At 48.9% G+C, this 134,413-nt stretch overlaps 5 protein-coding genes across 10 annotated transcripts in view; 3 read left to right on the plus strand and 2 right to left on the minus strand.

Moving 5' to 3' along the window:
• Positions 1–13,182, plus strand: part of AP2B1 (adaptor related protein complex 2 subunit beta 1) — a 94,821-nt gene extending 81,639 nt beyond the window's left edge. For 2 of the 3 annotated variants that reach the window (XM_032789658.2, XM_032789660.2), the window contains 2 exons: positions 8,426–8,580; positions 10,165–10,665. In XM_032789658.2, the coding sequence (XP_032645549.1) occupies positions 8,426–8,580; positions 10,165–10,239 (230 nt within the window). In that variant the 3' untranslated portion in view covers positions 10,240–10,665. Of the gene's footprint in view, positions 1–8,425; positions 8,581–10,164 lie in introns of all 3 variants that reach the window. The other variant, XM_032789659.2, reaches the window with a different exon arrangement.
• Positions 13,183–23,764: 10,582 nt separating this feature from the next.
• Positions 23,765–48,021, plus strand: RASL10B (RAS like family 10 member B). 3 transcript variants are annotated; one of them, XM_032789486.2, is made up of 5 exons: positions 23,818–23,905; positions 29,505–29,569; positions 32,378–32,749; positions 45,999–46,123; positions 46,933–48,021. In XM_032789486.2, the coding sequence occupies exons 3-5, from the start codon at positions 32,534–32,536 to the stop codon at positions 47,201–47,203; spliced, it is 612 nt and encodes a 203-aa protein (XP_032645377.1). In that variant the 5' UTR covers positions 23,818–23,905; positions 29,505–29,569; positions 32,378–32,533; the 3' UTR covers positions 47,204–48,021. The 3 variants fall into 3 exon arrangements, with proteins under 3 accessions (XP_032645375.1, XP_032645378.1, XP_032645377.1); XM_032789484.2 differs by lacking the exon at positions 29,505–29,569 and having other exon boundaries at positions 23,765–23,905; positions 32,384–32,749; XM_032789487.2 differs by lacking the exon at positions 29,505–29,569 and having other exon boundaries at positions 23,817–23,905.
• An 11,329-nt stretch (positions 48,022–59,350) lies between these two features.
• On the minus strand, positions 59,351–71,597 carry GAS2L2 (growth arrest specific 2 like 2). 2 transcript variants are annotated; one of them, XM_032789655.2, is made up of 7 exons: positions 71,083–71,597; positions 70,623–70,999; positions 67,656–67,894; positions 66,714–66,821; positions 64,355–64,451; positions 63,122–63,422; positions 59,351–62,177 (listed from the first exon to the last, which is right to left on the minus strand). In XM_032789655.2, the coding sequence occupies exons 2-7, from the start codon at positions 70,978–70,980 to the stop codon at positions 60,158–60,160; spliced, it is 3,123 nt and encodes a 1,040-aa protein (XP_032645546.1). In that variant the 5' UTR covers positions 70,981–70,999; positions 71,083–71,597; the 3' UTR covers positions 59,351–60,157. The 2 variants fall into 2 exon arrangements, with proteins under 2 accessions (XP_032645546.1, XP_032645544.1); XM_032789653.2 differs by lacking the exon at positions 71,083–71,597 and having other exon boundaries at positions 70,623–71,037.
• A 3,170-nt stretch (positions 71,598–74,767) lies between these two features.
• C20H17orf50 (chromosome 20 C17orf50 homolog) lies at positions 74,768–78,471 on the plus strand. The gene is made up of 4 exons (XM_032789657.2): positions 74,768–74,994; position 76,359; positions 77,467–77,632; positions 78,410–78,471. Exons 1-4 carry the CDS (start codon positions 74,768–74,770, stop codon positions 78,469–78,471), a joined length of 456 nt encoding a protein of 151 aa, XP_032645548.1.
• Positions 78,472–88,939: 10,468 nt separating this feature from the next.
• Positions 88,940–121,679, minus strand: MMP28 (matrix metallopeptidase 28). The gene is made up of 7 exons (XM_032789652.2): positions 121,600–121,679; positions 118,509–118,696; positions 101,881–102,102; positions 97,917–98,162; positions 96,233–96,382; positions 94,812–94,979; positions 88,940–91,294 (listed from the first exon to the last, which is right to left on the minus strand). Exons 1-7 carry the CDS (start codon positions 121,677–121,679, stop codon positions 90,900–90,902), a joined length of 1,449 nt encoding a protein of 482 aa, XP_032645543.1. The 3' UTR covers positions 88,940–90,899.
• Between the last annotated feature and the right edge of the window lie 12,734 nt (positions 121,680–134,413).

Raw genomic sequence — 134,413 nt, forward strand, 5'->3', positions numbered from 1 at the left:
AATCTGGAGCTATGCCACCAATCCCACAAGTGACTACAGTACCCTCGCAAATCTCATTGCAAGCAGTGGTTCTTGCTGCACTGGCATGCAGATTTGGGCCAGAATGTGAATACATAGAATCATCTACTATTTAAGGTATACATATGGGTGCATTTTATATTTTAAATACATTCAGGTTCTGCTCATGTATCTGAGGCCATAAGGAAACGGTTATGATATTTTAGCGGAGAAACCATGTTATCATGTAATTAGATTGTTGTCATGGACACACACAAGGGGCCAGAGTTAAGATTAAAGGTACAACCTCCATTTTCTCATGTCCTGGCTTTTATGGTAATTTAAGACTTCGGAACCTTGATTATTCTGCTCACGTGAAACGGCAGGGAAAATTCATTTAAAAGGCAAGAAGAGATAAAAAAGCTGAGACCTCCAGAGCAGTGAAGGGCAAAGTTTAGAAACTCCACAGATGTATAAAGATTTCAGTACAGGGTCCTGTTCTGCACTGAAATGATTACTCATGAAATGTTGGAGCTGCTATCTGGATATGGTGTTAAATAGGTTCAAAGCTCCCAGCATCAGTCAGCGTTACTGCCATGTATGCACGGTACCAAATTCATCAATGTACACCTCTGCTGCGATATAACATGGGTTCGCATATAACACGGTAAAGCTCTGACACTCTGCTCTAAGCAGCATGTTAAGGGTGCCGGACCAGGCTGAGGCCAAGGGGTTTGATACAAATCAGAGGGTCTTGAGGGAGGTCAGGGGCTCTCCCCCCCCCCCCCCAGGGTAGGGGGGCAGGAGCTGTAGGAGGGCACTTTTGGGGACCCCACAGTGTCAGAGTGGCCCGGGAGATTAGTGGGGGGCCGGGAGCAGCCCGCTCTGCTTCCCTTGCCCCAGCCATGTTGCTTGAGGGAGGGAGCTTGGGGGAAGGGATTTCCCCCCCCCCCCACACACTCACCAGGAGCTGACAAAAGAAGAGGAGCAACCTGGCCCACCGCTCCACTCCACCACGCTCCAGTAAGCAGTGCTCACTTCCAGCCCAGTGAGTGCAGGAATCTCCTCCACCTCCCTTGCACTCCCGGCAGCAGGAAGCAGAGCGGGTGGCTGGGAACTAGCAGTGGCGTGATTGGGCCAGGCGTCTCCGCTTCGCCACTGGCCAGTGAGCCGTGGCGAGGGGTTGATAGGATCAGGCAGTCAGGGACAGGGTGGGGTAGGGGGTAAGGTCCTGGGGGTGATTAAGGAGGGGGATCTCTGCAGGGGCAGTTGGGGAACAAGGACTGGGGAGTGGGTGGAGGGAGGCAAAGTGAGTTTGATATAACGCTGTCTCACCTATAACGCAGTGAGATTTTTTTGTCTCCTGAGGACTGTTATATCAGGGTAGAGGTGTATTTAGCTTAGGTAATTTTTTGTAAAATGCACATTCTCCTCCACTAGCTAATACATGTTAAAATACAAATTTCCTTTTTCACACTAGAATTTCTTAAAACATGTTAGTTAAAAGATGTTAATAGATTTTAAGGCCAAAAGGGACTATATATTATCATCTAGTCTGATTGCCGGCATATTTTAGTTAATACGTTTTAAAAACGCACCTTACACCCTAGTCCAGACAAGCCCTTCAAATAAAACAAGAGCCGTATTGTCTGTAGGTGTGTCATAGAATCATAAAAATGTAGGGGTGGAAGGGACCTCAAGAGGTTTAATCAATTCCCCAGGGCTGAGGCGGGACCAAGGAAACCTAGACCATCCCTGGCAGGTGTTTGTCTAACCAGTTCTTAAAACCCTTCCATAATGGGAATTCTCCCCGTGTGTGTGTGTGTGCACGTGCATGTGCACAAATACAATTAAAGAATAATGCCAGTCTGGCTGTACATAATCGCGCTGTCATTCTCTTGAGCAGTTTTGATAACCTTATTTGCCTTGCTGCTTTATCAGTGTCACCAGAACCCTGGGATGGAATGACAGCCCCATTATTCTCAGTCGAGTGTGTTTTTATTAATATCTCAGTATATTTCTATTATTTTCCCATACAATCCATGGCTTTTGTTTGCTGCTCTTCACCCGACCCTTGACATACAAATGAAACCGTTCGCTGGTTTGCACTTTAATACTTGGGCTTAATCTAAAGAATGCTTTTGATCTCTTAGTCACCACAGTTCTGTGCTTTGTATGTAATGTATTGGGAAGAAAATAAGATTGTTGCTTTGTCTAAAGTGGCTTTCCTAGTCCTCTCCAGCCCCACTGCTGCCAAGAGAGGTTTGAATACAGTGAAGCTACTTCTGGCACCAGAGTTGGTGTGATAAATCTGTTCAAAGAACAAGACAGATTTTCAAAAGATTTCAGCACCCCAGTGCTTCCATTGGCGCACCTAAATGAAACAACCAGATTTCCATTGCTGTCCAAGGGAAGGAGCTGGGCACTCAGCAATTTTGAAAATATGGCCCTAGTCCTCCGTATCCAAGGTGAAACACAGCCACCCTTCTAAAGGAGGGAACCTTCCTCGTGGGCAGGATCTTTACTGCACAGATAGGTCCATGTTCCGTAACTGGTCTTAGCTCCTTTTACTGGTTGTGGGCGATGCTTTTACACGTTGGCTGAGGAATTGCTCTTCCCCAGCCCGGATTCCTTGGTCCTATGCAGTCTAAATTTATGGAGTCACATGGTTCCTTGCCAACAGAGTGGGGTCCTCCCCGGGATTATCAATAGCAAAGAGGAGGTGCTGAGCTGTCCCAGAGCAAGTCTTTATCCAATAAGAACAGAGTACAGGTCAACTCAATGCCTCATACATTTTATTCTCCTTCCACAGACTCCTGACCTCCCACCATACAAATGAGGGACAAGTGGGGAATGGACAGTGTGTGGGACATGGGGCCAGATTTTCCAAGGTGGCTAAGCACCTAAAAATGTAGATGAGCACTAGTAGAATCTACAGAATCAGGTTAGGTGTCTAACTCACATAGGCATTTTGTACACCTTGCTAGGCTCCCATCTGATTGTTAGGTACCTAAATACCCTTGACAGTCTGACTCAGGGCACTTTTCGCCTCAAGCTTTGATTTCAGTGGCAGCCCAGACTGGTATGGAAGGTAGCTACCATCTGCCTGCTCAGTGGTCTCTCTAATGGATTGGTGGGTCTCAGTCCATTTCCCGGAAGACACATGTCCACATTATAAATGAACTCCCCACCACCACCACCAAATGTCCAACTGGTTCTTTTGCTGGCACTCAGAGCAGAGAGGCCAGTTATTGAATGGGTATGGACCCCTCCCTCCCCCAACCTTAAAGGTGAGCTCCTCCATGTCAGAATTAAACCCCGTGAGCAGTGGGAAGCTGACACTGCTGCCTTGTTCCATGGCCAAAAAGGATTTCAGGCGCCAAGGCTGCTCACCAGTCCGGCACCTCCAGCAGCACAGAATTCAGACACATCTATAAAGAGGGCTGAAGCCAGGCAGGTGCTACATTTGCAATCTCTTGGCCAATCCAGAATGTCTCAACTGAAATGATGCAGAATCTTCTGTCTCCATAAAGATGCACAAGTAGAGACCGTGATTAGCTAAGAGATTCCAGGATTATTGTTAATATCTTAACCCTTCCAGGCTTTCTAAATTAGAAAGAGACTTTCATGGTGGAGCAAACTCAGAAACGCATGCCCTTGGCTGGCATTTCCCTACATTCCCACTAGGAGGTTGCTTGTGTGTTTTAAGCATTGTCTCCTTCACGGCCCAGCTTCTGCTTGATCATGCAGCTGAAGTCAAAGCCCTGTGCTTCTGCCATCAGTTGGAAATGACTGTGATTCTTCACGATGGGATCAGGCAAGGTTTGCAGGTGGACCTTCTGCTTGAACCCATCTTTTCACTGGCTACACAGACTCTGTCACATGTCGCTAGAAGCACAGGGAGGCATTTGAGGGTCGCACGACTGCAGACGAAATAACTAGGTTTTGTTTGCTGATTTCCACTGTTCACTGCTGAATGGTACCAAGGGCTCTGAATAAGTAGATGGCAAAGCTTCATATATGTGATCCTGTATCCAGGACCTAGTTAGATGTGATTAGCAATCTGGTTTAGTGTGTGTGAATTCCCTGTGTTACAAAATGCATAGTTCACATATTTTTGAGCATGGTATATTAATCTTGTTTTCCCTTTATAAAATTAGGTCCTGTTCTGCAAAGACTTATGCATATACTTAACTTTACACAAGCAAGAGGTCGATAGAAGCTATTTCAACTGCTTACTATGTAAAGCAAGTCTTTTGCAGGATGGAGGCCTTAATTAGCAACTGGCATCTCATCCCTTCCTCCCCCGTTCCCCCCCCCCAAAATCGGACAATGGTAATTTTTCATTAAAAAGTATGGGCAGAAGTATGCAGGGCATGAGAGAGGTGGATCACTGTGTCTATTGTGTATTTGAGAGGTTCCCTCGGAAGGAAAACTCCTGTCATACCTTTTTAATCTAAAAAGTCAGTTAAAAATAACCCTGTCTGTATAGAAGGCAAAAGTGTTTTTTTTTTTTTTAAAAAAAAACCCTCACAAAATCCTATTTGAAGTTACATATTGAGAACAGATGCAGCTTATCCTGTGCTGCTAAAGGAACCATAAATTTTTCAGGTTGGTTTGCACTGTCATTGGGTCCTGTAGGTGCAGAGAAGGGACTCTGCCTGCAGTCAACATAGTCTTTTTACAAGCTTCTGCATGTACCATGTGGTCATTAACCGAGGCTTTGCCGTTCCTCTCGCTGATAAACACACAGCACAAGGATGATCTTCCAGCTCCCAGCAAATGTCTGTTTATAAAGACAGTGCTGTCGCATGGCATTAACTGTCCTGCTTGAGCAAGGCACTGCCTCGCACTGTTGCCTAGTGACGCTGCCCAATCTTGGAGAAACTGACATTGGTTTAGACTTGCTCACAGAGAAGTGGCTGGAGCTGCTACCTGGGGATGGAAGGGAATTGGAAATGACACTTGCTCTCCAGTGTGTATGTATCCTGAAGTCTATGTTAATAGAGACGGAGGCAGAAAGATTCAAGTGACAGTCCAAGCCCCAGCACGCTTGGCTTGTGTTGTCACTGCTTTGGATTTTTATAAGTGGTTGAGTCACCTGATGGCTTATGTGTCCAGTGGTCTTATGATGAGCTTCCAAGACAGCAAAAACAGGACACTGGGAGTTCTAACCCCAGCTCTGTCTTCCTGTGTGATCTTGGACAGGCATCACCTTGGACCACTCAGCTCCAGTTTCCCCGTCTAGAAACAACACGCTTGGCCGAATTAGCAATTCTCTCGCATCTTCAAGGCTTGCTGCTGGTAAGAGACCAATAAATGCTTCTCAGCAGGTCCACACTTTAGACTCAAGGGCTCCAATTGCGATTAGATTCAGTTCCCCTGCTGGGGGTCAGAGCCTTTAGTTTGCACTGACAGAATCTAGGCTGTCAGGGTGCCAATCTTGTGCAAGGATGCGCTCACCCTCTATGATGTATTGGTAGCAACCATCATTAATGTCACTGGAGCAAAGGTATGGGAAGCTATAGCGCCGGTACTCTGCCACTGTTTGCGCTTTGAACCTGCACACTACCAGATGTAAGGATTTAAACGTGACCCATTCCATTCCACATGGGAAGCGAATCTACCCCGAAGTTGCAACTAATATGTGGTTGATGTTCCTTTCAGACAAGACCAACTGCCCAATGTGGCACCCCCACTGTTAGTAGATCTTTGCCTTTTGGGTCGTCTACAGGTTTTTCTGTGTGGCAATCTGCTTAGGCTTCGCAAGAAACAAGTGTGTTGGTTGAATCCTGATCTCTGGGAGGGGCCTGTCTGTGCCCAGCGCAATCGTCAGCTGATATGGCTTGTAACAGAGCCCCTCTGCCTGTTCTGGCTCCATTTGAGCTTAGGAGCAGGCTGTTTTGCACTGCATCTTTTCCTAACCCCAGGGGCCCTTCGTATGGGAGAGGAGGAGAAATGGGAAGTGAGGGGTTTTAACTCAAGAATTCATTAGTTACTTGCCTCTCCTAGTTTCCATAGCAACCAAGGAGGAGAGGAAAACCCAAACCTGACTGGGTAGTTAGTTGCATGAACCCAGTCCATCCTCTGCAAATCACTGTTCCAGAGCCTTCAGGGGTTAGTCCAGGTGCTGGTCTTCACTGAGTAAAGCCTGAACTCAATGTTCCCATGCTGTGGGGAGAGCCGCTCCGCTCTTCAGGGGTAATCGATTCTGCAGCAACTCAGCTGCGGCCCCCACCTGCTGGCTAAGTGGAAGAAGAAAGGCAGCTGCTCCAGGGCGAGATCGCAGCATGAGAAGTCAGACCCCTTCCCTGCTCTCTGCTGTATGGATTGAGGCTCAGATGCTCCTTTTTTGACCCCCCTGCTTCAGCACTGACTTAATTGCTTCCATTCTTTAAACAAAACCTTTGTGTGGCGTTCTGGAGTTTAGTGTTCGTGAACGTGGGCGCCGGAAGGCGCTGGCTGGTCAGGTAACACTCCCTACGTAGATGGTGTACTGTCCTGCCACCTCGCCATCCCTTGTCCTGTCATGAGCTTTCTGGGCAAGTGTCCGCTGCCTGCCTGCCTTCAGGTTTAATTGCCACTGGTTCCAAAGGGCACGCTGGGTCTTTCCAGCTGCTTGCAGCCAAGTTTGTTTTCCTCTCTATCTTCCTGGTTGCTGTGGAAAGTACAAGCTACTGGCCAGGGTTCGACACAGCCCAGCCCATTCGTTCCCCACACATGCACCCATCCTCACCTGTAGGATGAACTGGCACAAGGGAGCTGTTGAATTATGAGCTTGGAAAAAGATGCTATTGAGTTTTCCTTCTGCTCTCTCTAGTGGGCGAGTTGAAAATGCCATGCTCTAATCAGCCAAGTGCCTTCAGCTCACCTGTGTGGTAAACACTTGCAACAGTTTTGGAGCAAAGAAGGGAGCTGGCTTTTCAAAACAGGCATCAGAAGGCTCCCCCAGTATGTATTGCTTGAGGAGCGTCTATCTCCCTTTTGCTCAGGAAGGCGATTCTGGGAACACAGGCCACATCCTTGTTCATCCCTTTCCTGAATTTCCTGAGCCTGTGAATAATTGCGCCCTCAGCTAATATGCAGCAGAGGGACCATGTGGTCTAGTGATTGGAGCAAAAGTACTGGCAGCCTGGCGCAGCTTGAGTTCCAGTCCCACTTTGTGCCAACATCTTCAAGCCAACTGGGAGTTGGTTAGAACACAAGAACCACCTGGTGAACTAGTAGATAGAACTTCAGCTGAACTTACCACCGTAAGCCAGGAAATTACCCCAGGAGCCCACAGCCAGGAGTGGCTGAGACCTCAAGGGATGTTTGTGGTTATCTCAAGAATCCCCTGACTATCAAAAGCTGGGAGCGGACGAGATGGGTGGATCACTCCAAAATTACCCTGTTCTGGACATTGCCCCCGAAGCTCCAGTGCTAGCCACTGTTGGAGAGAGGATACTGGGCAGGAATGGAGCATGGTCTTGACCCAGTATGGCCACTCTTCCATTATTGTGTACTGAACATGCTTTCATAGGTCAGCAGGTTGTGTGGCTTCAGGAATGAGACTTACAGGGGCACTGCTCTTATCTTGGCCTCTGTGGCCCAGAGTTTCTTCCCTCTGGCCTCAGAAAGACCACAGCCAGCCCCTCCCTTAAATTGGGTTTTGGCTTCCACAGGCCATCAGTGTGGGCCATTGATTTGGATGCTGTATATTATGGATCCCTGCTGCTGCTGTTTCTCTGTAAGGTGCCTGAGAAATAGATGTCATGGTTACAGCTGTATATTTATGTGCAGGTAAAATCATACATCTCTCCCGAGTGCTACAGACGCAAATTGTATAAAAACCTCATCCCGGCCACACTGCTGGGAGGCAGACAGGAAAGGCATTTTCTCTCATCCGCTAAGTCACTGAAAAGGGTTTGAATTCAGGGTGCAGAGAACTGTGTTAATGACTGAGAAGCCAAAGTTGAGATTTAGGCAGTCATCTCATTTGTTCTTACCTAGCGGCATCCTCTGGCTCAGAAGTGCAGGGCACAATGTCCAAAATCTGCCTGTCCAAGTTCTGGGCTTTTTTTTAGGAATCTGCAGCTCATGGAAAGGACCCGGGGCTTGCCTGGAGTAGTGTGATCGTGGAGGTGGGAGTGTGACCTCTGAGGGAGACCCAAATCCACAGGGAGGTCTCCAGGGAGATGGAGTACTTATGACCAAATCTGCTCTTGCCTCATTCTCCAATGTACGCCTTCCCCCGTAGACTCACTGTCTCGTGCAGCTGCCAGTTCGTCTGTGCACTCGTGCTCTTTGTACACTGCTTAACACGATGGGCCCATGGTCTGTGACTAGGGCTCCTAGGTTCTAGGATAACACAGATGACATTTGGGGGTGTAGTTCTGTGTGTCTGGTATGCATACTTGATTTAATAGAGGTGTTTTTCTATTTGAAGACACTGTTTCCAGTAAGCTGCAGAACAACAATGTTTACACCATTGCCAAGAGGAATGTGGAAGGCCAGGACATGCTCTACCAGTCTCTGAAGCTCACCAACGGCATCTGGATCTTGGCTGAGCTACGTATCCAGCCTGGGAACCCGAATTACACAGTAAGACCCTTCAGCTTTCGGTGGGGCTGGTGCAGGGAGCGGCGGGGAAGAGGAGAGGCCACACATCCTTTCCTAAGCTATCTCAAATCTAAACCGCCTACTTCCCAGCATGCTCATTTGGGGCAGGGCCTGTTAATTTCAGTGCCAAAGGAAATCCCTGCTGAGCTGGAGGGAGTTGGGAAACCACTGACATAGCTATGTTAGTGACCCGCTGAGCTAGCTTAATGCTGACAAAGCAGCAGGCATTTATTGGCCGAGATCGTTACCACTCGAATTAGCCAAGAGAAATCAACACACAAGCATTGCCAGAATTCTCCCCAACTCCCTCCTTTCCGCCTCCCCCTCTAGTAAACAAACTAGATTTATGCCATGCTAAGCTGTTGAAGCAGAGACCAGCTGTCCAGATTTCGGAGATTTCCTTGGCCTGTCGTCTGTGGCAGCCACTGAGAGGCAAGAATGCTGCTTGTCCCATGCCGCATGTAGCTACTTCCTTTAACCATCCTGCCTCCCTACTGCTTATTGTTTTAGATTCTCCTCGCTGCTGATGGAGTCTCTCTCCTGGTTTGAGAATCTCAAGGCACACCCTGGGGGGCCTTTGTGTGGAACGAAAATTAAAATCTTTGAAAATATACTACCAAGAAGGGAGCTTGGCTTTGCGTTAAGTTCCCTCCTTCTACAGTAGGCTCTGATTTGCGAGCTGGTCTGCTGTTGGGAATTGGCAGCTTGGTGGTTAGCATTGCCCTTAAGGAAAAGCACCTCTCAAGGTTATTGACCTACGCCTGCCGAATACCACTGGCATTATCTTGGTTTAGTGTGGTCTGAATTCCGATCCTGGGGGATGGGACTGTCAGGAGTGTACAGGTCCCGCATTGAACATTGGTACAAGTCTATTAATCAGACCGCTAAGGAGTAAGCATTCATAAGGATGGGGTCCCATTTATCTTCTGTTGCTTATTTCCACAATTCTGTCACAAAATCGGCTAGCTTTTCCTACATGAGTGGGAGTGCACCTTCGCAGAACTCAGCGCCTTGGTGGTAAATAGCTTTGGGGGACAGCAACTGGGACTAAATATTTGAAGTTGTCTGTAAATGTGAAAAAACCAAAACCTGGTATCCTGGAAAACGCAGTGGTAACCTGTGCTAACATGCTATGGCTCTTTGTCACCCCCTTGAGGTTTGAGTCTGTTGCTGCAGCAGAGTTAAGGCACATGGTCTTTTAGCTTTAACTAAATAGAGGCTCATGTGTTGAGATCCACAGGGCCCTGGGTTCGATCTTCAGTCAACCCAGCTCAAGGCGCACAATCGTTAGGGCAGAAGAACTTGAACGGTGGGGATGGAAAAGTGTTACCTGTCCTTGCCTACCTATGTTAGGCCAGACTGACTCTCTATTAGACATCTGTGTGCATGTGGCACCTTGCAGGGCGGGTGATGCATCATGGCAGCCTCACTGTGTATTAGACTGGGTAGAGCCTGGATCCAGTGCAGTGAAATGGATCCTGAGGGATTAACAAACAAGCTGGTAGAGATGGGCTGTGTGTTATCTGCTGCTTTCTTACACTAACCTCGGCTTCACGTCTCTCGTAGCTGTCCCTGAAGTGCCGGGCTCCTGAAGTGTCTCAGTACATCTACCAGGTCTACGACAGCATTTTGAAAAACTAACAGCATGGGTCCATGTCTCACTCCGCAGAGGGAGGAAGGGAGACTCCGGATAGTCCCGTTATCGGTGCAGGCAAAGAACTCTAACTGGAAGCAGCTGTATTCATGTGTAGGATTTCAGACAGATGCACCGAGAAACCAAGGTAGCGATTAGTATCCACATGCTAATAATAATATAGGGAACAACTGTTCGATATTTTTAGCGTCCATGGAAACTTTGTAACCACTGCTTCAACCACTCCCGTGTTCCCCCAGTGCCACTGTTCTGTCGTTCTTTCTTGTGGGCTTTTCCATCTCGTGCCAATGTTTAGCGTTTTCTAAACCACGTTAGGCGTAGTTGATATTTTGTAATATATGGCTCATTTAAAACCCGAAAAAAACAAGTCTCTTGTTCATTAAAACAAGGCAAAGGCATCATAGAAACACAAACTGCACTTTATTATTTTATATTTTTTATACGTTTGGGGTTTTTTTTTTTGTAGTGTAACCAGATGAAAAAAAGGAAAAAAAAACAGATCTGGAGTAGTTAAAACATCCAAGAGATCGCAGGTGAGCTAGGACTAGCATAGACTTGAGGAGCCAGTGATGTGTGGAGAGAACCAGTTCGGACCCGAGATGCATCTACTTGGGTTGGATGGGGCTTTGGGTCGTACTTGTGCTATGGGCCTCTGCTCATCCCAAAAATCTGTTCCCCAGCTATCTTGCCTGGTTGTGGTCCTGGGGTTTGGAAGTGGGTCTTCATTGCATGGGGAAGCAGGAGATGGCAGGGTCTGGTTTGATAATGGGGCAGCAGATGGCAAAATGAGGAAGGAAACAGCAGATCTGACTCTCGGAATGCAAGGCTCTTGGCAGAGCATGGGGTGCAGGCATTGCCTTTTTTATCCCTTTCCCGCTCATTCCATGTCTTCCTGCGGCAGCCTGTCTGCCTTCCTCCCACTGGGTCAGCTTCAGCTAGCTGAGTTGGGTTCTGCCTGGCTCCGACTTCTGTCCAGGCTGAAGGGCCTGTGCGGTAAATCTGAATCTGCCTACAGTTCTCTGGGAGCATCCTCGAGCGCTTGCCTGCTGAGGTGTGATGCAAAATCTGGAGGACACTGCAGCATCTGGCTATGCGCTTTGGGTTAAATTCGCTGGAGGAGTCCAAGCCCCTCCTCGCCCCGCTTACACCTGCAGTCACTGGCACTGCCAGGCAAGTTGCCCCTGGCTTTGGAAAGCCTTTTCATCCGGAGTCCTGGAAAGCTTGCCATCAAAAGTTGCTGAGGAGGAAGGACTTATTATACAGGAGTGCAAAGGAGAGTCGCAGAGAAGCTAATTGGGAGTCGCAGCTCACCTCCCCCCAATTGTGACACCCAAAATATTTAGTGATGGGAGAGAGGCTTGAGTGCAATCTCCTGCCCCGTAAACCCTCAGCTCTGGACGACCCTGTTGCTGCAGGGGCCAGTGGGTGCTGTACGTGAGGTGATCTCACAGGCTCGTTCCCTCCATCCCAAGTCACCAGAGCTGGGCTTTCTGTGCCAAAGGCAAGAGACTGAGGGTCATTTGGGTTCCTAGAGTCTGAAACTCACTGGCTGGGGGACACAGGCTCCCTTACTCCTCTCTGCTGCAGCTCCTGCTCATGCAGCAGGCTCCCAGGGTGGAAGGCGGCTGTTTGGGCTTCCTGCCAGCCAGAGAGTTTCTCTGTCGCAGGCAAGGTACTGGAACAGACACCATGAATGGTGAAAGAAAAGCAGGGATAGCAGCTGGCTTGGCTCTATCCATCAGTCCACCTACATAGCTGGATGTGTCAACCCAGCCCCAGAACAGCTTCTGCAGTCCCCACTGCTCTCAGCTGATGCTTGGCACAGCACTTCCCCCAGGAGTGAAGCAACCCCCTTAACAGGACCACATACAACCCTCAGCCTGTGCTCTTGAAGCCTAAGATGGGGCGGGGAATCACCTGTGTGGTGCATGTGAATCTGGGGATAGAGAACGGGACTGTAACAGTGGACCTGGAGAATAAGGGGGAAGGGAACGGGCTAGCAAGGGTAGGCCACGTCACGGGCAGGATGAAATGTGGTTCCGTGGCAGGGACACTCGGCTTGAAGCCAGTTCTCAGCCAGGGAAGCGAGTGAAGATTAGGAGCAACTGCATCCTTCGCTGTATGAGCTGGGCTGCGTCCTCGGTGCAGATATCGTTTGGCAGCATGAATCCTGGCTGAGCAGAAGGCGGGACAGGGTTATAGAAACCGGGCACTTGAGCATGCACCAGCTTGGCTGTTTGGTTAGTTGTCTAAAGCCCTGAGGATAGCTGGGCTGCAAGCAGTAATTGATAAAGTGCCAGGTGCGCGGAGGTGCCTCTCTTTAGCCGCCCCTCGAAGCCAAGCTAGAAAGCAGCACCTGGCCTCTTGTAAGTTTCCACCATGGAGTTCAGCTGTGTGCATGGGAGGAGGTGGGCAGAGCAAGCCTGAGTCCTGCCAAGGTGTGAGGGGGCAGCAAGGGAAATCCCTGTTCTCTCTGCCAAGGGACAGCAGATTCTGCACAGCACCCCATATTCCCCTGGCTGTGGTGCTGGCTAATAGAGACTGCTGCTCAGTGAGCCTGCACCAGATTAGGTCACTGACCTGGGAGAAGTGGTGGAGGATCCCTGGGAATAGTGGCACGAGTCTTGCTCAGTTAAACCCTCTGTAAAGCCTGAACATGGGAAAGCATTAAACAAAACCCTGAGCAAATCCCTTGCCTGCCCGGAACTCCTTCCCCCCGCGGTGTCTGTGCGTCTCTTCTGGGCCTGTGCTGTGTGTGTGTGTCTGCATGCCGTGAAGCGTGGACTGTGGAAAGGGGAGCCGGAGGGCAGGCAAGGAGCATTGCTCAGTGTTGATGCCATTCCACTGTATCACATATCCACTCTGATGTGTTCACTTTTTGGTAAAGCTTTACCTTCTGTCCTTGTCAATAAACTTGTCATTTACATGAACGCCCAGCTGTGATGTGCCTCTGTTTGGGAAGGGGGGCTGGCAGGGCACAGCTGGTTTGGGGCTGGAGGATGCAGCAGGAGCAGCTGCTAACTCTCCTGAGAAGCACTGGCATCCTTGCCAGGTGACCTATGGACCAGAGACCCACGTTTCTGTCCATCTCTGATCTTGAATGTGCTCAGACTGCCCCAAGCTGGTCAGAAGCAGAGCAGGTGCCGTGTGACTAGAGATTTATTTGTGGTGATTTCCCGTGTCGCCCAAAATAAAACCCTGCTCTGTTCCCTGGCTGCTAATGTTCCGTAACACCCGTACCGGCGAACATACATTTCCCTCTTCCTTCACTTCTGTGCTTGGCATTATTTATTTTGTGCATTACAATAGTACCCAGAGGCTGCCGCCACCATCAGGGCCCCCTTATGCCAAGTCTTCAAACACACAGTGAGAGTGTCTTTACCCTCAAGAGCTTTCAGTCTAAATATACTGGGCAGATGAAGGGCAGGAGGGAAACTGAGGCACAGAGTGAGGAGGTGATGTCTGAGATCAGTGGGAGAGCTGAGAACAGAACTGACTCCCACACCGGTGTCCTGGAGCTACTAGACCGTGATGTTCTACTTGACTTTATCATTTGTTAGTTAAATTACAATGCGCTATTGATTTTGCTGTGCAGCTTTGAGGCTCTCACCCACCTTCAGCTCCAGGTGCTCTGCACTTAAATCACTGACTCAGAACTTGGACAGGGTGGCGAGGTTAAAATAAAGAACATCAGGCACGTGGCTAGATCAAGCAGGAGGAGATGGGTGGGCTTTTCCCTCATCCTTTGGGAGTCTCAGCAGATCAAAGCCTCAGTTCAGAAGGAGGCACTGACCGTGAATGGATCCGATCCTGTAGTTGGGAAGTTACTGTGTTGAGCCCACAGCATCCCAGTGTTGCCAGCTCTGGTGCTGGTTAGTGTTTTTCTTAAAAGCCCCAGTTTCTGGAGTCATGTGAGAATCTCGGCTTTCATTGAAAGTAAGAGCAAGTTCCTCGCCCACATGGGAAAAAGCCTCTTGAACAGGATATCCCCTGAAGGAGCCCAAACTAGGAAACAAAAGAGAAACACTCCCTAACTATTGTTAAAAGTTGGGGGGTTTTAAGCCTTGGCTTTTTGCAGGCCTGGCTCCGAATCTTTGAAGTCTGGGGTTTGTCAGCGAGCCTGTATAATGCCCCGATGCTGAGTCAGCCCTGGCCTGGGAGAGGAGGACAAAGCTCAAAAGCAAAGCAGCCAGCGTGTTCCGGGTGGAAGGTGGCTGTAAAAGGAAGACATGGGCCCAATACCAGACCAGTGCCGTGGGAGGTGGGGAGACCTAGGTACCCGAGATTAGCCGTAGCAGCCTGAGCCCTGTAATATGAAACCCTGCTGAGTAAGGGTACGTCTACCCTGCAAGAGGAGACCTGTGGCAGCGAGCCTCAGAGCCAGGCAGATGATTCACGTTCGTGCTACGGGGCTAAATATAGCTATGTAGATGTTGGAGCCCGGGCTCCAGCCTGAGCTCTGAAATCTGGGATGGGGGAGGGTTTCTTAGCCCGCACCCCTGCATCGACATGGTTATTTTTAACCCTGTAGTGTGAGCCTGTGTCAACTGACCCAGAGCCATGCCTAATGAACCCCCTTCCATTCACTCTCTTCTGTAGCAGCTGCTCTGTTGAAATCTGCCTTCAGTCTTGCTTTCCACCAGATCAAAGCGTATTCAAGCGCTTTGTCACCTTCCGCCAGTGAGCTGGCGTTACCGATGCTTTCCAAGTGGGAGGGCCTCACTCCGTAGCCATAGTAAGGGAGAACCGAGCCCCAAAGAGATTAAGTGATTTGCCCAGGATTACACAAGGGAGTCTGTAGCAGAGCTGGGAAGTGAACCAACTCTCCTGAATCCTGCTGTCTCCTTACCATGTTCCTCATTACACACAGCTGACGCATGGGCTCATGAGTTCCCCTGTCACCAGCTCTTCCTCACTCCGTGGCACCAAGCAGTTTATCAAAATAAACCGTGCAGACATTTGGCTAAGTTTCTTACAGTAACTACATGGCCAAATGAAGCTTAATGGCCCAATTTCTCCATGTCGCATGGCTGATGAAATACATGAAGGCTGGGAATGACACTTCCCCCATCAGGAAATTGTGCCTCAAGAGAGTCTCTTCCTGATGTTCTGGGCTGCTCAATCAGTGTTTTATTACCAGGTGCACCTCATGGTGTGATTGGGCACTGATTGGTCAGGCCTGGGGTCAGCTTTATTTGTGTGTAACTTAGGCCAAATCATTCTTAGCTGAGCCAACCCTTCTGGGATGCCAGAGGAGGTAGACTTCCTCCACTCTAGCTAATCCTTGCTGGTTGCCTCCCTTTACCATGCACTGGGGAGAGGGGAAGAAGTGGCATAGCAGGCAGGAGCCATTAGTCCACATATGCACTATTGGGGATAGCTCAGTGGTTTGAGCGTTGGCTTGGTAAACCCAGGCTTTTGAGTTCAATCCTTGCTGAGGCCATATAGGGATCTGGAGCAAAAATCTGTCAGGGGGTTGGACTAGATACCTCCTGAGGTCTCCTCCAGCCCTGAGATTCTATTTATTCAGAGACCCAACGGCTAATTTAGGGTGGTTTCACCTTGATTCCTACCTTTGAACTACTCTTCCCATTGCTAAGCTGCTGCTCTGAGAGGCCAAAGGATAGCAGAGGCAGTTAAGAGTCATAAATGATGTGGGAGAAGCTGCTTTCAAGTGTCACTTTCCAGCTCTCTCTTTGATAAGCACAGGGGTCCAGATCCTCAAAGGTATTTAGGCCTCTAACTCCCATTGAGGATCTGGGCCCAGGCATGTTGTCTAGTGGTGAGTCGTTCCTGGCTAGGCCACTGACTTGCCATCTGGCCTAATCTCACTTAGCATCTGTTCCTCAGCGTGCTCCATCTCTAAATGCTAATGCTTTGCCTTTCTCTCGTAACAACATAAGACTGGCCCGATTGGGACAGACCAAGGGTCCATCTAGCCCAGTGTCCTGTCTTCCGACAGTGGCCAATACCAGGTGCCCCAGAGGAAATGAACAGAACAGGTGACCATCAAGCAATCCATCCCCTGTCGCCCATTCCCAGCATCATGCCCCCCTAACTAGCATCTCTGGGGAAGGACTGGGAAAAAAATCAGTTGTCTAAAAAAAAAAAATGGAATAACTTGGGGAAAATAACAAATTTTCCATGAAAATTTTCATTTTCAATAAAAAGGCATTTTTGTGTCAAAAGCATTTGAAATGAAAACATTTGATCCATTCTTGTTATTAGATGTTTGTTGCAATTATAAAATTAAATGGGATCCTGTCTGTGTATTTGTCCAGGATATAATTGACACACACCTTCAGTAGCCCCAGCCTCCGTGATCATGGTACTGGTCCCGTTTTACAGAGATGGAAATAGAGTTAGAGAGATTAAGTGACTTTGCTGAGGTCGTAGGTTCAGTGTCACAGGGCTTCTGGCTCCACCCCCTACTCTAACCATTCGGCCGGGCTCTCTAATGGATATAAGACAAGGTTTGGGGTAGCAAGAGTTAGTTGGGAGTATTGGGAGGTCTTTGGCTGAAAGAACTCAACACTATGGGACCAACCCTAGTCCCATTGCCCCACGCAGCAGGGAGATCATGGCAGCAGTACCTAGAGCTAACAGTCCCTGCAACCTTGCTGCTGCCCTGCTGTGTCAGCAGGTGCGAGCTCTCTGCCTTTCTGGGTCTCGCCTGCTCTTTTTTGGCCAGGGTGGTGAGCTGGGAGCCCCCTGTGTTCTCCTGACAGACTGTTCCTGGAGCCCTGCCCCTGGGAGAGAGTCATCAAGCAAGGAGGGCGGCTGCTTCTATTTCTCATGCATGACAATGGAAGAGAGCAGGGAGGTGAGCTGAACTGCATTACCTGGAAGCCAGTCAGGATGAGCCGCTTTGCCTCAGAGCTCACAAACCCAAGTCCTTCCCCATCCATGGCTCTACTGGACTCCTGCCACTTCCATGTCCATATTCAAGCACCCTAAGCTTGGCCGACAGGGGACAGGAGCCAGCCTACCAGTTAATCCATATAGCCCCCGCTCTCAAGCAGAGCTGCCCTTTTGCATTCCTTGCACTCTCAATCCAGCCATGTGGATGTTAACAGCAAGGCATATTTAGCACATCTCAGTGGGGCAGTCCAGCTGCAAAGGAGCTCTAAAGGGAGTCAGCACAACAAAGATTTCCCTCATCTACTGAGCCAGCAGCACCCCTCTGCTCCAAATCCCTCTGGGGGAAAGAGCAGCTGGCTCACCTGCCGCTTCCACATTTTCCCTCTCGACGACACGGGGAAGGGGCAGCAGGTTCTGATCCGGGTGCATGGGTCTGGGACAGCGCGGAGGCTGGCCAGCTGCTGCAAGACTCATTTCCTCACCATTGACTGATCAAACCACTATCCCCTTCAAGATCAAATCCTGTCAGACCAATCTAACAGCTTCCTTTGACAGAGTAATAAGCCTGGTGGAGAAGGAGGAAGCAGTGACATGCTATATCTTGACTTTAGTAAGACTTTTGATATGGTCTCACATGATCTTCTCATACACAAACTAGGGAATTACAACCTAGATGGAGCTACTATCAGGTGTGTGTATAACTGATAGGAAAACTGTTTCCAGAGAGTAATCATCAGTGGGTCACAATCATGCTGGAAGGGCATAACGAGTGGGGTCCCACAGGGATCAGTTCTGGGTCCGGTGCTGTCCAATATCTTCATCAGTGACTCAGATAACGGAATAGAAAGTGCACTTACAAAGTTTGTGGACGATACCAAGCTGGGAGGGTTTGCAAGTGCTTTGGAGGATAGGATTAAAATTCAAAATGATCTGGACGAACTGGAGAAATGGTCTAAAGTAAATAGGATGAAATTCAATAAGGACAAATGCAAAGTACTCCACTTAGGAAGGAACAATCAGTTGCACACATACAAAATGGGAACTGACCACCTAGAAAGGAGCACTGCGGAAAGGGAGTTGGGGGTCATAGTGGACCACAAGCTAAATATGAGTCAACAGTGTAACGCTTGCAAAAAAAAGCAAACATCATTCTGGGATATATTAGCAGGAGTGTTGTAAGCAAGACACGAGAAGTCATTCTTCTACTCAGCACTGATTAGGCCTCAACTGGAGTATTGTGTCTAGTTCTGGGCACCACATTTCAGGAAAGATGTGGACAAATTGGAGCCAGGCCAGAGGAGAGCAACAAAAACAATTAAACATGAGGAAAGATTGGAAAAACTGGGTTTGTTTAGCCTCAGGAAGAGAAGACTGAGAGGGGACATAAATCTTCAGGTACATAAAAGGTTGTTATAAAGAGGAGGGTGACAAATTGTTCTCCACTGAGGACAGGACAAGAAGCAATGAGTTTAAATTGCAGCAAAGGAGATTTAAGTTAGACATTAGGGTAGTTAAGCAAGTTAACCAAGGGAGGCTGTAGATTCTCCATCACTGGAGGTTTTTAAGAGCAGGTTAGACAAACACCTGTCAGGGGTGGTCTAGAAGATAGTGCTTCATCTTGACTCAGTGCAGAGGGCTGGTCTAGATGACCTCTCAAGGTCTCTTCCAGTCCTACATTTCTATGATTCTATAATTCCACCCTTCTGCACTGGCTGCCAGCTGCACCCAGATGTACAAACTGAAGGGAAAATGAAAGAGAAGCAGAAATCCAAGCCAGCCCATCTGTTGGCTCCTTCCCCACCGCCTGGCACCGAAGGCTGGCTTTTGCTGCGAGCAGGGGGGAAGCAGGTGTGTGTGGCTGCACCACACAGCTGGGAGCTGAGGGACAGTGCTTCTATTTTGAGCTCTGCTGTGAGATGCTGCCTCTGGGTTTTTCAGACACAGACGCAGGAAGTGGGAGGGGCCAGAGAGGCTGATTCCTAAGGCAAAGGGAGCATTTTAGCTGAACAAAAACAAGCAGCCCAGTTCTTAGAGGGGCCAAGTGGTGGTCGTGTCCACTGAAGTCAATTGGGACTGCGGCTGCTAGAGATAATGCCCCATAAAGTTTTAGCACTTATGCAAGTCTCTATGCCTCAGCTCCTTCTCTATCCCCTACCTCACAGGGACGCTGGGCGTGTGATGCGCACTAGGGGTCACATACCTGCCTAGATGGATAAAAGGAAAGACTTTTTATACACAGCATGTGTTTAGCCGGTGGAACTCACTGCTCCAAGATGTCCTGGAAGCAAGAGCGTAGCAGGATTGTAGAAAAAAGGCTTGGACATTTCTCTGGAGAACACGAAGGCCCACGGTGACGAGACAAACGAAAAGGTGTATAAGAGATGTAAATCCTCACACTTCAACCTCTAACTGCCTGGGGTTAGGGAGAGACTGGCCAGGTGACCCCATAACTGTCCAAAGGGTTTCTGGCACTGTTCCCTGAAGCCACTGGCACTGCCTAATGTCTGAGAGGGGAGGGTGGACTAGATGAGCTGGTCTGGTAGAACCTGTGTGCCATTCCCTCTCTGAGGCCATGCACCATGCAAGCTCCCTCTGCCTCAGATCCCAGCTTGATCCAAACAGTGAGTTAGCCTGTCCCAGCCTGGTGACTCTATTCTGTGACTTCCTTCCTCTAGCTGCCTGGCCTGACCTCCCCAGTGTGTCAGAGCAGATTGTAAGCTCCCAGGGGCAGGGACTGTATCTTTACTTGCAGTGCCAAGGGCCACACGCACGCTGTACACAGGCTAATTGTTTTTGGGATGCTCTCAAATGATGGAAAATACGCAGCACACTTGCAAAAAGACACCGGCAAGCCTGGAGGAAGCTCAGGACTCTGGGGGCTGTGTTTTCAGGCACCACTGGGACTGAACTGCCCTTAGAAGAGAGTTTAGAGCTTCCTCCAGTTTAGGTGTAGCACTGATTGTTGCAGACCTCTCTGCTTCCTTCTTACAGGCTGGGTTTCCAGACGGGCTCGGAGAAGGGAGCTGGCAATGGGATGGGGAGTCTCCGTGCTGCCCCTGCTTAGAATTCTGGCGGCCACAGTCAGCGTGTGGTAGGAAAGCAGAGCCTGAGTACGCCGGATGATCACGGGAGAAAGACAAACTGTTTCCTTGTGCAGAAGCCCTCAGGGAAGCACGATGGAAAATCAGAAGGCTGGTGGCTGGAGCTTGCGTCCCTGCTTCGCTCACACGCCACAACAAAGCCAACGTGGCTGTGCGGGCCAGGATTCACCATGGTGAAGCACTGCGGGGAGGAAATCGGCAACGGATGCTGATGAGACAAAGCTCCAGGTGCTAATCAAGGCGCTCGCAGGGGGAGTGTCTGAGCCCTAAGGCAAGTGTGATGTGCCACCCCTGGCTCTGGGAAAGGCTTTTCTATCTTGGCTAGCTGGGCCGCTCTCACTTGGTTTGCAGAGAGTGGACCCAAAGGCAGCTCTGACTCTCCATAGGCCTATTGCAAGCTTGCCACTGTGGGGAGGAAGAGACCTTCTCCATGGGACAGGCAGCTTCACAGTAATTCCCACCTAGCTGCTGCTTCCCTCATGGACCTGTTCCCGTTTGACTAACGTGCTGGCTCATCTGCCCAGGAGGCCAATTCTTCCCGTCTCCGTCTTCCTATGCCCCAAAGTTACGGGGCTCGGGAAAGGGCCAGCGCGATGACTGGCTAGCAAGTTCAGGGGTAAACTGGCCCCATGCTCGGCAAGACAAGGGTCGCCTTGCCATGGGGCTGGGGCAGATCATCCCATTGCTGAGGAAACAGCTGGTTTCCAGAGGTGCTGAGCACCCACAACTCTCACTCCTCTGTGGCTGGAAGGAAGAGGAGCCTTGGGGCGAGGAAGGGGCAAGGTGAGGCCACGTAGGTCCATTGACCAGGCCTCCCCCTTTCCAGCTGGCAGCCCTGACAGAGCATGCTCCGAGAGGTGGGCACATGCCAGCTCTGTGGAGCAAGGCCTAGCTGTTAGTTCTGTTTGTCCTGGCCCACAGCTGAGGCTCTGAGGTGCTATGATAATACCAAGACCCAGTGCCTCTGTCCCCAGGGGGCCATGAAGCTGTCACCCACATGGCAAGCGTGACACAGCTGGTGAAGGGCTCTGCTGGCCATGGTGGGCGGCGGGTGGTGGGTGACACACTCATGGCAGGTGCAGGCAACATGGGCCTGTGGGTGGGGCATGGGGCTGGAGGTCAGGAGACCTGGGGGTCTAAGCAGCTCTGCTGGTGACCTGGGACAAGACACCTCCCTTCCCTGTACCTCTGTTCCTCCTCCCACCCTTTGTTCAGAGGGTGCATTCTTCAGGACACGGCCCGTCTCTTGTTATGTGTGTGTACAGCACCAAGCACACTGAGCTCTCGTTCTACTGAGGAGCCTCCTGGAGCTACAGCAACACACTGAAATGAAAGCACCAGGCCCACAATAGGGCCCTTAATGCAACTGCTTTCCTGCTGTGCTTCTGCGAAGCTATTTCATGTAGGCAGGAAATGAGCTTAGAGGAGTCTGTCTGGCACCTGGCAGTGGGTGTGAGACGCCCTTGCAGCTGTTAAAGTCAGCACTCTCCCTTCCTTTCCATCCCTTGTGCTCAGGCAGCAACTTCTACCTCTTGCCTCATCTCTCCCTCTTGTTCCCTCCTTCTCGTGGAATCTAACTTTTCTAGCCAAGCTTTTATAACCTCCCTTGAAATTTTGCCCTGTGCCCACAATGGACACGGGAATCTGGGCAGAGTACCAGCCCCCTGCTGAAATGGTCAGGTCTGATGCAGAGAGAGATTAAATGACTTGCCCAAGGAGTCTGTGGCAAAGCCAAAAGCTGAGTCCAAGGCCAGGGCCATCCCTTTTCTTTCTGGAGAAGACCCGGCGCCAGGAGTTCCTGAGATCCTTGTTTGTAAGTGGGGTTAGGAAGAGGATTCCCAAGCAACTGGAAATAAGGGGAATCCAAGTCTTTTTTCCCCTGTGTTAAAATTTCTTTTATAAAGAAAACTGCTGCAAGTGGCCAACCTCTCTGTGGGCATTATTAAAGCCTCCAGAAATAGACTTGGATCCCCAGTGCAGGCAGGAATGGAGCCTGAATTTTACTGGAAAGCATCAGAAAGGTTTATACGAGCTAGCATGCAAAGATGGTCACTGACTGGCCGCGTCCCACTCATACTGCAGGGCACTGACACCGGGGACGGTGTTTGATTTACTGTGGAAGCTGTGCTTAGGCAATATATAAGAATAATAAAGTATACGAGATGCGGGAGAACGGCTACTCTACGCGGCTAGGGCCAGGTCAGCCCCTACACGTCAGCCAGCACTGGATCAGATCTCTCCAGAGCTGTCAGATGAGGAGCTCACCCTGATTAATTAAGCTTCATAACAGCTTTGGGAATTAGCCAGATGTTAACTCAGAGTGTCTGACAGTCTAGATATGATGTGGGAAAAAGGTGCCTTTTCTACCACCTTTCGCAGCTCCGATCCCAGGATGAGTGCTGCCTGGTCCCAGCCATAACGTTAAGCAACATGAATCTGCTTTATGTTCCACAAGGGCTGTGGGGCAGCTGGGCACAGGGAGGTCCCAACCCCACCCCCTTTCCCTGGCTACACCCCTATGCAGAAGACAGGCTGGGATAGCAGTTACCGGAGGTTTGGATGTACAAATGTAGTTGTGAAATTGTGTATTTCACCTGGTGTGTTGGCTCCGCACTCCTTTGAAAATGTGGCTTTCAAGGCCTGATTTCGAGCCCTCCCTCCTCAAGACTCCATATGTGCACCCACAACTTTGCACCTGCGCCCCTCATTGGATACGCACGCCTTCAGGGCATTAACCCCCTCGTCCACTCATCCTACCGCTTGTCAGTGCCAAATGTATTTGTGCACAGATGCAAACGCCTGCAGCATCGCGTGCCGTGCACAGCACGCTCCAGCAGAGCCCGGCGTGAGCCCCTCCCCGAAAATCAGGCCCAAACCATCTCATGCCACTAAGAAATAAATGAAGGGTCCCTGTTCTTTCCCCAGAACCATGCCCAATTCAGCATCAGGGAGAAACCGTGATCCATGGCACGGCCGGGATTGTAGAGGGGGAGAACCGAGGCACAACTTCTCCAAAGGTATTGAACTCCATGGACATGAGGACGCTAAGTCCCTTGGAGGATCTGGCCCTGAAAGATTAAGTGATTTGCCTGCGGTCACATGGGGGACAGTGGCAGAGGCTAGGACTGGCACTCAGTGCCCCCCAGGCCCGAGAGGGGCCAGACTCCAGCAGCTCCACCCCTTGGAGGCTGTTGCTGGTGCTCCGGGAGCCAAAGGCAGCAGGGTGGGCCATGCAGCTGGGCCTGGTGGGGCCCCGCTGGCTGCGTGTGGGGGCTCCTCGTGGCCATCCGTCCGCAGAGCCCAGCGAAGAGCTGAGCAGGCCCCTCTCCCCGGCTGCAGGCTCCCGGCGCTGCTGACGCGCGTGCCCGGCCTGGAGCAGCTGCAGCTGCTGCTAAAAATACCCCCGTGACTGCGGGAACATGGCAGGCGCTGTGACCCAGCGGAACAGCTGCAAGCCGAGGCGGGGGCCCTGCACGCAGGGAGCCGGAGGAAGGAGTAGCGAGCTTCCCAAAGAGACACGCCGAGCTCCTGCCGCCGGCAGCCCCAGCTGCCTGGCCGGAGCGGAGTCCCCGGGAGCTGGGGCTGCTGGATGGAACGAGCGACCCCCCGCAGCCCCGCTGCCAGGGGATCCGGGCAGAGCAGGTGCCTGGGCTGGGGGGCAGCGCGCCCTTGGGATTCGCACCGCGGCGAGGTAAGGACCCCGGGGACGGAGGGAGCTCCGGCCCCATAGACACCTCGGGGCAAGGCAGAAAGCCGGGGGCTCCGGGGCTGCTGCGCCCAGCCTGATCCAATAAAGTTCCAGGTGGCTGGGGCGGGGGGGTTGTGTTTTTCCAGGTAAGGAACAAATCAGGAACTAAAGTTGAAATTGGGCAGCGTAGGCACCTGGGGGGGGGAGAAGCAGCCGGGCCGGCTGAGTCCAGGATCCTACCAGGACAGGGGCAGGGGAAGAATTCAGCACGTCCCCCCCTAGCCACCCAGGCACAGCTTCACTCTGGGAGGGCTGCAGGGCAAACCGCTGGCAGTGTATCGCTCCCCCCAAGTGGTGGGGTTGGGCCGCTGCAGCCAGAAGTGGGGCAGACAGCCGGGGGGAGCGGGGTCGGCCTGGCAGCAAACGTCTGGGTCCAGGGAAAAGCTTTCTGGAGCCTGTCGAACCGTTTCAGGGGAGGCCAGGGTTGCTGGCAGGAAAGGGGGAGACAGGATGTATTGGGAAGGTCCTGGAAAGAGCAGGTGAGATTCCCACGCTGGGGAGAAGGGAAGGGATGCTGCCTCTGTGCAGAGGAAGAAGTTTAACCTCGGTCTGACTCCCTGGGCCCCATCCGGCTCCCTAGACATTGGACTGCTGAGCCCCCCAGCACCCACTCCCTCCTGCTGAGCCTCCTGTCCCCAGCAGTGCACCCTCTCCCTCCTGCTGCTGGTTGGTCTGTAATTCAAGAGAGAGCTTGTCAGCTTGGAACTGGGGAGACCCTGAAATCTGAACCAGGAGCTTCTCCCAGACCCTCTGTCCCTGACACCCTGGGGAATCCTCCCTCCGGGCTTCAGGGCTGGTCAGTTTCACAGGAGACCCCCCTCCCCCCCGCCTCCATCCCCCAGACCCTGGGTCTGTCCAAGCTCTCCCTGGCCTCCATATTACACTGAGCTAGTTGCTAAGGTTCCATCTGGGTGGCGCTGACTTTCCCTACAGCATATTGTGGTGTGTGCAGGTGGGCGTAGCAGCTTATTTTTCTTCCAACACCGCCATACAAATTCTCATGTATATTCCCACGCCGACACCCTGACACATGCTCCCCGGCTGTGCGCTGAAGGGGACACGCGGTCTGCCTGTGCTCACCTGCGCGTGCGTGCATGCGCTCGCTACATGGGCACTGGGCACATGCTGAAGTGCACGCGCTCTCTGCACAGGCCCAGGCGCTCACTTGCATGTGCCTGATGTGTACGTGCTCGCTGCAAAGGCTGACCCGCTGATGTCACCGTGCACATCCCTCTGCAGATGCGCCCATGGGCCGATGTGCACACGTTCGCTGCATACATGCACTATTTATGTGCAAGTTCTAACTGCCAAACTCCCCCATGCATGTGGTACTTTCACTCAGAGAGTGAACCTGTAGCCAAAACCTTTGGTTGCAAGGGGCAGTAAGAGGGTGTCCAACCGTGGTGGGAATTTGGCTGATATAAAAGTCTCGGCTGGATTGAGCTAGTCACTACTTTAACTCAGGGCACGGCAGTCTTTGCGGTCCCACCTTAGAATGCACTGTTAGGGACACCAGTCCTGTGAAGAGAAGGGAGCTTTGCCTAGTGGTTAAAGCACGGGGCAGTCAGGAGACCTACATTCTGTTCTCAGCTCTGCCATTGGCCTGCTGGGTGGCCTTGGACAAGTCACTTCCCCATCCATGCCTCAGTTTCCTCCTCTGTTGGGCAGGGCTAACAGTCAAAGGAGGCTGGTGAACCTTGATTGGTTACGAAGCACTGGAGGAATGGAAGGCCCCACGGAAATGTAGGGGGCTAGCAGAGTTCAGGTTATTTCATTACCGTTCCAGTTTCGCTCTGCCTGTAGAAATGCTCTTGTTTCACAGCAATAACCTGGCTGTTTCCTTTGCTGGGAGAGCAGGAGATTGGCCTAGTAATGAGAGTGAGAGTTGATTGCGCCTTGTTGCCGCTGTGAAGGGAGGAGGAGAGGTATGCTTTGGGCCTTTCAGATTCCCAGAGCCCAGGAACCGCTGGCCTTGTCCTTGTCAGCAACTCAGGGCCCAGGCTCCCTCTTGAGACAGGGACCAACTGGGGAAGGAATCACCCCACTGCCAAGCTCCCTTGCCATCTCTGAAAGCAGGACCTCACGGGAAGGCAATTCCTGGCATGGTCCTCCATCCCCCACTCCTTCTTCCAACAGCCGGGGGACCCATCTCAAACTCTGGCCAGGGGGGCTACATATCTGGGAAGGAGGAGCAAAAGAGGCTGGGCCTGGCATTGCCACACATCCTCTGCCACTCTCCCCACCCCCAAACACATCAAGGCCCCTCTCAGAAGCGAGTGGGACTTTGTCTGAGGAGAAACCACACAATGGAACACGGTTACCAATGCTGGCCAGAACCACGGGCCCTCCAGCCCAGCTCCCTAGAAGAGGATCTCCCTGCCTCTTGTATGGATTTGGCTTGGTGGCTCATGAGCTGCCTACTCATGAACTGGTGATTATGTTGCCCTCTTATGGGAGAGACCTACAAAGAGGATAAAAGCTTTAATGCTGCTGCTAGCTAAGGGACAATCTCCTGCAGCATTAACAGCCACAGGCCTGTGGTTTTGAGTGGGGGAGAAATCCAGCGGTGTAGGTGTGCTACCAATGCTGAGGCCTGGTCTACACATACAACTGAGGCTGACGTACCTTCATCGCTCAGGGGAGTGAAAAGTCTGACCTAGTGTAGACACACCCAGGGCAGCAGAAGAACCTTTCCATTGACCTAGGGAAGTGGTGTTCCTACAGTGAGGGAAAACCCCTTCTCTCTGCGTCTACACACCGTATACCAGCATAGCTCCAGTTTCTTGGACTCTGGAGTCCCAGCCAGCTTCCCATCCCAAGCCCCCCTGATTCTCTTGTTAACATAAAGCCCCCTATTTTCTCTGCGTCCCCTCCATTAGTCCTGCATCTCAACCACACCTTTGCAGCAAAGGAAGAGAGTGAGCCTGTTGATAGGGTTGCTGTTGGGCCAAGTGAGACTCAACCTTCCCAGGGGTTCAGCACCCTGTCTTCCATCCAGCCTGAGTCCGGGCTCGCCTCTGTTGTTCTGGCTGCCTCCCTGGTCACAGGCTTACAGCAGTGTTGTAAAAGATACAGTCTTGGCTTAGAGAGAGGAAAGAGAAGATGTAAGGTGGGGAAGGAAAAGGACACACACTTGGAAGGTGGTGTGACAGTTTCACATCCCAATCAGTGGTAGGGATTTATCTGATGGAGCTGCTGCAGATGGCAGTGTCATTGGGCTCCCTGTGTCTGGCCTGGTCTGGTCAGGACGTCTCTCAGGATCAGAGCGACAAAAACACAGCACTATCATAGTGTATCTCAGGATGCCAGGGGACGGTGTGGGTGGCAGCTGTGACGTTGGTGAAGTTCGCTCCTTCCCCCTCTCTTGTGTTTCGGGCAGCCAGCATTCACTTCTGTCCATCTGTTTTTCTCCTCTAAGGCTTTTTTATGAGCTGGACAGAACAACCCATCCCCCTCATTGATTTGTTCACCAGTTAGGCCGAATTTCTGACACTCCAATTTTGGTTCATTGATTTCCAGTCCCTCACTTTTCTTGCTTACCAGGTGTGATTTTAAACACTCTTTTTGAGGAGGCCTTTGGGTTTGGACTAATTCAATCTGTCTTCCTTTTGCATTTTTTTTTCCCATCAACATCTATTGTTGTATGCTATTGTGACACTTCATCAACTTTACTCCACTTTTCCCAGTGGAGCTCACAATCAGGGCAAAGTCATAGACCCATGTGGGTCCCCACATCTGTACCTCAGAGTGTGGGGTGGGGGGAGCTGACATGGTGGCAGCGGTGGGATTTTATGTTACTGCATACATAAAGGTTGCTAGCCTTCCCCTATATTCGTGACACAGTTATTACCACATAATTGAGGACAGTGCTGTTAGCCACAGCTGGTCAACACTGCACTGTCACGGGGACTGAGTCAGGGCTTGCCAACAGGCAGAACTGGGCTCACCCTGAGGTCCCTGTTTATTTCTATTCTGAATCCTCTGCTTCCCCTAGACTTAAAGAAACCCCTTTTCTTTCTTAGCTGCCTGTGCCTGATGGGAAACCTTGGGCTAAAACCAGGCCTCTGCAGACAATGGCCCCATTGAAGTCAATGGAAGGTTGATCATTGACTTCAGAGCATCCAGGATTTCAGCCATGGTGCAGCCACATGAACATGTCTCCATATGCATCTGTCTGGTTGTGTGCGCATTGTTGTTTGCCTATCCATGTGAATGTGGCTAGGTACGTTTGTCTGTAGGCAGTGTTGTTGATGCACATGTTTGGGCTGGCGTGTGTGGATAAATGTCTATGTGTGCCACGTTCTGTGTGCGTGCCTGTGTTGTGAATGTGTAGCCATGTCTCCATGAGTTCCAGAGTGTGCCTGTGTGTTCACGTGCACAGCCCTGAGAGCGTATCCACATTTGTCTCCAGACACGAGCATGCGTCTCTCCGTGTGTGTCCACGTCTGTAGTACTCAGCGGATCTGCCTGCTCAGAAACTAGCCTCCGTCAAGTTAATCACATAACTGATCAAACCCTGAAATGAAACATTAAGCCATTCATGCAACAGAGTGATGGCCCCAGCTAAATACGATTCCACTTGTCCAAGCGAACACAAGATGGATTTCCCAGCTCTGGGAGGTGTCAGTTTAGAAATGCCTTAAGCTGTGGCTGGTGAATTCCTCCTCTTCATCATCCCCAGCAGCCTGTACTAGTTTATCCTAGTCACTCATCTAGAGCTGAGATGATGATTGATTTTGTTTGGTTTGGGTGCCAAACTGAAAACTTTGGGGTGGGGCCAGAGGCAAGGGGAGAGAATCATTTCCGTTCAAACCAAAATAAAGTATTTTGGTGGGGTTTTTTTTTCCTCCTTGCTAAAACAAACCTAAAAAAACACTTTGTTAGGCGCAAACCAATTTTTTTTGTTTTCCGTCTGGGTTGTTGGGTGTTTTTCACCTTTATTTAGTTTGCAAAATTTCCAAATGAAATGTCAAAATGCTCTAAAATTCTCTCATTCCTGATCTACGCCTGATTCTCAGGGGGGACTGCTACCAGGTCACTTGGGCCCTGATGGAGAAACAGAGACAGATCCCTCCAGATATGCAGCTATCAAACACTCTCACCTTTGGGCTGCCCCATTTTGGTCTGCTTGCCCCCAGCACAGGGCCCAGGTTCAGTGCTAGTCTACATGGGAACACTCAGGAGGTTAATCAGAATGAATGTTTAAAGTGGATTAGTTAAAAATTGCAGAAAGTAAATGTGAATTAAGCTAAACTGCATTCAGAATAAGAGCATGCAAACGGGTTTAATATGGTTAACTAGTCTACTTTAACTTCACACCCTTAGCTAATTCAGATTAATATTGCTGAGTAATACCTAGCCTCATGTGGACGTCCCCGTACACAGGTTAGTAGGAAGGCCTTGAATTAACTTGCAAGAAATAGATCCAATGACTCAGACATTGGTTTAGGGCTCAGGACACCTGGGTTCTGTTCCTAGCTCTGCTGTTGGGTGGTGTTGGGCTAATCATGTCCCTTCTCTTTCCTTTATTTTGACTGTTTAGATTGTAAGCTATTTGGGGCAGCGACCATCTCTCCCTATTCTTGGACAGGGTTACTGGCTTAGCAAGTAGGTATAAGCAGTAGATTGGTCTGTTTTGATTTTAGTGAGGCTTTTGACGCACTCCCACGTGACGTTCTCATAAGCAAACTAGGGAAATGTGGCCTAGGTGAGCTTACTATAAGGTGGGTGCAAAACTGGTTGAAAGACTCTACTCGGAGATTCGTTATCAGTGGTTCTCTGTCAGACAGGGAGGGTGTGTCTAGTGGAGTCTTACGCCCATCAGGGTTGGCTCTAGTACTAATCAATGTCTTCGTTAATGACTTGGCTAATGGGGTTGGGAGGATGCTTATCAAATTTGTGTCTGGCACTAGGCTGGGTGGGGTTGCACTAAAGATAGGTGTGAAATACTCCACTGAGGACGGAAAAATCAAAGGCACAGCTACAAAGTGGGGAATAACTGTCTAGGAAGTTGTATTTCTGAAAAGGGATGCAGGGGTGAGAGTGGAGCACAAATGGAATGCGAGATAACGAACGCGATGCAGTTGCGAAAACGCCTGATATCATTCTGAGGTGTATTAACAGGAGTGCCATATACAAGAGGTAACTGTCCTGCTCTGCTCAGCATGGGAGAGCCCTCAGCTGGAGTACTACGTCCAGTTCTGGGTACCACACCAGGAAATAAGTGAACAAATTGGGGAGACTCCAGAGGAGAGCGACAAACACAATGAAAGGTTTAGAAAGCCTGACTTATGAGGGAAGGTTAAAAACTGGGCATGTTTAGTCTGGAGAAGAGAAGACTGAGGGAGGCCCTGATAAGTCTTCAAATATCTTCAAGGCTGCTATAAGGAGGATGGTGATCAGTTCTCCAAGTCCATTGAAGGCAGGACAAGAAGTAATGGGCTTATTCTGCAGCAAGGGAGATTTGGGTTCGATTGTCGGAAAAGCTTTCTAACTATTAGGGTGGTGAAGCTCTGCATCAGCTCTGGAATCCCCCTCAGTGGAGGGTTTTAAGAACAGGTTGGACAACCCCTGTCAGGCCTGGTCTAGGTTTCCTTGGTCCTGCCTCAGAAGAGTGGGTGGGACTTCATGACTTCTTGAGGTCCCTCCCAGGCCTCCATTTCACTGATCCTATGTATCTATGCACAGCACCTAGCGCAATGGGGCCCTGATCTAGGTTGGAGAGTCTAGATGCTACAGTAATACAAACTCTGTTTCTTCCCTTTGGCTGGAATTGATGTGTGGCTGTCTCATCTGACTCATCGCCTGTAGCTGGGGAAGGGATAGGTGGAGGAGGAAAGCTGAGCTGAGGTTCCCTCTGGACAGGGGAGGAAGGCCCAGTGAGAGGCGTGATCCTGAGACCTGCTGCTCCTCTTTGTTCTTGTTTTCTGCCGGGGTTTTTTGGGGTCGTCTGAGGCTAGATCTGCCTCCCTTCCTTTATCAGGAGCTGTGCATGAGCTGTTCTGTCGGGCAAGTCAGGATGCTGCTAACTTAGCATTGGAAAGGCACTGTCAGGACATATGTGCTTAGCGCCGTTTTGCCTGCCCCGGCCATGACTTCTAGTGCAGCCTTTATGAAGTCAGGCTAATCAAGTCTCATGCTTCATGGCAGAAGCTGGTTGCCTGCAGGGGTCAGGAAGGAATGAGGCCCCCACCATGTGTAGCACTGCGCAATTGGCCATGGAAATAGTGGAGGACCTAGTGGGATAATGTGCCTGCAGCCAGACGCCAAATATTGGACTGGGTAGACCTATGATATCATCCAGTATGGGAACAAGGAGGGCAGGAGTCTGGATGAGATGGGCCTCTGAACTGATCCAGCAGAGGAGGGGGCAGGATGGCAGGCCTCATGGACCTACAGAGTGATCTGGTATGGGAGAGAGGTAGGATACTAGTCTCTGGATCAGTCCCGTATTGTTTGGGTCTGTTACAATCAGCGTGTCTTCTATGTGCAGTACTAGGGTGGTTGCTACATATCTGCTGAGGAGTTGCAGCCTAGCACAAGAGTTGCACTGTTGCCCTTTGACGAAAGTGTTCCATTCTCAGCCCCACCACCCCCACCTGTTGTGCAATGCATTATGTGCCTGGCTGCTTCCTCCACCCCAGAGGTGGCTGCATTTCCATGCTTCTGAATGTAGTGAGTTTGTCCAGTTGGATGCGTTGCAAGGTGCTTTAACTGGTCATTACTGTCTCCCTTTTGTTTAAAAAAGGGGGGTTGTGACTTAATTTCCTGTCTCATTTCCCTTCAGTGGAGCTGGTTACCAAACTCTCTGGCTCATTCTGCTCCCTTTTGAGCTCCTAGGGCTGCAGAAATGTCACTAAGTCCTCTGCTGGGGGTACAGCCCAGCCCAGCCAAGCCTGGAGCCCTCTCCTCAACCTCCCTCCCTGCAGCCCCTTGCACTGGGGCAAGGAGAGTGATGGAAACGTGATCCCTAGGGGACCAGGGCCAGCTGGTGTCATTTAAAACAGCCCTTAATGGGACTGTTGAGAATCTGCTACAGAGGTGGCAGTGATGGGGGAGAGCCGGGCTTTGTCAGCACAGGTGATGGAAAGGGGCAGAGGTAGGAGGAAAGATGGCCCAGTGGTCAGAGCACTTATCTAGCATTTGGGAGACCTGGGTTCCATTCCCTGTTCTGGACCATTCAGTGAGTCTGTGGCTCAGTTTCCCGCCTGTAAAATGGGCATAACAGCCCACTGGGGCTCGGATGTTGAATACATTAAAAGGCTGTGAGTTACTCAGATACTGTAGGGCCAGGTAAGAGCTGTAGCTAGCTAGGCAGGGCTCTGTTTGTTTTGTTTTGTTTTGTTTGGTGTGAGGCTGCCTGGGATACTTTGGGAGGAGGTGTCTTGTTTGACTGGGTCGCTCTTGGTCTTGCAGTGACAGGCTGGGCAGAGGAGGAAATGCTTCCTGAATGGGGCTGAAACTGCAGCCGCTGGAATATGCAGCCCGGGGGCCTTCCTGGCAGTGCAAACGCAGTGGCCTGCGCCAAGGAGCCGATCGCCACATCGCGTGGGAGGGCCACGGCCGGGAGGCATGGTGACAACTTTCAAGGTCGCCGTGCTTGGGGCTCAAGGGGTCGGGAAGAGCGCCATCGTCCGCCAGTTCCTCTACAACGAGTTCAGCGAGGCGTGCGCGCCCACCAAGACACGGCGTGTCTACCTGCCAGCCGTGGTCATGAACGGCCATGTGCACGACCTACAGATCATGGACTTCCCACCCATCACATCTTTCCCAGTTAACACGCTGCAGGTACGTGTGCCAGGCGCTGACCCGGTAACACCAGCCAAAAGCAGATGGGGCTGTTGGTAACAAAGGGAGTCAGTTCTGAGTCTCCCCTGAGGTCACGTGCTCTGACTCATCAACAGAAGAGACCCGATGCCATTTGACTCTGCATATGATGGGTTTCCGTTAAGGACACTAATCCACAGCCCTGCAAAGATGCAGCCCAGGGATATTTTTGCAGTAGTTTTCCTCTTAGGATCAGGTTGTGTCTTACACGTCAGGGGCAAGATTTGCCTGATAAACAAATGTGTTAGAAGGGGGCTGCTCGAGGAAGGTTTATTCTAGTGTTCTGAGCCTAGGATTGGGAATCAGGACACCTGGGTTCTAATCCCTGAATCGCATCATGGCCTCGGTAAGTCGCCTCCACTCTTGGTGCCTCCATTTCATGAATTGCTTTGAGACTCTTGACTGGAAGGCGTTAAACCAGGGAAGTTGTTGTCCCTTTGAATGTTAACATATTGCAATCTGGCTGATTCTCATGGTAGTTACAATATACGGCAGGGCACAATCTGCAGTGTCATGGGAACTGACGCCTTTCAGCGCTGGAGAGATTAGGTCTTAGTGAGAATTGCAATGAACTTTAGAAATCACAAAAACATGCAGAAAATGCATTGTGACCCCCGCATTATCCAAACCCCAAATAACCAACCTCCCCATCTGCGGCTCCATGCTTAGCCCCTTCTCCTGTCAGAATATGTGCCCCTCTCCCACAGCCCTGAACCCCCATTTAGAGCTGAACGTTTTTGATGGCCCAGGAACATTTTGGATAATGTACATAGTTCCAGAGGAAGATAGAGCACTGGACTGGCATTCAAGAGGCCTGGCTTCTATTCCCGGTTTCACCACTGGCCTACTGGCTGACCTTGAGCAAGTCACTTCCTCTCTCTATGCCTCAGTTTCCCCATCTGTACATTGAGATAATGATACTGACCTTCTTTGGCAAAGCACTTCGAGATCTACATAAGAGCTAAGTATTATTATTATTTATCATTAAAAGGATGGTGCCTTCTTAGCTCAGCCTAGGCATTTGAGTGACCGTAGGAATTGTGGCCCTGTTCAGCAAATCACTGCAGCATGTGCTTTCTATTAGACACCTGCATAAATCTCACTGGATATGTCCACCCTGCAGCGTGGAGGTGTAATTTCCAGCATGGGCAGAGGAACACGCACTGGCTTGGATCGAGCTAGCACACTAAAAGTAGCAGCATAGCCGCAGTGGCATGGGCTAGTACAATCCTGTCTATGAGCCTAGGTACGTACTCCTGTGACTAGCTCCTCCTGCTGCCCCCCAGGCTGTGCTGTTGGTTTTACTATGCTAACTCAATCAGAGGTCTTGGATATCCACTAGAGCTGGAAATTCCACCTCTAGCTGCACCGTACATGAAGCCACTGACTTAAATGGGTGTTAAGCATGAGCTGAAATGCTTTGCTGACACAGGGCCTAGGAGAGTGACGCCCCTGCACTAAGCGACAAAGAGTCCTGTGACACCTTACAGACTAGCAGGCATATTGGAGCTTGAGCTTTCGTGGGTGAATACCCACTTCGTCAGATGCATGTAGTGGAAATTTCCAGGGGCAGGTATAAATATGCAGGCCAGAATCAGTCTGGAGATAATGAGGTTAGTTCAATCAGGGAGGATGAGGCCCTTTTCTAGCAGCTGAGGTGTGAACACCAAGGAAGGAGAAACTGCTTTTGTAGTTGGCTAGCCATTCACAGTCTTTGTTTAATCCTGAGCTGATGGTGTCAAATTTGCAGATGAACTGAAGCTCAGCACTTTCTCTTTGAAGTCTGGTCCTGAAGTTTTTTTTGCTGCAGGATGGCTCCTGCCCTAGTTCAGATTCCTCCTCGAGTGGAATAAAAACAGCTCAATAACATGTGACGTTTGGCCAGGCTTGGATCTCTGAGGTCAGGCTCCTGAACAAGTAGGTTTGATTTTCCCAGGTGCCTAACTCCCTGTGTGAATTTGGACCTGCGGCTCAGTCCCTTGCTGTCCCTTCCTACCTTCCCTAATGATCTGCTGGGTATGGTGTGTTTCTCTCGCCGTTCTTCACGTAAAATAAACCTGGCATCTTTTGAGGATGCTTGGCTGCTGTAACAGAAACAGGCAGTTCTGTTGAAAATTAATCCAAAGTGGGATATTCTGCCCTCCAACATCAGCCAGCAAAATCAAAGGCTGTAACGGACAACATCCCAACCCACAGTCTGAGGGAGCGATAGAATTCGTAGTGTACCAGGGCATCATGCTGAAACTGTGCAGTACAATTTCATTGTTCTCCCAGCAGATGCAGAATGTAAAGTCGCCACTAATGTCTGACTTGTTTGCTGAGACATTAACTTTTATGCCTTCTGTCTGGGGAGGTCAGTACATTTTCTTGGGCGATCAATCAGGATGCGAGGGTGATTTCAGAATCTGTAGGGGACCGGTGATGGTTATGGAGTTAGTCAGGGTAGTGGCTCCGTAGTTAAGGTGGCAGGACAGAATCCATGCTCTGATTCTCATCTCCAATGTAGATACTGTGGGGATGGGTGCTTTATAATCAGCTAAATGCATATGAATTACCCAAGCGTATAACTGGCCCAGAAATCCCCTTTGAGGCTGAAATTTCATGTGCTTAATTTCAACCCAAAGCTGAATCCTCACAATGTCCCTTCTTGCAGATTGGTAAAGCATAGTCCCAGAGAAGTGTAATAACATAAAAACAGAACAGCAATACTGGGTCAGACCAATGGTGTGTCTAGCCCAATATCCTCTCTCTGACAGAGGCCAGTGCCAGATGCTTCACAGGGAATGAACAGAACAGGGCAATTTTGAAAGATCCATCCCATTGTCCAGTCCTGTGTTGACTCTCCCAACCTATCATGTTTATCTGTGTCTGATAATTCTGTTCATTACTATCGTTTCTACCAATTTGCCTGGTACTGAAGTTAGGTTTACTGGTCTCTGATTGCCAGGATCACCTCAAGAACCTTTTTAAAAAATCGGCATTACGTTAGCTATCCTCCAGTCATCTGGTACAGAGGCTGATTTACACAATAGATTACATACCACAGTTACACAATTTCATCTCTGAGTTCCCTCACAACTATTGGGAGAATCCAGCCTGGTCCTGGTGACTTATTACTGTTTCATTTATCAATTTATTTCAACACTTCCTCTACTGACACCTCAGTTTGAGACAATTCCTCAGATTTGTCACCTAAAAAGAATGGCTCAGGTGTGGGGAATCTCCCCCACATCCTGTGAAGTGAAGACTGATGCAAAGAATTCATTTAGCCTCTCCACAATCGCCTTGTCTTTCTTGAGTGCTTGTTTAGCATCTTGATGATCCGGTGGTTCTGCTGACTGTTTGGCAGGTTTCCTATTTCTGATGTATTTTAAAAGTTTTGCTGTTAGTTTTTGTGATCTTACCTAGTTGCTCTTCAAATTCATTCTTGGCCTGCCTTATCATACTTTGACATTTGACTTGCCAGAGTTTGTGTGCTTTTCTATTTTCCTCAGTAGGATTTGACTTCTAGTTTTTAAACTATGCTTTTTTGTCTCTAACTACCTCTCCTAGGCTGTTTTTCAGCCATGGAGGCGCTTTTTTTTTTGTCCTCTTACTGTTTTGTTTTTTATTTGTGGTATACATTTAGTTTGAGACTCTATGGTATTTTTAAATAGTCTCCATGCAGTTTGCAGGCATTTCACCCTTATGACTGTTCCTGTTAATTTCTGTTGAACTAGCTTCCTCATTTTAGTGTAATTCCCTTTCTTGAAGTTAAATGCTACTGTGGTGGTTTTTTTGCCATTCCTTTCCCCCCTCTTCCCCCCCCCCCCCCCGGAGGATGTTAAATTGAATTACATTATGGTTGCTATTACTGAGCAGTACAAGCTATATTCACCTCTAGGACCAGATCCTATGCCCTGCTTAGGACTAAATCAAGAATTGCCTTACTCCTTCTAGGTTACAGGACAAGCTTCTCCAAGAAGCATCCATTTATAGTGTCTAGAAATTTTAACTCTGCGTCTCGTCCTGAGGGATACTTGCCCAAGGGAGTGGATAGCAAGGGCCCTGTGTAGGAGGAGGAGGAGCCGTTCTTGACTTAGTTTTGAGTAACACCACAGAGTTGATGGAGATCTCTGGCTGTGGGGAGGAAGCATCTCAGCATGAGTGACCAGAATCTCATTCAGGTTGTGAAAGCCACAAAATGGGACCAAAATAGAGATAATTAAAGGCTGCTAAATTTCAGATGAGCTGCTGTTTGAGGATGTGGGCCATGCTGTGCAGAATCTAATGGAGGGGTGGATATGAAAGGAACATAGGCCTAAGGATTACATACGAGGTTCTCTGCTGTTAAGGTACAAGATAGTAATTTTTCATGGGGAAACAGCTGGGGTAAAATCCAAACACTCCCCTCCCCAAACTTGAACTGAATCTGTTCTGAGTTGTGAAAAAACATCATGTGACCCTTTTCTTCATTTCCCACTGGCTCCAGCTCCAGTTAGTCCCAGGATAGGAAGCGCTGGCTCTTTATTTATTCCAAGCATTTATCTAGAGCTCATCCCCATAATATCTGCACATGACAGAGATTAGAGCAAAAACAATTTCCAAATTTAAGGCCTGATATAGTTTTGGACCAGAATAATTGTTTCAAGCAGAAACATGTCTACATTGCAATCACGGGGCATAAGACCATAAGAACGGCTGCACTGGGTCAGACCAAAGGTCCATCTAGCCCAGTATCTGTCTACTGACAGTGGCCAATGCCATGTGCTCCAAAGGGAGTGAATCTAATAGGTAATGATCAAGTGATCTCTCTCCTGCCATCCATCTCCACCCTCTGACAAACACAGGCTAGGGACACCATTCCTTATCCATCCTAGCTAATAGCTATTAATGCATTTAACGTCCATGAATTTATCCAGTTCTCTTTTAAACCCTGTTATAGTCCTAGCCTTTACAACCTCCTCAGCCAAGGAGTTCCACAGGTTGACTATGCGCTGTGTGAAGAAAAACTTCCTTTTATTTGTTTTAAACCTGCTGCCCATGATTCCAGGTCATATAGACATACCTGAGTTAGCTTTAATCTAGCTAGCTTGAGCACCAGAATGACACAGTAGCATGGACTTCAGCAGGGCTAGTCACCTGAGTGAGTATCCAGGGTCCTGGCTTGGGCTTTTACAGCCTATGCTTCTGCAGCTTCCTTGCTATTGTTAGCCCTGATCTACACTGGGCCGGGGGTGGAGGGAGGGGATTGACCTAAGATATGCAACTTCAGCCACAAGAATAGCGTAGCTGAAGTTGACCTATTTAAGTCTACTTACTGCGGCGTCTTCACTTACTTACTTACTGCTGCTGCTCCCCTGCCAACTCCGCTTGCACCTCTCGCGGCAGTGGAGTCGACAGGAGAGTGCTCAGGGATCGATTTATTGCATCTAGTCTAGATGCAATAAATTGACCCCGATAGATCAATCATTACCCGCCGATCTGGTGGGTGGTGCAGACCTGCCCGGGTAGAGCTAGCTCGGGTATGTCTACCCATGCTGCAGCTACACCTCTGATCTCAGTGTGGACAGGCCCAGATTTTTAAAGGTATTTATTGCAATGCCTAACTGATTTAGGAGCTCATCTCTTTTCCACCCAAGAGCCTAATTCCCTTTTGAAAATTAGACTTTCGCTCCTAAATCAGTTAGGTGTTGCAATGCTGAGCACAGCTGCTCCTAAACAGCTTTAAAAATCTGGGCTGGTATGTCTACCTGTATTGATGCTGGTACAATCCCTGGAGCGAAGGCATTATTGCTTTATACCAGGATAGCTTATATCCCTTCGTACATGAGAATAAGCTGTATCTACATGAACACCGTTATACCGACAGAATTATGTTCACGCTAGGGAGTTGTTCCACTTTGACTATACCAGCATATTTAAAGAGGTATAAATGTGTGTAGATGAGGCTAAGGAGCTACTACACCATGAACAGCCCTACCCCTAGCCAGGGGGAGAGGAAAACGGAGAGCGATCTAACTTGGTGTTTCTCCATGACTGGTCTGTGGAGCGATGCCAGTCCCTGACACAGTAGCAAGCTGGTCCCTGGTTCAAAAGGGTTGAGAAACATTGGCCTAAAGGATAGAAGAGGGAAGAGGTCCTAAAAGGTGCCTTTCACTGCACTGAGAGTGAAACAGCTGGTTGAAAAAAATGCCAGTTATTTTTTTAAGGGGCATTTAGGAAAAAAATGGGGAGGGGGTGTTTTGTTTTTTGTTTCTCTCCAAATTTCCCACAAAACAGTTTTGGTTTTCAAAATCTGATTTTGGTTTAAAAAAAATCAGTTCTCACAAAAGGTTTCTATCTGCAGAAACCTAATGGCCTTTGCCCCCCCAATTTTGTGGAGACTAACAAAAGTGTTAACCAAAAATTGTTTGGTTTTTAGTTTCAGTTGGAAAAAACTGGAAAACGTTGACCAACGTGGAAAAACTTCTGCTTTAATTAGGTTGTAAAACCATTTTGCTGAAAAATTTGGAGCAGCTCTGAGGAGAAATTGGGAGTGGATGTTTTACTAAAAGAGGGGTTCTAGTTCGAGCAGGAATTAATTGAAGGCAGTTCTCTGGCCTGTGTTATACTGGAGGTCAGAGTAGATGATTACTGTGGTCCCCGCTGACCTTAGACTCTGTGCACTTCAAGCGTGTGCCAAGAGCCAAGCACAATGCCAGTGCCCCAGCTCAATCGCCTTTGAGCCGTAAATCAACCCTCAGTGCCCTGCACCCAGCCAGATATAAAGGGGGTTCAGCTGGGTGGTTCTGGGGGAGTTGCATTCAGCCCCCCTCAGCTGGGCAGGTTCAGAGAGGAGCATTGCTGTGATGCGAGGAGGTCAATAGAGTAAAGGGATAAAAATGGAAGGATTTCCGCAGAGCTGCACAAGGGAACAAAAGGTCAGCGCAAGAGACAGACAGAAAAAGCAACGGGTAATTTATTGACATGACGGACGATGCCTAACATACTCCCTGTCTTGGCGTGCACCACGGAGGGCGGACGGTAGAAACAGATGGAGATTTCCGGGGAAGGAAGAATAGGCCCTGGAGTGATCTCAAAGGAGTGAAGGGAGGTGGGAAACACAGGGGCTTGGCTCACCCTAGCTGCACTACGGCCGACGCTGCGGAGGAGGGATCAATGTAGAGAGGGGTAGGAGTGCATCACCTGAATGGGAAAGAGAAGGCCTGGCTGTTGGAAGGGGAATGGATGGCTCAGGAGATTGGTCATTGGTTATAAAGGCTTTTGCTTCTAGATCACCCTATTGGTCCAGTTCGGTACTGACTTGCTTGGGGACTATCAGTAGAACGTGGTGTGGGTTAGAACCGTTCCAGAGGAACAGATGCCCCCATCAGAACTGGCACCTTTCCTGGCAGTCTCAGAAGAGAGGCAGAGGACTAAGTGAGGTGGAGTCCCTCCAGGGCAGGATTGAGGGGCATGAATAGCTTGGCGTGGGTTCTGGGGGTAAAGAATACATGCTTTTCAGCAGGCCGTGTCCATCGCCTCAGAGAGCTCTGATTATGTGTGCTTCTGAAATGGGTTGCTCCAGCCCTCCAGGAACTGTGGGAAAGTTTAGACCTGGAGACAAATGTCACGGCTTGGGCTCATTTCTGGTCAGAGGCTGAAATGCCAAAATGTGGAGCGAGGGGCTCTGCCCTGTAGTCCTCTGACTGAAAGGATCAAGTCATGGAGAGGCCATGAGAGAGGCTGTCCTTCAGGGATTCCTAGCCCAGCTAGGCAGACTCTTTATCTCCTATGGTGGCCACTTGTTCATATCACAACCCACCACCACATTCCTATCGTGCCACCAAGGCCTGTGTGGTTGCTGCTAGTGCAAAAGGTTACTTGTGTAGTGCGGAGCCAATGGATTGGCAAGTGAATCTGAACCTTCTCTGGAGGCCAGGCCTTTCTAAGAGAGGTACCCTTAGATGACAGCACCATAGGCAGCCACATAAGGGCCTGCTTTTCCATCAGTCCCATGTCATGCTCTCCTATCTGCTGGTGAGACCAGCATCCCTGCCTATGGTCCCATGTGGTCTTCCTGGCTCCTTGCTTGGAACACTGCACTTCAGCTTCGCCTCCTAGCTTCCCAGTCTGCGCTGGGGTTAGCTAGACATTACAGATGTTTATATACAGGTGAAAGAGGGGGTCACCCCAGCTGTAGGAAGGACATAGGCAGGAGATTGCCCAGGATTCATTTGGGGCATAAAGGGGGCAAACCTCAATCCCAAGAAAGGAGGACATTGGATGGGCTCTACACACAGTACCTCACATGGGGGCCAGCACTGCAAATAGAATTAGCTCCAAGCCCCTGTACACCAGGCATGGATCCTGACACCCTCTCCTGGTTGCTTTAAATAGCTTCACTTGCCTCTCTGAAGCAGAACTTGGGAGCACCAGGGCCAAGGCTGCTACATCACCAAGCGGAAAGCGATGCTCAGCAGTCTATAAATATGCCGTGTTTATAATCACCCAAAATATAGGGCTTCTGGCAATGCATAATTCAGCAGGGCTGAGGCTGCATGGAAAGCAAGCAAGCAGGAGATAAGCACCTCTCACTGGGCATCCTCCGACAAAAGGAACAGCCTCTTATCCACTAATGCCCTAGGCAGGGGATGGCAACGGCTTCTCCCAGAACGGCCTTATTGTTGCATGAACAAGGCACAATTGTGAGAAGAATGTACCTCTCTGTGTTGAAGGAACATGGATTCGGCAGCTGAGAGCACACAGCTCTATGCTGCCTTCTGGCTGATCAATCCCCGCCCATTTGGAATGCTTGCTGATGGATCTCTGCCCCTTTGGAATGCTGAGCAGCCTATCAGGATGGTTCCATCCATCCACTAGGCTTTATAGCCTTGGATGACACTTCACTTGGAGGTAGCGAGGAAGGGATGGTGTGCATGCTCCTCTTTCACCGGCGTTTCGTGAAGGGATTAACAGGCAGCCAGTCCTGATAGTCGCACACTTTTTGGGAGGTGCTTTTGAACAGAAAGAGCAGCATGGAGCTAATTCATAGCAAACTTTCTTACACTCATGCCACAAGGGAAAACAGGAAAGCAGCAGCCTGACCCATTGAGGTGTCCAGGCTCAGTTTCACACGTGCGTCATAAGGGGAGCGCAATCTGGACACTAATGCTCTGACAATTGGTGAGAACCTACTTTCTGGAATATCCTCTTGGGGAGAAAGAACTGGCCAGCCTGGCCCCTGCACTGACAGACCCTTGCTCCGAGTTCACTCAGCTCCCTTTCAGAAACAAGGACCCTTCCAACGGTCAAGATACTAAGAATATGTAATGGCCTAGTCCTCCTGTCACTTACACCAGAGTAAATCGATTGTCTTCAGTGGCGTTACTTATAGAAATTGTCCTGCTGGCTTAGACCCAAGTCCATCCACTCCAATGTCCTATCTCCAGTAATGGTCAGTACCAGATGTTTCAGAGGAACCCTGTAACAGGCAGGTTTACTCTACGGTAGTGGAGAATCAAGCTCAAAGATTCAAGTTTATCCTTAGTAGGACCTAACTGACAGGAGTAAGTTTACACCATGTATATATTTGACTCCCCTGTCAGAGAAACCAGTTTAACCTTTAGAAACTGGCATCAACTTTGCATAATCCACATCAGCCCAACTGCTCCTGTGTCCTTTCTCTAGTTCTTTGTCTCTGACAGTTGGAGCTTTTAACTTCCCTGCCAGCAATAGCTACTTGCCTCAGGTGTAAGGAAATCTAACATGTTCACTTTCCTTCCATCAGCATTGTCACATCTTCTTCCTCCCCAATAATGTAGGATTATTTGGAATTCTTGTAATTCTCTGGTGCCTTTCGCCTCCGACCGTCATGAATAAAGCGTCACAACTCATCTTTGAAGCAGCAGAATATTGTCAAACGCATTTTATAGAAAGGGAAACTGAGGCATGGAGACATGATGTAATTTGCCTGAATAGTCATTCAAGGATGCATTGCCACTGGAAAAGTAGAATTCAGTGACTGCTAGAATCTCTGCTGGAACCACTAGCCTATACTGCAGTCCTCTTCCCGCCCGCTCCACATCACTGCAGTATTTGCAGTGCAATTTACCATTGCTCATTTATCTATTAGAAATCAGCCCTTAATCCAAGTGCCTAATCAATAAGCTACTGCAAACAGCAACTGATCATTAATGAACTAATCATCAGTCCTTGATTTTTTTTATTGCTAATAATTTTATTATAACACTTAACTGCAGGTGTCATGAGGCAAAGCAACTTTAAGCAAAATCTAGATAAGATAATAACACCCTAGTGAAATCATGATGGACAATGCTGAAAATGACTCGAGTGATGGCATTCAAGCAAATTGCATTCCAGTCTCAATGTAATAAGCTGTAATATACTGATCTCCCAGACATATTGGAACTCTTCCATAAAGATATTAACCCACAGCTAATAAGCTGCCACTATAATAGTCTTTATCGCTTTGGTAACCGTCACTGAAAAGTCACCCTGTCATTTTCATGCACTGACCAGAGGGCATGGGGGTGGCACCATGAATGAATAGGTTTCTTTCATCGCTAATTCCAGTGATTCATTCAAACCTTTGTGGTCTGCAAGCAGTGATCCAAAGAAGTGTCCTTTGCCATTTCTTCTGTTCCTAGCTCCTTTTGTTTGCTTTATTCCCAAATATCATAACCGTGAGAGGGGATGATTCATTGTACGAAAATCTCACTACAGGAAGAATTACTGTAGTTTCTTCTAACTGTATTTTTATACTCCACAGTCAAGATTTTGCAATTTCTCCTGCACAGAGTGCTGTCCCAGTCTATCAATCATAACAGGGTCCATATTGTATGGCATCCTAAATCTCTACCCATTTCCATAGTGTCCGGGACTCCTCCCGCTTCCTCAGTCCATTAGAGCAGCTGCCATGTAAAGATGGGTGATCCCTGTTTTGTTAAAAATTATGGGTTGCAGCCGTGTGCAGTGAGAGAGGTGCCCAATGGTGCCAGTTTGTATGGCTCACAAGAGGAGCCCAGGCTGCCAGCGATCAGAGCGCTATAGCTTTGTGGTTCTGCCATGGATTGGATTCTTGTGTGCTACACAAGGTCAGCAGGCACAGATGGAATGTCTTCGATGTTTGTTTCCTGGGACTTGCGTCTTTCTGATCCTTTGACAGCAATTGTATTTCTAGAGTCACCTTTGAGCTGCACTTGTGTACAAGATAACAGCAGTCTGGAAGCCCCGATGCAACCTTTACACGGGGTTGGATTGGGCACTGGGAATTAGTATTTCTCTCTGTTTTTTTTTTTCTTGAACAAATGCAGTGTTAGCGGCTTCTGAATATTGGCATTTAAGGAGGTAAAAGCAGGGCATATTTTCACTTGTGCATCATGCACAAAACACTGACTGTTCTGTATGGGAAGCTCTTGAAAAGCCCCAGCTGTTCAACAAATGTCTTCTTTTATTAACATTTTCTAGTCCTAAACTGTATATGTAGCATGCCTCACCCTCCCTGAACTAGTCCCCTGCAGCCCTAGGCAATGCAGGGAGGAACACAAAGCCATGGAATGAGGGCCTGACTTTGTGGGGGCTGCAGTTGTGCTAGGTTTGCCAGCATGGCTGTGCCAGGGCATCTCAATCCTAACTTGCAGCATCCCCTTCTGTTATCATCCTGGGCCACCCCCAGCTCTGCCAATACATCCAATGCTGATCTATGGCATGCCCTGCTACTCTAGGCTTGGGAGCACCCCACAACAACCACCACCACCAGCTCCTTCTGCCATTCCAGTCCTGACCTCCGCACCCTGCACAAACTCAGCTCGGCCAATGACTCTCAGTTCTAACGTGAAATATCACTGGATCTTCCAGTTCTGGGCTCTTCTGGCCTTGGGCCTTCTGGTTAGCAAAACCTAGTATCCCAGTCTTTGCCTTTCCTGAGCAAAGAGCTGTCCTGGCCCAGCCATTCTGTGATGTGGATGAATGGCCACTCTAGACCAGAAAAGGAAATGTACTTGATCTCTCTCTAGTTCAGACAAAATGTGTACAGTCTAGATTGCCAGAGGTGAACGCTTAATATGTTCACTGACAAAAACATTCAGTGAGTTCATTAGGCTGAGGCAAGCACTATAAATCTAGCAACAAGCTAATTCAGAACCATGGACAGATCATCCGCTAATAGTGCCATCAAGTATCTAGCAATCAACATGAAATTAGTGCTGTTGGAAAGTATCTAATTAACAGACCTGGAGACTGGGGTCCTTCACGTGCAGGCTTTCCCTACATTGCCCTGCCAATGATGTGGGTATAAAGGGGAACAAACTTTTAGGAAGTAGGCTTCTCTCTTCCAACATCAATCGCCAATCATATAGCCCATCAAACAACCCATGAACATAAGTAGCGTTGATTGCTTTTCCCCTGAGTCAGCTTTGAACCCATCCTCTAAAGAGGACTTAACCCCGCACTGGTTCCTGATCCTGAACTTTACCCAGGGTGAGGTAGCTGGAGATGCTGATGAGAGGAGCTTTGTTGATGTGATTAGTCTGACCTTGTGCATAAGAACAGGCCATAGAACTTCCTGGAATTAATTCCTGTTTATTTGCCAGGGAGCAAGCCGGAGAGGAGAGGAGAGGAGAGGAGGGCTGTGGGCGGGGGGGTTGAGGAAGGTTAGTAACCAGGATGGGATGAGCTTGAGGGGGCAGGTGGAGGAGAAACACAGTCACAGAGCAGGGAGGTGACTACCCCTTGTCACATTGTGAGTCAGCAGCAGAACCAGGAATAAATCCCAGATCACTTGAGTCCCAGTCCTGGGCATTAACGCTAGAGCATGTGCCTGCTATAATTATCTGCTACTTATTCCACCAGGGTGCAGTGAGGCTGCTGCTGGGAAAACCTCCATTATGCCTGTAATATCACCCATCCCAAAGCAACGGTAACCGCAGCTTTGGACTCGCGTTAACTTGTACAGCTGGCCCTAGGGAGGCTCGAAATAGAAGAGTACGATGGTGCTTGGGTTTTGTGCCACCAGCTGCGTTTGCAGAAGCAGGCGTGGTATTGCGTTAGGAGCAGTGCCCGAGTCCAGCAAAGCATGGGCATAGACCCCAGTAGCAGAAGGCCTGGCATGGTCCCAGTAGTGCCCTTGCACATGAGATGGCATAAAGGCTGGAGAGATACCCCTAGGGCCGTGCCAAGGAGGACTTCTGCGCCTGAGCTTTGACCGATTCCTGTGTGCCTGTTGCAGGAGTGGGCGGATGCATGCTGCAGGGGGCTCCGGAGCGTCCACGCCTACATCCTAGTCTATGACATCTGTTGCTTTGACAGCTTTGAGTACGTCAAAACTATTCGACAACAGATCCTAGAAACGAGGTAAGTGCCTGCTTGCCTTACTCCTGGAAAGGGCCCAGCTCACAAAGCTAAAATCACCTCTCAACTGTGCATCCTCTCCAGGACAATACTGGGGGCAGGGAGGAGGATGGAGGGTAAGCAGGGGCTCCCTGGCTGAGCCCAGCACTCTCAAGGAGTCTCCTGCTTCCCTTCACTGCTGATAGCCCTAGGGACTGAAATCTTCTAACAGGTGCAGGCTAGATCCAGACACCTTCCACCTGCACTAAATTCACTCAAGCATCATAGAAAAGCAAAGAGCAACAAACAGCTCAGAAGGGAGCTCTCCAAGCTGCCAATGGGATATTAAGAGCCACAGCGGGGCCAAATCTAGTCATTGGCAAAGCAGCTTTGAGTTTCTTACCAGTATTTGTAAGCTGCGCTTGCTGTGACAAGGGAGGTGAGTGACTGACTGGGCAGTTTGCTGCAGCAGGATCTGCCATACCCCTCCATGCAGAACAAAGTTCCCTCCTGACAGCCCGGCAGCAGCCCCCAGTCTGTCCCTCCCTTCCCCCCACATTATACAAGGGAGGCTCCGGATTGCCATCCTCTGCCACTGGGACAGGCCCAGCCAGGACCTGGGGATGGGAAGGGATCCCCAGGGGACAGAAATGTTAGGAAGATAAAATAGCGAGCAGCAGAAGCACTATTGTAGGAAATTGGAAGGGGGTAACGGGTTGGAGGTTAAGGGACTGTGGCCTTCATGCCAATAAAAAAAAAATTGACATGTTTCTTCTCTTCTGTTACCAATTCCCCCCACTACTCCACTCTGTGTCTGCCCTGCCTCTCTGCAGGGTCATCGGCACCACCGAGGCCCCCATCATCATTGTGGGCAACAAGCGGGATCTGCAGAGGGGCCGGGTGATTCCCCGCTGGAACGTCTCCAACCTGGTGAAGAAGACCTGGAAGTGTGGCTACATTGAGTGCTCGGCCAAGTACAACTGGCACATCCTGCTGCTCTTCAGCGAGCTGCTCAAGAGCGTGGGCTGCGCCCGCTGCAAGCACGTCCACACCACCATCCGCTTCCAGGGGGCCCTGCGCAGGAACCGATGCACCATCATGTGAAGCCCTGCTTGCCACCCCCTGCTCCCATGACGGCTCCCAGAGACCCTTTTGTAAAATGGAGGGGTGGGCGCAGGAGGACGTGACAAAGGAAGCAGTGTCAGGGAGGGTGCCCAGCTCTCCTGGATGAAGCCTTGGAGTGAGCCACCCTCAGCCCTGCCCGTCCCCAGTGCATAGACGGCACGGCCTGTCGATTCAAGGAGGCGGTGTCATGCTCCAAAGTGCAAACGGCTGTCAGGCACCTTCCTCTCCTCCCGCCTCTGCACTGGATCGTGGACTGGATGATGCGGTGTCCAGCGAAGAAGGGAGAGGGGCACCTTGGAGAGAGCAAGGATGGTATCGCTTGTTACTGCGCAGTTAGGGGCAGGGCTGGTCTCCTGCTGTCCCAGAGCAAGGCAAGGCTGCTATCAAGCTGCTGCTTGGTTATTACCTGAGGATGACCTAGTCTTGACAAGTGGCAGACTTGTATGGCTACACATCTGTAATGCCAGCGGCCTACGACAAGGCATAGCGTGGCATCCCCTGGTAACCAGAGATGTTTTCACTGCAAACAGGGATACAAAGACCCAGTCAGCCTTAAGTCAACAGGTCCTTCACCCTTGTGCCAAGAGAGTAGCATGGCATCAGGGAAGCTGAATCCTCCCTTCTTTTGCCCATTGGATCTGGAGCTGCTTCTCTCCAGGGACAGAGTAGCCTGACAGCGAGAGGCATGGCTGAAATGGATTTTTTTATTTTTTTATTTCGAGACAGAATTTTCAGATGGTTCAACACCCCCCACCCACCCCCCTACGCACACACAAATCTCTCTCCAAAACTGGTCCTTCCTGCGTTGTTTCTACAAGTGCCAAACCTTTTTTTTAAATATCTCAACAGCGTGAGTGCATGTCTGAGGCTTGCCCTTTCTTGGCATGTGCGTGTCGGGGTGTTCATTCTAACGTGTGTGCACAAATAGTCCCTCCCCGCTGACAAGACACCCAGGTTTGGCAGTTAGCTGCATCATTTTTGTTCTTCCTTTTACATGAATTTTTTTCCCCCCAGCTGGCATTTTGGCACTAGGTTTAAAGCAAAATGATCCTGAAATTCTAGTGTTAGTTCCAATGTCCCTGCCAGACTCCTATCTGACTGTACCAGATGTGCTGGATGGGTACTGGAGTTCTCTCTCTTGTTGCTTGAGCTGACCACTGTCAGTTTTGTACAGATTTAAAAATCATCATCATAATGAAGCCAAACTAGACAATGATCTCCTTGAAGGATGATAAAAATACTCTGTAGACACATAGCTAGTGTTTGAGAAACATCCTACAGCTAATATAAACATGATGGTTTTAATGCTCATTTACACCAAGGATCTTTTGTGCTCCTCTGTATAAAGGGGCATAAGCATAAATAAGTATCAGGACTGATCGTTTATAAACTGAGCAGACCCAAACCCACCTACATCTTACTGTCATGGCAGGAGAGATCAATGAAAACTGAACTTCAGTTAGAAATGCCTGTTTTACCATAATTGACCTGCTAAATTCACCCCAACTTAAGGCTGCTTTGCAAAGATTGACTGACATTTCAGATCTCAGTTTATATGCAAGTATGTACAGTTTCCTAATAGGGAAGGCTATATCTCCTTAAACTGTTTAAAAGGGCTGATCAGTAGCTGCAGTGGATCTCAGCTTCATTCCTTCCCACAAAGCAGCTTAGTTCTCTCACACACACATACATACGTCTCCCCCGGGATAGCCGGGGGGCTGTTGTAATAGAACAAATGAAACCTGAGAGGGAAAGTTCTGTGTTCAGACTTTACTAGAAGGAGATGCTATGATACTTTACACGCTGTTACACTTTCTGGATTTGTCTATTATTTTTGTCCTAGACAATCTTTTCCCTAAACATGACCCTTGCCAGAAGCCCTGGTGCCATCCAATGTCAGACTCCTGAATTATATTATAGCAAGACAGTCAAATTGTTTAAAGGTGACCTACAAAGAAATGAAAAATTGGATTTGTGCCTCCCCTCACACACACTTTTTTTCTTTTGGCTAATTTATGATTGATAAAAGAGGTCTGCCTTTTTTAAAAAAAAAATTTCTGCTTGTATTTTAGAAATATAGGTCTTGTCTACCCTGTTTTTCCCCTCTTTAACTTGCTCAAACACACGAGAAACACTTGGGAGAAAAGATTTCTTGGTTAAAGTTTAAGGGAGGAGGAGGAAGCTCCCACTCCATACCTGAGACGAACAAGTTCTCCAGTAAAATCAGACCTGCAGTTTCTAAGATAAGAAAATGTTTAAGCCTTCCTTTTCTATAATAAAACAACCCAATATTTTCCCATTGGTAGGTCCCATTTCACAATGATGCTATTACTATCTTGGTAACACTTTTTATTAAGACAACATTTCTAAAAAAAAATGAACTCTAACTAAAGTTTAATTTTTATGACCAAATCCCTGGAATCTTGCTGTCATGATCACCAAAGTCACTTGCTGGAATACAAACTATATTGAGAGCACTTTTGCAATGTGATAGGCTGTGATTTAGCTGTCTAGTTACCATTACCACTAAAGAGAGGAGTATTGCTAAGTCATTATCCGCTGTGCTGAAATTGTATGCCATGTACAGTTAGGTTTGCAAAATGGAATGCCATATAACATGTAGAGAGAGAACGGAAACAAATCTATGGCTACCTAGGTACTTACTTACGCCATAGCCACTTGGAACTTCACAGTAACAATGGGCGATAGATCCTCCTTCTCCAAAAACACAGGCCTCCATCGCTTGAGCTAAAGACAAATCTCTAGTATCAATATGGAGTCTAGGACACACAGCTGAGTCCAGCCAGTAAAGAGCAGTAGTACATATTCACAGCAATCAATACATTACTCTATGAATAGTCAGTTGTAAATTCTAGGCTTATGATTCTACTGAGACTTTGGAGGACTTGGTCACGGTTTGTGACATCAGCAGAACCTTCTGCTGGGATTGTAATTCTAGAATTAACTGTTGCTTGTTATTTACCCTGTACGCTGCATGTTCTACAATGTAATAACATGCTTTGCTACAGGTGGTTCTAATGTCATATCTTTGGTACGTCGTACTTATTACCACATTATGTCCTGATTGTTGTTCTCTAGTCAGCTTTATCCCTTAAACTTTTTTAATAAGATGACTCATTTGTAAGTGCTAATAATAAAGCATTTATAAAGATGCTATCGTGTAAAAATATCACACATTAAGCCAATACATAGATTATTATAACCCTGTATCCTGCAGTTTATAACAGAACTTGGGCTAATAAAAGATATTACCCCACCCTCCTTATTTTTCTAATAGCCTGAGACCAACACAGCTACAACAAGACTGCAAACAAACAGTTTATAACACACTTAGTTATAGGTTTTATAGCACTGATTAAGTATTTTGAAAAATGTTATAAATGTAATTATTATATTCTACAGTGACTCAGAGAAAGTTATATTAGTAACAATAATACTTAGCATTATATAGCATTTTTCAGCTTCAGAGTGAACTGGAGTTACAAACACTGAATCCTCACACTAGGCCGGTGGGGTGTAATTATTTTATAGGTGGGGAAATCAGGTAGAAAGCTCGAGTGATTTGCCTAAAGCAACAGAAGGAGCTAGTGTCAGAGCTGGAACGTGAATTGAGGAATTCCAGGCTTCCAAGCCCATGCTCAGACCCCCAGGTAATATTGATTGGTGTCAGTGTTGGGCTGTGAAGCCACAAAGCAGGAGGGAGAAGATGACAAGCGCAATAGCATTTTTAACGATGCTCTTAATAAATATTGTAATAACTAATCATAATTATTTATGAATTAACCTATTTCTAAAAATACCCTTAATACAAAGTGTTACCCTTCTCTCTCTTTAAACAAGGTTTAAAGAAGGAACATTTCACCATATACATTTTTACACACACAATTGTGCTTCCTTGGCAGGAAAATTGTTCCCAAATTTTCCTGGTGAGTGTCTTCCCTGGGAGGGCTCAGACGAGAGCCACATTTCTCTCTGCACTGTGCACCTATTATTCATTGGTCTACATTGGAGGAAATGTCCAGACGGTGATGTGAAAGCCTCTGATTAGGAGTCTCTCTCTCTCTCTCTCTTCCCTTCCATCCCTGCCCCCAGATGTTCTTCATCTGACCTGTTAGGTTGAGGGTTTCTTGGACTTGGTTTTCAACTTCCTCTTGGGTTTCTTGTTGGAGATTCCCAATGTGTCTGTAAAGCCTGTAACACACCACACCCGTTATGGGAAATCAGATTAAAATCAGGTGCATTTCCCCTTCTTCTGTACCTATGTCTGTCATTTTCCTGCAATGTCTGATTGGTTCTGATCCAGTCTGGCAATTCCTACCTTTCTGGAAGCAGAGCTGTTCATGCTGGTCACTTGGTGATGGTGAGGAGTGTGGATATAAGAACAAAATCCAGCTTTTCTAGTATCCTGTCTCTTGCATGGCCAGCACCAGTTGTTTCAGAAGAAGAGGCAAAACCCCCGCAGTAGCAGATGTGGGAGAATCTGCCTCTCCCCCCACCTTGCATTAGCTCTGCTCCTGTTCTCTACTGGTTGAGGTTGGCTTAAGTGCTGATACATGAGGTTTAATACCCCTCTCCACATTTTTTGTGTCATTAATTACGTTAATTCTGCTAGTTTGATACCCAGTCAAATTCCCATGAGCTTTCCAAAACCCAGCAACTTCCTACAGTTTTGTTTTTCTTTTAAAGAATCTCATTCCAGCTCCTCGATCTCAGCAAATTTCTTACTAAGGCAAATTAAGTATATTGGGTTTTTCTTCCCCCTTTGACCAGAAATCAATCTAATGTTGAATCCACCAGGTTAAATTTAAAGCACAGATCTTTCAGCTGGTTACATTGAAACTGCAGTGGTTTGAAATCCAACCAACAGGCATTGCAATTTACAGCTAACACGCGGCTTTTAACTCAGGTTGGCAGCTCCAGTTCAACCACAGACACGCCTACAGCCTTTAAACTTGAACTCTTAACCTGAGTTAGAAGCCACGCTGCCATGTCATCACTGCTACTTTAACTTGAACTAGCTAACCCAAGTTAAGAACAGTTTGTTTGTTTGTTTGTTTTTTGCACTGTAGACATACCTTGTGTGGAGGAGGATCTGATTTTAAAGAATAGTTTTACATTGACTGTACCTTTTTTTACTCAGCAGAAATTATTTCTGTCTGGTTTCAGTCATACCCAAGAGGAAGGCTAGTGGAGGTTTGCCTGGTAAAGCGCAGCTGGCTTGACACCCTGACATTTATCTTGCGCTCGCTCTGTCTCTGTCTCTTAAAAAGGTCAGTTTTACAAAGCTGAAAACAATTATGAGCCAGATCAGCTGGGAGGACGAATTCAATCAGAAAAATGTGAATGATAATTGGGATTTAAGAACACTTTACGAGCTGTCCCAAAAGACATGAACCTAAAATCAAATAAGAAGGCGGTATAGGCTGTGAGGGTCATGTTGAGCCATGCAGCACTAAAATCACACCTTGTATGTAAAGGCAGAAGCACTGGCTGAGCCTGATTCTCCATTGCTACAGCCAACCAGGACCACCCAAAGGATTCAGCCGGGCCTGGGGAAAAGCAATTTCAGGGGGCCCCTTCCATTAAAAAAAAAAATTGCAATACTAGAGAATACTATATCTCATGGGGGGCCCTGTGGGGCCTGGGGCAAATTGCCCCACTTGCCGCCCCCCCTTCCCAACCAGGCAGCCCTGCAGCCAGCTTGGATGCTCATTTGCAGCCGGATAAGGAGATGTTGGTGTTTTACATCAACTGTGCAGAGCTGCATATGGGATGAGATGGGGAGAAATCAGACCCAGTGTTTTTTGTCTTGAACTGATTTCCAGCTGGCTGTGAAGGGACCTTTGCCGTGTGATAGCCCCTCCACACCACAGGGCGTGACCTTGCAAGAATTTGAAAACACTAGCTATGTAACAACCCCCAGCCTGGCATCTGTGATCACACAGGACTAGTGAGCACACAGCTCAGCTCTGGAGAATTGAGAGAAGATGATTCCTGAAGAGAATTTTAAAATGAGGATAGGGAACCCTAAGGGGACAAAATTTCCCAGGTTCAGGCTGCAGTCTGGCTGATCTCCTTAACCCAACCAGGAGCCTGCAGCCTGTGACCGACAGCCTGGTTAATAGTAGCAGTTGTTAGATGCATTACAAATTGGGTATAATTAGCGCTAATTGAGGCAGAGATTCCCTGGGCCATTGCCAGCCCAGCCTTTCACCTACATGAAATGCACTCACCACCTGAGCTGACTGAAGACCCTGTTGTATTGAAGACCCCATTGTGAGGCCCTTACAAGCTTGGAACACTAGCTGTAGGGTGACGGCACATCAGTGATGTCTCTGCAATCCTTCCCATATTGCTACTTAGGGACGAGTCCTCTAGAATGTAAAAGAGAATGAGTGTCTTTCTGTAGGTTTTTAAAAGAACCATCCCATAGAATTTAATAGAGAATTCTATCCTCCAGTGTTCAGAAAAAAAATTCATTTGGTTTTAGATTTTTTTTAGAGTAATTTCTGAAGGATCTTCTTAATTTTCTGGGTGATGTAAGGCCCAGTTGGCCAATTTAGGGGAGGCCACTATGACTCTGCTCCAAAGGCAATGGAAAGACTTCCATCCACTTTACTGGGTTTTGGCTCAAGCTGTAGGTGCTGGAGCTCAGAACACACTGATGCCCAATCCCTTTCCTACTCACTCTAATCACCTCACTTAATTGAACTGCTCAACTGTCATTCCTAACTGCCATGGAACCTTCAGGGGCCCCACATTCCACCTGATAACGTCTCCCCCACCTCCCCAGTGTCACTGCCACCAACTGACATGGAACCTTCAGGGGCCCCACATTCCACCTGACAACTTCTTCCCCACCACCAACTGCCATGGAACCTTCAGGGGCCCCACATTCCACCTGACAACTTCTTCCCCACCACCAACTGCCATGGAACTTTCAGGGGCCCCACATTCCACCTGACAACTTCTCCCCCACTACCGTTGCCAGATGTCTGGTTTTCAACCAGAACATCTGGTCTAGAAGGGAACCTGGCAGTCTTCAGTCAGAAAAGTCCAGTTGGCCACAGCAGGCCGCAGTGCCCACCCTTTGGCCAGGGATTGCACTAGGGCTAGGGTACCCCTCCTTGGCAGGGCAGGAGGAATAATCATGTATGCCCTGGGGCAGGAGGTACCCTGGTGTGGGGATGCCCCATGGCACATGGATGGCTGGGGAGCCTGGAGCAACGCCAAGCACCCAGCGTCTTGTTCTGGCTAACTTGAGTGGCACTGCCGCTGGAGTGAGGGGAGGAGAGAGGTCCTGGGCCATGGGGGGAGGGGGCAGAATGGGGCGGGGCCACAGAGGAAAGGGGCAGAACAGTGTGGGGCCATGGATGGGGCTATAGATAGAAGGGGTGGAATGGGAGGTGGGACTGCAGGTGGAAGGTGTGGGAAGGGAAGGAGGCCCCCCCACTTGCTCTGGCCCAGGGCCCCATGAAACCTTAATCCATCTCTGCTTCCATTCATGTCATTGCCCAGCGCAGTGCTGCATGCACCATGGCTATGCCTGCGAGCAGGAAAAATACCCAGCATGATGTGGGAGGGCTGCCATTCTCTCCTCGTTAACATGCATGGCCTCTGCGCCCAGGGGGTGGGAAGAGCAGCAGCTGCGGTTGGAGCCACATGGAGGAGCTGCTCTCTGCTCAGCTGCTGATGCCTGACAGAGAGCAGTGGCTGGCTTCCAGACCAGGCTCCGAGAGGCAGGTGCTGCCACCCGGGGGGGGAAATCCTGTCTGCCCCCCCTTCTGCCCTGATTACCATGGCCAGTCACTACGGGGACCGACCCCTCCCTGGGCCCTGGTTCTGAGGACCAACCCCCAATGTGCCTTGATTGCCCCAGTCCTAGCTCCTTGCTATGGGGACAATCCCTCCCTGCCCTGGCCCCTTGCTCCGGGGACTGATCCCTGCTGTACCCTGATTGGCAGGTGGGCAGGCTCTGCGTCAGCTCCACCCACCCTGGCTCTGCAGGTAGCAGGTGAGTCCTGGGAGAAAGGGGAGTGAGCAGGATGGGGAGAGTGGAGAGCGAAGAGGAGTGAGCAGGGGGCGGGACCTTGGGGGAAGGGGCGGGGCAGAGCTGTATGGTTTCCAGCAATTAGAAAGTTGGCAATCCTATCTCTCCCTTGCCCCCCTCCATCATCACTACCACCAACTGCCATGGAAATTTCAGAGCCATCAGGTTCCACCTGATAGCTCGGTTACCTTCCCCTCAGTGGCCACAGGACCACCAGGGCAAGAACATTCCTGCAGGCAGCTCACCATCTCTTTCTAGCAGCACCTGAGCAGATGAGAGAACATGGCAAAGAATTGTCATCTCACGTTTGTTATTCGTCCTTTCAGGTTTTGCACTTACCCAGCCCTCCCTATTCACAGATGGCCTTCCTGCTCTGTAAAGGGCTATGTCTCTGTTCATAAGGGTTTCTTTAGCTGCACACAGCTGCCACTGAATGCATGGAGGCTTATGAACACAGAGCAAGTCTGAGCTCCTTTAAGGCCCTCTTCAGCTGGGAACAAGTGGGACCTGACAATGGTGCTGTGTATTTCCTGATAACTGCCACATTAACCCACCTTCCCGGATCCATGCCCCCTCCAGCTAGCCTGTCAGACACACAGCCCTGAAGAAGGACCCTCCCCGTATCACAGGAAGCTTGTCTTCAAGCTTTAAATCCAGAAAAATGAGTTTCCAACAGGTATAAGATGTAAATCTCCAACCCTTTCTCCAGACATCTGCTTCCGACTCAGTTCCTAATCTCCGACTGCCTCATTCTCATGCCACTTGAAACAATCACTAAATTGCCTCCTGATAATGAACCCTGCAGAGAGAACTGTTTTACCCTTCCTGAAAGAGGAGGAGGGACGTGATTGGTGATGAGTCATGAAGGAGAATTACTGTTAAAAGTTTCAAACCCATGTTTCTAAAGACATTACAGAAGCTACAGCAACACTAGCCAAAAACCCTTTCAGAGAGGGATGCGTGAAAAATTTCCACAAACTGTTTTCTGTTTTTCAACAGAAAATTGGCTTTTCAACTAAATGAAATTGTTTCCAAAGAGTATTGGCTTTCCACAGAAAATTTTGATTTGCCCAAATGCCCCAAAACTGGAATATTTAATCTAAAAGCCGAACTATGCCATGTCATGGTGCCTGTGGGAGTTGTAATTCAGGTGTCTAAAACGCCTATTCTCTAGAGGCCACGTTCCCCAATCAGACTCATGTCCCATGATGCATCTCCAACATGTGACTTCCAGGATGTGCCAACTACCCTCTCCAAGAAGGAAGACCATGGTGTCTCATGGGAGATGTATTTCACAATCAAAATGTCTTGGGTCTCAGCAGAAATATTTTACCAAAGCCTCAACATTTTCTGTTAAAACAACCCTGACTTTTCTACCCAGCTCTACTTTCAGACCGTTTATCAAGAAGCTTGTAGTTCTGAACAAAGGAAATTAAGCTGTATCCAATACATTTAAATTAAATACAAGTCTGTGATGGCTCTTCTCCATTTTTGTTGGTTCTGTATATTTATGACACTCATCCAACATGGTTATGTTTGTCAAGGTATTCAACTGACCTATCTCGTGAGGCCTGGTCATAAACTAACAGAACCACTCCACTGATCAGATAAATAATTTCATTTCATTCTTAAAAGCATAAGCTTTCGTAGCTAAAAAACTCCCACTTCTTCAGATGCATGGAGTGAAAATTACTCAGTTCCTATCCCAGGGAAAATACAGCCCTGGCATTAAGCTGATACAATTCTCAGTGCCTTCCCATTGTACCTGCTCACACCAGGACTTAATCTGGTTCTTGTCTCCATTATTACACTTTAAAGGTGGGGGGGGGGCTTGGTTTTAGCTGTAGGTTGCTAAGAGGTGACATATGTTTGATGAGATATGCAATGAAAACACTGATTCTGCAAATTCATCCTATTTCCTGACTGCTGGGGAAAGAACATTTTCACGGGCCTGGTAGGATTTTTCATGTTCAGAGAGATCACCTCCGTGATGCCTCTTTCTTTCTTCCATATTCTTTGTTTTCACTGGGCTGCCACCCATATTCCTTCCCCTTGTTCTGAGACCCACCACCTAGCGGGGAACCGATGAGTTGGGCAATCAAGCAACATAACCCAGGGCTGTAATTCTCAGAATCAGTGATCCTGTACCACGTCTCATACCCACAATGGGATTGTTAATGTGTTTCTAATGACAGCAACAAAACATAATGAAAACGGAACGCGTGGCAACTGTGTGGGAAATGGAAAGTGTAAAATATCCCAATGCCGACCTATTGCACTTAGGGTGGAAGACAGTGCCCCTGACACATGTCTCAAGTCAGTTTCAGCCCTGCAGCCTTAAGACTCTTGTAGAGGGTGTATTGAAATTCTCACTGAATTGCTAGTCCGTTGAGATTAGAGTGACCAGACAGCAAGTGTGAAAAATTGAGATGGGGGTAGGCGTAATAGGAGCCTGTATAAGAAAAAGACCCCAAAATCGGGACTGTCCCAATAAAATCCGGACATCTGGTCACCCTAGTTGAGATGGAAGCATTGCTCCACCTAGTATTACCTGCACAAAGGGTATGTTCCTTTTCACCCTCACTGAATACAGTTCAGATCTAGATCTTGCTGAGGCCACCTGAAAAAACAACATGGGTGAGCTGTCCAATCAAATCATTCAGCACATGGTTGAACAGCGTCCCTGGCCTCATTTGCCATTCCTCCCCCGCATCCACAATCTTAAATATGGAGCTTGCCACATCTGGACCTGACTTGTCCTACTGCCTGGACCTGACTGTCCTATTTCCTGCTGCCTCCATTAATGAACAGAAATTTAAAAATCCAGAACATTTTTTTTGCAAAAAAATTCCAAATTTTTGTAAATCAGCATTCTAAAAATGTGAAAAATTCCCACCTGCTCTAATTAACAGAGACCATGCAAACTCTTGTCTTTATGAACTCATGTTTCTTATTTAATCCTCTCTTGGAAGACCTAGCCATAGGTCCAAAGTTAGGGATTTCTAATGACCCAAAGGAAAAATAGGTTGTTTGGAAACAATTTATCCCATGTAAAGCGCAACAAAGGGTTCATCTAGTAAGCTATATCATACCTGGGTTATAGGCATCATTGCTATCAATGGATCGATCTTTGCACAGCCTCATTGAAACAGAAGTTACTGAACCAGAAGAAGAGTTTTAGGAATGTCTCTATTGCACAAACACAGAGTTATACAGTGATCAAAGGTTTAGGAATACAATGGCTAACTGGAACAAGCAGCATTATTAATAATCACCTCAAATACTATTTCCAAGACTCATAACAATAAAGACAATTCACACATAAATTACACAGAACTTTCATGGGTATCAAGACACTATGGGTGGTCCCTATAGGTCTCTGTCCCGATATCACATGGCATCTCTAGCGCCGGCATGTTGGTTAAAAACAAGCCCACCATCTGAATCTATTATTATATTTCTTTCAACTCTTGTCATTTCAAGTAATTTCCTATTTCAAATGCATTGATGGCTATTGATTTAACAATAATAATGACAAGCTTAAAATACGTGCAGGCAACTATGGCCCAGATCCTGAGCTGAAGTAAATCAAATTTACGTCAGCTGAGTGTTTGGCCTTGGTAACTTCATGAAAAAGGGAGAAATGGTCTGATTAGGGACTTCGACACAATTCGTGATCTATGCCACTTCCAGTGCTTTAGAAAACTCCCTTTGAATTCAACAAGAATTTTGTGAACAGAATGAGGGTGGCATGTTGCCCATTGCATATAAAAGGCAGAGCAATCTTGGGGGAACCTTTCCAAAAGCAGGGCTCTATACTTCCTTACAAGTGCACTTGGGATTCCCACTGGCATCAATACAAGATTCACCCACAGATCTAGGACAATAATAATAATATTTTGCCTTCCTCTTGTGCCTGTCACCTGAGGATCTCAAAGTGCTTTACAAATATTCACTAAAATTCTTGGCACCTTAAGAGGTAAGCATTATTGGCCCCATTTTACAGATGGGGAAACTGAGGCACAGAAAGTTTTTTTTGTTTTGTTTTGTTTTTATTATTTGAACCCAATAGTCCTACTCTAACATTGAGACCATGCTCTTTCTCCTCTTTGCATGGCCTAAATTGGCCTCTGTATTTGCAATTTATGGGCCAAATTCTCCTCTCAGTTGCACAAGTACACCATCCCTGGAAATCCACCAGATTAACTGAGAGGGGAATTTGGAAGTACATCTGTCAAAGAAAAATTTTACAATGGATTTGGGGTGGGTCTTAGGGGCAAGGAGAAAATGATCGCATGTATCACTGGCATCTCCCCCGCTGATAGTACTTTCACAGTAAAAGTATTTACATTTCCATCTGCTGGTAAAAAAAAAAAAAAAAAATAGCTCTCATTGTACCACACTAATAGAGCTTTTCTTGGGTTAGCAGTTTCTGCCCTTTGTTCTAAGTTCTGTTCTTAGTTCCAGACTTGGGACCAAGTTTTCAAAAGATGTCTCATGCCAAATTGCAGGCTCAATTTTCCACTTTGAAGTGTTAGTGCATGTTCAAACCCAGGAGAGAGCACAAAATTGTACCTGCAGTTTTTGAGGGTCATGTCAAGGCCTCTCTGAAAATCTGCCTTCTCAACCTTCAAAATAAATGTCAAATTTCTTTGGCCCAAATGATCAGGTCACTTTTTTGAGCCACTCAGCTGAGAACTTGGGAGAACTTCAACTTCATCAGTTCACTGGCTTCGCATCTGTTGGGCCGGAGTCTCCTCTCTAACCCCATTTCTCCAGTGGGGTTGGAGGAGAACGTGGCTCCCTGTACAGCTACAAACCCTGACAACTGGGAGGCAAAATTGGTGCCAGCAGGCAAGACATCAGACCCAGGATTCCTCATCTTCTTCTGTGAGCCACACTTTGGTATCTGCTATGACTGTCTTCTTCCCACCTTGTGGGGAGTCACTGTGTTCTGAAAGCCAAGCCTCTTCCTCGGACCCAGCATTTCCTGTGCTGTTCTGCCTTGTGCTATCCAGGCTGTCCTGAGTTGGCTGGGTCTGATTCTTTGAGCTGTGGGCCTTCTCCTGGGCTTTGATGCTGGCCGCTTTCTGTGCCTGTCGATAGGTCACTGGAGTGGGGATTTTGGATGGCCGTTTCTCAGGTCTGTTGTCCCTGCGTGGGCGGATTTTGGGGCGTAGCTTTAACTTGTAGATGGATGGCACCCGTTCAGGCTTCTTCAGGGACCTTTTGGGCTTACCTTGAGGCAGTTTGGACTTTTCAAGGCCATCCGCAGAGGCTGGAAAATTGATAGATGCCTTGGGGGCATCAGAGGCTGCCTGAGGAGCTTTGCTATTTCTACTGACTGCAGAAGACCCTGCATGGTTTGTGAGAGATGGCTGCCTCCTAGACCAGTTGCCTTTGGTTTCATTGGACACATTCTCCTGGAACAAAGCCCCCTCTGGCTCCAGAAGCTTCTTTTCCACCTGGTTTCCATTCACCAGAGGCGAACTTTGCTGAGAGGAAACCCTCACAGCCCCCTTGGGTGGGATCTTGGTGATCCAGTTCTCCATGTCCACTGGGAGGAGCGTCTTGTGCCCCTGGGAGAGTTCGTCGATCACATCACCATAGCGGAATCCAGCCGGGTGCCATTTTGCCTCTCCACTGGGCACATAGACACCACTCTGAGGCACACCCTCACCACGTGGCAAGGTCTGCCTGGCACTTGTAAAGGAAGACAGGGAGGGAGTGGAGGACCTGAGCCCACTTATGTCACTGGCGGCAGTGACGCTTGCTGTGCGGTAGTCCAGAATGAAGTCGTTCAGTTGGTTCCCCTCAGGGCAGCGATTTTCATCAGAATCAGCCTCTAGAACTTTTATGTTGGATAAGATCTCATCTTCTAGGCTCCTGTACAGCGCCTGCTCCTGGGCTGGGTTGATGGACAAAGGTATATACACCCGTTCCCTCTCCTCCGTGCAGCCTATTGGATCTCCACCACTCCTGCTGCTGTCTTTGGTGTTTCCTGGCTCTACCTCCTGCACCAGGCTGGTGTTTGGACCCTTGTCCTTCTCTGCTGGAGCTGACTGGCCAAGTCTGTCTTTTGGGCTAGTGGGAAGGTTGGTCGTCAATGTCTCTGGCTTGACTGCCCCATTGCATTGTCTGTGCTCCTGAGAGCCAGCCTCGGCCCTGGACACAACTGTGCTCTTTGAGAGAGCTGAGGCTTTTGCCATTTCACCGGCAGGGACTTTCCACCCATTTCGGTGGCGGGGCTCCGCCTCGTAGCTGTGAACAGGGGTTGGGGGCCTGCTGAATGCGGGGCCGGCTTTGACTGGGATCTTAGTGCTACTTTCCTGTTTTGGAGTCTGGCCCATGTGTTTGACTGGGGAGGATGGCCACCCAACCCCAGCATCCCCCCAGCCATGTGCAGCATTGTGGCTCTGTGCAGCTCCCTTGGAATCCCGTTGTGGGGAGAGGTGAAGGGGTTTCATTGGGCTGGAGGAACGGACCATCCCAGGAAAGGTCTTGACCCCTGACTCCTGAGGCTTGTGAGCCTGTGGAAAGGGTTTTACTCCATACTGGGCGCTCCTTGGTGGCTGAGCTGTCCTGTCCTTTGGCACTGTCATCTGTGGCCTGGACTCTGTACACCTGGCTTGCACAAACCTAGCTGGGTCCTTCTGATTCATCCCAAGGATTCTACTGGTCTGTCGCCCTCTCTGGGGCTCTGGGAGAGCTTCTGAGGCGCCAGAACCATCCTCCTCACTTCCAGTCATCTGCAATGTCAGGGAGGACAGAGAAACGGACAGCTTATCCCTCCCGCTCTCGGTGGAGGAGTTCTGGTGGGTAGCAGATCTTTCTTCAGCAAACAGCTGCCTCCGCGAAGGAGTAGCAGACCGCTCTGTTGCCCTATAACAGAGACAAAGCATCAGATCGGTGTGTCAGTCGCCTCTAGCCCTAGGGAGGCGGGTACTTGCGTTACTTTGGGCGTGAAACTGGTTCTGTGCTGACAAGCAGTGGGAGGGCATATACATCCCACGTTAGCAGCTGTAACCATTTGCCTTGTGATGCACTGACAAGCTGGCACAAAGGGCAGTGCAGGCCACCACCCCTGGGAGGTGCTGACAAGCTCAAAGTCAGCAAAACAGGGCCCCATAATGTCATCAACTCCACTAAAAAACACAGGCATGGGGGTTTAGCTAGTTACACTTTGGTGCTGCTGAGAGCAAGGGGTTGAGTGTGCTGCCTGAAGTCAGAGTTAGCACAGGCAGCTCTGCCAGCGCATCCTTAGCCTGACCTGCCATCCACCCTATCAACATGGAGACATCACCTAGACAGCCAATAATCCACCCGCATCTGGAAACAGCCTTCCCTCTACCTCTTCCAGTTCCGGGCCTTGTCCTACAGCTCTGCCAGTGCCTCTCAATCCTGACCTACAGTACCCCTTGCTGTTCCTAGCATGCACAAGCTCTGCCAATGACCCTCAAGCCAGTCCTGGGGCCTCACTCAAGCAGAAACCTTATAGCAGTTAAGTGACTCCCTCCAGCTGATCCTGAGATGACCCTGATGAGCACTGAAGGTGGCCATGGCCAGCTATGCTCAAGCTTGAAACAGCTCCTTTGAGGTGGGAACCAAACAGGAACAACGGGGGGACTGGGAATCCTGAAAGGCACCACGAAAGAGGCCTGGCTAGCACTAAAATGCACCATTCACTGTGTAATTCTCCAGCTTTGTCCAATGCCAGCCATTCTTCAGTGACTGTGTCAGTGACTATACCGACTGCTCAGCACGGCATCCGTGGGAGTCATCTGGGAAACCAAGCCCAAGGCCTTTCACAAACTTCTTTTCATTACCTGGCTGAAGGGACCCTCCTGGGTTCTGACTGCTCCCGTGGGGGCCTGAGCTGGGAATCCTTTTTGCTGGTGCTCTCTGGCGATGCAGATGAACGAAGCTTCCGGCTGGTGCTGAAGCTCTGTGGGGTGTAGGTCCTCCACTCCACTGGTGGCAGTGGGCTTTGGGACCTGCTCACGATCAGAGTGGGCTGGGGCTTCTTTGGGTTGTCCGTCCTGGGTGTCGGGCAGACCTTGATCTCATGCTGCACCTGTACTGCCTGCAGCCTTTGAGGGCTTGTCAGCTTGACAGCCTGTTTGTGAGCTGTGAAGAGATTCAGGGATTCAGGATCTCTGATCACCGCATGCCAGTGGATTAACCTTTTGGGGTAGCTGTACCGGTGTGCCAGACCTAAGCAGTGCCAGATATTACCAACCACTTCTGCTTCAACTGTGCATGTTCTAACTCACCATGGAGACTGAGGTAGACCAGAATTGATGCCAGTCCTCTCCAAGCCACATGGTGAAAATTCCTTGTGAATACTCATAATGGATGGAAAGCTGGCACTGTGGCACACCTAGGAATTTCACATGGGTCTTTAACCTCCAGGAATAATTTATTCAGCTGGAATAGAGCAAGGTCTCATTGTCTTATGACATTTCTACCATCCAGGTGCTGAAATGCAGTGAGATCTGATCTCACATTATTTTGCTGCCGTAATTGGTTCCCTGAGGCATTTAAAACTCTAAATACAATAATCCCAAAGGGCAATTCTTACACACACCCCTAGGCAGGACTGAGATGTTGTAGGTCCCTCTCCCGTTTGAAGTGCTAGCCTGACCTCTAGTGGCGCTACATGAGACAAATGGCTTCCCAGGAGCCTTCTCCATGCTGTAAGGAGTCATCTGCCTCCTGCTACAAGAACCCAGAAAGAAATGACCCCTACCAAAAAGTTCATGTGACCCTGTCAGAATAGATAAAGGCTGAACTGCTTTCCACCCAGCACAGCAACCATGGGCAAGCCTAGGGAATTGTTCAGATTGGATGTACTTCTCCTGTCTGTCTATGCTTCTTTGCTGTTCTTCGCTGTGACCCACAGAGTCTTCTACTACTGAGGACCTGTAGCCTGAGGACAGCGTGGGACACCCACCCACCAGATTCGAACCTCATCCAAGGCGAAGGGTCACCCCTCATGCGGCCCTCTCCAAGGCTGCACACATGGAACCTGCTGACTGAAGTAGAACAAGGAGACTTACACAGCGAGGTGCACCGGCAGGGATCATGCTTATCCAGGTAATGTTCCAGCGTGTCCCAGCCACCTCCAACCCGCACCATCACATGATTCCGGAGGATCTGGAACAAACAGAGCACCCATGAGCAAGGAGCTCACCTGGGTCTGCAGCGTCCTGGGCTAACAATGAGTGAAAGCTCAACAGATGGATGTCACCATCCTGTTGGTTTTATTCCAGTGAGGTATATACAGTATTTCACATGCACATGACTGTGGATGCACACAGGGTTACATGCACAGACATATGTGATGCATATAATAATAATTCCAGGTGCCACAGCATACAGTGGTTTTCATGGTCATTGGTGGGGAGAGAACCCAGGACTTTTGTCTTCCAAAACAGCCTCTACCCCTTAAATGAAAGGAGAACCTTATATTCTCTGTGGGCCAGCTAAGAGACAGCATCCTCAAACAGATATGTGGCCAGGTTTTCCAAAGAGATCAGGGCCAGAGTTTGCAGTGCTCGGTGCCCCAGATTTTCCAAAGAGCTCAGCACCTGTTGTGTTAATACAGCACAGCCAGTGCACATTCTTCTGGAAATCCCAACGCTACGGACTGACCCTGATTGGTGCAGAATATCCTAGTCTTCCACTGACTTCATTGCTCAGCCCATCTCAGGAGCAGCGTTTACCTCGTACACTACAATATATGCATGCAAACACATGCACACATTTGGTTTACATGCCTGCCTATGCATGCATTCTTAGCCATGCATATGGTTGCATACATGTGCGTGCACACACCTGCATGTCCGCTCTTACCCGGCTACATGTGGACAATGTGTAAAAAAATCATGTAGTCCAAAGGGGATTTGAATACACTCAGATGAACCAGAAGGGGTGGAGGACCTGCAGCCTGGAGCACAGTAGCATATACCTCCTGCCATGGAAAAGATGCAGGTTCTCACACACAACACAATACAGAGCTTGCTACTACCATGTCTTACTCCAGCAGGATGCCTCAGGGACCTAGTGATTATTCAGGTAATTGAGAGATGTATATGCAGGTCAGACCATGATGGCATCTCTGATGGCAGGAGAGGGGGTTCAGGGTTAATATGGGTGGCCACCCCCACAAAGAGAAGAAAATTCGAGGGTCCTCTCCAGTCAATCATAACCTGCAGGGCACATGACTTTTACTGAAATCACTGATTTATAGATTCGTAGATTCTAGGACTGGAAGGGACCTCAAGAGGTCATCGAGTCCAGTCCCCTGCCCTCATGGCAGGACCAAATACTGTCTAGACCATCCCTGATAGACATTTATCTAACCTACTCCTAAATATCTCCAGAGATGGAGATTGCACAACCTCCCTAGGCAGTTTATTCCAGTGTTTAACCACTCTGACAGTTAGGAACTTTTTCCTAATGTCCAACCTAAACCTCCCTTGCTGCAGTTTAAGCCCATTGCTTCTTGTTCTATCCTTAGAGGCTAAGGTGAACAAGTTTTCTCCTTCCTCCTTATGACACCCTTTTATATACCTGAAAACTGCTATCATGTCCCCTCTCAGTCTTCTCTTTTCCAAACCAAGGCTATCAGCCAGGAAAGTTAATGAAGGGGCTTAGAGACCTGAAAGATACCCACTGAACAGAATACAGAGGGGGATGGAGATGGGAGGGACAGCCCATGTTTCCCCCCACAGTGAATGCAGCGCTGGTGAAAGGCACCAGACTGACAGCTCTGGGGGCTGGAGCCCTGTACTCATCCACTGGACAGCTGATATGGCACTGACAGCACCAAGAGGAGCTTTCCTCATGCAGCCCCATTCAGCTCAGACCCAGAAAGAGCACTTATAGGGAGAAAGGGGAACTCACTCTCCATGGCCTAGCCAGTCCAACCAACAGGCTGGCTGGAGCGGTGGGGTTTTGAGACGTCGTCCCGTCCCACTAGGGAGCGGAGTGACATCAGAGGGCTTCAGTGTTAGGTCCCCACTGAGCTGTCCCATCCTACTTAAGGTGAAGACATGCAGATCCCGTTATTAATCCTCACTGCCATTCAGCCACTTTCCCTGAATGCGTTTAGCAGTGTGCTAACGCACCGTGGTATGAAATCTCTGCCTTGCTAACGGTCACAATGCTGTTACTCTGACTCTGGCAGCCTCGCTTGCCATATTGACACATGCCATCTTTTGGGATGGGACCAGGCACAACCAGAGGTGAAGAGCCCGTGTTTGGTGAATCCCACCCCAAAGATCCACCATCCCAGCCCCAGGTAGTAGCAGCAGTGCAGGTGCCCCTCCTACCCCCAGAGTAGATTAGAAGTTCCTGGTATTATTATATAGACCAACATAACAGCGCCTGGAAAGCACAACGTCCTGGACTTACCCTGACAAAAATAAGTGTGTTGGAATCGCCCACGCGGTATTTTCCTTCAGACACCTTGATCATGGAGAACTGGACTGGGCACGTGCACCGGCTCACCAGGTGCTGGACCTGCAGAGTCCAAGGCAAACCATTAATGGTCAACATGAGGAAAGTGCTTCTCCCTGTGCATCCTGGATACCATTGTAGCCTTTGGGAGGGGCGTGCTAGGCTCCTTGGGCCTATTCTCTGTCAGAAAGACTGGGTGCCAGGGCTTATCCAAATCTCATCAAAGCCACTCAATCCTGTAAAAACAGCCTGGAAATCCCACATGAAAAGATTTCTGTTGGTGCCTTCTTGTGATTGGGCCCTGAAAAACAGGCTTCTGGCTCTGGCCGTATTTGGAAACTGGAAGCACAGAAGCCACCACAAAATTTAAAAAAAAAAAAATCAACAGAGGTCGGGGAGGAAATTAACTGAACATTCTTGAACCTCTAACAAGGTCAGGATCACCTAGTGCTCGATGTCAAGATCCAGGAAGTTGAAGCCATGCTAATCTGGGCCTTTGGAGTTCTAACTGGGGCCAGCTGATGATTGAAGAAACCGGTTCCCTTTGCCCTATTCCATTCAGTAATTTGACCCTTATTATCTTCTAACCCCAGTTAGTGCCACTAACCACCAGGGAGTCTGGCCTGCTGGAAACAGAGGCGCAGAACTCCTGCTAACTCTGTCAGATTTTAAATACCCAGGTGCACTGAGCAGAGAAGAAGAATCTCTCACATTCAGGTAGCATCTTCCTCCCTGAAAGGTCCCAAAGTAGATTGCATATACAGAGGACCTCCCACAACATTGAGACAGGCCCCCAGTCATGTCCTCCTGAAGTTCATACCTGCACAGAACAATGAGTATCAGGGAACTCAGACCCCCAGTGCCTGCTGGTGCTTTACAGTGTCCCCTCTCCCTTACCATCTGGTCCAGATTCTTGAAGTCACAAGGCTTCCTCTGGGGCTTGGGAAGTGGGGTATCCTCAGGGGGGAGGTCCATCTCCTCTCGGATCTCCTCCTCAATCTCCTCCTCCATTTGGATCAGGGTGGGAGCACTCATCCCGAAGCGAGAGGCCCGGCGGGCCACCTCCAGCAGGCACAGCACAAAGTTCTTCTCATTCTTCCTCAGCACCAGGTCCTCCGTCTCAAACATCAGCACCTCTGGGGCACAGCGAACGAGCAAAACGTGGGAAGAAGGAGGGGAAGGATGGAGAGAAGAAATGAGAGACAAGGGCAGAGGTAGTGAGAGCAGCAGCGCTGCTCTGGCAGGGGTAGTGAATTGTCCCACCGATGCAGCGTGTATGCAATGATGTGTGTTCAATCACATGGCCACAGATCTCTGCAACAGGGACTGTCTGATGCAGGAAGAGCTAAGCAAGGCCTGGTGTGGTGAGACAGTATGAGTGAGAGCCAGGGAGCCAACTGTGCAGACATGGGTGCAGATTTACCCTCAGTGTTTAACCTCTTCAGGCCTAAGGGGGTACAATAAGTGGTGGGAAACATATTGGATATGCCCTGCCCTGATAGACCAAGTGAAGGGATACTTGCGTGGAACATTCTTGATATGCCAAGCAAATGTGTAGGTACATATGAGGTGTCAGTATCCTTGCATGAACATACACCACGGGTTCTTTAGGTATAAATATCCTGCTCATGAGATGCCAGCCAAGTGGGCATTCAGCTCCACCTTACAGTGGGAGAGTGAAGGACCTCACTCCGTTTAGTGTAGCAAAAGGAAGACCTAGAGGTGACTCGAGCATGGTGTATAAGTATCTTTGTGGGGAGACAATGCTGACTCTTTAATTTCCTCTAAGGGAGAAAAGTAGAATAAAAGCCAATGGCTGGTAAAAACAACAAGGAGTCTGGTGGCACCTTAAAGACTAACAGATTTATTTGGGCATAAGCTTCTGTGGGTAAAAAACCCACTTCTTCAGATGCAATTGGCTGGTAGTCAGACAAATTCAAGCTAGAAATAAAGCACAATTTTGAATAAGGAGGGTGATTAACCATAGGCGCTAACTCCCAAGAGAAGGGGTGGATTCTCAATCTCTTGACATCTCCAAATAAGACCTTTCTGGAAGAGGTGCTTGGACCAAACACAAACCACTGGGCTCAACGCAGGAGTAACTGGGAGAAGCTCTCTGGCCTGGTTTATACAGGAGGTCAGACTAGAATGATCTAATGGTCCCTACTGGCCTCCTGATCTATGAATCACTAGCATGCTCAGCTCCTTTCTGGAAGCGGACACTAATGTGATAAAGTGAGGTCTTGAGCACAGACACTGCTTTGGCTGGGGAAGGGTTAAACAGAATCTGGGCTCCCCCTGACTTCAGCTGTTCAAGGACCTGAGGACCAGAGGCCGGGTTCTGTGTAAGAGAACCAAGGCCTGGATTATCCTAGCGGTAGCCAGCAGAAATGCTGCCAGTTTGACCAAGAAACTAAAACCACCACATGGGCACAACCTCAGCCAGTCAATGAGGCAGAGATTCACACACTACTAGAGCATCCCGCCTCCGTGACCCTAGCGGAGGGGAAATAAGGAACTGCAGGAAGGCAGTGCTGTGTTAAAGACATTCACGGCCGCTGCTGCACTGGGCTGTAGCGTAGGCTGCCAAAGATGATGTTCAAAGAGCAATGCAAATAAATCCAACCTACTAGTCGCCTCTGACACACAGCGCTCTTATGTCCCTTTGCCAACTCCCGTCCCTACTGCAGTTTGTTGTTATTGTAGGGTTGCCAGTGCTAACTTTAAATCAGATTTGCAATTCTTTTTTTAGGGGGTGGGGAAAGTGTCCCGACTCCCATCGCATTGTTGTTATAATTATTCATTATCTGTGTTGTGGTAACACCTGGATGCCCCAACTGACAGTGGGCCCCCTTTGTGCTGGGTGCTGCACGTACACACAGCGAGAGACCAGTCCTGCCCCAAGGCACTGACAAGCGAAATAGATAAGACACGCAAGAAGGTGGGCGAAACAAAGGATATCAGCCCCCTTTGCAGATGGGGAAGTGAAATCCAAAGAGATGAACTGAATTGCCCGAGCTCATGTGGCTGCTCAGTGGCAGAGTCAGGAACAGAATCCAGGCCAGTGCCTTAGGACAATACTAGACAACATGCCTCCCTTAAGATGTTTTCACTAGGAGGGTGGCGAAGCACTGGAATGGGTTATCTAGGGAGGTGGTGGAATCTCCATTCTTAGGAGTTTTTAAGGCCCAGCTTGACAAAGCCCTGGCTGGGATGATTTAGTTGGGGTTGGTCCTGCTTTGAGCAGGGGTTGGCCTAGATGCCCTCCTGAGCTCCCTTCCAACCCTGAGATTCTGTGATTCTGTGATTCATCTCAGAGTTGAATCCCCAAACAGCGACTCAGTTTGGGGGAAGTTTAATGAGAAGGGAGGAAGAACATTCTTGTGATCAAGGCTCAGGATGGGTCAGGACACCTGGGGCCTCCCTAACTGGGCCACTTTGTGACCTTGAGCAAGCGGCTTCCCTTCAGTTTCTCCTGTCTATAAATCGAGGATAAAGATGGGGGTGGCAGGGCTAAGTGAATGTTTGCCCACTGCTTTGTGATCCTCAGCGAGAAGGCGTTAGGAAAGTGCGAAGTATATTAGACTGTCAGCTTTTGGGGGGGGCAAGAGCCATCTTTTTGTTCTGTGTTTGTATACATCAGGCACAGCAGGGTCTGGTCTATGGCTGGGGCTCCTGCAGGCTACCTTAATACACCTAATAAATAACGCACAACGCCCAGCACAAGGGGGTCCTGGTGCCTGGTCCTAGGCACCAAAGCAAGACAAATAGATAATGAGAAGAAAAAGCATTGCCATGGGGTGAGGGAGCAGGAAATAAAGAGAAATGAAAGAAACTGGAGGGAAAGATCAGAATCCTGTTTACCTTTAATATCCATCTCCTTCCTGCACCACTGGATGAAGTTAGACACGTTATCCCTGGCCTGGAAGGTCCCTGGCTGGGCAGAGTCATTACAAGTCACCCCATATCTGGGCAGCTGGAGCTTGTGGGCCAGGCCCGGATAGTCCCGAGAGAACTCTCTGGCCACATGGGTGATGTTGTTGGCATGGTAGCACAGCAAGGAGCCCGTCTCCAGCACCTCCAGGAGGGACCCAACGCTGACGTCCAAGTCATAGAGCTCCTTGAGCCACTCGGCCAGGTCCTCCTTCATGGCATAGAGATACTGCTCGCTGGACTTGTAGGGCCGGATGCTCTGCACCGTGGCCCCCTGAATCCCAGCCATCTTGCCATGAGACGCGGGGCTAAAGGGAGACAGAAAAGGGGCATTGAAGACTTCCATGCAGGACACTGAACCATCAACCCCTTGGTTTGGTTCCAGACTTACCCAGATATGGTGAGTTTCCACGTCTCCGTCACCACAGCGGGTTCTCACAGGCCTGTCCCTGGGACCCCCATCGCCATGACTCTTGCCAAACTGCAGTGTGCAAAGGACACTCCTGATCTAGGCAGAAAAAGTCACAATATTTCTCCCCTCCTGAGCAGCGGCAAGTTCACCGGTGGCAAAGTTCCATTGGTCCCCTAGTCGTGAGTAAGATCCCCTAGCCATTGCAAGTGCATTCCTTCAGGGAGACCAAGTTCCTCCATCCATCCCACATGCAGACACTCGGCTCCTCTGAGCCCTCCACCGGAAGGTGCTGTCCTCACGCCTCATTCCTGAGCCCACGGAGCCCTTGCTGCCCCAGCCCCCTGGGGAAACCTGCCTGCAGTCTCGCCCCATTGCAAGGAGACACACATTCCTATGCTGGGAACTGGCCTTTCCCCCTGAACGCTCTCCCTCTTTCTTCAACAAGGAGCTGGGGCGTTTTGCCTTCACCCAGAGCTCCTGCTGCCTGCCCCTTATCCCCCTGGGAATGTCAGAAGTCTGTCTCCTTCCCCCGAGGGGTTCCTTGGAGCGAGAGTAGATTTAAACAGGAAATCACCCCTCCTGGACAGCCCAGTGTTTTGTTTCCTTTCCCCAAGTGCTGTTCTCTTCTCCTTGGTGACAGAGACTTGCTACAAACACTCCCTGTTAACCCCGTAGGCTCCTGCTTTCCTAACCAACGTGCCTAGTTCCTCTTTTTTTTTTTTTAAGCAACAATCGTCCCAAACCAGGAGATTTTAATACAAAACTGAACTCCCCCAAACTTTGGGAGCATTTGAGTCTGGAGCATTGGTTTGGGGCCAGCTGTTCAGCAACAGCATAGGACACTGGGCCATGTTTCCTCCTACGATCTTAAAGCACTTTACAACCTTTAATGAACTGATCCTCAGTTCCTCCTCCCCCCTGCCCAACACCCTCTGTACAGTACTGTAGGTCAGTCCCATCTTCCCCATTTTACAGATTGGCAAACTGAGGCTCAGTGAGAGGGAAGCGGCTTGGACAGGGTCATACAGAGAGTCAGTGAGAGACCCCCAGGAGTCCCAGTCTCCTGCTCGAAATGCTAAACACACCAGGACAAATCCCATTCCATCCATGCAGCCCTGCTGAAGTTAGTCCAAGTGGATAGCCATAACTGAGGTTAAAATGAAAACCAGAGTGCCAGAGCATCAGCTGGAGTGTAAATCAAAACATGTCCACTACAGCCATGGTTCATTCACACCAGCTGAGGATATGTGCCCAGAGTGAGGCTGCGCTGGCACAGTAACTATGTCACCATCAGACCCCCCAAGTGCAGCCACGTCTTGCCACACTTTATGCCTCTCTGAACAGAAATGTTGCAAACGTGGCAGCCCACGTCATTCCCTGCATCAGTCTGGTCCCTGCACCAATGAGCTCCTAAGTGCCCGGATGAAACAGGGCACCTCTCTACATGGATGATTCCTGGGCATCAGCAAAACACATGGGGCCAGCGCTACCCCACCCTCCTGTGGAGCACGTGTCAGTGAACATTCAAAGAGAAGAGCTGAGGCGAGGATGCAGATATATTGATGAGGCCCTTCCAAGTAAATGAACCACATTTCCCTGACTGGGGCCCGAAGAAAGATGTGGTCACACTACGGGGGTGAGGGGTGTCACAGAACCAGAGAAGAGGAGGGGACGCTGCTATAGGGTGTGGTTAGAGATTATATCAACAAGAGGTTCTTCAGCGGGAGCTATGGGAGGTAGAACGGATCCCAGCAGGGACAAAGATTGCTGGGAGTATGCACAGGTGGGTGGACAGATATTCTTGGCCTGCTGCTCCCACAGAAATCCACTCTCACTGGTTTTAAAAGAAGCAAGGCCGGGCCCTTAGGGTTAGACCTGCTGCAAAGCTGGGCCCTCATGCCCAATGACACAGCATGGGGTGACCCACCAGGGCACTTCCTTCCACTGGCCCGTATGTAGAACCTGCCTGGAGAACCCCCAGGTGTCACAATGAGCCACAGCCCAGTGGCTGGCGGCTAGGGAGCTGACAGCGGCTTCACAGCAAGTGGCATGGAGGCCTTGGCAGGTGAGGCTCGGCTAAGTGACTTTCTCCTGAAATCCCTTGAAAATTAATCTACAGGAGGAATTAAAAATGTTAAAGCTGAGTGAGCAGGAGGACAGCTGGGGCCTTGTGATACTTAATCCTGCCTCAGCATAGGGGGCTAGATTAGGTGACCTCTCAAGGTCCCTTCCACTCCTCCATCACCCTGGTGTAATATGATAAGGGCCCAGACAAGGAGGGCAGGTCTTTCGTGATCTTATTTAAAACCCAGCAACAGACTCCATCTAATTCCCTAACCCTGCCCAATATTGGGAAAAAGGATTTTATATTCCCCTGGGAGTGTATTACCTTATCGAGGACTCCCTGGGCTGCTTGATGCCAGAGAGATCAGATGGACAGACCATGCGTTGGCTGCCTTGGCTCCAGCCATGATGGATTTCATAGGAGCACAGGGCTGAAAGGCACTTCCTGGATCATTGTAGCTGGTCTCCTTAATGCCTCATACAACCCCATGCTCCATTCCTCTTGGACCTGCACACCGGCAGTGATCTCAGTATGCAAGACGCTGTCGCACTGCCCCCAGGCTCAGCGGTGGTTCCCGCATGAGTTTGGTTTCAAACACTGAACTGTATCGGGCTTTCTCTGGGGCTTCTCATAGTTACCGGCACTCTAGCTGCATTGACACAAGGCAAATGCTGCAAGAAATGATTTTGCATCATTCCGAAGTTCAGTGCTCCCTCTGGGAGTGTGGCATTGCCACGTGCTTGGAGAGAAGGGCCAATTCCTGTGGTCCTCTTTCCCATCCCCTGCTGGAAGGAAGGGGGTGGCTCCAAGAACCGGTTTGATCACTCATTGCTCCCTGTGTTGATTAGCCATCCCCAGGCAGTATTCTGAGATTGGCATGCCACTCGCTCAGATTAGAGCAGGGTGAGTTGAGCCCTGATAAGACCCACCAAGTCCAGACCCACACGGCTTGAGCAGCAGAGGTGGAGCATGGCTGGATTTTGGTGGCACACACGTATGCGTTAAAGTGATTTGTTGCATTTTCACTGGTGCTGGGCAATACCATGTAACATTATGCAAAGAGCAATCAGCCAATGAGAAACTCCCTCACCGTGGTTTGTTTAATGGCTTAGAGAGCATTGCAAGGATTTTACTTCAAAGCTTATAGACACAACAGGTCCTCTCCCCAAACCACACCCACCATTAACTATGGCCTAGAACAGCTGGTTACAGTTTGAGAGATGAGATGAGCCCCACATCATGTTTTGGAAGGTAACAGGCTGTGGGACCAGATAACTGAATCCAGAGCTGGGGGGCCTCTCACTGGTAATGCCCAATCCCAAGGAATCTGGATCCAGCAACTACCAGCCAAAGCACCCCTCTGGCTAGGGAGGCAAAAAGCAGTTTTGTTCTGTGGTTTCACATAAGTGCCCAGAGACCTTTGGCCACATGGTCAACCCAGAGAATGACCATCACGAGTCAGGCAAGAAAGGGCCCTGGCTGGTCACCAGGGTCCTTGGTCATAGCAGCAGGTAAAGGATATAAACATACCAGGAGCCTTGGCCCCAACTTCATTTTATGCTGCTGTTTTCCCCTCCCCCAGCATTTTGATAGCTTACCATGTCTTGGTGGAGAAAAGAAGAGGAGGAGGAGAAGGAGGTGGCTGAAGAGCTGAAAGTGGTAGAAGAGGACACAGAGAAAGAGAGCATAGTTTCCTACTCCCCCCTTTCTCCTCAGACTTCAAGCACAGAGGAGGTCCAAGAGCTGAACAATGCAGAGCAGAACTGGTTCTGGGGCTGGCTCTCGCCTTTCTCCCTCTTCTCCGGTTTGACCACACTGGCAGACAGGTACCGGCACTGGGAACCTGGGAGCAGGCCATGCTCTGCAGAGGGCGACTATCTGGCGGTAACGTCCCCCATACCATAGGTGTGAGGGCCTCACATCTATGGTATGGGGGATGTTACTACAATGGCATGACAGTGTGGGAGGTGTCCCTCCAAGTCCTCTAGTGAACCCGGAAGGTCACTCCAAGCTGTCACCATTTTCTTCCTAATTTTTAAATTCCCTGGAGGCTGAAGCCCTCTGCCCCAGCTCATGTGCAGTTACCAGCGGAAGCGTCCCACACACTGGGGCTCAGTTGTGGCCAGGCTGGTCTAAAGGAACTGTTTGCATGACCTACTCCATCCTTGGCCTCTCCACTGGGACGGAGCATTATCAATGCCTGTTCTCTGAAATGACAGGGAGCTCTGTGTGGATGAATTAGAACTCTGCAAAGAACTGATTTTTCAGTTCAGTGGCTGAACCAAAACATTGGAAAACAGTTTGTTTCAGGGCAACCCAAAAAAGTAGTTTCATTTCATTTTGGGGCTTTTAAAAAAAAACTTGTTAAAAATAAAATTGCAGTAAAATGTTTTTAAAAAGGCATTTTGCATTAAAAAAAATCTAACTTCTAGCTCAAAAATGTCAAAATAAAATGTTTTGATTTGGGGAGAATTTTTCCCCCTTTTTTCTTTTAACTGAAACAATTTGACAAATGTAACCCAAATTCATAGAATGTTTTGACTGTCCCAAATCTGCATTTTTTGACAAAGAAATTTTGGGCAGAAAAATGGTGTTGAACTGTTGTTACTTTGGAATACCGGGGTGATAGTTTTCATGTTATGGACAATTATCCACTACAAGTGGGCCTGAGACTGGCAATAACTCATTTCATTTAGACCATATCATGGCCATCACATGGGTAATGACTTTCAATCACTGCTAGCATGGACTGGATTGAAAATGGTGACCTAGAGATGAAACAGGCAACCTCCAGTTACCTCAATACTGATCCCTAAAGCCTTCCAGTGTCATGTGTGTACTAACATATATAAAGAGCAACACTATACTTTCAGCCTGAATTAATTATCTTAAAGGAAACAACAAATCAAGAAAGAACAAAAGAAAAGTCTTCATATGAGAGCACCATCTGTGCATCTCCTCTGGAATCTGCTGCTTCATTTCTGCCTCCCAAAATGTCAGCAGAAAGAATTAGTGCCCAGAAAACCAAGTCCAAGCTGGATTCCAAACTGGCACTGGTGCGACCGCTGCTGGAATACCGTGTCCAGTTCTGGTGGCCACAATGCAGGAAGGATGTTGATAAATTGGAGATGGTTCAGAGAAGAGCCATGAGAATGATTAAAGGATTAGCAAACATGCCCTACAGTGATAGAGTCAAAGAGCTCAATCTATTTAGCATAGCAAAGAGAAAGTTAAGGAGACACTTGATTCCAGTCTACTAGTAGCTATGTGGGGAACTGATATTTAATAATGGGCTCTTCAGTGTAGCAGAGAAAGGTCTGACATGGCTGGAAGTTGAAGCTAGACAGTGAGGGTAATTTATCACTGGAACAATTTAACAAGGGTCCTCCTGGTGGATTCTCCATCACTGACAATTTTTAAAATCGAGATGGGATGGTTTTCTGAAAGCTCTGCTCTAGGAATTATTTTGGGCAGGTCTCTGGCCTGTGTCATACAGGAGGTCAGACTAGGTGATCACAATGGCCCCTTTTGGCCTTTGAATCTATGTACCAAAGCCAGTCCCCTAGTTTGTCCCCCAGTTACTCCTATGCCTCTCCAGACCACAATTCTTCCTGACGAGAAAGGACAGGTAGGACCTCCTTCCCAGCTTATCAATGGCATTCCTTCATCAGCAGACAGGGTTAGCTGTTGGGCTGGCAAGGCTTGTTCTGAAGGCATCTGTTTCTTAACATCAGAGCAGGAGTTTGGTTCAGAGGGTAAGAATTTAGCAAGCAGGTCAAAATGTGGGTTCAGAAACCTAACCTAGGAACATGAGAATCGCCAGATCCCTGTCCCAGATAGCTCTGGTTTTCTGCTGGATTGATTAGACACTTGATCTATCTCCACCTAATCTAGTGCCCTGTCCCCAGGTGTCCACTACCAGCTGCTTCAAAGGAAGGTGATCATCTGTACCATGCTGTCCAAAGGAGACATTTCTTCCTTAGTCTTGTAGGTCAGCAGCTGTCACCCCTGAAGTAGGAGATTTGATATTTTATTTTCTTAGCTTGCATAATGAATGTGATTAGTCATCTGAAAACTAGGAAGCCATTTAAACACCCGTCATTTCATCACCTTGAAATTGACATCTCCTAAACTTGCCACACAAGAAACACATGGTCTGCTGCTATAATCAGTGTCATCCCACAGGGCTGGGGAAGAGACTTGCCACAGAGCAGAAGCCATGATGACTTCCTCTCATCTCCCTTTTCCTTCCTAGGAAGAGCTCTCCGCCGGAGCCCATCTGTTGCCTGCTGGACAAGAAGATGCCCCCAGGGAACACATGCTCCGAGTGCGAGATCCTGTTCTGCAGGAAGTGTGAGGGGCTGCACTACAACCCGGGTTTCATAGAGCACTGCATCCTGGGCCATGGCAAGGAAGAGCCAGCGGGCAGGGGCTCGGGCCTCATCAGCCCCATTCTGAGCGCAGGTGGGTTCAAACAGCTGATAGGCTGGGATTTGACAGTTGTGAACCACCAGGTACATGGGCTCCAACCTGCCTCTTGTGCCGCAGGCATGGCACCAGGGTCACCCTAGGTATGTCAGGGCCTTGCGCAGAGGATCCTTGTGCTTCCCCTTTACCCCCATCTCAAAGCAGATCCCCCTCTCCTGCACTCCCCACTTCCCATCCCTTTGCCCCCATTCTCCCCTTCCTCTTGCTAAGGAGTGGGACCCAAGCCAGCCTCCATGTGCAGAATACCAGAAACTCAGTATGAATTGCATACCCTTCTCTGGGGCTGCCTCCAAACCAGCCTGTCTCTTCCTGCTCCCAGAGCCCTGCGCTCTTCCAGCCAGCTGGCTTCCTCCTGCAGTAGAGCTCTTCCCAGAATCATGGCTTCCCCCAACGATAAAGCCCTTGCTAGCCACCTCTCCAGCTCCAGTGCTGGTTGGAAGCTCAGCCTGCATGGGGCATAACATCAGCACCGAGGACACACAGCTGATGCCAGCATTACACAGGGTTAGGGCCACAGTAGATTCCCAAGCTGGTCCAGCTGGCTGGGGGCTGGCACCTGCCCTGTAGCAGGGAGCAGCATCTAGAGCAGAGGCAAAAGGAGATGGGATATTATGAGAAAGCGAGAGGCCACTAGACCACTCACAATTAAACACTAAGAGGAGATTGAAAGTCAGAGCATTCATCATTCAGGCTGTCAAACCCTCCCAACCCTGCCCCTCTGCAATCATAACGTGTGATCGTCCCTTATTCCAGATTCCATCAACCTGGCTGTCGTTCCAGGGGGAACAGAAGATGAAGAAATAAAGAGAAAATGAAGTGGCGACTGTAATCGTTCTCCTTTATTCCCCCATAAATCACCTGACACCACAGACAGGCAGAGACTGCATTGGCATCAGTATTCTTGCTCCCAAAAAAAGGTGAGGGGCTGCCTGCATGATGACTTCTCTACCTGGCCCGTGTGCTCATAGTTCTTCTCTGAACCATCTCCCTGGTCTTCCACAGCGCACAAGAAACTTTCCAATAGGACTGGTTGAAAATTAGCCATTGGGACTTTTTCCTTCATGGAAAATGGAGGGTGTTCAATTAAACAAAAATTTCTGCAGAAAGCACCTGTTTTTACTCAAAACAATTCGGTGTGTCACTGCAAACATGAAAATCTGAACACTTGGGGCCAACCAACAATTTATTTATTTTTAATTTCTACAGGCTTTGGTCAAAAAAAAAATAGTTTGGTTTGCAGCATTTTCAGCCAAAAGTTTATGGGGTTTGGTTGCCAAAAATTGAGAATTTTTTCAGTTTCGGACTTTTTGTCAAAAATAAAATAAAATAAAAGGGAAAAAATTTCCACCCAAAAATCCTCCCAACACACCCAAACATTTCCCAACCAGATCTCCCCTTGCCCGGCCCTCCACCCCCACCAATGGAAGAGAAAAACAATACAGAAGGTTTCTTACACACCTCAGACCAATATCTCCACCTTCTCTTCCATGCTGGCATCTGAGTGCTACACATAAGAATGAGGGTGTTATACAGATTGCATCAGCAACCCAAAAAAGTGACAGGCACTTTCCATCCGGAGACAGAGACAATCCCTGGATGGGAAGCATGTTAAAAAAATCCCAAGGATGCAGAAGGATTAGTTAGGGTGATAAAAAGGGCTGCACCTAAGAGTAAGGTGCTGCAAGAGGCTATGATAGAGTCTGTTGGCGGAGGAAGGCATTTGACAGTGGCCGGAGATACATACATCCTGCACAGTCAGTGCTGGGAATGGAGAAGAGCTTTGGAGCTGAACAAGCGTCTTTCCATTGGCTGCAGCGGACTTTGGATCTTGCTCCAGGGCTTGATCATGCCTGTCTTCTGTGATTGTCACCTCTTCAACCGCCATTCACTGATAATTCCCCCTCATCAGTCTCATTTCCACTGACGGGCCACCAGCATGGGTCATGTCTATACGGGGAAGCTGCTGAAATTCTCCCACCATGAGTCTAGTGCTGATGCAAGCTCTCCCAGGTCTAGCAAGGAGGGGAGTATAGCCTTTGTTGCCCGCTGGTGTTCCAGACAGTGCTGACACCAGTGCTGGCAGGCAATAGCTTGGCCACCGTTGCTAGCACAGGTAGCACTGCATTGCTGACAGATCATTGGTGGAAGATTTCAGAACATTCTTTGCGTAGAAGCACCCTGACTTGGAGAGTGGAGCTTCATTACAGCCACTCATCAGCAGGTCAAGGAGGCTGAAATTCACCCTTGGAGAAGGCCTACACACCCCTTAAATCACAGCTAAGCCCTCAAAATAGAGTAGTGCATAGGCCTTCTGCTTGTTGTGACAGATGCTATTTTGTCAGTGTTCAGGGATTGAAACAGTTGTCACGCAGTCCCCAGGCGATGCTCTGGAATTGCTCCCCACAAAGCCAGTCAGGACTTTGGGGAGCCTCTTCTCCCTTGGAGTAGACTGTCTTCAGGGCAAGACGCTCACACAGCTTCACCTCCTGGGTCTCTCCTTGGAGCATTCAGCATGTGCCCCTCCATGCGTTTCCCACAGCGAGTCTGCCCAGGCGGGGTCCTGGGGAAGCCACAGGGTCCTGCACCCATTCTTTTGGCACCAGGCCGACTGCACAGCGAGGTATACTAGTGAGAGCCAGTAAACCAGAGGCTTATTAGATGACAAACAAAGAACAAAGCAGGAATGCAGGGCAAGACATTAGAAAGGCGAAGGCACAAAAATGAGCTCAACTGCTATGGGAAATAAAGGGAAACAAGAGATTTTATCATAACATTAGAAGAGAGGAGGAAGACAAGGACAGAGTAGGCACTGTAGTGAGGGGAGATATAAAGTAACAGGAAAGTGGAAATGGGCAAGAGATGCTTAATGACTTCTTTGTTTCGGTCTTAGCACTGAGAAAGTCTGAAGGAATGTTTAACAAAGATGAATGCTTATGGAAGGAGTAGGTTTAGAAGATAAAATAAAAAAAGCCGCAGAAAGTTAAAACATCACTTAGAAAGAGTTAGATGAGCAAGTCACTGCAGAGCTGATTGAAATGCATCCTAGAATACTAAGACTTTAATAGACGAAGGCTAATCTGAGCCTCTAGCTATTATCTTGAAAGTCATGGGAGAACGGTGAAGAGAATTCCAGAAGACGGAAAGGGCAAATATAATGCCGCATCCCTAAAAAAGGGAAATAAAAACAACCCAGGAAACTACAGACCGCAAAGTTAGTTAAAAAACTTCTGTGCGCAGGGAAGATAATGAGAGGCAAGTAATTAAAGAACTCATCTGCACACTTGGAAGGTGTAAGGTATAGGGCAAAGCCAGCCATGGATTGTAAATGAACAAACTCGTGTCAACCCAATCTGATGCGCTTTCTTGATAAGGATAACAGTCTTGTGGATAAGGGAGAAGGGCGGTGGAATGTGGTATACCTAGACTTAGTAAGGGCATGTTGATACGGTCATCGCACGATATCCTGTATTGATAAACTAGGCAATCGAATTTAGATGGGGCTAGCTACATAGGGTGGGTCATAAACTGGCTGGATAACTGTACTCAGAGCGTTAATGAATGGTTCCCATCCTGCTTGGTAAGAAGGTTAAGTGGGTTCCCAGGGGTCGTGCTGGGACCCAGTCAGGCTCTGTTCAATATTTCATTCAATGATTTAGATGTTGGCATATGAAAGATCCGCTTACTTAAGTTTGTGGAGCGATGACCGCAAACGGGAGGCGATTGCAACTCGCTTTGGAGGACAAGGGTCAAAATTCCTAAAATGATCTGGACAAATTGGGAGAAAATGGTCTGAGGTAAACCCGATGAAGTTCAATAAAGACAAATGCAAAAAGTTGCTCGCCAGCTTAGGAAGGAGAGAGAGTCAGTTTTTCACACTCCAGCATGGGAGAGACTGTCTAAGACGGAGTGATGGAGAAAGAGATCTAGGGGTCGATAGTGGACCACAAGCTAAATATGAGTCAACATGTGATACATGTTGCAAAAAAAGCAAAAGCGTGATTCTGGGATTCATTAACAAGGTGTGGTGTAACACGACACGAGAAGCTCATTCTTCGGGAGCGCGTGTTAGCCTCAACTGGAGTATTGTGTCCAGTTCTGGGCCACCAAGCATTTTTCAAGAAAGATGTGGAGAAATTGGAGAGGCGCTCGAAGCAAGAAGGAGCACAAGAGTTAAAAGGTCTAGAGAACATGACTATGAAGGAAGGGCTGAAAGAACTGGGTTGTTTAAGTTTGAGGACAAAGAAGAAAGTACTCGAATAGGAGGACATGGATAGCAAGTTTTCAGTATATAAAAGGGTGTAACAGGGCAGGAGAAAACTTGTTCACCTTAGCCTCTAAGGATAGAACAAGAAGCAATGGGCTTAAACTACAGCAAGGGAGGTTTAGGTTGGACATTAGGAAAGTTCCTAACCTGTCAGGGGTGGTTCAACACTGGAATAAATTGCCTAACGGAGGTTGTGTAATCTCCATCTCTGGAGATATTAGGGAGTAGGTTAGATAAATGTCTATCAGGGATGGTCTAGACAGTATTTGGTCCTGCCATGAGGGCAGGGGACTGGACTCGATGACCTCTCGAGGTCCCTTCCAGTCCTAGAGTCTACGACAGGAGCACGGACCTTGTAGGTACAGAGAACTGGACCCCTCAGCCGGGTCCATTCTGGGATCAGCGAGCCAGACAACCCCGTCTGCACTCACCCCTCGTCCCCAGCCAGCTCCAGACTAACAACCCCCTCCAGCCCCTCCTTTCTGGCCTTTGTCTCTTTGTTTGTTCGTCTTCTGGTGTTTGAGCCTCTAGGATGCACTTGCTTCATCTCTTTTAAGTTTTTCTCTGCCATCACAAGGACTAGACACTTATAGAAAAAGGTCAGACGAAATTAAAAAAAATTAAAAGACATGGCTCCAGGAGAACATCATTAATTGTGAAAGTTGGGAACACCAGAACATGAACAGTTCCCCAGACACTTGCTTTCCTTCCCCGTAACAAAGGCTTGCAGAATTACAGTGTCTAGTTTGGATCATTTGTTCAAAACCTCCAGAGAGAAAGAGAGAGAGATAATGGACATTTTATGGACCATAGATTTAGCCTCACATATTTTGGCTGCATCAGTGTAACCCCACCCCCAAGAGCAAGTGCGCAAGAAGTTTGTGACTTGACACAGAATTGAACTCTGCCGGCCAACACCACATTGGGGAAGGAGGTCCAAGTGGCCCAAGAATCTCAAATATTCCCGCAGGCTCAGGAATGCTGCATTCCTGGCATACTCCGAGAAGCAAGGTCGTGGAGGAGAAAAGACCCATTGTAAAACGGGCTCTGAGACAGGGCTGCCTCATGGCTTGGACCTTGCCATATTATATGAAGTAGGAGCTCTATCACACCCAGCCCAAGGAGCTAAGATGGGAGGATCTCAGCATAGACAGCTGGGGCAGTGCTAATTAGCAGGTGCCTTGGGTCTATTTCTTCTGGCCTGTCCCACAAGGGAGGTCAGGGGAAGCAGCTCCTTCTATTTTCTCTACTACTTCTTGGACTTCGTTGGAGAATCCTCCTCCTTCCATTTCTGCTTCCCCAGCTCATGTGATCCACTTACTGCTCAGGATCAACCCTACAATAACAAACCAGCCTGCTGCTTTTGCGTAGCCCTACAATAACAAATCAATGCGTGCTGCCCTGCACTCCAACAATAACAAACCAGTCAGCATGCAGCCCGATGCTTCTGAGCAACCCTACGATAACAAAGCAGGGTGTGTAACCCAGCACTCTTGCATAACCATACAATAACAAATCATTACATGCAATGGAGAAAAAATATTTCAGCTCGGGAAGAGATTTCCATTTTAAGCTCCAGGAAGTTATTGTGACACTGAGTAGAAAAATGGGATTTAACATATTCTGACCAAACTGCTCAGCTGGGTCTTTTGTGGCTCATCCTGCACTGCCGGAAACCCTGCTTGCATCAGAGTCACATACTCTGAATTAGAGCCGCCCTCACATCCTCCGGCAATCCCTTAATTCCGCAGCAACTGTTCGGGGCATTCCACAAGGCTTGTTCTTGAGATGATTTTACAAGTAAGGATGTGTATAGCTGCAAACAACTTGCTGCCATGAGAACAATCCCAGAATGCACAAAGGCCAACGACTGACCATTGCACCATGGGATGCCTTCCCAGAAAGCGGTCTGGTCTGTACCGGGACCAGTCCTATTCAACATATTCATAAATGATCTGGAAAATGGGTAAACAGTGAGGTGGCAAAATTTGCACATGATACAAAACTACTCAAGATAGTTAAGTCCCAAGCAGACTGCGAAGAGCTACAAAAGGATCTCACAAAACTGGGTGACTGGGCAACAAAATGGTAGATGAAATTCAATGTTGATAAGTGCAAAGTAATGCACATTGGAAAACATAATCCCAACTATACATATAAAATGATGGGGTCTAAATTAGCTGTTACCACGCAAGAAAGATCTGGGAGTCATTGTGGATAGTTCTCTGAAAACATCCACTCACTGTGCAGCGGCTGTCAAAAAGGTTAACAATGTTGGGAATCATTAAGAAAGGGATAGATAATAAAACAGAAAATATCATATTGCCTCTATATAAATCCATGATACGCCCACATCTTGAATACTGCGTGCAGACGTGGTTGCCCCAGCTCAAAAAAATTATATTGGAATTGGAAAAGGTTCAGAAATGGGCAACAAAAATGATTAAGGGTATGGAACAGCTTCTGTATGAGGAGAGATTAATAAGACCGAGACTTTTCAGCTTGGAACAGAGACGATTACAGGGGGGATATGACAGAGGTCTAGAAAATCATGACTGGTGTAGAGAAAGTAAATAAGGAAGTGTTATTTACTCCATCTCATAACACAAGAACTAGGGGTCACCAAATGAAATTAATAGCAGCAGGTTTAAAACAAACAAGAGGAAGTATTTTTTCACACAAACACCCAGTCAGCCTGTGGAATTCCTTGCCACAGGATGTTGTGAAGGCCAAGACTATAACAGGGTTCAAGAAAGAACTAGATAAATTCGTGGAGAATAGGTCCATCAATGGCTATTAGCCAGGATGGGTAGGGATGGTGTCCCTAGCCTCTGTTTGCCAGAAGCTGGGAATGGGCGACAGGGGATGGATCACTTGATGATGACCTGTTCTGTTCATTCCCTCTGGGGCACCTGGCATTGGCCACTGTCGGAAGACAGGATACTGGGCTAGATGGACCTTTGGGCTGACCCAGCGTGGCCACTCTTATGGTTATCTGGAAAAGCACAGTGCTTTGTGGTTGCCTGATTCACAGGGAAGTGCCTTAAACCAACATCGCCAAAGCATGTGGCAGCACCCTTTGGCTGTGGTTATTCTGCTTTAGTTATAGTGGAAGAACATGCTCTGAAACATTTTCCCCATGTAGAGAAGACCTTATATAGCTCAGTAGCTAGCGAGATCCCATTCGGCCTTGAGCCTGGATGTTTATCTAGCATCATCTTGCTTGAATTCCAACACCCTGCTGCGCTCCCTGGCAAAGGAATTGGTCCAGGCTGTAAAAAAGCAAGTGACAGGTGAGGAACAGCATGTTCTACTCATTGGGCCTTCTGCGTTAACACAATTGGAGCCCATCTATGGAAAAGGATAAGCACGTTTCTCACTAGACAGTGGGACCTGCATGGAGGTGAATGGCAGAGCCTGAGCACAGGGTCATAGATACAATCACAGATCTAGTGCTAGGAGAAAACCCATTCACAAACGACCCCCCCTCCTCCAAGTGTCAGCCCTTATAGAAGCAGTTAAGAGCCTGGCAGTGCCTTGTGTTTGTACAGCGCCTTGCACAAGGGGGTTGTGGTCCGTGATGGAGGCTCCCAGGTGCTAAGATAATACAAATAAATCATCAGAACCCCTGAAACATACACCAAGGGGCAGGCTCACCTCTGATCAGGGCTGCAGTCAGCACTCTACCATCAACATCTTGTCTCCTGCCACGCAAAGCACCTCCCACGACCGGAGAAGAGGCCTCATTGTTTAGTCGTTAGCGCAGGGCTTGGGTTTTGGTTCTACTCCCGGTTCTGCCACGGACTTGCTGCGTGGCCTTGGTCAGGTCCTCTTGCCTTTGGGTGCTCTTGTTTCCCCATTTGTAGAATGCGCCTAGCGATACCCACCTACCTCATGGGATTGGCGTGTGTTGGCTGGTTCAGTCACTTAGATGTATTGGGTGCTCTGCGACAGGGAGTGTAACTATTAGCAGACTATAGTTCAAGCATTGGCCTAATTCCAACACTGTGTGAGATCCTCTTTGTCCTTCATCAAATGAGACACCTCTGTGCCGCCTCCAGGAACATGCCCGTTCATTAGCAATTCCACATCTGATTTCCCTGAAGTCCGGGGAGCTGCCATCCTTTCTGATTAACATGCTTGGCCTTTCTTCCCAGCCCCTGATCTGAGAAGAAATTCCTTCCCAGCCCTTTCATAGACCTGTGTTTCTGTCCTTTCCCCCTACCTATCTCCCCCACTGCCACTGAACATTGGGAGCTGGTGGAGGTTGGGCTAGGGGGCCAGATCCCTAAGCGGGGTAAGTTGTTTGAGGGCTGCGAAGTTGGAGCAGGAATGAACTGGGCCCACCCTGCTCTCCACATGTATTGCGACACCTTCCGCATTGTTTTGCATTTTATATGGCCAACATACCTGGGTGTCAATAGGCAGCAAACAAAAAACACCCCTGGCATGTTACAACATGAAGAAAAACAAACAGGGAAAATGCCCCTTTGTCTCTTCAGAAAGGAGGGAGGAGTGACTCCTCAGCCAGAGCTGGTGCAGGCTAGGAAGCGGTCAATATCGTGTCTCACCGGCTCATCTCCAAACAGAACCGGCATCACCCGTGCTCTGCTGCTATGGACAGCCATGAGTTAATCCTCCATGCTCCTCATTTCAGCTCTGGAGGAAAATGAAATTAACAAATCACAATGCCGGAAAAAATCCTTGCTAATCAGGGACCTGCTCCTGTGAGGTGAGGCCCTTTAATCCCCACTGAAAGATCGGATCCCAAGGCAGGACCAAGCCCTTATGTAGTATAATGCCCTTCATACACACTGTAGCCCTAAACGCTTTGCAGAGTTAAACCAGCTCTTCACTGCAGGGACTGGGGTTTAGTACAGGGAAGAGGCAGCTGAGCAGGCAGTGGCCAGGGCGAAAAAGAGACCTTGGGAAATCTGCATGTGCTGTTGTTGTGCCAGTTGCAATTTGGACAGGTACAGATGAAAAGCTTCTGACAGGTGCCTGTGACAATCAGATCAGAAAGAAACTTTTCCCTGGCCCTGGAAAATAACCCACTTAATGCCTTTATTGTGACCACTGAATTTCACTACTTTGGTCCAAAACAATGTGTCTCCAGGCTTCCACTAACAAAGCCAGACCACTCCACTCCCTTACTGGCAGCTAAACTGTTAAAATAAACTCAGCAATGCCAACCACAAACATTCAAAAGAAACCAACAACCCAGATGCCTCCCCCCAAAAAAATCTCGAGAATGGCTTAAAAATCATGAGATTCCTTTTATTTGCATTCTGGGTTTTGAGCCTTTTAGAATTGACTGTGGTCACATTCTCAAGCTTTTCTCTGCAGCAAGGAAGGCTAGAAACTTGCAGTTGTTTTAAATGAAAGCTGAATTTCTCACAAAAATCACATGCCTCCAGGAGCAGGGGGCTTTAAGAAAAAACAGCAGCTGTCGTGAGACCTGGCAATACTGTGAGCTAAGGGTGAGATGCCCAGAGCTGCCTAAGGGGTTGGATACCCAGATCCCATTCATTGCAATAGTCCCTCTGATTGAGGGAGTACAGTCATTATCAGTTAGCAGGGTTCGCAACAGAGGACCTACCTGAGGTATCTTCTTGTTCCCTACGCTTCAGCAGAGGGCTCAAGCTGGTATGATAAACGTGAAGGAGCAGCTGGTACAGCCAGGGCTGGCTTTACGCAGATTCCCCTGATTCCCCGGAATTGGGCCCCATGCCAAAGAGGACCCCACGCCTAAGGGGGCCCCGCTCCGGGGTCTTCGGCAGCATTTCGGTGGGCGGGGGGTCCTTCGGTGCCGCAGAGACCCAGAGCAGACATCCCTGCCACCGAAGTCTTGTGGGAAACCCGAGGGGCGGGCGGGCACAAGCCCACCCACTTCTAAAGGCCCCTCCCCCAGCCTAGCGGGAGGGACCACTGGACCCAGGGACCAAATGAATGCAGGGAACAATAAATGAGAAAAACAAGGACTGAGGCGAAGGTCATAGGTTCAAAACGAGGGTTCCGGATGGGGACACCGAGCAGAGAACCCCGGACAGCGCCCGCTGCTCCTCAAAGGTGTCAAAGGAGCCAGCGGATGCTGCCCAGTGGAACTCTGCCCAGATGCGTGAAACTAGGGAGGAACGGAAATAGGCCCCACAGTTGCAGAGCACTCACTCGTCCAGCATACTCCTCCTGGCAGCGTAGATGGAGAGTTTGGCCAGGGCCAGGAGAAGGTCGACGAGAAGGTCTCACGACTTCGTGGGGCCACAGATGGGGTGTGCAAAAAGGAACAGGTGAAGGGAAAAGAGCAGCCAGAATCTCAACAAGAGGTTCTGGAGAAGCCAGAATAGGGGCTGCAACCTGACGCATTCATGATAGGCATGTGCCAGGTTCTCCCTCACGCCTCAAAAGGGGCAGGCCTCGGGTACAGGTGTGAACCGCGCGAGGTACATGCCTGTGCTCACAGCTCCGTCAAGGAGCCGCCAACCGATGTCCCCACCGCCAACCGATATCCCCGTGGGACCAGGTGGAATAAAGGCTGCCCCACCGGGGTTCCTCAGCCTCTTTAGGTGGAAGACAGTCATGCCATTTGGTGTCGGGGCGGGATGCGAGGATGAGGAAATGCAGCGTGTGGAGCACGAGCGTGTACAGTTGGTCCCTAGGCACGGTTTGGAACTGGACCGGCTCCAAGGTATGTAGCTGGCTCAGGGTGTTGGATTGGGGAGGCCAGGGGCGATCACACAACAGGGGCCAAATAAAAATGTCTGGAGGGCCTGGGGTGAGGGGTGGGTGGGGAGCGCCTCTCGTAGGGCCCGCAGCAGGAAGACGAGAGAAACGGGTGACAAGGCGGCCTTCGCCTCCTGGAGTACATGCAGGGGAGTCAAAAGGATGGAGAGCCCCATGCGCCAACCGAGCATGTGGGGATCTACCCAGTCCGCCCTGTCGTAGTCCAGGAGTCTCCGACCCTAGTGGTGCCACCGAAGCCCCAGACTGCCGCCGAGTATTCCAATCGGGCCCCACGGGTCATAAAGCCGGTCCTGGGTACAGCATTCTCTGCGAAGGCTAGAGGACTCCGGAAATTGCTCTTCTATCAGAGTCAAACTAGCCCAATTTGATGATCTTTTGGGCGTGCTGTGGTTTGATAAGCTTTGGAGAGAGGGCCAAGGAACTGGGCTTTGGTTTTTATATGGGAAAGGCTGCCTTACCCTACATTGCTATAAAATCCCTTAATTCCTGCCCAGGAGTGCCCTCTGCTGGATCAAACCAGGATGTCAGGCAAACCCAGAAAGGCTTAAATCAACAAAACTCGACAGCCACAAACTGCAAGTGAAAGCTGGAGCAGCTGGAAGTCAGGTCACCTCCAAAGAGCGTGTGAGCCAGGACAGCCGCTGGTGAGGAGGCAGCTTTAGACAAGAATTGAAACACTTTTGATGGCAGACTCCAGCAAAACATGTGTTCCCCTCTATCTCCTCTGAGACATTCACTCCCCCTCCCGGGGGCTTAGGAGTTGAGAGTCCAAAGTGTTCTTGAAAGAAAACAGGGCAACATCTCTGCAGGCCCCTCTCTCAGCACAGGAACAAACCCTGCTGTGCAACTTCTGCAGCGTGGGCAGGATGCAAGCATAGGGTTACCATTCTCTTTCTTGATGTCCTGGGCTACCCGGGCCAGCTCCCGCTTAGGCATCCAGAAGTGACACTTCTCCAAGAAGATGGAGAGAATGTCATCAATACAACCCCCAGAGACCAGGCAGAAAAATTCCCTAGCTGAGTCATCTGCGTGATGTGGCCCCACCACTGAGCATATCCCAGCGTTACTTGGGAAATCAATACCCAATCGCTGAATCAGCCAGAAGCCAGAGATGGAACAGACCTATTATGTTCCATGTAATCCAAACCTCCCTCAACCCCCCCCATTATGTCTATTTTCCCAGTCTAGATTTTGGTTTCCAGGAGCGTAACTTTCATTGGTGCCCTTAGGAGACGATGCTTCTTTTTGGATGCTCCCAGCTAATTCAAAAGCACAAGCTGATGCCATTTCAAAGAGTTTTAATAGGCATGTACAGTGTTTTGTGTTTACATAGGATACTCTCACAGCTATGCAGACGACTTTCTCCACTAAGCAAACGGATGCCAATCTAACTGCTGTAATTTATAACTTCTTCCGGATCTCGCAGAGAGTTACACTAGCTTACGTTAACCCCTGAATTTGGCCCAGAGAATTATCAGAGTTGTTCTCATGTGTCACCCAATGCATACGGCAAGATTGGAGCCGCTGGAAAAATGGAAGAAAAAAAAATCACCAATCATTCGGAAATTCTGTTCTGTTTCGCAGGTTCAACATGGGCCCATTTTATCCGATCAATGGTCTAGTGAAAAACCCAGTTTGGGGTAAACGAAAAATGTCAATAGTGGTTTGGATAAAAATTCCCATTAAAAATATTGTGAAAAACAACATGAAAAAAACCAAAAAGATATGGACAAAGTCAAGAGGGTTTTATTTTGTACAGTCTCCCTCTCCCTCGCCAGGCTAGAGGGCCAGTCTCCTCCTGTTTGCAAGCGGAGATGTCTTTGAACTGAGAAGCTGGTCTCGTCTTCTCTAGAGCTCTGTAAAATACCCATTTTAGCCCTTCTGTTTAGGGGGGACATTGACTAAACCACTGAAGAACACTCTGGCCAGAGAGATCTGTCCACTTTTCACCTCAAGGTCGGGACTATCCCTGCTCGCCTGTGGCAGTCATTGGGATGGCTCCTGAGATGGGAGTTCAAGTAGATCATTGACAAGAGGTACCTGGCTGAAGGACCGACGTGGGAAGTGAAACGTGTCTCTGAATAAAAGCCCTCCCAGTAAAGAGCAGGGCAGGAGATGGGGATCAGCCGCCATCTTTTCGATGCCACATTCAGGGCTGGATTGTGCCCTTGTCATCAATACGTGGAGGGGGGTGGAAGGCACAGCATGGCCCCTGGTTACGTCCAAATGTGTGGGAGATCAGAAGAGAGTCTGACTGGAATTCCTGCCCCAGCAGCCAATCCATGGCAGCTGGGCAGCCCACTTCCCCGTCGCCACCACCTGCAGCTTGGCCTGGTCGAACTTCCAGTACTGGTCCTCCCTGAAGAAGTACACGAAGCCATCCTGCTGTGTCAGGGCCCCATCCACCCCGGCCGGGACTCCGTTCCAATCCCTCAGGCTCCGGGGGTAGTAGGGCTCCACCTGCAGGGACTCCTCGCTCACCACGTAGTACTTGGGGCCCTTGAAGAGCACCAGGTGGTGGAGCTGCTGGAAATAGAGGGCCGCGTCGGGGTGGCGAGGAAGGTTGCTGGTGCTGCACTTCTGGGGGAATCCTGCCTCCAAGGCGGACCCTTTGTATCGCCAGCATCGGCCGCCTGGGGAGAAGCCAGAGACAAAGCTGGTTAGGATCGCTGAGGGAGGAGGCTGTGTAGGGGCCAGGACACATGGTAGGGAAGTCAAGCCATGATCTATCAACAGCATTTTGACAATGGGAGCCTGTTTCTCAAAAGTGTGTAGTTAATAAATAATAGAGAGCCCGTTTCATCAGCAGATCTCAAAGCGCTTTACAAAGGAGCATAGCACCATTCCTGATGGGGAAACTGAGGCACAGAAAGGCAATGTGATTTGCTCACTGTCACCTAGCATGCCAGTAGCAGAGCTGGGACTAGAACTCAGATCTCCAAAGCCCCAGTCCAGTGCTCCAGACACTAGGCCACATGGGCAGGTCAAACAAGCATTTGGAGGAGGACAGATGATATTGTAGTTCAAATGTAACACTGCACCCCAAGTGGGCTTCTGGCAGGAGGGGCCTCTGGATCTAAAAGCAGGAGCCTTTCCTGCCGAGCTAAATGACCCAAAGCTGCACGAAGCAGGATTGTCTGTGGCCCACCAGCACGATGTGGGGGGGTCCCACGCCCTGGGCTGGGATTCAGATCTGGGGCCGGCTCCCCCGTGGTGAACTGCACAGAACCCAGATAATCTGCCTCGAAAGGATGAACACCTTGTGGGTGGTGCCCACAACTAGCACTGCCCACTTTCACTTGCAAACAATAGCTACGAGAGGTCAGACCTGCCTGCCTTCATTCACCTCCGTGGGCATGGACCCTGAATCCTAATGCCTGCATTTGCTAGCGGACTAGTTCCACGGACACACCCAGCCGCTCTGAGATCACAGGCAGGGCTGAGGAAGAAGTTTTCCACGGGATTATTGTTAGTTCCCATAGCCAGCTGCTGCAGAGTCCCTGTGTCCTGGGACCATCAATCTATACATGCCCCACAGTGCTGGGCACACATGCCGGCTGTACCATCCATGGCTGTCAATCAAATGAAAACAAACGAGAGGCGGGAGGAATCAAGGGCATGTCTACAAGTGGCTGATTCAAAGGGAGGAAGAAGGTGGGTGTAGATTTCTTAATGACAAACAACCAGCAGGTGTCAGTGCTGTCCGATTTATGACTGGTTGCCCAACCCTTCGTCAGAATCCCTGAGCGGTTCCCAGGGGGAAGAGGGATACTTACAGCCCAGCTAATGTTCCCTTCACAGACAAATCGACCACAACAACGTGGATGGCCTAGATGCGCTCAGGAAACCTGTGATCAAACCCAGCTCTGGGCTCCCAAGGGAGAACGCACCTGCTCAGGATATCCTACCCAAAGTGACCAGTACCGTAATACCTGAGCACCTCACAAATTTATTTCATGCGTTTCTCCTCCCAACACCCTGGTGAGGCAGGGCAGGGTAGGGCTGTTATCTCCATGGTACAGCTGGGGAACTGAGGTGCAGAGAGGCTAAGCAACTTGCCCAAGGTCTCTCAGGAAGCCTGTAGCAGAGCAGAGAATTGAATCCAGGTCTCTCAAGTCTGAGGCTACAAACACCTGTCTTATCCCCATTATATTCACTCAGTGCCAAAGCACGCGTGTCACTTGCCAGACACATGGCAGATAGGGCAGCCATCCTGACAGGCCAACCAGCTCAATAAACTCTAGGTCTTCCACTCCCACGGCCCCACCCCTGAACAGAAGGGGGCGGAGAGGCTGGCTGAAGAGGCTGGCAATGGGATACAGGGCCATTCACCTCTTCCAGGGCACGGCCTGAAACCCATGTGAGAAGAGCCTGTAGTTTGTGCTACCCAGCAGACAGAGGAGTGCAAAGTCCCTCTCCCAAAAGGCATGCCGTAATGGATGAATGCAGCGGAACTGGCCTCCTTAGAGATGGACTGAATGGGCTGCTGGCTAATCTCCTCTCTCAGCCACTGTGAGGAGATCCCTTCAGGGCAGGGGTGAGGCAAGATCACCCTGTTCTTCCTGTTCCTGCTGCCAGAGGCCCCAGGCCTGCCATGTTGTGCAAAAACCAACACAATCCACAACCAGCTGGGCACTTGCTATTCCCACTGCTTCCCATAGGGGCCACTGGAGCGCAGCAGCTCAATGCCAAACCAATCACTCCGGAGCAAAACCAAGGATCTCAGGGATGGTCGGACTGATGCAACCAGCGGTGAATGCACTGACCAGCCCTTCCTGGGATCCTCCACCCAGAGCGAACCCTCCATTGCTATTTAGTGCACCTCCGGCTAACGAGCCCCGAGTGGTGCCATGCACTGAAATCCCGGGGACTCCAGAGAGCAAAGGAAAATGGCCCCCGTCAGCGTTTTGGCTGTAAACTGAGATCTCTGCAATCGTCGGCTAAAGGCACTGGACTCCAGCTGTCTACTATGGACCCGTTACCGGAGTGTCTGAGCGCCCCACAATCTCTAATGCATTTTCCCTCCCCACACTTCTGTGAGGTCGGGCCGGGCTGGGCTGTTAGCCTCATGGTACAGATAAGGATCTGAGGCACAGAGAGGTTAAGTGATTTGTCCTGGATCATGAAAGAAATCTGTGGCAGGGCAAGAACTGAACCCAGCTCTTCCACCACCTGCTCTAACCGCTACACCATCCTTCCTTGCCAGGGTGCTCATGCACAGGGAGAATCTCCCACACAATCCTTGTAGCCAGGGCCTGCCTGCAAAGCGCTATTAGCTGCCAGTGGCTAGTGGGTTATTGTTATTCATTTCTATTATGGTTGGGGCCCCTTGTGCTCAGCACGGTACAGCTACATCGGCAGACAGAGGTGAGGTCTTGATCCCTCCCTGGTGGTTACGGTAATGCAAATAAACAGTAAGAACCTCAGCAACTGCAACCGCAGGCTGATTTCCCACTGTCCCATCCCATCAGCCTCAGCGCCGGCTGGGTGGCTGGGCACTCGGTTACTGGACTATGGGTTATGGCAAAGGAAGAAAAACAAAAACTCTTTTCAAAGAGCCTGCCCTGCTCCCAGGCTCTTTCTGATCCTAGCCCTGCAAGGAGCGGAGGGAGGGAAGAGGGACTGCTGGGCCCCACCCTGCAGTAGGAACAAAGCCCCCATTCTGAAAAGCTCATTCTCCTTTGCAGCCGAGTGCCTGGGCCAGCACTAACGACCCTGAGCTGCCCCTTTAAATGTCCAGTAAGTCAGCCTGCTGCAGCAATTCACAGTCAGATGGGGGACTACATTGTCTTAGCCACTGGGGCCCCTAACACCATGGCCAGAGCCCCTGTAACACTCAGGGCTCAGAGCTCTGCACTGGCCTCTTGCTAATCAACAATGCCTAGCGCTGGCAAAGTGCTTTCCACCCCTACATTTCAAGGAGTTTCACAAACGACAGTGTCATTCTCCCTGTTTTACAGATGGGGAAACTGAGGTGCAACAAAGCAAAGGGGACTTGCCCAAGGTCAGCGGTGAAGGCAAGAACAGAACCCAGAGTGCCGACTCCCAGTCTAGAGCCGGTGCACCAGGCCACGCTCTGGACGGACAGACAGATCAAGGACACAGCCACAAGGGGGAGATTTTTGCTCCTCCTCCTCTGGGTCTGGCTACCTTTGAAGAAGTAGAATTTCCCATCTGCCTCCGACACAGCAGCCGCGTCAATGCCAGCTGGAAGCTCTGCCCACCGGGTCCGGAGCAGCTGCGGGTCGGTGGCATTGCCTTCCTTCGCCACAACCCAGTAGTGGTGGCCTTTGAAGATGTAAAGGTTGTGATCTGCATCTGTGCAGAAGACGGAACCGAGTTAGAGGGAGTGTGGCCTTGTGAACCTGAGCAGGGGGTCCTATCTCTGCAAGCCAATGATCCCCACTTTGTGCCCCACCCAGAACAGAAAGTAGCATGTGCAAAGCCACTACTGCAAAGGCTTCTCTCCTGCATCTCCAACGTATCTGCCTCTTCTCCCAGAGATCCACATTCAGGCTCCTCACTCACTCTGGCGAAGCTCATTTTCTCCAGGGCCGCCTATCCCCATATGTGCCAGCTCCACCTCTCTGCCCTGACGTCTCCACCTGGGTGCCCTGCAGGCAGCTTGAACATGCTATGGCAAACCCACCACTTCCTCCCAAGCCCTCTGCTCCCCGGCCATTCACAACCTCACCTGCCCATCTCCGACTCACCTCTCCTCTCCCTGCATTCAGGCTCTGAGCAAGCCCTGCGGCTCCTCTGCTATGTCATTCTAACCTCCATCCCTACCCAACAGCACCGACCTTTCGGTCGTCTCTCCCCCTGATTCCTGCAGCCACCCGCCCCTCCATGGCCCCCAGCTTCTCCTCTCAATCCACAGACACTGCTACTGGGGAAGGTGTCTTCCTCTCCTGTCGCTCCATCTAGGCTACTCCCCTTTCTCGCCTGCCTTTCACCAACAGAAGTCAGCCCAATAAAAGATACCACCTCACCCACCTCGTCTCTCTTCTCCTGCATCAAGTTCATTCTTCTGGCCCTCACCATCAAGGCTCTGCATCACTGAGATAATTTCCTACTACATCCGCTCTGCAGTCCCTCTGTACTCCTCCCTCGTGCCTCCTCGCACCTTCTTCCTTGCTATCACGTGTACTTAGGTACCCCACTGGGGAGCAGGCTGCAGGGCTACCCCTCTGTGCCTGATCTGCAGAGGATCAGAGTCTGTCATAGTCCCATCCTTGGCTTCTGCTTTTAGTTCTGGAGGTCCTCAGTTCGACCCTTGGTGTGTCGGCTAACACAGCAGCTCTCCCACTTGGCACGTCTCTCTCTTTCCCTGCGCACCTCTCCTCAGGACACACATGTGCTACGTCCTCAACCCTTTCAATGAGACCCTAGACTTGATCCCCCAGGGGGTTACTAACACTGCCTCCACCAGCACCAGCTGGAGGGAAAACAGGCCAGTGGGTCTAATAAGCCTGTCTTTTCCATCTCAAACACCTACAGCAAGGGAGGGCGGGCTGGACGGAGCAGCAGGGAGAGGGCTCCAGCTGCGTGTCGGCGTCCAAGAGACTCACCGATGGTTATAGCATCGAAGAAGGACTGGCAGTAATAAGAGCGGAGGCTCCCCTGCAGCTGATCGTTGCCTGGAAAATCAGGGCTCCAGTCCTGGAAATGAGCAAATAACTTCCCAGGAAACCGCACAGCTGAGCCCTTGGAAGGCTTTCCTGCAATGGAAAGAGAAACCTTGAGATGTATAGAGTGGCTGCACAGGGGATGCTTCCATAGAAGTGCCCATACTGGCTCAGACCAAAGGTCCATCCAGCCCTGTATCGTGTCTACCAACAGTGGCCAATGCCAGGTGCCCCACAGGGAATGAACAGAACAGGGAATCACCAAGTGATCCATCCCCTGTCGCCCATTCCCAGCTTCTGACAAACAGAGGCTAGAGACAGCCAGGATGGGCAGGGATGCTAATAGCCATTGATGGACCTGTCCTCCATGAATTTATCTAGTTCTTTTTTGAACCCTGTTATGGTTTTGGCCTTCACAACATCCTCTGGCAAAGAGCTCCCCCAGGGCTTCGGAAAACCCAGGAAAAGGGGTGGTCTTCAGATGCACTTAGACATCACGCAAGCCTTTTATCTGGATGTGAGGTTACGAACAAGGAACTAGACCAAGGAGCTAGAGCTGGGTAAACCTTTTCAGCGGAAACATTTTTGGGGGGTAAAGATGCAGATATGACTATCCTGAAACAGTTTGGAAATTCACATCAATTTCCTTTAATTGTTTAAAAACAAAATTCACAAATCCTGAAACATTTTGATTTTCCAATTTGAAGCAACTTTTTGTTCCAAAATTTCCTTTAACTTTGTTTTCTTTGTCTTCTTTTTTTAAAAAAACGATCACAAATGTTTTCAAGTGGTCAAAATCTAAATGAAACTTTTCAATGTTGCTGAAACAATTTTTTTTGTTACTTTTCAATTCACCTGAAATTCTGACAGTTTTTGTTTTTGATCAGACGACAATTCCCAGCCCCCACCCATCTCTGATTTTTCAGAATTGCCAGAGAACCAGAAGAGCCATCATTCACCTGGGTCTAGCTGAAACAAGAGGGTGTAACAGAGCGCGAGTCTGATGCAAGATCTGAGGCCTGAACCAGAGGCTGTGAACCAAAGTCAGGCCATGTATTAAACCAGATGCTCACAAGTTCATTGTGCAGTACGTGAACTTGGCAAAGTTGTTGTTAGTTTACTAGGCACTAGATATTTACATAAAGTTATTCCAGCTGGTACAGATACACCCCAGTCTAGTACAAGAAAAGTTGCTTTGACAAAACAATGAACAGGGATGTTTTGTCGAAGATATAAGGAACAAGAGGCGGTAACAAATAGATGTCATGAAACACGTCAGGTGGCATGTAAGTTGTTTATCTCAGTCTATAGACGTCAGGGTACCTTGTCTTAACCCTTGTCCAGCCTAGGGAGCAACAGAAAGTCCCCTTGCTGACTGAGCCGGTCGATTGTAATGGGCCTACATGTGCTAGAGTACCTGCAGAATCTAGGGGGCACTAGTACCATACTTCGTTGAAAATAAACCTGGCCGAGCGCCATCGCCACCAAACCGCACCTGTGGTCTTTCTGGGTAGCACTATCGATGCCTGCGGGGTCAGCTACCCATGCAGAGGTTGGGGCGGCACATGGAGAGGACACACACGCAAGCCAAAAGATGACAAAGGGGATCCAGGAGAGCCAGGCTCACCGTACAGGTTCTGGACAGCAAGGATGTCATCCCAGCTCAGCACAAAGTCCTTGCCCAGCTTCTTATAATAGGGAGACATCAGGGCGCTCCTGACGGGCGAGTGCTCCAGCCCCAGCGTGTGCCCGATCTCATGCGCTACCACCACAAACAGGTTGCGACCCTTGCCGCTATGCAGGGACCATCGCTCGTCGCTGTCGAAGTGCGCCTCCCCACGGCGGGGGAAGAACGCGTGCGCCAGGGCGCCCCCTGGTGGAAAGAGGAGCAGAGGCGGTTACAACTGACGCACAGGTCACATGCACGTGCTGAGCCTGTTCTACAATTGGTGAGGGATGTCTGGGCACAAAAGAGCAAAGGATGCAGTCCGTGGTGGCACTAGGAATACGTAGACAATATCAATCATCCTATTTAACGTGGACTTTTTAACATGTATGTTAGTACAGGCTCTGCTGGTAAACTTTCTGGGTTGTGGAAATAACGCAATTAGTATTTTTAGCGTGTGGGCGAGGTATAAGGGGGACAAAAACATTCCTGTTTGGGGCTCTTCAGTGGGCTAACACCACCTCTGGATACAGTGGCAGCTAGTGAGAGAACACTGGTGGGAAACAGACAGCCCCAAAAGTAGAAGTCCTGTAGCTATTCCCAGATCAGGGAGTGTATGAGGCAGGGAAAATTTGCTTTCTCGGTGATGGGGAGAAGCTACCTATAGAAGCAACTCATGCCAAACCTCCTATTCTGTCCTTGACCTCTCCACTGAGTCTGCCAGCAAGAGTCAATTGTGGGTTTGGGAAATGGAAATCAGCCCAAGAGGAACTGGCATCCAATCCCAGCTAACGTGACATTTTGGTTACAGCTGGATTTGAACCATTCACCTTTGGGTAAATCCTTGCTCACTCCCTTTCACTAGCTAGTCATTTCCTTTCATGCACCGCAAACATTCCCAGGGGAATCACTACAAAACTAATTTCCCCCTGCTGATCCTCACACCTTCATGTCAGCTGTTTGAAATGGGCCACCTTGATTACATTGGACTCATTTGCACTACAAACGTGATTTCCACCCCTTCTTGTCAACTGTTCAGAATAGCCCACTTCCACTTTCACTGAATTGGCTCGTTAGCACTGACCCCCCACTTGGTGAGGCAACTCCCATCTTTTCCTGTGCTGTGTATTTATACCTGCTCCTGTATTTTCCATTCCACGCACCTGATGAAGTGGGTTTTAGTCCACGAAAGCTCATGTCCAAACACATTTGTTAGTCTCTCGGGTGCCACAAGGCCTCCTCGTTGGTTTTGCAGATACAGACTAACACAGCTGCAGGGCCGGCTTTATGACCCGCGGGGCCCAATTAGAATACTCGGCGGTGGGGCGTCCACTCCGGGTTTTCCGTGGTACTGAAGGACCTTCGCTGCCGAAATGCCGCCAAAGACCCCCGGAGCAGACCCCCCGCCGCCGAAGACCCCCGGAGCAGACCTCCGCCACCAAAATGCCACTGAAGAAGCCCAGAGCAGGCCCCCCTTCGGCACGGGGCCCAATTCCAGGGAATCGGGTGAATCGGCTTAAAGCCGGCCCTGCACGGCTGTTAGTCTGAAACGTGGAATCTAAGGCACCAAGAAGTGATGTCTGTATCAGGGTCATTACGGGTCTGACAGCATTTAAATCAAATCCCTTATTTGCAGGCATAATAAAAGAAAGGGCTCAGCCCGAAAGCAGCTGTTCTTTTAAAACCAAATTCACTGGTCATTTGGATAGTTTGAATTAATTGTCCCAAAAATACATTTTAAAATGCAAATTAAAACCAGGCCTTTAAAAAAAGGCTGACGGTTGGATATTGTGGACTAATCTCTTTAGCAATAGTGAGATTAAAATGATTTCTGTTATTCACTTCTAAATACAGGCCATTTTATCTGTAGTGTGTGTAGTTCCATTGAAATCGGCATGAAAATCTTTATCACATGGGTTAATCACTTGGGCATGGGAGCAGGCATGCTCCAGTCACTCCGAACGATATTCTGCTGCATTGGATGAAGGCTACGGGGGTTGAAATGCCCCTGACATAGCGGAGCAGAATGGCTTAGCAAGGGATGTGATGGACTTGGAAGGAAATAGCCCAAGCTGTGAAAAGTCTGTGGTCCCAGATTTGTATCAAGGTCCACAATACAGTTTAATAACTGACATCGCAAATTCATCACACAAGAGCATAAGAACAGTCATAGTAGGTCAGACCAATGGCCCATCTAGCCCAGTATTCTGGCTCTGAGAGAGGCCGGTGTCCGATGCTTAAAGCAGTTGGAGGTTTAGGGACACCCAGAGCATGGGGTTGCATCCCTGACCCATCTTGGCTAATAGCCATTCATGAACCTATCCTCCAGGAATTTAGCTAATCCTTTTTTGAATCCTGTTATACTTTTGGCCGTCACAACATACTCTGGCAAGGAGTTCCACAGGTTGACCGTGCGTTGCGTGAAGAAGTACTTTCTTGTGTTTGTTTTAAACCTGCTGCCTGTTAATAACAAATTCTAAGGAATCACTAATTCCTTAAAGCCAGGATATTAGGAATAAATACCTGCGGCTAACCTCAGGTTTCGAAGGCGTGGAATTTGTAGCCATCACCTCGGAAATGAGAGGCCCACACCTTACCACTAACCAGCTTTGGAGAAGAAATAAAAAGTAGGACATAGATCCATGCCTGGTGTATATTAACCTAGATCCATCAAAGTCAAGGGAGCTACGTTGATTTACACCATTTGAGGATCTGTCCCAAGTCCTTGAGAGCCTGCGTCCATGAAAGATCTCATGGCATACTTTGCAGGACAAGTGTTGTTCAGTACTTAGACAGGAGTGAGACAAAAACACTTGCGTAGTTAGTCCCAGTGTCTTACCCAAACTCTAGGTAAATAAAGATAACATTCTCCCACCCTAAATCCCTGTCTCCATTTCCACTGGACAACATGACCCCGATTCTGCTCTCACTCCTGTGTAAACCAGAAGGAACTCCATCCAAGCCAGTGGAGCATGCATCAGAGTGAGATCAGAGACACAGAATCATAAATGCAGGGCTGGAAGGGATCTCAACAAGCGATCAAGTCCAGGTCCCTGTGCTGAGGCAGGACCAAGTAAAGCTAGACAATCTCTGACAGGTGATTGTGCAACCTCCAGTGACAGGGATTTCACAGCCTTCCATGGAAGCCTGTTCCAGAGCTAAACTCCCCTTAGTTAGAAGATTTCTCCTAATAGCTAACCCAAGTCTCCCTTGCTGCAGATAAAGCCCATAACTTCATGTCCTGCCTCCAGTAGACATTGAATCATAGAGCCAGAGGATTAGGAGGAACAGCAAGGGTCAGCTAGTCTAACCTTCTGCCAAGATGCAGGATTTGTTATGACTAAACCATCCAAGACAGATGGCTCCAGCCTCCCTCGGTGTAGGAACTTCCATGACTTCCCTAGGCCATTTGTTTCATTGTGCTACAAAGAACTATTGATCACAGCTCTGTTTATAACAGCCTTTAACATATCTGAAGACTGTTATCAGGACAGTCTTTTCTCAAGACTAAACATGCCCAGTTTTTTTAGCCTTTGCTCACAGGTCAGGTTTTCTAAACCTTTGATCACGTTTGTCGCTCTCCTCTGGACTCTTTCCAATTTGTCCCCATCTATCGTGAAGTGCAGCACCCAGAATTGGACCTAGTGCTCCAGATGAGGCCTCACCAGTGCCAAGCAAAGAAGAACAATGACACACACACCCATATCTTACATAGGACAGCCCAGAATGACATGTGTCAGGCCCATCCTTCTCCTTCAGCCATCGCACGCTAGTCCTGGCCAGCGACACTAAGCCGATTTGCTCATGGGGGAGGCACTAGAGGATAACAAGCCTCTTCCCCTTCCCACCCCTCCCTCCCTCACTTGCTGCCTGGTAAGAGCCCCCGGTGTAAAAGAGAAGCTTACGATGAGGGAGCGATTAGCACCTGGCCCATCGAAGGCGTTGCTGAGTCCATCGTTGTGGTCGCCGTGGAAGAAAGCCAGGCGGATGTCAGCAGGGCTGTCCAGCACCTCCCAGAACGCCAAAGATGAGACATTGCTCCAGAGATCGAAAGCTGCTTTCACCGCCAGCCGCACCTGGTGCTGGGGCAGATACCAAGGCCAGTTCACGATCCGGTAGGTTAGGTGCCGCTTGTACCACTTTCCACCTGCAAGAGGGAGAGTTTTCTTTTATGTCTCCATCGTGCTTCCCATCCACAGATCTCACTGCACCTTCCAAAGGAAGAGTGGGATCATTATACCCATTTTACACATGGGGAAATTGAGGCACTGAGAAGAAAAGTGATCTGCCCATGTTAGAGCTAGGAATAGAAGCAAGTGTCCTGTCTCCTGACCCAGCACCCTATCCACCCTAACCCACCCTATACTTCATCTCCACTGAACAGTGCATTCAAGAATCCTAGAGATCCTGATCTCAGGTACAACAGAGTTAATCTGGAGTAGGTTCCTTTAATGGAGTGACTCTGGTTTTGCATTGGTGTAAATGAGATCAGAATCCAGTCCTGTTGATCTGAAGTTTCTTTCAGCTCAACACACCTCCTCTAGTTCACACACCAGGCAAAATTCAGATCTCAGGGACGAGAGGATACATCTGGAATAATTCCACTGCCTTGAATGAGGTTACTTTGAATTTACACCAGTAGAACTGACAGCAGGATTTGGCCCCACTGAATCTCTTCTCAGCAGCAAGGATCTCCATTGCCTACAATCCCCAAAGGTTTGCCAGACAAGGGAACAATCATGGGAAATGCAATGGAGCACCCCAGGGCAGCGAGGAGATGAAAAGGACCATGCACTTCAATCTCATACCTAGTCTGTCCCTTAGCCAGCATATTGTAACATAATGGAGCAGATCATCCCTGCAATGGGACTCCAACCGAAGGATGAAGAAGCCCAAATAGGGGATGATGCCTGTGACACTCCTGGCATCTACTTGACCTAGACATGAGTGTTAGTGGGCGTGATTCTCCTCTCACCAATCAGGAGCAGCTCCACCAGCAAGAGGAGGAGTCTGATGCTCTGCAAGCTCTGTGGGGTAGGGATCTTCTCCTGGTGATGTGTTGGCAGAGAGTCTAGCACCATAAGCCTCCTAGGTGCTACCGTAATACAAACAACAAGAAAGAGAAGGATAAAGCCCAAGTGTATGTAGACCCCATGGAGTCCACTAGGGGCTTCGCAGTTGCTACTGATTTTACATGGAAGGCGGGCAAATACCACGGCGTAGGGAGGCAGTCAGGACAAGATAGCTGACAGAAGGGGATGAGATAAAGCCACCAACTCAGTCTGGGTCGTATGCTGAACCCCATTGCACTGAGGCACATCCACAAGAACTCCACTGGCTTTAACAGGGTGACTCCAGATTTACACCGAGATCAGGATCTGGCTCTCTCACACGCCCTCTTCTTGCTTTTCTAGCCGTCTGGTCGCCCTTCTTCTGAGAGCCCAAGAATTGGAGCAAGTCACATCACCACTGGCACATGCGCACCCCAATGTGTAACGCTCACCTCCATTTACACCACCCCCGACTCAAACCCCGGGCTCCCCCACCAGGGAGCTGAGCTCCTGGATTGCTGAGCATTTTGAAGTCAAGGGGTGTTTTGATCAAGTTAGGAAAGGAAGTGGGACACCCAGCCAGAACGAGGGCATTTGCCCCCGAAAGTCAAGCGTAGTAAGTGCACATAGAGGTCCAGATCTTCAGCTGGTATGGATGGGTGCAGTTCTACTGAAGTCAATGGATCTATACTGGTTCACACGAGCTGCCGATCTGGCCCAATAACTAGCTTTACCACCTGTGGGTTTCAGTGAATGAAAACAAGGCTGCTGCTGAAAACAGCTACCCTGCAGGCAGAACGAAATAGCAACGATGCGGGAAGGGGAATAACCTCAAACATATGGGAGAGGCTGGGGGTGTGGCCTGTAAGGCAGCCCAAAAGGAATGCAAGATTTCAGGCACATGTCACTTACCTGTACACGTGGAAAGGCAGGTTTCGGTCACAAAGCTCCAACTCCTGGACAACATATGGGTGGGTCTGAAATGTGTTCCCAGGAAGGAACGGGATTAAAATGTGTAACAGAGGCCACTGAGCTAAGGTCACGCAGGCAGCAGCACCGGGTGTGGGAGTGGCAGCTCTTGGTATTGGCCAGTAGAGGTGAAACCCAATTCTGCAGAGCAGGCTTCTCTTTGCACACCCTGCTTGGCCAAGGGGCTAAAATCAGCTACGGTGTTATTAGGTGACAATGCTGCTCTTCAAACCCAGCAGGCTGGCTAAGGCTGAGAAGCAACACCGGAGCGTTTACACTCATCCACCACCAGTGCACTAGCACTTGTGTAACGTGTTTTTAATCCACAGATCCAACAGCGCTTTCCAAGACAGGGAAGAATCACTCTCCGGCCCCTTTTCAAATGGGGAAACCAGGCAGAGAGTGGTCTGACCACTGCCCTGTTATATCAAACAGGATTCTTTCACTGTCCCCTGGCCTTCCCCCTCTCTTCTGTCTTTACCTTTTGTCCCTTGATACATGCTTAGATTGTAAACTCCTTGGTGCAGGGACTCTCTCTTCATTACACGCCTGTGCAGCACACTTGGGCCCTGATCCCTGACCAAGACGTCCCCGAGCTACCCTCATACAAATGATAAGTTACAGCTGGTATCTGTACTGTGGGAACAATGAGACTCACCTCCTTGGTGAAGCCCTTTGAGATCTACTGGTGCAAAGCACTCAATAAGAGCTAAGGATTGCTATTCTTTCAAAAGTCAACAGGCTTTGGTTTCTGGGTGTCCAACATAAAGCACTCAGCAACCTCTGTGTTTCCACTCAATTGTGGGGAAAGCAGAGCCGTTTCCAAGAGACTTTCTCCATTGGATCATATGAACTGGAACCATAAACTCCCTGAACATTAAATCTCACCAAACGAGGATCAATCCATCCTCATCATCATGTCCACTCATTATACTACACACCCGAACATAGCCATTATATGAACATCATACCCTCATATCTCAATGTCTGTACTTCACCCCATCAACCCTTTACCCCCAATCGGGGATACTGCAGATTATGTATTCCTTATGCCACCCGATCTTAAACCGAACTTCGCGCCCCTCAATAATCTGTACGTTATTCCCTGATAACCAGAAACTTCTATGCTTAAGTTCTGTACCGTTCACTTTTTTTTTTTAAAACATCATCTTAATAAAATGTTTAAATCTGAACCACTAGCCGTAGAGACCAGAATATCTGGGGGGAAATTTGCATTGGAGACGGGGAGTCCTACCAGGGTTCAGACTGCCTGATGTTTTGTGCAGTCTCAGGAAAATTCCTCCGCCCCCCACTCTGAGTTTCAACCTTTGTTTTTCTAAAGGATTTTTTTTTAAATTACATTTCTAGCATAGTGAAACTGTGCTAAGTAAACTAGATTGTAGAGGAGCTGCACTGATTTACAGCAGCAGCAGATCTGCCCCAAAGAGGCCTAGGTGAATGCATTCTCCTTGCCCTATTACAATACTAGGATGGCAGGGGATAAGAACTAGCTAAAACATTCAGCAGGATCAAACTTGCATTTTTCCGGCACCAAGTGGACCTGGAACCTCAGAGGTTTCATGTTCTCATTATACTCAGAACTACACTTCTTGAGCTTGTCAACCAAGCAGAGAAAGGTACAAAACTATCCAACGGTTGGAAGTTGAAGCTAGACAAATCTGGACTGGAAATAAGGCGTACATTTTTAACAGTGAGGGGAATTAACCACAGGATCAATTTACCCAGGGTTGTGGTGGATTCTCCATCACTGGCCATTTTTAAATCAAGATTGGACATTTTTCTAGGAGATCTGCTCTAGGAATAATTCTGGGGCCGTTTTCTGGCTTGAGCTAGAGAGGAAGTCAGACTAGATGATCACAATGATCCTTTCTGGCCTGGGAATCTATGAGCATGTTCTAAATTTGGCACCACGAGTTCTTTCGGTTCTATTACAAGACACTTTACGTTGTCCATTGCAATGTAGTTTCATAGCGTTTTATCCACATACTTAGCTACATCCTTGGCTAGTGTCCATCTAGCCAGCCACTCCTTACTGTGGTAGCTGAGCATCTCACAATACATTTATCTTCACAACCCCCCATGAGGGAAAGAAGTGCTAGAATCCCCATTTTATCCATGCGGAACTGACACAGAGTGGCTAAATGATCAGCCCAAGGTCTGTAGCAGGGTAGGGAACTGAACCTACGTCTCCCAAATTCTAGATAGTTCCCTAACCACTAGGCCATCCTTCCTCTCAGAAGCACAGTATAGCGCCATTAAGTAAATGGATCTATGAACATCAATGGACTGAATCTGCTCTGCACCAGCTGTGGGGCTGGCTCATTATTCCCAAGCAACCAAGGAATTCTATACAGACACATGAAAAAGCCGAAGGACGAGAAGCACTTACTGTCAGTTATGTGGGGGTGGGGGGAATTCCTGGTTCCACATGTGATTTACATAAGGGTTGAGTGGCCTACGCTATGACATGTGCCAGCATTAATAACCAGCTGGATGCAGGACGTGGGAACTGCACATTTGAAAGTGTTCACATAACTCTGCCTTATGGGGCATCGCCCGGGAGAATGTCTGCACCTCTACTGGTTGGAAAGTGGCCACAGGCGCAAAGCATTCTACATCTGGTATAAACTGTCAAATGCAATTGAGAGCAAGGGATTTTTAAACACCGAAGTGGACTTTCCTGAGCCTTCTGCTGCCAGCATTACTGGGGTGAGAACAGACATAACGCATGACCCTGACGGTACGGGAGCCCAAAATGCAAAATCGCACAACCCTAAGGAGATGCTTCTTTAAAGAGACATCAGCAGCAAGTTTAAGCTAACTGCTCAGGGGTGGGGCAAGACAGGAAAAAGACAGTTACAAAACTCCAAGTTAGAGACAGTTGCAACATTGGGCTGAATATGCCTCGGTCGCAGCCAGAGAAATTCCCTCAGTGGCCCGGTTCTTATTCACTCTGGTACAACAATGGGAACTGGGGCCCAGATCCTCAGAGGTTTTTTAGGCACCTAACTCCCATGGGAGGTAGGCACCTAACTACCTTTGAGGATCTGGGCCTTGACCCTTGCAGATGTTAAATCCAGATTTAAACCTTGCCCTGCAGCGTTTGTAACCCATCCTTGGAACAAGACGCTGGTATGTGAGGAAAATTAAACCAGCTGGGCCGGATTTCGTTGCCCCAGAAGAGTTAAATGCACAAAGGGAACGACCAGGACAAAGCATTTAAACCATTGTTCACTTGAACTAACCCAGGCATAGTCTGTGAGGTAGGGAAGGGCCTATGAAAGACATAGGGCTCCGTTCTCCAGGGGGGCTGCACTTTGTGCCTTCATCTCTGCCAGTTCAAAGCGAGTGTAAAGTGCATGCAACATTCCGGATCAGAATGGTAGCATTTTAGTGACCGTGCACTAGTGACGGGTGCAGGACAATGCCTGATCAGGGCCCTGGCATTTAACCAGAGTCTGTCTCTTTAAGATTCCGAGTCCAGCTGTTCACTCCCTGGCCCTGCAGGGTGGAGGTAGCTGGTTCAGGCTGCGGTGGGGGAATACGTCCCTCTCATCCCTTAGCATCAGCCCCTTTCAACTGAGCAGACACCAGGCACATTGTTGCAGCCCCCGCTTGCCCCTAAAGGCTGCCGGCAGGATTTGGATCTCATGTGCGCTGGTGTGAATCAGGAGTATCTCCAGTGAAGCCAGTGGGTTCCAGTGGAATAAAACCTGGACCAGGCCCTGCATCTGCACATTCTGGGAAAGCCAGGCCAGAGCAGCCAGCAGCTAAAGCAGAGCGAGCAACGGGGTCTAGGAAAAGGCAACTGCAGCCTGGATAGATGGGTGTTCCCCTGGTGGGATGACCATTTCCTCCTGTTTATCTCGGCTGGGCTTGTGCAGGGCTTTTTCGCAGCTAATCCCCTTTGACGGGCCAGCACTTCCAAAGCCTGCCTAGGCAGTTTCAGAGCTTCGTTGCAGATACCTCCAGACACACTCTTCTCCTGTCACCGGCACAGCCAAATAAACATCTGGGACTGGCACCGAGGTGATTAAAGCAGGTGACAGGACACACCTTTCTAACAAGCCCAGTCCCCTATTGCAAAGGCAAACCAGGACTGGGGCTTAAAACATCAGGGAACACTATGGGGAGGTGCCCAGACGATGGGGCCCTGTTCTCACTCCAACAGTCAAGCCAGGACCTCCAGATGCTGCTGTGTGAAGTGAACAGTGGCTCAGTTACATGTTTCCCCCACTCGGTAGGGTAAGGATTCTATAGGGCTGGAGGAAGGGCGGACAAAGGCAGGGAAGGATTCAGGGAGCAGGTGCAGTCTGCGGTGTGCTCTTCTCTATGGGCGTCCGGTGCCTAAATTAGCATGGCCACAGACTTGTCCCCTGCCATGCCAAACATGGTTCTATCTTGCTGCACAGAACCAGCCCCGGTCTGACCACAGTTTGGAATGGGGTTAAAAACATGGTTAGGTCCAGTCTACACTACATGATGCAACAGTGTTTTATCCACAGCATGTTGTAATCGGGAGCTGGCATTGCAGAGCACACGGGTGAGACCGTCGTCTAATAGAAGATCCCATCCCGACTGTTCTTTCTCCAACAAAGCTCGCCCCCGGCTCAGACAGACTGCTTCCTGTTGAAAGCAGGATAAACAATGAGCTCCGCAGAATGCTTCTGGAGGGTCTGGCTTCCCAGACACTGGGCCTAATCACTCTTTGTCCTGCCACAGCCACTCTCGGCAGTTCCCCCAGGAGGATCACATGGCAGGGCTGTGCGGCTTCTCTTCCCCTTCCCCGCCCACACGTCAGCACAATTTATAGATTCTAATGCCAGAAGAGAACACTTGACCATTGGGTCTGACCTCCAGTATAACACAGGCCAGGAGAATTGCCCCAAACTAATTCCTGTTGGAACTAGAGCAGATTTTTTTGAAAGACAGCTGATCTCGATTTAAAAATTGCCAGCGATGGAGAATGCACCGAGCAATCAGCTGTCCGTGCACACAGGAGCACTGGTTATGAGGGGAGGAGTGGGGAGAAACACCAGTTTATGTGCTGCCGAGTACCAATGCAGCTTGCAATAAGACTACTTAAATGGTTTCAACAGGCTTGGAAAATGCAGCTGGACTGGCCAGGAGAGTCAGTCAAAATTTTTATGTCTAGAGTTTTCCTTAGGGAAACGCCATTTCCTCTCAGTTGTGAGGACATTCAATGGGAGGTGGGAGGGGGAACATGGGGAAAATGTCTCAAGAATATCCAAACGGGACATTCTCCGAATGGAACCGTTTCGGTTTTTCGTTCCAGCGGTGTAGCGAGGACTGTGATGGAATTGCAAGCTACCCCTTTAAAGACACGTCTACACAGCACATGTAGACAGCCACGCTAGCTCTGCTCAAGCTAGAAATAGCAGCGTAGCTGGGGTAGCGCAGACAGCAGCTCAGGCTTGCTGCCTGAGTGCAAATCCACCCAGCCCACTTTGGTATGTACGCGGGCGGCTAGCCAGAGCTGCCACTGCTATTACCCCGGCTATGCTGCTATTTTTAATGCACTAGCTCAAACAAATCGAGCACATCTCTGTCTACCCACACTGGCAAACATGCTCCCAGCAATCCCTTAGGACAGGGGTCACCAAACTTTTTACTTCGTGTCCCTCCTTACCCCTGTCTGCACCCTCCCTGACCCTAGAGCTGGGGCCGGGGAGCAGGGCCATGGCTTTGGGAGGGGAGATGTGGACAGGGGTAAGGAGGCCAAAGCTGGGGCCACAGCTGGGGATGGGTGCGGAGCCCTGGGCACAGGGCCAGCAGCAGAGCCCCGGGCATAGAGCCAGCAGCTGGGGCCAGGAGCAGAGCTGGGTGGCACTCCCTGCCCACCCCACCATGGGGGCTGTCTCTGGCCCCAGCTGTGCCCCCTGAATGGTTCTCTGTGCCCTCCTAGCGGAGCACGCTCCACAGACTGGGAACTCTGCCCTAGGAGTGTTTGGGGAGGTTGTTCCTGACCCTGCTTCAGGTTAGGGGGCTTGGGAGAGACGCATGCAACCAGATGGTCTGGTCAGAGCCAGCAGAAAGCAAGGTAGCGTGAGCAGTGCCACTGTTTCTGGGCCCAGCCTGCTCTCTCTCTCTCGGTTCTGGAGATCTTGTGCGTCATGGTTCTGAATTCTGAGAAATAAAGTGGTGTCAGGTTGCAAGCTTCCAGCACAAGTGTTTCTGTTTGTGCATGTGCTGTGAACTTTGCCCTGAGTGCCATCCTGGTGCATCAGTTCACCTCCGTCACCAGCCTCCAGTACACACCAGTCTCCAACAACCCTGCCACATTCCTTGGCAGGGGACTGAGAGTTTGCCATTTCTGTCTCTATTTCCTCCTGCCCCTGTCGCTCCACATCCTTCCTGGGACGCTCAGTCCAGCCTCACTGAACACAGACCCCCTGTCCACTCGATACATTGGTACCCAAACAAAAACCCTCCTGGGTTCAGAAAACAATAACCCCAACCCACTTAAGAGTGACCACACTGCGTCAGACCAAAGGTCCATCTAGCCCAGTGTCCTGTCTTCTGACACTGGCCAGTGCCAGGTGCCCCAGAGGGAATGAACAGAACAGGTCATCATCAAGTGATCCATCCCCTGTCGCCCATTCCCAGCTTCTGGCAAACAGAGGCTAAGGACACCATCCCTGCCCATCCTGGCTAATAGCCATTGATGGACCTGTCCTCCATGAACTTATCTAGTTCTTTTTTGAACCCTGTTATAGTCTTGGCTTCACAACATCCCCTAACAGGCTGGGAAGGCTCAGCAGAGGCTTGCAGTTGTAATGGGATTAGACTGTAAGATCTATGGGGCAGGGACCATCTCTTTGCTGTGTCTGTACAGCACCTAACACGATGGGGCCCAAGGCACAATCACAACAGAAATAAATAATGACGATAATAAAGGAAGAGAAAAAGGAAAGATCACTAGGGATCAGACAGGGAACATCTGGCAGGGCTTCCTTGATGGTTCTGTTTTCTACTCTGATCCCTTAGCATCCTCCCTGGCTTTGGTCCATTCCACCCACAAGGAAGCTGGTCTGATAGGACGTGAAGAGCCAGCTGAGGAATCCGTGTCTCCCCTTGCCCACTTCCTCCACTCTAGCCATGCTGGAAGCTTCGCCCCCTCACTTGGATTGCCCTGCTTAGGGACTCTTCCTCCCCAACTCCCTCCCCTTGGAATGACTCATATGGGGGTGGGAAGGGAAGACGGTTTATGGCTCTAGAGAGATGATTTCTCCCGTGCTGCATTTCTCTTCTCTTGTGGGTTTAGTCTCAGTTGTGCCCTTAGACGTCCCTGGGCCAACTCCACCCCCGAGCGATGCCACTGGCTTCAGTGGACGGATTGGACCCAGCGGTCAGACTCCGGTCTCAGATGCACACAACCATTGACTCCATGTGCATCACCAAGGGCAGAATTTGATCCTTGGGGCTGCCGCTGAAGCAGGGCTTCGATTAAGTGGGAGCAGGGGAAGGTCCAGCTAACAGCAGTGGCCTCTTCCTTGCTTGGGGTTAGCAGTGACCCACCCACAGCTCCCCCTCCTCTTTCCTTCTGCTTTCACCACTGCAAAGTCCCTGGGGTGGCCAGCATCAGGCAGGATCAGGCCCCAAGTTTCTGGGGGCACTCACGGAACCCAGCAGGTTACGTGGTGTTTGCATAATTCACCCTCCCCCCATCCTGCTGGCATCGCCCAGCTGTCCCCAGACACTAAGAGAGACAGCTCCCAGCAATCAAAAAGCCTCTTCATTTACATTGCCACCGCCAGGCTAACCAAGTTCACACATCCTTTGGCAAGGGAAGAACGCACCTCTCTGTGCCAGGTTTTCCTCTCAAGGCGCCATGGATTCCACAGCATTCCAATTCCCGATCCACCTCGGGGCTGTGGGGCTTAGTGCCAAATATAAAATGCCTAGAGCCCTGCAAGGCAGACACACTGGTATTCCCTGCAGCTCCCTGCTCATGGGTCTGTCAGATAAGGGCCTCTCTAGTCTCCATATACACTGAAGATCTCATACGTGTAAGGGTTCCCTGCCAATCCTTCCTCTCCCTCCACACCATGATGGCTGCTGCCCTCCACCCCAGAGGTGGCTGCATTTCAGTGAAGAATGGAAAGATTGTCATACATGATCTGTAAAATGTCCCAAGACTCGATTTAAAGGCCCGGGGATTTAAAGTCCCCACCTGTTCCAGTCAAGGCCCTGCGCATTCCAATTGAGGCCCCGCCCCTTCTCAGGACCCCAGCCCTGTGTATCAGTAAGTCCTTTAAGTTACTTTCACCCCTGCCCGTGGCTCTCGAGTCATTCCAGGATCCTGTTCCAAATCACCCCCCTTGACTGCATGGAGCTGCTCTTGTCCATCTCCTGGTCTCTCTTCTTTAGTGTTCTCCTCCCAGCGCCTTCTCCTCTGCAGCCCACTCCCTCTCTGTGTCCCTGCCTGCCTGGGTCTCCTCTGCAAACCTGCCTTGCCTAAAGCCTGTTTGCTTCCCCGCCCCCTGCCTACAAATGCTCCATCTTATCTCCATGGAGCCCTGCCAAGATAGTTTGTAGGAAAGATGAGAAAAAGAGTCACGATTTATTGTAGGGAAACCAGCTGCGTGTAACAATCCTGCCCGGCTGGGGGGAAAGTGCTGCCTCTGGGGAACATTCCCCACCCCACTATCAACCTCAGCCACTAAAACAGATGCAGACATGTCACTGGCACTTATCTAATGGCTCATTAACTTTTCCCATGTCTCAGGCACAGCTGCGCCCAGCCCGCTCTCCCCACAAAGCACGTTACTGACGGGCATATTTGGAAGGCAGCTGACGGGAGATGAGGGGCCGGGTAAATGGGTGTGATAGTGCTGACTCGCCTGGCGCTAGGCATGCCCAGCTCAGAGGCAAATCCGGCCCTGTAGCCACGAATCTATGACCAGACGGTCTGATGCAATTAACTCAGCAGACAGATATACACCCAGACTGCTGACAGTGCTTTCCTCCTTGCAAGGCACTTTAGAGTCTCTGATGGGAAGCGCAAACCCCTGTGTTCAAACACAGGCACCTCGGGCAAAGCATCCTGATTTTCTGAGGCAATGCAAATCTGGAACGCCCGCTGATTTCAGTGGGAGCTGCAGTTGCTCGGGGACTTTGAAAATCGAAGCAGTTTGATTTAGGTACCCTTAAGCATCCCCCTTTGCAAATTGTGCCCATTGTTATTACTGGTAGGGGCACAGGTCCAGTTTTAAGGACCGTGGTTTTGTTGGAAGCTACCCTAAAAGAGAGCCTCCAAACCTGGCCTAAGTAGCCATCAGTCCCAGAGATGTGCCCAGCCTGCCTTAATTTCCCCTCCTCCAAGCAGTCTTCCCGGAGCGAGATAGAAACAATGAGAGGTCTTGGTCCTTATCTTCAAGGCACTCAATGGCCTGGATCCACGAGCTGTGTCTTCCCTGACAGAAAAGATGTTTATTTTATAGTGAGATAAATAGGCTGCCATAATCCTAATGCAGATAAGGCCATTGTGATGTAGCCCAGCAAGGTCACCTCTGGGTGGGAGAACCGTGTTGATCTCAAATAGATACACTGTAGGAAAATCTACCTGTGCCTTATCTCCACTTGGATTTCACAATGAGATGGCATCAGTGCATTAGTTATCTTGCTTAAAAGAAAAAAAGAATCATCAAACTTCAGAACACGGTCCAGAGTTGACCCCATGCCTCAGGCACCGAGGAACTTTCTGTTATAAGGGTCAGACTCATCTGTGCAGGAGACAGAGCATCCTCAGGGGCCAGTCTGAGACTATATCCCCAGAACCGACAGCCAACTGCGACCAGACATCATCATCACCAACGAGGACCGGAAGAAGATCATCATGGTGGATGTTAGAGTGCCCTTCAAGAACAGGACCCCGGCCTTCCACCATGCCCGAGCTTAAAAGGTAGAGAAATATACTCCTCTGGCCAACACCTTGAGAGCTAAGGGCAGGGCCGGCTCTAGCAATTTCGCCACCCCAAGCACGGTGACACGCTGCGGGGGGTGCTCTGCCACTCGCCGGTCCCGCGGCTCCGGTGGACCTCCCACAGGCTTCCCTGCGGGGGGTCCGGTAGTCCCACGGCTCCGGTGGACTACCGGAGCCGTGGGACCAGTGGACCCTCCACAGCGAAGCCTGTGGGAGGTTCACCGGAGCTGCGGGACCAGTAGACCCTCCGCAGCCAAGCCTGCGGGAGGTTCACTGGAGCCGCGGGACCAGCGGAACCTCCACAGGCACGCCTGTGGGAGGTCTACCGGAGCCGCCTGCCGTCTTCCCGACAACCAGCAGAGCCCCCCCCGCAGCGTGCCGCCACAAGCATGCGCATGGCACACTGTGGCCTGGAGCCAGCCCTGGCTAAGGGTTACCAGGTCCAGACACACGGACTGATTGTTGGAGCCTAAGGCGCATGGAACCCCAGTAACAAGCAAGTGCTGAGAGAATGCAGAATCGTTCAACGCTATGCTCAGCTGATGTAGCAACTCGTGGTGTTGGGTGCCATCAGGTGGTCGAGGGAGATCTACATAGAACACATTACCGGACATCGGCAATACTAGGAGAGATGAGGGCAGTCAGGAAAGTAACAAATACTTTCCTCGTGGATTGCATTTTCTAAATGGACAACCAACCTAATTCTCATATTACTGAGGGACAATCTCCACTCATTGATATATTTTGCTTTGCACAACCAAATCTCCATACAACTTTTCATGAGCCATGTACCCAAATATTCGGATTCTAATATCCAAACTGTATTGTTAAATCTAGTCAGCTAAATTTGGGTTATTGTTGATTAAATGTCATATGCTACATAGAGTACATAAAAAACTGACTTTGTATTCGTGGATAATCTAAGCACTACACCCAGATGTACAGACACTCTTTTCCCAACCTACGTACTATGTCATTTTTTTAACATTGGCTTTAATAAAAATTTTAAATTAAATTTTAAATTGTGAGGGCCCACTGGACCCTCACAAACTTTACCCGCTTCCACTCCAAGTGCCAGGGGCATTTCTCTGACCTGCCTTCTCAGATACAAACACATTTGCTTGGACATTTAAAGCAAAATCAAACCCTATCCAAACAAGCCACTCCACAGCACACACACCGCTCCCCCCAGGCAGGAATGAACTACGCATGCCAGAGGTTACCCATGTTACTTAATGCACAGCTGGAAGATGCTCAGATACAACAGTAAAAGAGATCGAACAGAACCTGCCCGACATGAACTTGCCATATGGAGAACAATGCCAAATAAGAGTCATTTACAGCAGTGTCTTTGTAAGCTATTGTCTCTGGAGAGAAACTTGGGACAATTTTCAGAATGAATGTTCAGTGCGATACCTTCCAAACAATCCTAGTGACGGGATCAACTCAGCACTGGCTCAGTCATTAACCTCCAAAAGGCTGGAACAGGCAGATGCATGTTTTCCAAAAGTTCTTCTCACTAACAAGCCTGGATTCCAGTCACACAATTTTAATTTTGGGCAGCTATTTCCTTAATGTTGATCAGGGATTTTATGGTCCAATAAGTGTAACTATACTTAGCAGACAGATGTGTTCAAAAGTCCCTGAAAGGGAGAAAAGATCATTCTATCTTCTTGCCTCCTCTTCTCCAAGTGTAAAATTACTGCAGTACAGCCAGGAAAAGAATCAAATAAAAGATACATCCAACTACCCCAGCCAAGCCTAGAGCTGGACGCTTGCAGTGGCTGCCAGAGTAATTTAAAACAGACATAGCAGGACGTGTGGAGATGATAAATAACAGGATCTCAGGATTTGCTAGACCTGGTCAAAAAATTTCCGATAGGAGAATTTTCTATTGGAAAATGCAGCTTTGTCAAAATCAAAATATTTCATGGGACCATGTCAATTTCAATAAGGAATGTTGAAACAAATCGTCATGGGCTCTCATTTTGAGAAAGTCAAAGTGTTGCATTTTGATAAGATGCAAATGTTTCATTTCAGATTTATTATTTCGATATGTTTAGACATTCATATTGCATTAAATATTCATTTAGTATTATAATATATATATTATATTTATTATAATACTTGTAATTACATTCTAATGTTTTGACATTACCAAAATGAAGTGTTTCAACATCAGCGAAACGGAACAATTTGATGCTCCCAAACAGAGTTTTTTTGGCATTTTTGTTCCATGGGGAAGTTTGGCTTTTCCTTATGATTCAGGACAAGGAAAAAAAAAGAATTAGGGCTGTTGATTAATCGCAGTTAAGTCACATGATTAACTGAAAAAAGTTAATCGTGATTAAAAAATTAATTGCGATTAATCACACTGTTAAATAATAGAATACCAATTAAAATTTAGTAAATATTTTGGATGTTTTTCTACATTTTCAAATATATTGATTTCTGTTATAACATAGCATATAAAGTGTACAGTGCTCACTTTATATTATTTTTATTATAAATATTTGAACTGTAAAAATGATGAACAAAAGAAAAAGTATTTTTCAATTCACCTCACACAAGTACCGTAGTGCAATCTCTTTATCTTTAAACTCAAAAACAAAACAAAGTCCACTCAGGCCTACTTCTTGTTCAGCTAATCACTAAGACAAACACGTTAGTTTACATTTACAGGAGATACTGCTGCCTGCTTCTTATTTACGTCACCTGAAAGTGAGAACAGGCATTCACACAGCACTTTTGTAGCTGGCGTTGCAAGGTATTTACGTGCCAGATCTGCTAAACATTCATATGCTCCTCCATGCTTCAGGACCATTCCAGAGGACATGCTTCCATGCTGATGATGCTCATTAAAAAAAAATATGTGAATTAAATTTGTGACTGAACTCCTTGGGAGAGACTTGTATGTTCCCTGCTCTGTTTTATCTGCATTCTGCCATATATTTCATGTTAGAGCAGTCTCAGATGATGACCCAGCCCATGTTCGTTTTAAGAACACTTTCACAGCAGATTTGACAAAATGCAAAGAAGATACCACTCTGAAATTTCTAAAAACAGCTACAGCTCTCAATCCAAGGTTTAAGAATCTGAAGTGCGGTCCAAAATCTGAGAGGGACGAGATGTGGACCATGCTTCCAGAAGTCTTAAAAGAGCAACACCCACATGCGGAAACTGCAGAACCCGAACCACCAAAAAAGAAAATCAACCTTCTGCTGGTGGCATCTGACTCAGATGATAAAAATGAACTTGTGTCGGTCGGCACTGCTTTGGATCGTTATCGAGAAGAACCTACCATCAGCATGGACGCATGTCCTCTGGAATGGTGGTTGAAGCATGAAGGGACATATGAATCTTTAGCATGTCTAGCATGTAAATATTTTGTGATGCCAGCTACAACAGTGCCATGTGAACGCCTGTTCTCACTTTCAGGTGACATTGTAAACAGGAAGTGGGAAGCATTATCTCCTGCAAATTGTAACCAACCTTGTTTGTCTGAGCGACTGGCTAAAGTAGGACTGAATGGACTTGTAGGCTCTAAAGTTTTACGTTGTTTTATTTTTGAATGCAGGGGTTTTTTTGTACATAATTCTACATTTGTAAGTTCAACTTTCATAATAAAGAGATTGCACTACAGTACTTGTATGAGATGAATTGAAAAATACTATTTCTTTTGTTTTTTTACCGTGCAAATATTTGTAATCAAAAATAAATATAAAGTGAGCTCTGAACACTTTCTATTCTGTGTTGTAACTGAAATCAATATATTTGAAAATGTAAAAAACATTCAAAAATATTTAAACAAATGCTATTCTGTTATTGTTTAACAGCGCAATTAATCACAATTACTTTTTTTAATTGCTTGACAGCCCTAAAAAGAATCTAAATTTCAGCATTTCCCATGGAACAGAAATTTCAGTTTCCAATCAGCTCTAATTGTTGCTGAGGTCAGATGTGCAAAAGAATGGGTAAAACTCAGAAGGGCCCATCTTCAGGCAGCTTCTAGGAATGACCCATACTTGGCAGCAGCAGGACGAGGCAGCAGCAGGACTAGGTCTTCTCCTGCTCTTGTTTTGCTAGGAGAGGCTCCCAGCACCTCAGCCAAGTTACAGGTGCTCTGGGAATCAAGTCACAGTATGTAAAAGTTCAATCACATGCAGCCTGGGCAAGCACCCAAGTTTTATTGGCCAGCAGCCTGCATTATTGCACTTGGCCCATGACCAGGGCCGGCTCTAGCAATTTTGCCGCCCCAAGCGCTCTGCCGCTCACCCGTCCCGTGGCTCCAGTGGACCTCCCACAGGCGTTTCTGCGGACGGTCAGCTGGTCCCACGGCTCTGATTGACCTGCCGCAGGTGTTTCTGTGGAGGGTCCGATGGTCCCACGGCTCCAGTGGAGCTGCCGCAGGCGTGTCTGCGGCAGCTCCACCGGAGCCACCTGTCGCCCTCCCAGCAACCGGCAGAGCGCCCCCCGCAGCATGCCGCCCCAAACACGCGCTTGGTGCGCTGTGGCCTGGAGCCGGCCCTGCCCATGACAATCTCATTGAACAGCGAAAGTACCTACTCTGCTGCGCATAGCGCTTCCCGCGTCTCGTCTTGGCCCGTCTGCCGGAAAGCAGGGCCCACACCCGCTCGGCCCAGGCAGCGTGGCTTTCTGCATCACTCACACCACACCGCGGCAGGTTCATCTGGTGGAGCGTGGAAGTATCCAGGACCCCGCTGAGCGGTAGGTGGGTCACCCACTGGAACTCCCTGAGAAAGAAGGGGAAGAAACGTCAGAGACAGCAGGGAACTGAAGGGCCACGCAGAATGATAGCAAGACCTGGAGCCGCCCAGCCCTCAGTCACTGGTTCACACAGAAGAGCCGCTGGCACTGGTGCATGATGGGAAATGATAGTGCTCGACACCTATAGGACCAGATCCTGGGCCCACTGAGTCCTATGGCAAAGGTTTCATTGTGCTGGGAGCAGGATGCAGCACTTGTCATCCACATATCTGAAAGCTGTTTATAGATGTGCTTACCCACACTGCACAGAGGGGAAACTGAGGCACAGAGCAGGGAATACGACAGCAGAGCCTGGGCTAGAACCCAGGCCTCCTGATGCTCAGGTCTGTGCTCTAACCACTGCACCATACTGCCTGCCATACTAAAATGAGTCAGCGCATCCCAGTTCCGTCTCTCACAGGCAGCTATCCACATTCAGCTCCTAGCAGACAGGTGAGAAGCACAGTTGGTTCCGACTGGCAGACTTAGCAGGGGAGGCCCAGGATTGAACGGATTTTAATCAGACTGGGGCACATACACTGAAGTAAATGCAGTAACCCAAGGGCACACAGGCGTCTCTGAGATCAGAGCGTGGCCCAGGGGAGCTGGAACAGAAGTCAGCACACACTGACGCTTGCCACATGACGGCATATTAACCTTTGGTAACCCTGTCCCTGGCCTGTCAGGGGATTGGATCCAGGCAAATAAAATCAGCCAGCTCCCAGCACTCCTGGGTGCCACACGTTTCTTGCTGCATCTGCTGCACTACAGGCTCCTGGGGCTGTTAATGCAATACAGCCAGAGTTCGGTACAGCTTTTGCATTGGCAGCTGGCGCCATTTTACTAGCATGAAACTCCCTTCTCGTTCACGTTCATATGCTTGGCACCTGGGGAAGGGAGGGAAAACTCTCTGGAGCCAGGCTGTCTCGGAAAGGGCAATCTCCTCCATAGCACCTAACACAATCCACAAGGATGTGCTGAGGTGGGAGGCCCGTCCCTGGCATTAATCAGCTAACGAAAGCCCCAGGAAGAGCACAGCTCCCAGGAGACAACCTATCCTGCAATCGCAATGGACCCTTCTGGCCTCGGAATCTATGGCCCCTCTAGGCCAGAGTATGAGGGGATAGAGAAAGCGTGTCCTAGCGAACACACCACCTGACTAGAGCTCAGGAGACGTGGGTTCTACTCCTGGCCCGCTGGGTGACCTTGGGAAACTCATGTCTTGCGCCTTAGTTTATCCATCTGCAAAATGGGGGGGGGTGATACTGGCCTCCTTTGTAATGTGCTTTGAGATCTACTGCTGAAAAGCACCATTGACAGACCAGGTGGTGTTGTTATTATAAGTGCAGCTGTCATCCCAGGCAGTCATGAAATCTTCCAGCCAGCCACGAACTGCAGCATTGCTGCAGATATTATTCTAACCAGGCCATAAAAGGCAAACAAATCTGTTCAGTAAGATACTGGGCTGAATGGTGCAGGTCAGCGCATCACTGCTGGGAGCTGGGCATGCAGCTGTGCATTTTACAACAACCAGCTGTGCTTTTGCCTGCTTAGAAGATAGACAGAGCACAGGAAAAGACCTTTGCTGGGAAGAGAATTTAAGGTTAGGGTGACCAGGTGTCCGGTTTTCAACCAGAACGCCCGGTCGAAAAGGGATCCCGGCAGCTCCGGTCAGCACCACTGACTGTCCGGTTGGCGGCGGTGTGCAGCGGGGCTGGCAGGCTCCCTGCTAGCCTCTATGCCGCGCGGCTCCTGGGAAGCAGCTGCCTTGTCGTCTCCCGAATGGGAGCTGCGGGGATGGCACCTGCAGACGGGTAGGAGCCGGAAGTGGGGGGACGTGGTGGCTGCTTGAGGTAAGCGCCGCCTGGAGCCTGCATGCCTGACACACACACCCCCGTGCCCCAATTCTCTGCCCCAGCCTTCATCCCCCTCCTGCTCTCTGAACCCCTCAGCTCCAGCCCGGAGCTCCTTCCTGCACCCCAAACTCTTCATCCCCAGGCTTATCCCAGAATCTGCACCCCTAGCTGGAGCTCTCACCCCCCCGCCACAAACCCCAGCCTCCTGCTCCAGCCCAGAGCCCCCTCCCACCCTCTGAATCTCTCAGCCCCAGCCCGGAGCCTTAACCCCCAGCCGGACCCCTCAACTCCTCCCTGCACCCCAAACCCCTCATCGCCAGCCCCACCCCAGAGTCTGCATCCCCAGCTGGAGCCCTCACTCTCCCACACACCCCAGACCCCTGCACCAGCCCAGAACCCTCTTCCACACTCCAAACCCCTCAGCCCACAGCCTGGAGCTCCTTCCTGCACCCCAAGCCCCTCATCCCCAGACCCACCCCAGAGTCTGCACCCCTAGCTGGAGCCTCACCCCCCCCACACACCTCAGTCCCTTGCCCCAGCCCAGAGCCCCCTCCCACCCTCTGAACTTCTCAGCCCCAGCCCGGAGCTTGAACCCCCAGCCGGAGCCCTCAACCCCTCATCCCCGACCCACCCCAGAGTCTGCACCCCCAGCTGGAGCCCTCACATCCCCTGCCCATGTCCCAAGCCCCTGTCTCAGGCTGGAGCTCCCTCCCGCACTCTGAACTCATTTCTGGCCCCACCCTGGAGCCTGCACCGCAGCCGGAGCCCACACTCCCTCCCACACCCCAGCCCCCTGAGCCAGCCCGGTGAAAATGAGCGAATGAGGGAGGATGGGGAGAACAAGCGACAGGAGGGCGGTGGGGGGGGGGGCGCCTCGGCAAAGGGGCGGGGCAAGGGTGTTCAGTTTTGTTTGAGTAGAAAGTTGACCACCCTACCTAAGGTCAGGGTACAGCTCACACAATCCAGAAGCCAGGGGCTGGATGGGGATTTTGGTTTGTTGCATTTGAAATTTCTACAGAAAGGAAGATTCTTACCTCACTGCTTCTGTGAACTGCTCAGAAGTGGGTCCATTAGGAGCTGGCTCATCAAAGTAGCCATACTTCTCCAGGAACATCTGCCATCAAAGGAAAAAAAGGAAGACAGAAAAGTAAGTTGTAGCTGAAGCACAACTGGGGGGAAAAAAAGCCTGAGAATATTAACAGTCGTTCATCTGCACTTGATTACTTGGGATATAATGTTCACGTCTGGAAACAGTGCAGCAAAACCAGGCCCACCTAGGAGCATGCAGCTGTGTGGATGTTGCTTACTGTGGGGACAGAAGTCACAGAACTGATCTTCCCAAAAAGCACCTGCCCTACTATTTGAGCTAAAAGAGACTCCTCTTTCTCTGCTGGCAGTATGGGGCGTATGACATTATTGGGCCATTCTGATTCCAGCCAGCAGAGGGAGTTGTTTGGAAATACTGAAACATGCCTCTCAAACAGATAGCTCTGGGCACAACCTGCCGACCACATAGCCCGTAGCCAAAGTTCACCACGCGTACTGAAATGGTTCTAAACCGTTGAGGGACGAGAAAGGAGCCAGATGTTGATCAGCTCCATCCTGCTCCCTACAAAGTCAATGGCAAGACTCCCATGGACTTCAGTGGGGGAAAGGATCAAGCCCAGGCGAGATCTGTGGCCACAGTAAAGCTGTATGCACTGTCTTCTGCTGCAAAGGAACCAGATGCATCCCTGGAGAGGGAACATGCTCTCATGGCGTTCTCTGCCCTGCAACCAGAGAGTTCTGTTCTCACGGTTGTTCTTTAATTATTCATTATTTTAAATAAAGGGATCTCGTCAGTTCAGACTTGGTCCAACATATAATATGCACAGACAAGTTCCCAGGAAATTGTCTCCCATCCCAGTGGAACCAGTTTCATAAGACAACCAACCTTCCCTGCTAGCAGGTGAGAACCACAGAGCGTAACTGATGGGAAACCGAAGTGAGACTGACTGGTTGTTTTCATGATCCGAGGCAAGAGAAATGTCAAAAGTGTAAACTGCACCAATGACGAGGAGAACATTTGGGGCCAAATCATCACCTGGTGTCAATCAGTGCAGCTCCTTTGACTTACAATGGTGCTACAACGACTATGCTTACTGAGAGACCCTTGGTCTTTAAAACCCCTTCAGCTATAATCAGGCCTGGTGTCAGCAATACACTGGGCAAATGTGGGTGGGCGAATCAGGGTGGATGTGGATATTTTTGTTTAAACTATATATTTGTGGTGTCCTGAGGACCATGTTGGATTTGCAAGCTATCATTTTAAGGGGAGAAGGGGCTCCTGGTCTTGCTGGCAGGCTAGAGGGCTCTGAGTGAAGCTTGTGATGAGAGTCAGGCTGGAAAATTATGCCTCCCTGCCCCTAGGGAGCAGCCTGTTTTGTCTCTCCTGTTTTGGGGTTCTTGTGTCGTTCTTTCTGAATTCTGAGAAATAAAGTTACATTACGTTGCAACCTTTCAGCAAGAATATTTACGTTTTTATCTAACTTCTTTGTGTGTATGCTGTAAGACATAACAAGGGCCTTTTAAATACTATTTACCTTACACCTCCCCAGTTCCTGGGCAGGTAAGTTACACTCTGTCACATTAACATCTCATCCTCTTTAGTGTCTGCCATGACAGGCTGTAACCCTGCACCCGTAGGGGACAATGGGAGCTTTGCCACTGAATTCAGTGTGAGCAGGATCAGGGCCCAGTTGTCTCAACTCCCTTTGGCAAGTCCATCCCAACCTCCAGTTGCTATGGCTACGAGCATTAGTCTTGCTATCATCTCAGATTTCTCCCTCCATCACATTTAGCCTGCTGCTCCTACTATTCTGTGAGATGAACGGTTCCCTCCCGTCACTCCTTGGAAGTGTTTATAGCTGCCTTCCTTCAATCTTCTCCTTCCCAGGCTATAATCTCAGCTCCCTCAGACTCTCTTTTCCGAGGCCTTCTCCTCCAACACTGTCTTTCACCACAGCTTGTCTAAGATAGGCTAGAGCCTTCGCCACGAGATCTGGGTCCAATTCCCAGCTCCGCCACTGACTTCCAGGGTGGCCTTGGACAAGTCACTTAGGCCCAGTCAACACTCAAAGCTTTAGCAGCACAGCCATGTTGATTGGGGGAGGGGTTGTGATTTTTGCAGACAGAGTTACATCCTTAGAAGCCTTTGCACAGATCCAGTTATACCGGTATCGCTCATTTTGCTCCGCTGAATCAGAAAAAGCTATACTGGTACAAATGCTTTTATACCACTACTGCATCCACACTGGGGGGTTTTGCCCCTTTAACTACACCAGCATAGTTAAAACAGCAACATTTTTTCAGTGGAGACAAGACCATAATGTCTCTATGCCTCAATTCCCCATCTGTGCAGTGGGGATCCTGCCTTGCCTCCCAAGGAGGTGGTGAGGATGAATCCATCTATAGAAGCAAGGCGCACAGGTCCTAAGTTTTCCAATGATTGTTCCTAGGCGCTTGACTTTAAATTCGTTAGCACTGAAGCTCATCTCACTGCATGCAGACCTCATGTTTCTGACCCGCTGGGTGACTTTGCGGTTTGGCTCGGTCTTTGTGAGCAATCGGTCTCAGGGAAAGCCAAGCCATTTCCATTACACGCTATCCTAGCATGCTACAAAGACAGCACATTTCTCATTAATCCAGCTTCTAGCCAAGACTCAGCAGAGACCAGCAGAGCCCCAAAGGCACTGCGCTGTTCCATCTCTGTGCTCTCCAGCACTCCCCTTTCCTTATCAGCATTCTGGGGTGGGGGAAGCAGGCAGACCACAGATTTCATCATATAGCCCTGCCAGAGATTGGTCTTTAATCAGAAAAGCCAACGTCTTTCTAGCTGTGATATACAGCACCTGGAATAGCCAACACACACAAAACGTTAGAGACACTGGGGGGCGGGAGGTAATATCTTTTATCGGCCCAACTTCTGTTGGTGAGATAGACAAGCTACCAGAAGAGTTCTGTGTAGCTTGAAAACTTCTCTCTCTCAGCAACAGAAATTGGCCCAATGAAAAGTATCACCTTGCTGACCTTGTCTCTCTAAGATCCTAGGACTGACACGGCTACAACCACACACCATGAAAAAAATATGTCTGAGGAATAGATGGTTTCTTGCACACACATCCCTTGTCTTTTTTTTTTTTTTTTTTTTTTTTTTTTTTACACAGCTATACCTTTGTGTTTGTTATTCTGCAGATTCATTGCAAAATTGTTTCATTGCATAAGAAGGCACTGTGCAGCACAAATGGAGAGCGAATGTCCCCGATACAAAAAGCATATGGTCTTATTACAATCCTGTTTTGCCACAGCATATTTTTAATCAGAGAGTCTAAAAGCCCTTTACAAACATTAAAAGGGATACTTGTTTGTTTTTTTTAAAAGTCATGTTTTAAGCACATTTTCAGGTGTGTTTTAATAATACCTCAAATTCTTAAAACATGGGAAAATCTAATTTATTTCTCTTTACAGAGAAAGCTGTCTGCATGTCTATAGTTGAAAGTTAACTATGATTTAAGTAGGGTGTGAATTTAAAGCACGGTAGTGATTCTGGAGTAACTTTTGTGTGTCAACAAGGTCTCATGCTGTTTGTGAGGCTCTTGTCTACATGGAGGGTTACTCCGGAATAGCTATTCCTGATTAACTCTCTGTTTGGATGCTTTTATTCCAGAGTGCCATGTTCCAAATCAGTTTAATCCACACAGTGGGGTGAATCAGGAATGGTTATGCTGCTTCAAATTCACACCAGGCCTACTCTGAATTAACTTCCCAGCATATACAAGCCATTAAAATTGCTTGGATTTCACTCAGCTTTGAATGATACAAAATGATTATTCCTTGTGGGCAGGGCTGGTGCTACCATTAAGGTGAACTAGGCAGTTGCCTAGGGCACCAAGATTTGGGGGCGCCAAAAAGCAATGCCCCCAATTTTTTTTACAGTGTTCGTCCCCGAACACGTGGTCGCTGCTCCACTTCTCCCACTTCCCAGGCTTGCGGCACCAATCAGCTGTTTGGCGCCGCAAGCCTGGGAGCAGAATTAGAGTGGGGGCGGCGTGCTCGAGGAAGAGGCGGAGCAGAGGTGAGCTGGGGTGGGGAAGTCCCGCACTGCTCCCCAGAGCGGGGGGGAGCTGCCGCAGGGCTTGGAGGGGCGCAAGGTGGAAGTTTCGCCTAGGGCACCAGCCCTGCTTGTGGGTGACATTAACTTCTGCGCTGAGAGGTAGTGAATAGAGCCCTGCGAATCCACAGATATCCACGGACCTTTTTTGCTGCTCATGGATTGGATGCAGATACAAACTTCTAGTAGTGAAGTGGATGCCCAGGTTTCATGCTGGTCTATGAACAAAGGGGTGAGTTCTGTTGTGTGTGTGTGCAGTTCTCTGGTTCTCTGATAATGGCAATTATCAGACACTGAACTCGACAAGGGTCCAGGTCCTCAAAGGTATTTAGGCACCTAATTCGTACTGAAATCAATGGAAGGCAGGTGCCTAAATACCTTTGAGGATCAGAGCCTAGGTCCCTACACCAGAGACCTTTGACTATAACAGTGGAACCCAGGAGTCCTGACTCTCAGCCAACTCTGCTCTAATCAATAGACAACACAGCCTCTAGAATTGCAACAGCTCTGAATCCCCACCCCGGAAAATACAAATAGGGGGATTTTATGTAACTCGATCAAAACAAGATGATTAAATATCATTTGAACTATAGTTTAAAGTTACTATGCAGAGCTAGAAGATGCAAGGGAAGTTTTAGCTCCCTCCCCCTGCCTTCCCTCCACTGCCACCGCAGAAGGGGAAATTCTATTTTCCATGCAATATAAAAAGCAGCAGGAAATGAATAGCTTAGCATTAAAGAAAAATATGCCCAGCACTCCCTCCACACTGGACAACGGAGCAAAACAAGAGGGAAATTCTTCTGGCTGGCTGGAAGCCAGCAAGCGCCCCAGGGAGCAGGTCAAGCCAGGTCAGGAGGGACTTGCTATGCACAGGGTGAGGATGCTGCAGGGGAGGGGATTTATGGGGTGAAAGTGGCGAAGGTATTTGAACCCTTTCGTGCCCTGACGTGGATGCTCACTGCCACAGGAGCACACTCCTAAAAGGTGGTGTGTATTGACCCATTTTGCAGACAGGGAAACTGAGGCAGGGAAGTGACATGGTGTAGCCTCTCTGTGCCTCGGTTCCTTATCTGTATGACAAGAACAACTCTGCCCTGCCCTACAGGGGTGCTGTGAAGATAAATACAGCAAAGAGCCCGGATCCTCGAAGGTATATAGGCACCTAACGTCCATTGATTTCAACGGGAGCTCAGCAGTCGGCACCTTCATGCCTTTGAGGATCTGGGGACTCAGGTACTAAGACAATGGAGGCCTTGTAAATACTTATGACAGAGATCCTGCTTTCCTGGTCAGGACCTGACCCACAGCCCACTGAACCCAATTAGAGTTCAGCCCTGAAGCATACAGCCCGGCCACCGCTGTTCCCATGAATGACTTGCATGAAGCTTGGCCCTGGTTGCCTGTAGCTGGAAGGGAAGATAAAGCTGCAACATCCTGGCCTCGCCTCAGATAACACTCCACGGGAGCAAGAGTTACTGTCGGGGAAAACATCCCTATGGACACTTCAGGACGAGGGCAAGGTGTTTCCTCACTTTAAAGTGTCCATAAGCAAGAAGCAAATACAATTCGAATTTCCTCCCCTTGGAAATCACAATTAGATGCAGCAGACTGTAGTTGCAGGTTGAATCCTTAACCCCAAGAAAGCGGGATTTCAGGCAGATCGTAAGTGTCTTAGCTCAGACACTCTCTGAGAGCCCTCCTCCCTCGTTTGAATGGTTGCCACCTCCTTTGGCCCGGTCCCAGCAATTTCCAAGGAAACCTTTTTTGTATTTCCCTTTTTTCCAAATCCAGGTCTCAGCATTGGAATCAAGTCAATTCTATGAGCCCCCGATAAGTAGTTGTGTTAGTTGTATACATTTTGGAACAGGAAGTGCCTCCGTTTCCCCAGATTTAAAATGGGGATAATGCCCCTGAGCTCCTTTGCAAAGTGCTCTGAGATCTACTAATGCAAAGCGCTGTCTAAGAGCTAGCTGTTATTATATGGATAAAATGATTGCCATGCAAGTGAATCCATGTGCCTTCCAATTTGGCAGTTAAACCAATGAGTTCCTTACTGCAAGATCAGCATTACCAATGGTCAGCACAATACACAATTTGTACAGTGGGGGTGCTGAGAGCCATTGAACCAATCTGTAAACCCTGGATATGATGGAAACTACTTCAAGCCAGGGGGTGCAGCAGCACCCCCAGCACCCTTACTTCCAGCACCTATGCTTAGGGGCAGCTAAGACATGCAGAGGGCCAATAGCTTCACTGAAAGTCAATGGGAGCTGCAGGTGCTCAGCATCTCTGAAAAGAAGGCCTTTAACTCCCGTGCCTCAGTTTCCCTCCAACAGGGACAATGATACTTACCTACTTCAGAGGACTGATAAGGACTGAATTAAAATTGACAAAGCACGGTGAGAGGCTTGGGTGAAAAGTGCTGTGGGAGGGTAAGCGCTACGGTCGTAGGATCCATGCTAACCGCATCATCCTAATTTGTTCACTGCTTTCTAAACATGTGGTTTAGGTGGCTGTGAAGACTTCTTGTTTGTCTACTTCCCACATTCCAAAACTGCATTCCTGATGGCATAATCTCTTGGAGTGAGTCCTCGGGGATCTTTTTTTAAACACACATTTGATACTTCAAGTACAGCTCCAGTGTCCTCCGTCATCGAACAGGTACACAAACCAAGTTCAGCAGAAAACAAGGACTGAGACTGGTTAAACCAACACCCTGCTTTACTCTTCCACCCCTGCATGTGAAATTCCTCCGCTCTCTCCTGCATGTCCCTCAAGACTGGCTCCAACATGAAATTAACCAACAGGCAGAGAATGGTTGGAATGAAGACAGAACACGTAAGCTGTGTACGTTTTGACTGTATATTTTAAGCCTTTCCCAAGCTCTTCAGACTTTGTCTTCTTGACCTGCCTTTTCTGGGCAGGGACTTTGGGCTAGATCTTCAGCTGCTGTAAATCGAGTATCTTCATCAATTTCAACGGACCGGACCTGCAACGGCTCTATATCAACCCGGCCCACTGGATTCCTGCCTGTTTGGAAAACATTAAGCAGAGCATGGATGGTACTGGAACATATAATTTTTTTTTTTTTAAATATAGCCACTAGGAGGAGGTTGGAATGTGCCCAGTTTCAGGCCTTTGGGTCATCCGTGACGTGTTATTTTCCGCTGAGCAAGCAAAGATTCTTCTCAGTCGTTTTAATATTAAATAAATAAATTTCACATCAGCGTGAACTAGAATTTCCCCCTTTGCTCGTGAACTATATGCCCCCCCCCTTTCATCTTCCGGCCTCCGCGCTCTGGCTACTGTACACGCCCCTCACTCAGCATGGACCCTGGGAACATAACGGCCATTGTCAGTGAAAGCAGCCTTCTCAGCTTTGCACCGAGAGACTGCAACTACTTGGGACAGAGCCTGCATTCTCCACTCGGGGGCCAACGGTCATCTCAAACGCGGGAGAGGCAGAAGTTATTGTGTGCAAGTGACATCAGATGATGCTTTAAGACGCTTGGGGGAGTTTTGCCAGAGTGCAGAATGAGGCCCTGACCCTACAAACACCCAAATATTTGCCAAACCAGTTTGCACTGGTTGCTCTTTTTAAAAAAAAATTAATCTTTGTGGGGAGGGAGTTGTTTTTGTTTTTAAAGGGATATCAAGAGAAGGGAAAATAGAATCTGTCACCATTCGTCAACATAAAAGTAAAAGTAAATACAAAGCGGAAATCTGACTGGTCCCAGAAGCTTTCAAACATTTGACTCCAGGGTGTTATTTTCAGGAACAAGCAATGATTGTTTCGCGAACCAGCTGTAAAGAAAGTTTGATTGTTCACACTGCACAGTCACATCTGTGACTCACATAATTGTGCCACAATTATTCGCGTGGAGGTTCATATTGAAATTTTTGAACTGTTTGACAGCTTGGTGCTGTCACTACCCATTGTTAACAGCTATGATCTAATGAGCCTTTTATTCCTCCTTAGATTACAGGATCAATTAAATGATGACTGTTATTCCTTACAGGAAATTGACTAATGACCGCTCCCTCCACGCCCAGGCTACTTTTCCTCCTGTTAAGGTAGGAAATATACTGGTGCCAAATTGAAAGAATTATTCCAGCAGCAGAATTTTTTAAAACATGTGAATTTAAATCTTTCACAAAGAAAGTTTGTGGGGGTGTCACTCTTAGTAGAAATACAATAGCACCTACAGACCAGCCTCCCATTGTGTGAGACACTGCATAGACGCTTGGCAAGAGATAGTCCCTGTCCCAAAGAGTTCAGGCTACGTCTATGGGCATGTCTACACTACAGCTGCCATAGCAGGACAGTTACGGTGCTGCAGCTGGCCTGCCATGGGTAAGATGCTTCCTACAGTGACAGAAGGGGTTTTTCCGTCGAGGTAGTTAATCCACCACTACAAAGTGGCAGCTAGGTTTACGGAAGAATTCTTCCACTGACCTAGTTGTGTCTTCCCCCTGGGTTAGGACTCAGGGTGTGGAATTTCTCACAGACCTGAGCCACGCAGCTAAATGGATCTAATTTTTAAATGGAGAGCAGGCCTAAGTGATCTGCACATGGACCGTCTGTGGCCAAGCTGGGCGTGTAAACTAATCGATCCAAGTCCAGTGCCTTCCTCATAAGGTCTGTTCTATATAGCAGGGGTAGGCAACCTATGGCACGGATGCCGAAGACAGCACGCGAGCTGATTTTCAGCGGCACTCACGCTGCCCGGGTCCGGGGGGCTCTGTATTTTAATTTAATTTTAAATGATGCTTCTTAAACATTTTAAAAACCTTATTTACTTTACATCCAACAATAGTTTAGTTATATATTATAGACTTATAGAAAAAGACCTTCTAAAAAGGTTAAAATGTATCACTGGCACACGAAACCTTAAATTAGAGTGAATCAATGAAGACTCGGCACAGCACTTCTGAAAGGTTGCCAACCCCTGCAATATAGGTTCTTATATCACACTCATCACCATCTCTGAGTCGCCGTTATTAACAACGTTGGTGGAATTTGTTTTTTTTTTTAAACTTCAACAGATAATAGGGATATATATTTTTAAGCATTTTTCTCAAGTTAAATTATCACAGTTGTGCAAAAGTATGCATTTTAAGCACTTTTCCCCCAATTTAAATGTTCACAGTTGCATGAAATTATGGGGGTGGGGTCTCACAGCGGAGGGGTCAGCCAATAATTATTTAATGACAGTAGACTCTGAAATTCAAAAAGTCAAAGCTTTACAGCCATTCCCACACAAATTGTCACCATCATCCATCAAAAAGAGAAAGCAAACAGTCTTAAATCAACCTGGAAGTTTTCAAGCAGCATTTTTCTCCCTTTGCCTATCTGTAAATTTTAATTATTATCCAAACACTTTTTCCTCCCTTTGTGTGTATATGCTGAAATTGACATTTATTGGCATGTGCTGATAAAACCTAATCCTTCCAAGGCTTGCTCTGATGAAAACCCTGTGATGTGGCCAATGTGATAGATACACGGTTCAGTAAAGTGAAACATATTTTATTTCTGTCACTCTAGCATCCTCTGTTTCCTACGGTGGTAGGAGTATGAGGTTACCCCAACAAGAGAGAGGTTTTTGGTAGGGTTGCCAAATGATTAAAAAACATACCGTAAGTACAATTAATGGTGAGTTTAAAAAAATAGACATGATTAATTGCAGTTTTAAACAACAGAATACTAATTTAAATTTATTATAAATATTTTGGATGCTTTTCTACATTTTCAAATAAATTGATTACAACGCAGAATGCAAAGTGTGCAGTGTTCACTTTATATTATTATTATTATTGATTACAAATATTTGCACTGTAAAAAAAGAAACTAAAGAAATAATATTTTTCAATTCACCTCATACAAGCACTGTAGTGCAATCTCTTTACCATGAAAGTGCAACTTACCAATGTGGTTTTTTTACATAACTGCACTCAAAAACAAAACAATGTAAAACTTTAGAGCCTACAAGTCCACTCAGTCCTACTTCTTGTTCAGCCAATCGCTCAGACGAACAAGTTTGTTTACATTTACGGGAGATACAGCTGCCTGCTTCTTATATTTACAATGTCATCTGAAAAAGAGAACAGGCATTCACATGGCACTATGGTAGCCAGCTCTGCAAGGTGATATGGTAAACATTCGCATGCCCGTTCATGCTTCAACCACCATTTCAGAGGACATGCTTCCATGCTGATGACTCTGGTTAAAAAATGAGTTAATTTATGTTGGTGGCATCTGAGTCAGATGATGAAAATGAAGGCGTGTCGGTTCACAGTGCAAATATTTGTAATCAAAAATAATAATATGAAGTTAGGTGAACAAATGTCCCGTTTTTAAAGGGACAGTCCTGTTTTTTGGTACTTTTTCTTATATAAACATCTATTACCCGATTTTTCACAGTTGCTATCTGGTCACCCTATATAAAGTGAGCACTGTACATTTTTATTCTGTGTTGTAACTGAAATCAATATATTTGAAAAGGTAGAAAAACATCCAAATACATTTATAATACATATAAATTGGTATTCTATTACTCTTTAACAGTGCGATTAAAACTGTGATTAATCGCGACTTTTTTTTTTTAAATCTAGTTAATTTGTTTTGCATTAATCGCTGGCGTTAACTGCGATTAATTGACAGCCCCAGCGTTTAGTTCCTTTAAAAGCAGCACCAATTGCACTGAAGCCGCAGGATACAACAAGGGACGGGAATGCACACTGCAGCACAGCAGGATAATCCCAACACTCAATAACAAACAAAAACACGAAATCCACTCCTGCCCGTGCTGGCAAGATCAGTTTTACACACACGGACAAAGCGGCTATGTTGGAGAAGCTACTATACCAAGTGAAGGCAGATTTAGGAATATTTTGGAGGATTTCTCAGCCCATATAAATACAACTCAGGAAGTACATTCAATTTGTGCTCAAGACTGCGCATGTGAAGGGGGAGAGAAATGGGAGTCAGACACCACAGCGATATTGGAGGAGGAGGTATAAAAAATTCCTCAGTGAGAAGGTTTCAGCTGTGCCTTACATTCCTTCTCACTTCTCCGTCAACCTTTTCTCTGTCTTTCTTTTCTAAACCATCTTTCTACCTATTTCCAATGGTGCTTCCTTTGTCAAGCTTCAGGGATTTTGTCCTTTATTGCATTGCTCATAGAGAGCCAGATTACGAAAAACACTTCCGCAAGTGCTTAACTTAAAGCACGTGATTAACTTTAATTGATGTCAATGGGACCAAAGCACACATACCACGGTTTTAAGAAAGTCCCGCTGACTGCAAGGAGAAATGGCAAAGAGCGTTCCTGAATCAGCTAAATATTGGCATGGGACTGGGACCGAACTCTCCCAAATTCGAATCCGATCTGAATCCACACCCTCCTTTTCTCCATGTGCACAGTGGGGATAATAATGGTTCAACATTCAGATATTTCAGATGTAGCTTTTCAACTTTATTTTTTATTGCCATTGCAGTCACTACTGACACAAATTAAAACAAAGGCCAAGCTAGGAAATAAAGCGATTAACAATTTGCACACAAACTTGCGCGCCTAGTTTATATAGTCCAGTGTTACCAACTCCTGTGGTTTTAATGGCAAGTCTGGCCAGATTTGATGTTTTTTTCTTAAAGCCTCAGCTTCTGGAGTCATGTGATTAATTGAGGATTATTATTACCACCACCACCACCACGCTCTTAGATAACACATTCATCAGCAGATCTCAGAGCACTCCTCTCCGCTTTCATGTAGAAACAAAAATAAATGTTGGAGGTACTTACGTGGCCTGCAGGACTGTAGTATCTGAGCATGTCACACTCTAATGTATTCATCCTTCCAACCCGCTGTGATGCAGTGCTATTGTCCCCATTTTACAGACGCAGAACTGAGACAGACTACGTGGCCAAGGCCACATAGGAAGTCAGTGGCAGAGAAGGGATTTGAATATAGGATTCCCAAGTCCCAGGCCCTAAACACTGGTCCATCCTTCCTGTTTTCTAACCCTCAGGAGTGAGGAGAGGTGCTTAAAAATGTGACACATGCACAGGCCCAAAACTCAGATGGGAATAAAAATAATTCCTTTTTTTTTTTTTAATCTCATGCTTTTACGCCAGTCTCACAATTCTAGGAGCTGGACTCATGGTTCTGGAGCAGTTGGAGGTTGGCAATGCCAATAATCACCCCCGGGGGGGCAGGAGCTATTCCCAGATCTTGTACGTTATACATTAAAACCAGGATCCTGCATGATTGTATGCACGTGCCTAACTTTAAGCAGATGCTTAATTTTAAGCCCATGAGCAACCCCAGTTAATCCAATAGGGCTACCCATGGTTTTAAAAATTAAGCATCTGTGTCAATTTTCACTGAATCAAAGCCCAAATGTGAGGAACCTCAAATCCCTAAAGGCTCCCTCTGTTCTGTCCCAAAATCTGACACCTAAATTCTCCACAACGACCAGGTGAGGACACACTCAGTGATATAAAGAAAAAAATAAACTTAAACCCAAATACAATTGCAAATGGACCCAAATAAAGGAATTCCCCGATTTTCTTCAAGCCAGTTTCAGTTTGTCTCTCAAGTAGCCCAGTTCTGACAGCAGGATATCCCCATGACTCCCCAGGATCCCCACAGATCCCTCTGCCCCCTCCCCATGGCTCTGCAGGATCCCCACAGCCCCCC

The sequence above is a fragment of the Chelonoidis abingdonii genome, chromosome 20 (assembly GCF_003597395.2).
Source record: "Chelonoidis abingdonii isolate Lonesome George chromosome 20, CheloAbing_2.0, whole genome shotgun sequence".
In the NCBI taxonomy this organism is placed as follows: domain Eukaryota; kingdom Metazoa; phylum Chordata; order Testudines; family Testudinidae; genus Chelonoidis; species Chelonoidis abingdonii.

Coding starts and splice junctions, on each gene's coding strand:
- RASL10B (XM_032789484.2), top strand. CDS start 23,804: ATGGAACGAGCGACCCCCCGCAGCCCCGCTGCCAGGGGATCCGGGCAG. Junction 23,906..32,383: donor GGGATTCGCACCGCGGCGAG/GTAAGGACCCCG, acceptor TTGCAGTGACAG/GCTGGGCAGAGGAGGAAATG. Junction 32,750..45,998: donor TCCCAGTTAACACGCTGCAG/GTACGTGTGCCA, acceptor TGCCTGTTGCAG/GAGTGGGCGGATGCATGCTG.
- GAS2L2 (XM_032789653.2), bottom strand. CDS start 71,037: ATGGAAGTCTTCAATGCCCCTTTTCTGTCTCCCTTTAGCCCCGCGTCT. Junction 67,895..70,622: donor GAAGGAGATGGATATTAAAG/GTAAACAGGATT, acceptor GCTGTGCCCCAG/AGGTGCTGATGTTTGAGACG. Junction 64,452..66,713: donor ACACACTTATTTTTGTCAGG/GTAAGTCCAGGA, acceptor TGTTTGTTCCAG/ATCCTCCGGAATCATGTGAT.
- C20H17orf50 (XM_032789657.2), top strand. CDS start 74,768: ATGTCTTGGTGGAGAAAAGAAGAGGAGGAGGAGAAGGAGGTGGCTGAA. Junction 77,633..78,409: donor CAGCCCCATTCTGAGCGCAG/GTGGGTTCAAAC, acceptor CCCTTATTCCAG/ATTCCATCAACCTGGCTGTC.
- MMP28 (XM_032789652.2), bottom strand. CDS start 121,679: ATGTTCCTGGAGAAGTATGGCTACTTTGATGAGCCAGCTCCTAATGGA. Junction 102,103..118,508: donor GAAGCGCTATGCGCAGCAGA/GTAGGTACTTTC, acceptor TCCCTCTTGCAG/GTGGAAAGTGGTACAAGCGG. Junction 98,163..101,880: donor CAACGCCTTCGATGGGCCAG/GTGCTAATCGCT, acceptor TCTTTCCACCAG/GGGGCGCCCTGGCGCACGCG.